Raw genomic sequence first — 144,179 nt, forward strand, 5'->3', positions numbered from 1 at the left:
TTTCAAAGGCTTTAGACTTGTATTTCATCAAATACACATATCCGAATCTAGATCTATCATCTATGAAAGTAATGAAGTATGAAAATCCACCCATGGCTTGCGTAGACATTGGTCCACATACATCTGTGTGTACCAATCCTAGCAAATCTGCAGCCCTCTCTCCATGTCCACTAAATGGAGATTTGGTCATTTTACCCAATAAACAAGACTCGCATGTAGGATATGATTCAAAATCAAAGGGGTCAAGTAACCCTTCCTTATGCAATGTCCGCAGTCTATTTTTACTAATATGACCTAGCCTACAGTGCCATAAATAGGTCAGATTTTCATCATCTCGTTTTCTTTTATTAGTTTGTTCAATCTGAAGTAAACCATGCTCTACGTCACATACATACAGACCATTATTTAAAATGCCACGTCCAAAAAGAACATTATCTTTAAGGATAGAACATTCATTATTCTTAATAATAAATGAAAAACCATCCACATCCAACATAGGAATAGAAACAATATTCCTCACAATAGAGGGAACGTAATAACAATTATTCAAAATAATAGTCTTGCCCGTAGTCATATGTAAGCTAAATGATCCTACAGATATGGCCGCAACCCTTGCTCCATTGCCCGTACGTAGAATCACCTCATCTTTTTCAAGAGTCCTACTTCCCTTTAGTCCTTGCAACGAATTGTAAATATGAGAACCACATGCGGTATCTAATACCCAAGTAGAAATTTGACCTAGTGACATATTAACTTCGATCATGAACATGCCTGAATCTGAAGCGGTAGTCTTACTACCCTTCTTCTTCTTCAATTCTGCAAGGTAAACCTTGCAGTTCCTCTTCCAGTGCCCCAACTTGTTACAGTGAAAACAAACAGCTAAATTAGGACCAGTCAACTTGTGAGCATCTAGTATGCTCCGGAGTGATAGTGCAGAAGACATGACGAATATAGTAAATCTGTAAATGATAAACACATAACAACACTTAGCAAATATTCAATTTCATTTCAAAATACTATATGAATCGGGTCTTTATTCATAAGTGTCTCCCACTAGTTTATCTAATTTTTTCAACCCCCTAAGTGAAAATTAAGCATTCATAATGCTAGTGGGAATAGGGATCCTACATTCCATCACACAACCTCGGCTGTGGCACGAAACGTCATGTGATGTTCAATAGCAGACAACTCTTGTCAATTACATCTTATGTTATTACCTAATATAAGTTTAGCCTCTTGAATAATTGAGTCACGGCTGTGGCACGACAAACTCAATATTCTTAGTCAAGTCTAACCCAACATTTCGTACAATTGAATAAGTCTCCAACGGCCCCTGGCTATAGCACGTACCGACCTTTAGATTCTAATTCAATGTACACATCTCTATGTAATAGACAAGTATTTCTTATTTCGAAATCAAAGCCCTCGGCTGTAGCACGAAACGACAATGATTTAAAAATAAGAACCACTTTCTACCATGTTGGAAGGCTATGACCGACACAAGCCCGTTGTGTCATTGGCCAATTACTACTTGATATTATTTAATTTTAGAGGGATTATATTACGTTACAATCATAATCATATTATAAAGAGATTCTTCCTTTTAAATTAAATATTTCAAATCAATAATCGATAATCAGATGATTCCCAGATCGGGTGGAGCATTGTCAAGAGGCGTCACTTAATAACCCTTTCTTACAGATAGAAATCTGTTGTTGACATAATCATCCTTTCTCTCAATATTGAAAATTCATATTTAATTACGTGTTTCATAAACACAAGAATCTCATGATTGTATTCATAATATTATTGTTAAGGCAAGAAACGATTCTTATTCTAGATTTTCTAGAGCACGCATTATATTGATTTAAGTTCACCTAAATCTATCATCGCATGGTAAACATAGGCATATATCTCATATATAAAAATAAATAAACAAGTAAGCATGCAAGCAATTATCATGTCACACATTGATATAATGATGTACTAATTTATTATAGCAAGAATCAGAATCAAATCAGAAAAATAAGAATCACTGTTTACGGGCAGTAAACGACGTCAAACGTAAGACGAGTCGTTGATAGCTTTAGCTATCAGTTTTGTTCAGACGCTCGTTTACCTATGAAATAGGGTATTCGTTTGCGTAAATCGGACACCAGACCCAGATTTCAGCAAATCTGTAGCAGTCAATTCAGAATCCGTATCTAATATGATTTTCATAATTAGAACAAACATAAATCATGTATATATCAGTATATATACAAATTACATAATCATATTATGATTATACAACTCACATGAATATCATATATTCAAAACCATACATATATAAGCATATTATATCAACATCAAATCATGGCGAATCACGTACATGCTCATATATCGAAAACAGTTAAACACATAAATGAATTAAAAACTTTTCACAAGTAGCTCAGACACCATTGAAGGGTTTTTAGCACATAAACGCAGCGAAAACGTAAATTTAAATCTTAAAAAAAACCGAAACCCTCCGCAGGATCCATGCGAAAAATAATATTTAATTCGTAGTTCAGTATATTTACCTTAAGAAGCTTTACGTTAATGGAAAGAGGGAGGTCTTTAATGGCGATCCAAAACTGATGAACGGAGATCCTTAGCAGCTGCTCCTCAAGTGTGAAGCACTCCACCGGTATCCACCAAGAAAACGATGTAATGAAGGAGGAGGAGATGGAGAGAATTAGGGTTTTGTAAATCTTTTTGGTTGAGGCAAAAATAGGGTCTATAATAGTATATTTATAGGAAAAATTTTCAGCTGAAAATTTTCCCATAAAATATTATTATTATTAATTCTTTATTATTCTCACTAATAATTAAAACACCTTTTAATTATTAATCCTTTTTCTAAACTCTTTAGAAATAATTCTCTCACTTGATTTAATTTCCAAAAATTAAATTCTTAATTAATAATATTAAGAACCTTTTCTTAATTAATTTATAATCAATTAAATCTCATTTAATCAATTATTAAATTTGCCAATTAATTATTTATTTCATAAATAAATAATTATCGGCCATTATTAATTAATTCCTCCACCATTAAATCATTCTTTTTTATGGTGTGACCCTCTAGGTTCAATATTAAGCCAGTAGTAGAAATAAATAATAATAAAACTATTTTATCATTATTTATATAAATTCTCTAATTCATTAAATATGATTAATTAATTAATCATATTTATTCTACATCGTGAGGGATACTTCTCAGCATATCGCGACTATCCGGATAATACGAATTCACTGCTTAGAATACCAAGAACCTATTCAGTGAGTAGTTGCCGTACAATTAATTCCTTTTACCCTGCAATGTCACGATTAAATACAAGGCATGGAACTTGTGTCAAGCCTGTCTTATTTAATCACTTGCTTTCCCATTCACTATGCTTAGTTGTATTTAATGTAAATTAGAAACTCCTTTCTAATTTCATTCACTCTGGCCAGAGATTCCTGAACTAGCATAAGTGGATCAGCATTGAACATTCTCTTCCTTCACTGGAAGGGGTAGATCCTTTTTTGATCATACACTATCTTCGTGTACAAATTCCTATACCCAGTAGAGCCCTTATAATTGTCCCTTGAGACTAAGAACTAAACCAAAGCATAGTTCAGTGTACACAAGATGACTATGATGACCTCAAGTCTAAGGATACTTGTACAACTATCACTATGTGAACAACTGCTGACACGTGAGTGAACTCCATCAGTTATTCAGCTGTGTGAGTCATGTTCAGTGAACTTATTCTATAATAAGCACCTACATACTAGCTATAGTGTCACCACACAAATGTCTATGAGAACAGACATCCTTCATAATGAAGCAAGCATAGTATGTACCGATCTTTGCGGATTATTAATTACCAGTTAGTAATCCTACGACCAGGAACTATTTAAGTTTAGAGTTATCATCTTTTAGGTCTCATTATTATGATCTCATCACAATCCATAAAAAGCTTTACTCTAAACTGTGGTATATCTTATTTAAACATTTAAATAGATAGAGCCCGCAATAAAAACAAAACAAGCATTTTATTAATATCAATGAAATCAAAACAGATTACAAAAAGTTATTCCTAAATCCTCATACATGATTGGACTTAGGATATATCTCTTTCAAGCGGATCCCAGACTATAAAAGCCTTAGGTCACTAGGCACAAAGTCCCCAAGAACTTAATAACTCTAGTATTAAAGAGCTCACTCTTGATCAATTATGCATAAACACGTACTTTTTTTCTTTCTTTTTTTCTTTTTTTTTTCTTTTCTTTTTTTCAATAATTTTTGAATGAGTGTGTTTCGCTCCATCTCATTCAACCCTAGACTACTCATAAAAATATGAGTCGGCTACTAGCCATTTGACGCCTAGCCTTACAACAACTAGCAATGAAACCCAAGTTTTTCTCCAGATAAAAAAATCAGTGTTTTTACGTCATTACGAGAATATCACAAATTCTAAATATAACCAAGTGATTAAATATCAACAACAAACAAGTATGATCATGATCTAGATCAAAAGAAACCCTATAAGACTTTGTGAAAATATTTGTTTTTGGCATGCAAATCAATTCATTAAGACTTAAACATCCCTATATTCGTCATCACCACACTGAAATCAACATCAACTTATCAAATATCATAGTTCATCTTAAGGGATCATGCTAAATATGCATGCAAATGCAACTATATTAAATCACATAAAAATAAACAAATATGTCCTAAATGAACCCTAAATGAATAATCATGCAAAAATATGAATGAACTACAACTAAACATGCAATATGAATCTATATGAATCTATATGGACACACACACTACTAATCCTTACATTATCACCCCCAAACTTAAAATTTTCAATGTCCACATTGAAGGTAATAATAAGGATTTTAGGCATACCTAGTTAGCAGGAGAGTTACCCTCGTCGGGTGGAGGATCAGGTGGCCAATCAACCTTGCCACCAGTGTCTCGAACAACAGTACCGAAAGCGTGTGTCAAATCTTCAGCAAAAAGATGGTGAATGGCGTGCATGGCCTCCATACGCCTAGTCACTCACCTGTACTGCTCATCACCAACACCAATCCTATCAACTACCTGTGGCACATGAGAAGAACCCTCTGTAGGCACGGCAGAAACCGGCCGGTCACCCTCTACATCGTCAAAAATATATCCCAATCCATTATCATGGGGTGCACCTAAGAATGAATAACTCAAGTGATCTGGATTTTGGTTGAGCTCAAGTATGGGAGCTTCTTGAATAAATGGTTCAAAACGCTCCTGAGAAATTTTCAGCTCTGCTAACCCAAGAGAATCGAATGCCACATCCAACTTCCTTTTCCACGGAGGTGCATTCAAAACCTGCAGTTGCTCTACTTTAAAGCACTCCTCTTTAGCTGTGGGTAACTTTATTTCCTTGAACACATTAAAAGTGACCTTTTGATCGTAAACCTTCATCGAAAGCTCTCCTTTTTGCACATCGATCATAGTTCAGCCTGTAGCCAAGAATGGTCTTCCCAAGATAATGGGAATCTTCTTATCTTCCTTAAAATCAAGAATTACAAAGTCAGCAGGAAAGATGAGTTTATCCACCTTGACCAAGACATCCTCCACTATACCTCGTAGATAAGCGATGGAATGGTCAGCTAGTTGCAATGACATGTATATTGGTTTTGGATCAGGCAGACCAAGCTTCTTGAAGATAGATAAGGGCATCAGATTGATGCTAGCTCCTAAATCACATAAACACTTGTCGAACGATAAGTTTCCGATGGTGCAAGGAATAGTGAAGCTTCCAGGATCTTTAAGCTTCGGAGGCAACTTCTGTTGTAGCACAGCACTGCATTCCTCCATTAGAGCAATAGTCTCTAAGTCATCGAGCTTCACTTTCCGAGAGAGAATACCTTTCATAAACCTCACATAGCTAGGCATCTGTTCAAGAGCTTCAGCGAAAGGTATGTTGATATGAAGTTTCTTGAACACCTCCAAAAACTTAGCAAATTGCTTATCCAGCTTTTTCTTCTGCAGCCTTTTAGGAAAAGGAGGTGGAGGATAGATCTATTTCTCCCCTGTATTACCCTCAGGAGGAATGTGTTCCACAGTAGTCTTCCTTGGTTTCACCTCTGATTCCTTCTACACTTCTTCTTCAGCCTCAACCGTATTTTCTGAAACTTGAGATTTTTCAGGCTCTTCGTCTTACTGAACTTGGGGGCTTGCGACCTTTCCAGACATTAAGGTGATGGCGTTCACCTGTTCTTCAACTTCCCTCTTGCTTGAATTTATTTCTGTATCACTAAGAAGCATTCCTGGTGGTCGATTCAATAAGGCATTAACAATTTTCCCTATCTGGTTCTCCAGAGTCTTGATAGAAATAGCCTGGCTTTGGCATATAAGAGCCTGGTTTTTGCACATAAGCCACAACTCCTCCAATTCAGATTTTTCATTCGAAGATAGACCTGCATCATGATTTTGTTGTTGAATTTGGAGTTGTTGTTTTGGTGCAATTTGTTGCTGAAAACCAGGAGGGTTGAATAGCTTATTTCCAAACTGCTGGAACGACTGTTGCATCGCATTCTGATTGTTGCTCCAGCTGAAGTTAGGATGATTCCAGTTGTCAGGATAATAAGTGGCAGGAACTGGCTGCTGCGATCTCTGAAAGTTGCTCACAAACTGAGCTGAGTCACTAGATATAATGCATTGCTCTGTCGCATGCGGACCTGCACACAGCTCATAAACACTAGTTATCTGTTTAACACCATAGTTAGCCAGAGAATCGATCTGCATAGACAACACCTTTAGTTGAGCAGTGATAGCCGTAGCTGTATCCACTTCAAGAACTCCTACTACCTTGCCCTGTGGCAATCTCTGGGCTGGATACTGATATTCATTAGCAGCCATCAGTATAATTAGATCATAAGCTTTCTTATAGCTCTTTGCTCATAATGCTCCACATGTTGCTGCATCGAGCATGGGTCTGGACTGTGCTCCTAACCCATTATAAAAACAAGTGATGATCATCCAATCAGGCATTCCATGATGAGGACACTTCCTAAGCATCTCATTGTAGCACTCCCAAGCTTCACACAAAGATTCTCACATTTGTTGCCCAAATTGAGTAATAGCATTCCTGAGTGCAGTTGTCTTTACCATTGGGAAGAATTTAGTGAGAAACTTTTGAGCAAGATCTTCCCAAGTAGTAATCGAACCAGCTGGTAGAGAATGTAACCAGCTCTTAGCCTTGTCCCTCAGAGAGAATGGGAACAGTCTCAGCTTCACAGCATCTTCAGAAACACCGTTGAACTTGAAGGTGTCGCAGATCTCAATGAAATCCCTAATGTGCATATTGGGATCTTCCGTTGGTGAACCCCCAAACTAGACTGAAATATGTACCCATTGAATTATGCTAGGCTTGATCTCAAAGGTATTAGTTGTGATAGCTGGCCGGATAATGCTAGATTGAATATCATTGATCTTGGGTTGAGAAAAATCCATCAAGGCTTTCGTTCGTGCTACTGGATCTCCCATTGTAATGAGTACCTGAAACACAAACAAATAAACCGTGAAAGTACAAGAATCCGAGTCAGTGAACTTTAACGACCACTGATGATAAGCACATAAACTAAAAATTAACACTGAGTCCCCGGCAGCGGCGCCAAAAACTTGTTAGGGCGAAAACACGCGCTAAAATACACGCAAGTATACGCGTTCGCAAGTAGTATAAGATATAAATCAGATTCATCCCATAGAGACTGGTTTAGGTTAAGTTCAATTTATGCACTTATGCAACAATGTATGGTTATCGCTCAATATTAAGACAAATAACAAATTAGGTTTTTATTAAACTAAGAGATTATACTAACAATTATAACTAAGGGAACAAGAATGGTTAAATTAATATATATGACAAACATGGGATTCTAACTTCATTAAATACTTCATTCAATAGTCTTATTATTCTTAACCTTAGCATGTGATGGTGATGAAACTAATCAGATAACACGAAACTGATAAACGCCAATATTCGTTGCACGAGTACCATTCTACCAGACATCCACAAAACAGATAGAAGCTGAATAGGCACCAATTATATTGAGACCCTATATGTCTATAGAATTTGACAACATAATGATTTAAGCATAAGTTATCCATAATGATTACATAGGGCAAGTAAAACGGTTAGAGTTACCCACTAATCATGCATACAATACATGAACCTATGCTAGCATGACAAGTTCTAAACCTCTATATTCACTGTCGCTTTAATAAAGATTAACACGCTATCTTATATGTTAGCTACGCACATAAGACGAATAAGCACAACCAATACTAGGATATCAATCAATCACCACACACCAAGATATCGGAATAATTTAATTATTGAAATCCATAAGTAAATCCGCTATAATCCCATGACAATGATTAACCCATAATTGAACTCATCATTGTTGGATTTTAATCGCAGCGGGGGCATGGCAAAACACTTTTACACATATAAAATCCAAATAAAAGCATACAGATCAAGAATAAAAATTTGAGGGATCGAATCTAACCTTTAAAATAATTCGGAGACAACGATCAGAGATCCTTAGCAGTTACTCCTCAAGTGTGAAGCACTTCACCGGTATCCACCAATAAAACGATGTTAAGGAGGAGGAAGGAGGTAGAGAGAATTGGGTTTTCCAAACTTTTTAGGTTTTTTTTGGGGTTCGAATGAAAATAGGGTTTATAATAGTATATTTATAGGCAAAATTTTCAGCTGAAATTTTCCCATAAATATTATTATTATTATTATCCCATTTATTATTCTCATTAATAATTAAAACATCTATTAATTATTAATCCTTTTTCTAAACACTTTAGAAATAATTCTCTCTCTTGATTTAATTTCCAAAAATTAAATCCTTTAATTAATAATATTAAGAACTTTTCTTAATTAATTTATAATCAATTAAATCTCATTTAATCAATTATTAAATTTGCCAAATAATTATTTATTTCATAAATAAATAATTATTAGCCATTATTAATTAATTCCTCCACCATTAAATCATTCTCTTTTTATGGTGTGACCCTATAGGTTCAATATTAAGCTGGTAGTAGAAATAAATAATAATAAAACTATTTTATCATTATTTATATAAATTCTCTAATTTATTAAATATGATTAATTAATTAATCACATTTATTCTACATCATGAGGGATACTTCTCAGCATATCGCGACTATCCGGATAATATGAATTCACTGCTTAGAATACCAAGAACATATTCAGTGAATAGTTACCGTACAATAAACTCCTTCTACCCTACAATGTCCCGATTAAATACAAGGCATGGATCTCGTGTCAAGCCTATCTAATTTAATCACTTGCTTACCATTTACTATACGTAGTTCTATGCAAATTAGAAACTCCTTTCTAATTTCATTCACTCTGGCCAGAGATTCCTGAACTAGCATAAGTGGATCAGCCTTGAACATTTGCTTCCTTCACTGGAAGGGGTAGATCCTATATTGATCATACACTATCTTCGTGTACAAATTCCTATACCCAGTAGAGCCCTAATAACTGTCCCTGGAGACTAAGAACTAAACCAAAGCATAGTTCAGTGTACACAAGATGACTATGATGACCTCAAGTCTAAGGATACTTGTACAACTATCACTATGTGAACAACTGTTGACATGTGAGTGAACTTCATCAGTTGTTCAGCTGTGCGAGTCATGTTCAGTGAACTTATTCTATAATATGCACCTACATACTAGCTATAGTGTCACCACACAAATGTCTATGAGAACAGACATCCTTCATAATGAAGCAAGCATAGTATGTACCGATCTTTGCGGATTATTAATTACCAGTTAGTAATCCTATGACCAGGAACTATTTAAGTTTAGAGTTATCATCTTTTTAGGTCTCACTATTATGATCTCATCATAATCCATAAAAAGCTTTACTCTAAACTATGGTATATCTTATTTAAACACTTAAATAGATAAAGCCCGTAATAAAAACAAAACAAGTTTTTTATTAATATCAATGAAATCAAAACAGATTACATAAAAGTTATTCCTAAATCCTCATACATTATTGGACTTAGGACATATTCCTTTCAATCTCCCACTTGTACCAAAGCCAATCACTCTGGTATCTAATACCCATCTTGTCTTTATGACGATCAAAGTGACTTTCATAAAGTAGCTTTGTTAGTGGGTCTGCTATGTTGTTATGTGTGTCAACTCTAATTCAATACAATACAAGAAATGTTACCACGCTCCCACTAACCCTTTTGTAGACGCATGGTTCATCTACGTTTTTGATAAAATCAAACTCTTTGATTGTCTCATCAAAATGAATGTTCCATCTTTCGAGAAGCTTGCTTTAAACCACATATGGTTCGCAGTAGCTTACACACTAGGTTTTCATTTCTCTTGGAAAGAAAACCATCTGGCTAATTGCCAGATCTCATAGTCGTAGTAAGCAGCAATCGCAAGCAAAATCCGAACTGATTTTAACAGGGCTACAAGTAAAAGGTTTCATCAAAGTCAATCCATTGCCTTTGTTTGAATTCTTTTGCCACAATCCTGGCCTTAAAGGTCTCCACCTGGCCATCTACTATAATCTATCTTTTGTATACCGTATACATAGATTCCATTCCGGATTTCATGGCACTATGCCATTTCTCTGAGTCAACACTACTCATAGCCTCATTATAGGTTACAGGGTCGTCATCATCAATGATCGACAACTCATTGTCATTCTTAATGACAAGGTCATATTACCTCTCAGGTTGGCGAGACACTCTCCCTGATCTATGAATGGTGTAATAACCCCAATTTTGGAAATTTTTGAAACCCTTATGAATAGTGTTTTTGCTGAACGAGAAAACTTTTCATGCCACGCTATGTAGGGGTTCTGTTATTGATCTTATGGGATATTATTAGTACTCTATGAAGTATATAAGTGTATGTAAAGATCGTCAGAATCCAATTCCGAACACTTTGGTTTTTCCCGGAAATCCACAATATACGGAGAGAATTGAGTATAAGGTAACAGGATAAAAAGGATTTAAATTAAAGGATTATAAAAGAGGATCATAGAAGGAATATAATATATTGAGAAAGGTTAAGGGAACCTAAGTAATAAGATCCCGGGTATGATCCTTCAAACGATAAAACGAGAACGAAAGTTAAGCGAACCGTATAGCAGATCAGCGGTCATTAGGCAAACGATTAGGAAGTTAATCAAAGGGATTAATGGGAATGATGTCATCCAACCAATAGAAAGAAGACAAGGAAGGAATGATGACATCATGTGGATGAGATAAGCATGACATGGGAAGGAGGAGGTGTGGTGGCTTTGTAACCACACAAATCCAAGGGCAAGAAGGTAATTCACTAAATCAAAAACAAAACCAAATCAACCAACCAAAAATCAAGACAAGGCAAAACACAAAATTCTTCTTCTTCTTCATGAAGCTCTCGGGTTCTCTTCTTAAAAAATGGAAGTTCAAGCTCCTCCACTTATTATTTAGCAAGGTAATTATCCTAGCTTCTCCTAGTTAAGTTACATACTTCCTATAAGTTTAAGCTTCTAAATCCAAGCCAATCTTTTTCTATAAATCATCAAAGAAGATGGTGAATAGTGTTTTCAAGAACTAAAATTTGTGTTCTTGAAGTTTTGTTTAGATTAAGCTTGGATAAGGGCTTTAAAGATGATTCCAAGCCATCCCCTTGATTCTCCACTCTCCAAGGAAGGTATAATCTCTTAACCAAGCTTTGTTATTGAAAGTTAAGAGCATAAAATGAGTATTAGAGTTCATGAGAGGCTTGATGATTGTGTATGTAGAGATTAATGGGTTTTGGGTTGTTTTTGAAGTTGTAAATCTTGGTTGTTGATTAATGAACTTAAGTGTAGTTTAAATTCATGATAAAGAATAGTATAAATGGTTAATGTGGATTTGTTGGGATTGTTATGATGTGATAAGGATGGATGTTTGTTGTATGATGGATTGAGGTTGGATTTGGGGTTGATTTGGAATGGGTTTGAATGGTTTAAAATATTGGAAATCGCGTAAACATAGCCGTCGTAACGTCCGATTTTCTTTGGACTGTTTTTGTGCATAGCATTAGGACCCGAGAACCCCCTGCTAGATTGTGACCACTGCCATGTTTAGATAGCTCATGTTACGAGCTTCGTTTTGATATGTAGTTCGTTCGATTCCGATTTACGGTTTAGGAGAAACGACCGTTTCAAGTAACGGCGTTTCACGAACGAAACTTTTTCCCTCGCCTTACTTTGAAACATAGATTAAAGACCAAAAAGGGTTAATTAATGTATGAAACATTTATGGTAAGTGTGTTAGGCAGTTGGTAAGACACTCGCGAAGGAATCGCTTTAAAACTCGTAAAGGTTAAATTATTAAAAATGGTGGAGCCGAGGGTACCCGAGTGGCTTAAGCGAATCAGTGAGCGCAAAACAAGCGTTAGAGTCTAAGTTAGTTAAAGTATAGATTTACAAGTGATTTTGGTTTAATTCCAACTTACTTGTTATTTATAGGTTACCAGACTCGTCCCGAGCCATTCGAACCCCAGTCGCTCAGGCAAGTTTTCTACCCGTTATACTGTTGTTGTGATGTAAATATATGTATATGCATTATCTTGTGATATTGCATGATTGTTATTAGCAAATTTTGCGATATATTGGAGCATGCTAATATGGTATATATGCATGTCTGTTTCGTAATCTGGTATCTATCTGTTGATTTCAATGCTTATAGTTGCATAATACCTATGCTAGAAATAAGCAAGTAGTTGCGTATACCCTTAGTATAGGGGATAAAAGGTGAACATATTTCTAAACCGGGAGTCGATGTTCCCGAGTATATATATATATATATATTTATTTATATATATATATATATGGATATAGTTTTTAAAACTATTAATCGAATAAGGTTTATTCGATAACTTTAACTTTATTTTATTATTGAATATTATTTCAAATATTATTCGAAGGCGTATGACTCCTTTACATTATTTATTGAATATTATTTGAATATTCATTTGAGGATGTATGACTCCTTTATTTTATTTAATGAATATTATTTATAATATTCATTCGAGGTATTATGACTCAGCTTATTTTATTTATTGAATATTATTTGAATATTCATTTGAGGATCTATGACTCCGATTATTTGCTGAGATATATTCTTTATTTTATTAAAGAATAAGGTGTCGATAATCAAACTTATTTTTGATTATTCAAATAAAGATATTACTTTCGTATAAGTATATCTTTGATTATTTGCTATTCATTTCAAGTATAAGTTTTAATACTTCTACTTCAATTATTTTATAAAGATTATCTTTTATGGGAATATTATTTAAATAATAATATTCAGACATTTTCTAAATATTCTGGGGACTGATTTACTTCATTAAATCAGTTTTACTCCAAACACTCTTAAAAGTGTTTTCGAGTCTTTAAAATGATTTTCAAAAGTTAGAGCGGATCCCAAAACTATTTTTATATTTAAGATCTTCCTTTTAAAAAGGGGATTTAAATACTCGCTCAAAACCTGGGGGATCCGGCTCGGTGGTGTGTTTTATATTCGCAACAAGGTTGCTGTCTTGGTAAAAGAGTTTTTGATTACTTACCCAATATTCGGGAAGTAAAATTCTTGGAACAAGTTAATCCATTAACAGGCATCGCCTGGGAAATATCGGTAAGTTTTCCTTTCCAACTAGGTACGACTTCTTGGTGGAGCCGTATCAACAAGTTTCTACTTGGGGAAAGGGGGAAACGAGCTTTACGTTTCAGAGTCATGGATTTCATCTGAACTAGGAGTGGCGTAAGTGGTCGAGTAGCGCCGGCCCAGCCTTATTATATTGGCCCAAATGGCCTGGAAGTTCCGCTAAGGCGGTCCATTCCTTAGGAGTTCAGTGTTCGGTTGACAAGTAAATCCGACAGGTTCTCCTCTACATGTAGAAAATGGTGGGGTTGTACTACTACGACTGATCATCGTAAGTGGTCTTCCTGGCGCGGTAAACTCCCGTAATGAGTTCATCATCCAATTGGATATTTCTGCAACACTACCCAAAGCACTTCGATAGAAAGGCTACGGTTGGGCGATTGTTGAGTGTTGGCAGGGTCAAGTTTTCAAAATAATGTTTGCATCAAATGAAGTATCTCATAACTTCATTTCATTTTGATGATATTTTAAAGGTTGAATCTATTCAAGTATTATCTTGTAGTCTCGTCTATGTGATGAACTTTTGAAACTGATTATAACTTGAACGGTGGTAGTTCAAGTAGTATTGGGAAAGATATAAGTATATTGGGGTATTTGGTAACCTCATCTTTTAAACTTATATCTAATTAATAATTGTCTTATGTATGACAAAGATTTTCAGAAAAACGTTGAGACAAGGTTAGATATATGAGATCACCTTGCAACGATATTTTTTTCATACAGTTACACACAAGGACTTTGTGTATATTATGCATTGAAGAGGACTTCCAATATTTTGAAAAGTATATATGTATATATACTGAATATTTTGCGACTTCATCGCATTAAGTTATCAACTTGGTTCATTTCTTTTGACCAAGACTTTCATGAGTATTATGAGTAGGCTCATATATTGTAAATCATTATACATATTATTTTGGTGGGCTTGCTGCTCACCCTTGCTTTCTTCTTTCATCACACAACAACAGTTAGGAAAGATGGCCAGACTCCAGCAGACCCAGCGCAAGCGCGTGGGAAGCGTTCCGCGTCTTCCCGTTGATGTCGTAGCTGCTATAGCTGCAGAGGTAGATCTATTGTAGATTAGACCATCTGCTTTTGAGAATCAATTATGTATAATTATAACTTGTGGCAGATAATGGCAATTAACTGTAAATTTATCAAGTAATCGTTTTGGGTTGTAATAACTTTTAAATTGTGGATCCAAAGACTTATACTTATTTAAATTTCATCTCTGAGACTATAACGGGTTGTGGTGTGTGTTAGTGTGGGGTCACAGCATAAGGTTATTTATTAATTAAGTGAAGTGATATTGTGGAAAGAAAGACCGTGACGACCCGGATCCCCGACCCCGGATCTGGGGGTGTTACAGAAATGGTATCAGAGCTAAGCGTTATAAACCTCAGAGATGATGGGACGTTAAGATAATAAGTTCACTAAGATAATAAGAACTCTTGCCAAGTTCATAGTCGGACTACCTAACGTAGTACTGACAGTTAAAACCCTTATGGGAACCCTTATAAATGTAGCGATAGAAGCGTAGTTCGTTATCGTATATGGTAGCGGGACTCCGAACCCTGAAGTTGAGGAACATCAACGCGATGATGTTTTATTACTAATTGGAGATCAGATTATGGATCCAATAGAGCGTCCTAACGCAGGACCGGATGATGTTGATATTGAGGATGTAGCGGTTGAGGATGTTGTCCTAGAAGGGATAGTTGCTGAGGAGGATCCCATGGAGGATCCTGACGAGATTGGATAAAGGACCACTGATGAATTGATGACCCTGGTTGGGTCGACTACCAGAGGTAGGATTGGCCGGTAACTACCAGAGGTTCGTTCAAGTTTGTAAAGATAGTAGCCCCTTTAACGCGGCTTACTCGTAAGACTGAGAAGTTCGAATGGACAGAGAAATGCGAGAACAACTTTTAAGAACCGAAGCAAAGGTTGGTGACGTTCCCTATGTTGGCGTTGCCGGATGGAAAATGAGATTTTGTGAAATGTAGTGACACTTCGCATAAGGAATTAGGGTGCTTCTTATACAGCACAGCAAGGTAATCGCGTACGCGTCAAGATAATTAAGGGAATATAAAATTTGATATCACCGCCCATGAGCTTAGGCTCGTGGCAATAGTTTTACCCTAAAGATTGGAGGCACTACTTGTATGGAGAGAAGTGCGAGAATTACCTAAGCCATAAGTGCTCTAGTACATTCTTACGTAGAAAGAGCTCAACATACGCCAGAGGAGGCGGTTAGAGCTAATCAAGAATTATGATTGGCAGATTCTTTATCATTCGGGGTAAGCCAATATGGTGGCTGATGCCCTTAGTAAAAAGGAGAGACTCAAGATGATAATGTCTTTTGGAGAGTTTATAAGAGATTTTGAGAAAATGGAAATAGTAGTGAAGGTAACCGGAGCCGATACCGAAAAGCTGTTTGAGATAGCAATACAGCCCGAAGTATTGGAAAAGAACATATTGTGCCAGTAAAAGTGATGAATGAAGGCAGAGAGCCAACAAATAGGTATGAGATTAATACCGAGAGTGATGATAAGGGAATAATGAGGCATTCCTATAGAATTTGGGTTCCGAAAGTTCAAGAGCGTAAGGATGAGATCTTAGACGAAAGCTAGTTTGAGGAATAAGATTTAGAGCAAACCCTGAACGTGATAGTCAGGGAGGTCGCCATCAAGATAGAAGGAACCCATGACATAATGGATTGGAAAATGAGGATTTTAAATTAAAAGATGACCCCAATTATGGGGAGTAGGATGAAACATTTCATACTAAGGAAATAGAAAGTCGAGTAAGGAAAGGAGACCCGAGACGGTACTCCTATACGGCAATTCATGGACCTGTCTAAAAAGAACTTAGACTATTATCCCCAACCACCACCCTGAGGAGACAGTGCGGTGGGAAATTCTTTCAGGACCTTTAAGTCGCTAAGCTCTTAGAGTTCCAAGGAACAAGCTGACCCAGTCGAGGCAAGGGCCTGGCTAAAGGAAATATAGGAATCATTTTAGATTCTAAATGATGGACGGATCACAAAAGACTATTTTTGTCACTTACCCTCCTAAGAGAAGGGCCACTACTGGTGAAAGACCAAGAAGGGCACGGAGCCAGAGGTTAGAATAAACTGATTAAAGTTCAGCCAATTGTTTTCGGGATCGTAATTCCCAAGGTTATGGAATAGTGTAAAAGCTTTAGAGCCAGAACAAAGGCAGACGAGTATGATGAATTATGAATCTAAGCTGTAAAAGTTGTTAAGATTCGTTCTGAAGACGCGAATCCAGAATGACGGGATATTTGAAATCAATGCTTATGTTGTGTTGGTTCATGAAATAATGATAAGAGAAAGGAAAATAAAAAGGAAATGAAGTGGAAAGGAATATAAAGGCAAGAGAGTTTGAGGAATGATAAAGGAGTTGGGTATGAGGAAACCCTAAAGACTCATAGCAATAGAAATAGAAAAGTATGTAATCGTCCGGATGAGAGTGATTCACCATGAGTTAAATTGATGGTTGAAGGTATAAGAGATACATATATTTTATCCCCTGTTTTAAGTTGGGAAGATTCGAGGAAACCTTGAGATAATTCGAAGGATAGACAATGAGACGCGAATAGACTGAGGAGACAAGAAAGTAAGAAACTAGGAAAATTGGATGAAGGAAGTGACCTTCAAGAATGAAGTGTAAGAGCGGTGGCTTGATACCCAGAAAGGGAGATGCCAGGTATGAAAGATATCCCAACATTGAGGTGACTGTTGAGATAAACAACAAAAGTAAATAAGGAATTATTAAGAAGAAGTTCACGTTGAACACGACCAATATCTTCCAAAACATCCTTGTTATCGTTACCAAATTAGGCAAGACAAGCGGATAACCGTTGTTATCTTTTGGAGGCCATATGAATTGACCTCAATTTGAATAAGGATGCTATTATGAAGTTAGGTATAGACTATCGAGGTGGGAATGATGAATATGATAATCTATCAAGGAAATATGACTTGATTTATTCGTGGAAGGATGCAGGTACCTTTTAAAGGTGGAATTAAGAATAGAACATTGGTAACTTAAAATGAATCCTAGGGGACTGCATAAAGGTTGGCATGTCACCCTTAATAGGGACAGTATGAGTTTTGACAATATGATTGGGAAAGGGTTAAGGTAACAACAACCTTTAAGAATCAGTGGAGAAATTTTGCAGAAGCATATAGATAATGGTTCTAGTATTAGTAAATGGTATTTTGATATGCCCTGTATATAGGGAATACAGGAGGAACGATTGAAGGATAACCTTAGAGGTTTTATAAGGAAAAAGGTAATATTCAAAATTCTCAAGAATAGAAATGTGGATAAAGGAAATATGACGTAATTATAATGATGCCAAGTGGGGCACGTGTAAACCACGAGAAAGTATGGATCGAACCAGTAATGGTCGAAATTGTTCAGGGCAATTAGGACTTAAGAAAAAAAAAAAAAATGTTCTAAGTATGATTGAGAGTCAGCCTTGTCAGTGATTAGCCTCTAAAGATTGAGGCAATAACTTACGGAAAATGGTGATTTTTTTACTCATCAGATTTTAAGGAAAGCATTTTCACATAAGCTGTGATTGAAATAAGGTAGAAAATTTATTTGGAGATGGTTAAAGTGACATTGACTGTAAGAAAATTTTACTATCAGGAAAGGCCAAAGAGGTGGCCGACACTTTAAAGGTAAGAGGATAATTATAGGCGCTTGTGCCAAAAGAATACAGTGATGATGGTTAAAACTGTGAAGGTTGTATTATGGTTTGGAAGATTGACATTCCTCCTGATGACTGTGCAATACCCAACCGTAATAGTAGTTGGTAAAGGTTTAATTCGTGTAATTGCCATGAACGGGCTATCTATCTTATAAGGTCCTATCTTGAGATAAGCCAGAACCATGTTTCAAAAAGGACTAGATGAACCCTTGAGTTAATTCTTCTATTTAGGGCGTATGATTAAGAATGGTATTAACCTGCTATCGTTGCTTCGATTGAAACTCTTCTGCACTTTTATTTGCTTCATGTCATGTATGTATGTCAGGATCACGAGTGTTCTTCATGAATTGTGATTGGTGGTTATGTTAATTTCTTAGGAGAATTAGATACGAGATGGATGGACTCCGTATGGGTAGTTATTAAGACTTCATGGAAAATGAATGACTACAGTAGGTCAGTGGTGGACCTTAGTAAGGCAGCAATGATTCTGCGAGTAATGAGCTGATTACAACCGTGAGAGTTGTATTGGAATGGGTGTTGAGATTGAGTACCACTAATCGGGTAGTGGTAGTGTATAAGTTATCATTGATAGACTAATTAAGTAGAGTATCTACCTAGTGAATAATTATTCTTTCTTATCAATAGAGAGTCGTATTATTATACAAGGAAGGTTGCGGTGCAAGCATAGAATTCAAGTAACGATGATGTCTAGAATGAGATCCCAGATTCGATTTTCGATGTCGAGGGAGTTTCAAAGGTAATTGTGTATAAGCTCGAGGAAGAGCATGGGTCCATAGAATGATGGACGGGATAGCGAAAATATTTAGGCACGTGAAATGCGATGCTATAATACTTGATGTTGATTAAATACATATATGTTTTGTTCTTCTATGACAAACCTCTATAGTTCAGAGGTAGATTCCAAGCCAGATATTTTGTGGCAGTATATTTTTTTTTCATATATACAATTCTCTTCAGTTCGTTCTTTTCTCTTCTTTTCATTTCATGTAAGCTGAGAAGAACAACCCTTCCAGAAGGGGAGGTATTGCCGAATGACTATCTATCTTTGTGATAGAAGCCTAGTAGGATACCACATGTTGTTTAATTGCTTGTCAAGTACTAAAGGCTGGCCACCTTCTGTACTAACTATGCAATATAACAAGTGTTCATGATCATAGTGATCTCTCAACAAATTCCTTTACTTCTATTTGATTGATCAAATTTTGGAAAATAGAAACAACTGAAAAAGGAGTAATAAAGTGGTGGTAGTATGCGGAATGGGAACACATTCGTGATACTAAGGTTGACGTGGTTATTAAAAGGTTATAGAACGCTAACGAGCAAAAGTATAACCAGTATAATATTAGGAACAGAAGGTAGTAGCGATTACGAACTGGAAAAGAATGGGTTTTGAGAAGCAGAAGCTCTAATGTTAAAAGCAATAATGAGAGTCTGTGCAATAGACTTGAAAGAATTTGGAATGATCACTTAATTCGGATTGAGTTATCTTACGACAATAGATCATATGTCATTATCGAGATGTCGCCTTATGAGATCATTGAGGGAAGACAATGTCGATCTCCCTTATGTTAGGATGAAGTTGTAGAGCACAAGATGCTCGGACCCGCAGTAGTCCAAAGGACCAAGGATATGATAGATCTAATCAGAGGACGGCTGGTAGTAGCCCAAGATGGTCATGATAAGTATGTTGATTTGACACGAAAGGATAAAGAGTATGAAATAGGGGACCTAGTAATGTTATAGGTATCCCTTGGAGAGGATTGATGAGGTTCGGAAAGAAATGAAAGCTAAGTCCACGAATTGCTGGACCCTTGGATATAGTAAGACGTATTGGGAGGATAGCATAGAAGCTAGCCCTAACCCCGAACATGTAGCAGGTCGTAACGTGTTTCACGTATCAATGTTAAGGAAGTGTAATTTAGATGCCAGATAAATAGAGGCATATGAGCGCATAAGATATGCAACCCGACGTAACCTGTATGGAGCAACCAGGAAGGGTTATAGAGTGAAAAAGAACAAGTGCTTAGGAGAAGGATTATTAAACTAGGCAGAGTTTGGTGGTAGGACCACAATGTGGGAAAATTTACTTAAGAGTTAGAAGGTGCAATGCTAGGAAGGTATCCCTATTCATTTTTTATCTGATTCCGGGACGGAATCCTTTTAAGGAGGGGAGACTGTAATAACCCCAATTTTGGAAATTTTTGAAACCCTTATGAATAGTGTTTTTGCTGAACGAGAAAACTTTTCATGCCACGCTATGTAGGGGTTCTGTTATTGATCTTATGGGATATTATTAGTACTCTATGAAGTATATAAGTGTATGTAAAGATCGTCAGAATCCAATTCCGAACACTTTGGTTTTTCCCGGAAATCCACAATATACGGAGAGAATTGAGTATAAGGTAACAGGATAAAAAGGATTTAAATTAAAGGATTATAAAAGAGGATCATAGAAGGAATATAATATATTGAGAAAGGTTAAGGGAACCTAAGTAATAAGATCCCGGGTATGATCCTTCAAACGATAAAACGAGAACGAAAGTTAAGCGAACCGTATAGCAGATCAGCGGTCATTAGGCAAACGATTAGGAAGTTAATCAAAGGGATTAATGGGAATGATGTCATCCAACCAATAGAAAGAAGACAAGGAAGGAAGGATGACATCATGTGGATGAGATAAGCATGACATGGGAAGGAGGAGGTGTGGTGGCTTTGTAACCACACAAATCCAAGGGCAAGAAGGTAATTCACTAAATCAAAAACAAAACCAAATCAACCAACCAAAAATCAAGACAAGGCAAAACACAAAATTCTTCTTCTTCTTCATGAAGCTCTCGGGTTCTCTTCTTAAAAAATGGAAGTTCAAGCTCCTCCACTTATTATTTAGCAAGGTAATTATCCTAGCTTCTCCTAGTTAAGTTACATACTTCCTATAAGTTTAAGCTTCTAAATCCAAGCCAATCTTTTTCTATAAATCATCAAAGAAGATGGTGAATAGTGTTTTCAAGAACTAAAATTTGTGTTCTTGAAGTTTTGTTTAGATTAAGCTTGGATAAGGGCTTTAAAGATGATTCCAAGCCATCCCCTTGATTCTCCACTCTCCAAGGAAGGTATAATCTCTTAACCAAGCTTTGTTATTGAAAGTTAAGAGCATAAAATGAGTATTAGAGTTCATGAGAGGCTTGATGATTGTGTATGTAGAGATTAATGGGTTTTGGGTTGTTTTTGAAGTTGTAAATCTTGGTTGTTGATTAATGAACTTAAGTGTAGTTTAAATTCATGATAAAGAATAGTATAAATGGTTAATGTGGATTTGTTGGGATTGTTATGATGTGATAAGGATGGATGTTTGTTGTATGATGGATTGAGGTTGGATTTGGGGTTGATTTGGAATGGGTTTGAATGGTTTAAAATATTGGAAATCGCGTAAACATAGCCGTCGTAACGTCCGATTTTCTTTGGACTGTTTTTGTGCATAGCATTAGGACCCGAGAACCCCCTGCTAGATTGTGACCACTGCCATGTTTAGATAGCTCATGTTACGAGCTTCGTTTTGATATGTAGTTCGTTCGATTCCGATTTACGGTTTAGGAGAAACGACCGTTTCAAGTAACGGCGTTTCACGAACGAAACTTTTTCCCTCGCCTTACTTTGAAACATATATTAAAGACCAAAAAGGGTTAATTAATGTATGAAACATTTATGGTAAGTGTGTTAGGCAGTTGGTAAGACACTCGCGAAGGAATCGCTTTAAAACTCGTAAAGGTTAAATTATTAAAAATGGTGGAGCCGAGGGTACCCGAGTGGCTTAAGCGAATCAGTGAGCGCAAAACAAGCGTTAGAGTCTAAGTTAGTTAAAGTATAGATTTACAAGTGATTTTGGTTTAATTCCAACTTACTTGTTATTTATAGGTTACCAGACTCGTCCCGAGCCATTCGTAACCCCAGTCGCTCAGGCAAGTTTTCTACCCGTTATACTGTTGTTGTGATGTAAATATATGTATATGCATTATCTTGTGATATTGCATGATTGTTATTAGCAAATTTTGCGATATATTGGAGCATGCTAATATGGTATATATGCATGTCTGTTTCGTAATCTGGTATCTATCTGTTGATTTCAATGCTTATAGTTGCATAATACCTATGCTAGAAATAAGCAAGTAGTTGCGTATACCCTTAGTATAGGGGATAAAAGGTGAACATATTTCTAAACCGGGAGTCGATGTTCCCGAGTATATATATATATATATTTATTTATATATATATATATATATGGATATAGTTTTTAAAACTATTAATCGAATAAGGTTTATTCGATAACTTTAACTTTATTTTATTATTGAATATTATTTCAAATATTATTCGAAGGCGTATGACTCCTTTACATTATTTATTGAATATTATTTGAATATTCATTTGAGGATGTATGACTCCTTTATTTTATTTAATGAATATTATTTATAATATTCATTCGAGGTATTATGACTCAGCTTATTTTATTTATTGAATATTATTTGAATATTCATTTGAGGATCTATGACTCCGATTATTTGCTGAGATATATTCTTTATTTTATTAAAGAATAAGGTGTCAATAATCAAACTTATTTTTGATTATTCAAATAAAGATATTACTTTCGTATAAGTATATCTTTGATTATTTGCTATTCATTTCAAGTATAAGTTTTAATACTTCTACTTCAATTATTTTATAAAGATTATCTTTTATGGGAATATTATTTAAATAATAATATTCAGACATTTTCTAAATATTCTGGGGACTGATTTACTTCATTAAATCAGTTTTACTCCAAACACTCTTAAAAGTGTTTTCAAGTCTTTAAAATGATTTTCAAAAGTTAGAGCGGATCCCAAAACTATTTTTATATTTAAGATCTTCCTTTTAAAAAGGGGATTTAAATACTCGCTCAAAACCTGGGGGATCCGGCTCGGTGGTGTGTTTTATATTCGCAACAAGGTTGCTGTCTTGGTAAAAGAGTTTTTGATTACTTACCCAATATTCGGGAAGTAAAATTCTTGGAACAAGTTAATCCATTAACAGGCATCGCCTGGGAAATATCGGTAAGTTTTCCTTTCCAACTAGGTACGACTTCTTGGTGGAGCCGTATCAACAAGTTTCTACTTGGGGAAAGGGGGAAACGAGCTTTACGTTTCAGAGTCATGGATTTCATCTGAACTAGGAGTGGCGTAAGTGGTCGAGTAGCGCCGGCCCAGCCTTATTATATTGGCCCAAATGGCCTGGAAGTTCCGCTAAGGCGGTCCATTCCTTAGGAGTTCAGTGTTCGGTTGACAAGTAAATCCGACAGGTTCTCCTCTACATGTAGAAAATGGTGGGGTTGTACTACTACGACTGATCATCGTAAGTGGTCTTCCTGGCGCGGTAAACTCCCGTAATGAGTTCATCATCCAATTGGATATTTCTGCAACACTACCCAAAGCACTTCGATAGAAAGGCTACGGTTGGGCGATTGTTGAGTGTTGGCAGGGTCAAGTTTTCAAAATAATGTTTGCATCAAATGAAGTATCTCATAACTTCATTTCATTTTGATGATATTTTAAAGGTTGAATCTATTCAAGTATTATCTTGTAGTCTCGTCTATGTGATGAACTTTTGAAACTGATTATAACTTGAACGGTGGTAGTTCAAGTAGTATTGGGAAAGATATAAGTATATTGGGGTATTTGGTAACCTCATCTTTTAAACTTATATCTAATTAATAATTGTCTTATGTATGACAAAGATTTTCAGAAAAACGTTGAGACAAGGTTAGATATATGAGATCACCTTGCAACGATATTTTTTTCATACAGTTACACACAAGGACTTTGTGTATATTATGCATTGAAGAGGACTTCCAATATTTTGAAAAGTATATATGTATATATACTGAATATTTTGCGACTTCATCGCATTAAGTTATCAACTTGGTTCATTTCTTTTGACCAAGACTTTCATGAGTATTATGAGTAGGCTCATATATTGTAAATCATTATACATATTATTTTGGTGGGCTTGCTGCTCACCCTTGCTTTCTTCTTTCATCACACAACAACAGTTAGGAAAGATGGCCAGACTCCAGCAGACCCAGCGCAAGCGCGTGGGAAGCGTTCCGCGTCTTCCCGTTGATGTCGTAGCTGCTATAGCTGCAGAGGTAGATCTATTGTAGATTAGACCATCTGCTTTTGAGAATCAATTATGTATAATTATAACTTGTGGCAGATAATGGCAATTAACTGTAAATTTATCAAGTAATCGTTTTGGGTTGTAATAACTTTTAAATTGTGGATCCAAAGACTTATACTTATTTAAATTTCATCTCTGAGACTATAACGGGTTGTGGTGTGTGTTAGTGTGGGGTCACAGCATAAGGTTATTTATTAATTAAGTGAAGTGATATTGTGGAAAGAAAGACCGTGACGACCCGGATCCCCGACCCCGGATCTGGGGGTGTTACAAATGGGCTGTTCCACAAAAGGTTGTTCAGTCAGAATAGGTGTTTCCACTTGAACCGTAGTAGTTTGTGCTTCTTGAACTTCATCAAGTTCAATTTTGCTCCCACTGTTTCCTTCAAGGATAAACTCCTTTTCCAAGAAGGTAGCATGTCTGGAGACAAACACCCGATGATCGGTGTAAAAGTAATACCCTAAAGTCTCTTTAGGATATCCCACAAAACTACATTTTACGGATCGATATTCCAGCTTATCTGGGTCAACTTACTTGACATAAGCTGGACATCCCCAAATCTTAACGTGTTTAAGACTCGGTTTCCTTACTTTCCATATCTCATACGGAGTTTGAGGAACAGATTTGGAAAGCACCTTATTCAGTAAATATGCTGAGGTTTCCAATGCATAACCCCATATGAATACTGGAAGATTTGCATAGCTCATCATGGACCGAACTATGTCTAACAAAGTTCGATTTCTCCTTTCAGATACCAATCTGGAGGAGTCCGCTGGGAGACTATACCATTTACTTTGAGATAATCTAGAAACACTCCATTAAAGTATTCACCACCTCGATATAATTGAAGAATTATAATACTATATTTGGTTTGTTTCTCCACTTCATACTTATATTCTTTGAACTTTTCAAAGGCCTCAGACTTGTGTTTCATCAAATACATATCCGAATCCAGATCTATCATCTATGAAAGTAATGAAGTATGAAAATCCACCCATGGCTTGCGTAGACATTGGTCCACATACATCTGTGTGTACCATTCCTAGCAAATTTGCAGTCCTCTCTCCATGTCTACTAAATGGAGACTGCAGTGCCACTATGAAGTGAGATTTTCATCATCCCTTTTCTTTTATTAGTTTGTTCAATCTGAAGTAAATTATGTCACATTTATACAGACCATTATTTAAAGTACCACGTCCATAAAGAATATTATCTCTAAGAATAGAACATTCATTATTCTCAATAATAAATGAAAATCCAGCCAAGTCTAACATGGGAATAATATTCCTCACAATCGAGTGAACAAAATAACAATTATTTAAAACAATAGTCTTGCCCCATAGGCATATGTAAATGAAATGATTCTACATCTTCAGCAGCAACTCTTGTTCCATTTCCCATCAGTAGAATCACCTCCTCTTCCTCAAGAGTCCTACTTCTCCTTGGTCCCTGCAACAAATTGCAGATTTGAGAACCACAGGCGGTATCTAATACCCAAGTAGAAATTTGATTTAATGACATATTCACTTCTATCATGAACATACCTGAATCAGAAGCGGTAGTCTAACTACCCTTCTTCTTCTTCTTCAATTCTGCAAGGTAAACCTTGCAGTTCCTCTTCCAGTGCCCCACCTTGTTACAGTGAAAGCAAACAACTTTGCTCTTAGGGTCTTCAGCTTTTGGTGGAACCGGCGTTTTCTCACCTACTTTCTTCTTCTTGGAAGGGTTCCTCTTCCTTTTCTTAGGATTGGAACCTTCACCAATTAGAAGAACAGAACTCTTCTTGGGGGGAAATTCGATTTCACAGTCTTCAACATGTTGTGGAGTTCAGGCAGGCTGACATCCAACTTATTCATGTGAAAGTTCACAACAAACTGCGAGAACGAACTCGGAAGCGATTGCAAGACCAAGTCTTGGCTCAGCTCCCCATCCATGGCAAAACCAAGTTGTCCAAGACGTTCAATCAAATTGATCATCTTAAGTATATGGTCATTCACAGATGATCCCTGAGACATCCTACAACCAAACAACTCCTTCGATATCTCATATCGAGCTGTCCTCCCCGCCACATCATACAACTCTTGTAGATGTATTAGGATAGTGTGAGCATCCATATGCTCATGTTGCTTCTGTAGCTCAATGTTCATGGAAGCTAGCATGATGCATTGAGCAACATTTGCATCATCTATCCACTTACGATACACAACATGTTCATCATTATGTGCATCACTAGTAGGTTCAGTAGGCATAGGTGAGTCAATCACGTATTCCAGCTTCTCAATCCTGAGAACAATTCTCAAGTTTCGAAGCCAGTCAGCATAATTAGGACCAGTCAATTTGTGAGCATCCAGTATGCTCTTGAGTGATAGTGCAGAAGACATAACGTATAAAGTAAATCTGTAAATGATAAACACATAACAACACTTAATAAATATTCGATTTCATTTTAAAACACTATATGAATCGGGTCTTTATTCATAAGTGGCTCCCACTAGTTTACCTAATTTGTTCAACCCCCTACGTGAAAAATTAAGCATTCATAATGCTAGTGGGAATAGGGATCCTACATTCCATTACACAACCCCGGCTGTAGCACGAACCGCCATGTAATGTTCAATAGGCAGACAACTCTTGTCAATTACATCTTATGTTATTCCCTAATCAAACTTTAGCCTCTTGAATAATTGAGTCTCGGCTGTGGCACGACAAACTCAATATTCTAAGTCAAGTCTAACCCAACATTCCGTACAGTTGAATCAGTCCCCAAAGGCCCACGGCTGTAGCACGTACTGACCTTTAGATTCTTATTCAATATACACATCTCTATGTAATAGACAAGTATTTCTTATTTCGAAATCAAAGCCCTCGGCTGTAGCACGAACCGACAATGATTCAAAAATAAGAACTACTTTTCTATCATGTTGGAAGGCTATGACCGACACAAGCCCGTTGTGTCATTGGCCAATTACTACTTGATATTATTTAATTTTAGAGGGATTATATTACGTTACAATCATAATCATATTATAAAGACATTCTTCCTTTTAAATTAAATATTTCAAACCAATAATCAATAATCAGATGATTCCCAGATCGGGTGGAGCATTGTCAAAAGGCGTCACTTAATAACCCTTTCTTACAGATAGAAATCTGTTGTTGACAGAATCATCCTTTCTCTCATATCTAAAATTCATATTCAATTACGTGTTTCATAAACACAAGAATCTCATGATTGTATTCATAATATTATTCTTAAGGTTATGAAACAATTTCACTATACTAGGTTGTCTAACAAACGCCTTATGTTCATTTAAGTTCACCTAAATCTATCATCGCATGATAAACTAAGCATATATCACATATATAAACATGAATAAACATCAAGGTAGGCATGTTATATCATCTAGCACATTAGTCTAAGCATTATACATCTCTATGTATCACATGAAGCATTTAAAAGCAATTAAAAACAATTAAAAACAACTTTAAAACACTCTCGGAAATATAAACAGTTCAAAACTTTTATATAAACTAAAATTGATCACTCCATTAGATCCGTCTCGGAAAAACGAATCCAACGGTATATTGCTCGCCTAAAACGGAGTTACGAAACTCCCAGAAAATCAATTTTAATCTGGACAGTCGGGCTGTAACGCATTACAGGATCGCATTACAAGCCCTGTAACGCATTCCGGTGATGCGTTACAACCCTTTTAAGCCATTTAAAAGGTGTAACGCATTCCGTGAATGCGCCACAGGGTGTAACACATTCCTGGAATGCGCGACACCCTTTTTTTTTCTTTTGTAGCAGCCGCCGCTTTCCTCTAGATCAGTGTGCCGCCGTACTGTACCCTGTACCCTTGCTTTTCTTTGTCCGTGCAGCAGCAATCAATAGACAACAGCAGTAGATATACAAATATATACATACATACAATTCATATATATATAATTATTTAATTATGAATTTAATTACAAGAACTTCAAAAATTCATAATAAAAAATCTATACATCATAAAATTATGAAAAAAATACCCAGACGATCTAAAACACTTGTAGAACCCAGATCAACATTCAAAATTATTCTGAGAAACAATTTCTCATCAGAAAAAATTAATCTATGATATAACTTTTAAAAATCATAATTAATTCATACAAGCACATAAAATTCTGAAATTTTTACCACAGATCTATATGCATACAACCTATGCTCTGATACCATTGTTAGATTTTAATTGCAGCGGGGGGCATGGCAAAACACTTTTACACATATAAAATCCAAATAAAAGCATACAGATCAAGAATAAAAATTCGAGGGATCGAATCTAACCTTTAAAATAATTTGGAGACAACGATCAGAGATCCTTAGTAGTTACTCCTCAAGTGTGAAGCACTCCACCGGTATCCACCAAGAAAACGATGTTAAGGAGGAGGAAGGAGGTGGAGAGAATTGGGTTTTCCAAACTTTTTGGGTTTTTTTTTGGGGTTCGAATGAAAATAGGGTCTATAATAGTATATTTATAGGCAAAATTTTCAGCTAAAATTTTCCCATAAATATTATTATTATTATCCCATTTATTATTCTCATTAATAATTAAAACACCTTTTAATTATTAATCCTTTTTCTAAACACTTTAGAAATTATTCTCTCTCTTGATTTAATTTCCAAAAATTAAATCCTTTAATTAATAATATTAAGAACTTTTCTTAATTAATTTATAATCAATTAAATCTCATTTAATCAATTATTAAATTTGTCAATTAATTATTTATTTCACAAATAAATAATTATTAGCCATTATTAATTAATTCCTCCACCATTAAATCATTCTCTTTTTATGGTGTGACCATGTACGTTCAATATTAAGCCGGTAGTAGAAATAAATAATAATAAAACTATTTTATCATTATTTATATAAATTCTCTAATTTATTAAATATGATTAATTAATTAATCACATTTATTCTACATCGTGAGGGATACTTCTCAGCATATCGCGACTATCCGGATAATATGAATTCACTGCTTAGAATACCAAGAACCTATTCAGTGAATAGTTACCGTACAATAAACTCCTTCTACCCTACAATGTCCCGATTAAATACAAGGGATGAATCTCGTGTCAAGCCTATCTAATTTAATCACTTGCTTACCATTTACTATGCGTAGTTCTATGCAAATTAGAAACTCCTTTCTAATTTCATTCACTCTGGCCAGAGATTCCTGAACTAGCATAAGTGGATCAGCCTTGAACATTCGCTTCCTTCACTGGAAGGGGTAGATCCTATATTGATCATACACTATCTTCGTGTATAAATTCCTATACCCAGTAGAGCCCTAATAATTATCCCTGGAGACTAAGAACTAAACCAAAGCATAGTTCAGTGTACACAAGATGACTATGATGACCTCAAGTCTAAGGATACTTGTACAACTATCACTATGTGAACAACTGCTGACACGTGAGTGAACTCCATCAGTTGTTCAGCTGTGCGAGTCATGTTCAGTGAACTTATTCTATAATAAGCACCTACATACTAGCTATAGTGTCACCTCACAAATGTCTATGAGAACAGACATCCTTCATAATGAAGCAAGCATAGTATGTACCGATCTTTGCGGATTATTAATTACCAGTTAGTAATCCTATGACCAGGAACTATTTAAGTTTAGAGTTATCATCTTTTTAGGTCTCACTATTATGATCTCATCATAATCCATAAAAAGCTTTACTCTAAACTATGGTATATCTTATTTAAACACTTAAATAGATAAAGCCCGTAATAAAAACAAAACAAGTCTTTTATTAATATCAATGAAATCAAAACAGATTACATAAAAGTTATTCCTAAATCCTCATACATGATTGGACTTAGGACATATTCCTTTCAATCATCACCATGGGTTCCAATGAAAGCATGGTATAAAACAAGGTCTTAATAAACTGAATAATAATTAAAGTACGAATAAACGAGATCTAGGTTCAACAAGAACGAAAACGAGCATCCAAAGTTACAACTAATTCAAAGAATCACAAGTTGAAAACAAGATCTTCTTTTTTGGAGTTGTTCTGTGCTTCTAGGTCTTCTCCTTGGTATCCCAATCTTCCCGGATGATAAAAACCCTTTTTTTAAGTATATATACGCCCCTAGTGGACCTGGACCCTTAAAATCGTCAAATTCCACTCAAAAAAGACTTTTTCAGCGAAATCAGCGACCAGCCGCACCTTGGGCGCTCAGCTCCTGTCTAGAAAAATTTCTGATGAATCTTGTTTTGGCCATAACTTGAGTTCTACTCGTCAGAATTAGGCGATTCAACCGCCCACGCGAAGCTATTGAGATTCTCTACAACTTGACAATGGCATTGGCTTCCAATTCTAATCAATTTTTATCATATTTCCTTTAACAGCTCATTTCTTCATATAACTGATACCTGAAATGTAATAACCCAAAACACATCAAAATACCAATAACTTGAGTCCAAAACACCAATTTAAGCTTGTAATAAAGCATTACAAGTGGATATAAAATCCACTTATCACATGTACATAGTAATCATTACTTATTTCCCGTGCCCATTAACTACTGTCTTAACTGCTGCATGGCTGACAGGTGTATAGTCTGTTCCACTTCTCAATAACTGCTGTCACGTGGGGTGTCTAAGTTAAAGAGATAAAAGATTTTCAAATCTTTTATTTACATTTCTATACTATTCACTCTCTCTCTTTTTCTTATTCTCTCATATTCTCTGACGGTTTACTATATAGACATTTTATCAAACACATTTCAGGCATTCTAAATTCTCACTCGTTTTCAATGGCACCCAAGGATATAATCTTTTATGGAGCAAAGTTCGTCCCCAACAACTATGTTGCCATTCTCACTAAGAGTGAAGATCCTTCTGAATTTCATTTTATTCAGGATTTCTTATCTCATAGTGAAATTGGGTTTGCATTGACACAGCCATCCACTATATCTGGAACTCAAGTTCTGACATTCTGGCGTACTGGACATTATGATGATGGTGGTAAGCATGGGACTCCAAGCATTGTATTTACAATAAATGAGGTTGAGTATGTTGTTACTCCGGGAGCAGTTCGAAAAGCTCTACACCTACCTGAATCTTGTTAGTGTAATTCTGCTGCTGAAGAGCCCCTGCTACAGCAAATGATGGCTAATCTTGGGTATGAACGGAGTTTGGCTGAGTTGGGTCAACTCAAACTCCCATATATTCGAAAGGAATGGAGCTTCTTCTTCGATTGCATCACGAAGATGTTTGCCAACAAATGCTCAAATTTTGATGCCATTCCTATTCTAACACTACAAATTGGGTATGCACTCCTAAACTAGTCTCATTTTGATTATGCAAAGATTGTGTTATGTTTTATAGGAGATAGAATGAAAGAGGATAGGAATGTAGTTTACTTTGCTAGATTCTGTCAGTTAATTTACAATTACTGTACAGAAGATGAACCTAAACTAGAAGGTGAACTCATAGAACCTTTTAGGTTAGCAAAAAGTGCATTTACTGATATTTTCACTGCTGATAATAAGAAGGGAGTTTTGAGACCCCTTAGCATTCCTTTATCAGTAAAGCAAGCTCTTGTAAATGCTGATGCTGCTACATATTCATTACTATATCCTGATGTCCAACCCACCAACACACAACAACCATCAGTACCTACTCATGTCACTCAACAACCACAAACATCAGATCATGCCAATCAACCATCAGCACCTACAGTGAAGCCTTCTTCTTCTAAATCAAAGAGGACAAAGACTGTACCTCAGACACAACAAAAGAGAAAGAGGATGATTCTGAGAGATGAATCAGAAGATGAGGCATAGGTTCAAACATCAAAACATGTTGCAAAAGTAGCTGAGAAGGTCTCTTCTCAGAAAGTTCAAGAAACTGGGAGTTCTAGGCCACTCAGAAGTCTTAGAAAGATAAATTCTGATGACAAAGCTCCCACCGTCTCTCCACCCTTAAAGAGATGGAAGAAATAAAGAGCTAACAGGGACACAGTTGAGTCAGATTCAGAGGATGTGGAAGCAGCAGCTAAGGAAGGGGATCAGGAATCTCTGATCCCAAAGGATCCAATTGTGATTGAATCCATTCCATCTACACAACCAGAATTTGTTGAAGCCACTGCATCTACACCTCCACTGTCACCAATTCAAGCTGAAGACACTGCTCAAGACAGAGTGCCTACACCTCCTGTGTCTCCTATCATTGAACAAGTACATGCTGAAGACCCAGGTACAAGTGCTAAAATAGATATTCACAACTTGGTTGTGCCTGAGATTCTGTACTTGGAAGCTCCAACCATTCTTCAACAAATTCCACCAACAACACCAATTTTAGATGCTGATTTCAATGCAGATATTCCAACAACACCTCTTCTGAATCTAGATGTTGAAGATCAGATATTAGGTGAGCATCAGAATTTGGATGTTGATCAGAACTTAGAGGATGATTTTGAAACCTCTATAGCCTCACACACAATCATTTTATCAGAGGAAGTTGATTCTGCAGGCTTTGTAAGTTCTGATACTGCAAATGTTGACACTACTGGTGAAGCTGCTATAAATGAAAATGCTGATGTAGCTGGTCCTTCAAGACCTCTACCAGAAGTTAATAAAGCTGATTTGATTAAAAAGTTTGTGAGAGGGGATGCACCAGTACCTTGGAGTGAAACTCCAAGAGGACAAGAATGGATCAAGGAGTGGAACAAAGTTGATTTTGTTCCTCCTGCAAATATTCTTGCTGAGCACCTGGCTAAAGATGATGAGATGCTGATGAATGATGATTTCAAAGCACAGCTCATAGTTACTGCATTGAGTACAAGGCACCTTCAAGGTCAACACTCAATAACTCAAGACAAGGTGAACAAAATTCAAGAAACCCTGATTCAGCAAGACACGAATGTTAAACTGGATAAGAACAAGTTTTTCAAGCCTACCTTTAACAGAGTTGAGGCTATTGAGAAAGCTCAGGAGAAACAGCAAGCTTAGATTGATGAAGTACTAAAGAATCAAGCTTCTCAACAAGTTCAACTAAATGAAATCCAATCTTCAGTGGAATTACTTCTCTCTCTCCTATTACCTGATGATGCCAAAAAGGGGAAGAAAGTGATTAAGTCCAAATGTAAAACTGATTAACCATTGAAGGGTAAGGATGATGATAATGATGGCCAGGGAAACTATGAAAGGGGTAGAGGTCATGGTCAAGGCAAAGCCTCTTCATTCAGGAAAGTAGGAACTTCTACACAGAGATCAAGCTCTGATGTTGATAGAAGAAAAAGTTCTGATAAGCAAGTTCTAACTAAGCCTGATGTTTTGATACAGGGTGAAAGTCAAAAATCACAGAAGTTTATGCAGACACTGAAGCTTAAGGGGAAGGAAACATCAGTCTACTATCAAGACCCCAAGTTACAGAAGCTGGATGAAGAAATTTCTAAAAGACTATTTCTCAAAGACAATCCAGGAATGGACTTTGAAAGTCTGAAGAAAGAAGAAGCCAGACTTAAAGCAGAAAATGACAAATTCAAGTCTAAAGCTTCTATTACTGCAATGAAACCTCCAATGCCTAAGGGCATTGTGATTAAAGAGAAGACAAACTCTGAGGTAACCAAATTTGAATCCAAAGCCAAATCACAAGTAGAGGTAGATCCAAGGTTCAAGGGCAAAGCTAAAGTGCCAACCATGGATGAACAAGTAAGTTCTGATGAAGATACTAGTCTGATTTTGAAGAAGAAGAATATTCAAACAACCTCTGACAGAGCTCATGTTGTTCAAGATCAGGACTTTATAAATTCTAATATTACAATGAAGCAAGCAACCTCTGACAGAGCTCAAGTTGGCTTGATATCAGAATATAAAGAAAAGGAAACCTCTGACATTGTTCATGTTAAACCTTCAAAAATTCTACTACCTGGGTTTATTAAAGCTCAACAATCTACTCAACTTTTGAAGACTACATCAAGTGGTTTTGAAGCAAGAGTTATTCGAGGAAAGGAAGCTAGAGACAATTCAGGATTGGGTAGTTCTAAAGAAAAAAGAGTAAATAATACTACCTCTGATCCAACTTCTTTGAGTAAACCAGGAGTAGGAACAACTCCTGAAAGATTGAATCGACTGGAGTCTGTACAAATGGTTTACCACTCTGTATTGAAAGAAGATATCATGCTATATTTCATGACAGATGGTAGGGTATTCCAGATTAGAAAGAATGCTATTTGTTTGAAGTATTTTAAAGAATTGCAACATGTGATATTTCTACTTCAAGTGAAAAACAGATCAACAGATGGTGCTGCCAGTTACTTAAAATCTGATATTCAAAGGTAGAAGAAACTTTACTCTGTAAAGTCTGACAGACCATACTATCCTAAGTACAGAGCTCACAATGGTGATATAGTTGAGATGAAGCCTAATACCGCCAAAATTATCACTACATTTCTTGGTATTAAAGGTCTTGAATTCAATCTAGAGTCTGATAAAGCCTATGTCATCAGACTGGATCAGGATATAAGGAAAGCAAAAATAAATGATCTCAGGGCTGCTATCTTCCAGACTGGTGAAGATACAGTTGAACTTAAAAATGCAAAAAAGAGGATGCAGAATGAACTGGAATATGCTGAGAGAACTCTTTTGAAGAACTATCTCAGAACAACTCCTGACATTAAAGAGATTACACACTGAAGCCAAGTCAAGAACTACAACTGTTAAATTCTGAAGGTTATACAGGCTAAAGCTGATATCAGACTTTAAGGATGGTAAGAGCTACAAGGACTGTGAGTTGTAGTTACTTAGTAAAATTCTCATATGTATTTTTACTTAATGTTTTTGACATCATCAAATATCTATTGAACTTGTATACTATGCTAATTTACAAGTTGGGGGAGATTGTTAGATATATTTGTGATGTCATGTCTAATAATGATTTGTGTTTAGTTTTCAGATCTTAACTAACAGGACAAATCAGGACTTAACTGGAAATCAGTACTTATACTGAAGTCAGAACTTAAGATATCAGAACTTAAGATATCAGAACTTAATATATCAGAAGATATTTATCAGAAGATAATATCAGGACTTAAGAAGACATTCAGATAAGGAAGGCGGCTGATTGAAGGAAAGAAGAGTAAGGCAAACACAAGAAGAGATATGCATGGAGAAGAATTCTATGAAGAATAGAATACTTGGAGGAAAAGATAACCAGTTGATATATTTTAGGATGCAGACTTATGTTCGATATCAATTAGAAGTTTATCTTGTAACTGTGTGTCTATATAAACACAAAATAGGGTTTACACTATAAGTGTTATCATAATTGAGAATATTATTTATTATAACCCTAGCAGCTCTCGTGATATTTGATCATCACTGAGAGAGAACGGTTCCATTATAATATTGTTTTATTAATAAGATTATTCTGTGTTTCATACTTGTGTTCTTAATTCGATTTGATTGTAGTATACACTGTATTCAACCCCCTTCTACAGTGTGTGTGACCTAACATAAATTCTAACGGGTTAAATTCTGATGTCATTGAAACTGTGGTAACTACTTCAAGTGAAAATGTACTTGTTCAGGGGGAGCAAGATAATGATCCTACCATAACTCAAGACTCTCAAGAAGCATCAGAACCTATCACTGGCTCTTCAAGTTCTGATTCATCAAGTTCTGATGAGCCAAATTCTGATAATTCTGGAAACTCTGATTCTTCAATTCCTGAAAGATCCAACTCAAATTCTGAAATTTCAAGAGCATAACTCCAGGGGAGCATCAAAAAATGCTGATGGAGACATCATGGATCATGGGGAAGGATTCAGTTCTAGAGATCAACTTCCATCTGCAAGGAAGTGGACTAAATCACACACACCTGACTTAATAATTGGAGATCCTGAAGTAGGTGTCAGAACTAGAACAACAACATCAAATGAATGTCTCTATCATTCCTTTCTATCTCAGGTTGAACCAAAGTGTTAGGTCACACACACTGTAGAGGGGGTGAATACAGTGTAAAATATAATCAAATCAAACTTTAATATCTTAAGTAACAGAAAACAAACTTTATTGAAACAATAAATTATGTTACAGTATGTAACTGTTACCTCTCAGTGATGAACAAATATCACGAGAGCTGCTAGGGTTACAATGAATAATCTTCTCGAATATGATAACACTTATAGTGTAAACCCTATATCTGTGTTTATATACTACAAAGTTACAAGATAATCGCTAATTGATATGGAATATAATTCTGCTTCTTAAAATATATCAATCAGATATCTTTTCTTCCAAGTATTCCATTCTTCACGGAACTCCTTCTTCATGCATATCTCTTCTTATGTTTATCTCGATCTTCTTTCCTTTAATCAGCTACTGTCCTTATATGATCGTCCTTCAGCACTTAAGTTCTGATATCCAACTTCTGATGATTATCTCCTGATAATATAAGTACTGATATCCTTAAGTCCTGACTTCCAGTATAAGTACTGATTCCCAGTTAAGTACTGATTTGTCCTGTTAAATAAGATCTGAGAACTAAACATAAATCATATTAGCCATGACATTATCAAATATATCTAACAATCTCCCCCAACTTGTAAATTAGCATAATATACAAGTTTAACAGATATTTGATGATGTCAAAAACATTAAGTACAAATGCATGAGAATTAGACTAGATACCTAGAACTTACAGTCCTTAAAGCTTTACCAACATTTAACTTCTGATAACAGCTTCAGTCTATACAAATATCAAAATTTAATCAGTTGTAGATCTTGACTTGGCTTCATCTTCTGATCTCTCTGATGTCAGGAGTTGTTCTGAGATAGTTCTTCAACAAACATCTCTCAGCATATCTAAGTTCATCAATCATCCTCCTTTTAGCATCTTTAAGCTCTGCAGTATCTTCACCAATTTGAAAGATTGCAGCCCTGAGATCATTAATCTTTGCTTTTCTTATATCCTGATCCAGTCTGATCAAATAAGCTTTATCAGACTCAAGATTGAATTCCACAGCCCTGTAACCTAGAAAGGTAGTTATAATCTTAGCAGTGTTGGGCTTCATTTTAACTATATCACCCTTGTGATCTCTGTACTTTGGAACATATGTGCTGTCAGACTTAACAGAATAAAGCCTTTTCTGTCTCTTCAAATAGTTTGCAGCAGTTCCTGTCAATCTGTCATCCACTTGAAGTAAGAATAGTACATGCTCCAATTCTTCAAAATACTTCAATGGAATGGCATTTTGCCTTATATGATAAACCCTACCATCTGTCATGAAGTACAACAAGATGTGTTCTTTCAAGTAGGTATGGTAAACCATTTGTACAGATTCCAGTTGATTCAATCTCTCAAGAGTTGCTCCAATACCTGGTTCACTCAAGGAAGTTGGATCATTGGTAGTGTTCTGTATTCTTATTTCATCAGCACTTCCCAATCCAGTTTTATCTCTTGCTTCCTTTCCAGTAACTACTCTAGCTTCAAAATCACTTGCAGCAGTCTTCAAAGGTTGAGTCTGTTTTGCTTTAGTGAATCCTGGTAGGAGTGTCTTTGGTCTATCTTCTGATTTCAAGTTAACTTGAGCTGTGTCAGAGGTTACTTGCTTCTTTTGAATATCAGAACTTACAGTTTCTTGACTCTGAACAACTTGAGCCATGTCAGAGGTTGTTTTAAGAACTTTTCTTGAAGTCAGAGCAAGATCATCCTTTTCATCAGTGATTTCTTCATTCTCAAGAGGCACATAAACCTTGATAAGTTCACCAACCTTTTCTTTACCCTTGGATCTTGGATCAATCTGCGATTGTGATTTAGCCAATGTTGCTTCATTACTTATCCTTTCTTTGATCACAATGCCTTTGAGTTTTGGAAGTGAATTTTTACTAGAAGCTTCAGATTTAGATGTGACTTTCTCTGATTTAAGTCTGGCTTCTTCTTCCATTAAACTCTCCAAGTCCATTCCTGGATTTTCCTGAAGAAATAACTGTCTTGACATTTCTTCATCAAGATCTAAAAGTTCATCAGAACTTATCCTTTTACCAGTAGCAGAACTTATTCTTTTCCCAGTATCAGAACATGTCCTGTGACTTGTGATTTCAGCTTTTCTTGATGTGAAACCTCTACCTTGACTATGACCTCTACCCATTCCAGAGCTTCCTTGATCATCCTTTTCATTATCCTTCCCTTTCAGTGTCTTGTCAGTCTTGCATTTGAACTTAATTACTTTCTCCCCCTTTTTGGCATCAGCAGGTAGTAGAAGACAAACAAGCAATTCCACTGAGGCTTGGATTTCAGTAAGTTGTGATTGCTGAGAAGCTTGATTTGTCAAAATATCATTAATCTGAGCTTTTTGTTTCTCTTGAGTCTTCTCAATATAAGCAATCCTGTCAAAGGTAGGTTAGAAGAACTTTTTCTTATCAATCTTTTGAACTTGTTCCTGTTTGATAAATTCAACCTGAATCTTGTGTAGCTCTGCATGAGTAGTTGAATGAAGACCTTGTAGATGTTTAGTACTCAATGCAGTGACTCTAAGCTGGGTTTTGAAATCATCAGAATTTAACATTTCATCAGCTTTAGTCAAGTGCTCAGCAAGATGCTTTTCAGTTGGAACACAGGAAACTGAGTTCCATTCCTTAGTCCACTCCTGTCCTGCAGGAGTTTCACTCCAAGGCACTGGTGCTTCTCTGGTAACAAACTTCTTAACAAGTTCAGACTTAAGAGTAGTTTGTTGAGGAGTATGTCCTGAAGGACCTGCTGCATCAGCATCTGCATTTGGAGCAGCATCACCAGTATTTCCAGCATTTGCAGTATCAAAACTTACAGAATCAGTATCTTCTGATAAAACAACAGTGTGAGTAGCAATGGAGGCTTCAGCATCCTCTAATTGCTGATCTGGTTCTAAGTTCTGATCAACAGCCATATCCTGATGCTCACCTAAATTCTGATCATAGTGTTTTTGATAGAGAAAGTATGTAGGTAAGTGTGTGAGAAAAGATTTGATGGGAAGGCTGATGTGAAGTGGTTGCTTATATAGGCAGGAGAATGCCAGGAGACGCAAAGAAATTTAATGTTGACAGGTAGAATTAATTCTACCTCGTCTCCCCAGACTTGGAAAAAGAAAAATATTCATTGGAAAGAGAAAACATGGTTTAATGCGCACAAGAAGCAAGTACGAGTACCACTAACCCTAACCATAGTGACTATTAATCTTCCACTTCAACATATTCTAGTGTGAACCGAGACTGTTATCAAATTTTATCCACAGATAAGTCAAGTAAAGAATTAGACTGTAATATCAGAACTTAGACTTATATCAGAACTTAACAGTCATCAGAACATAATTTCTTAACTCGAAAAAGGAATGCCTATCTTAGTAAGTCCGTAAACAAGTTCTGATTTATATTCTTCAGAACTTAATCATCAGAACATGCACCCAGAAATTGCCCTCAGAATTTGTGCAATGTGACACAATGACTGTTCCTCTAAAACAACATAGATCACCACAGTAATTTTCTTCATTCATATGGAGTGATTAGTGTGTGCATTAAGCTAAATGTCAGACAAAGAGTAAAGTCTGATTCACTTCAGTACATCTTAGAAATAAGGCATAACTAAAACTTTGCTAAAGAGTTGTCATTATTCTGAAACCTACTGTTGAATGAGTTCATGCTTGAGTCCACCTCAACTATTTTGTGCTAATTTTATGCATCTTTTTAAATTCCATGTCACAGTGGCTTCTCAGTGTAAGTGAGTCACGACTGCTTATCAGAATTTATGCTATTATCAGAGTATTTCTCCAGTAATCATAGAGTGTGAAAAGTCACCAAGAAAATATTTTGCTCTTTTAATGCATATTTACTTAATACCAGCAATGCACTTGGGTCGTCCCTTCCACATTTTTACTCTAGATCTCAAAGGAGTACCTGATTTTATTCTTTGATCCTTTTGCTTTTTCTTTTGATAAGTGAGGTTTATCAACACTTAGTGCATTCAGCAGATTTACTAGTATCAGAACTTAACAGATGAGTAGCATTATTCTAATTTGTGACTTAGTAATAAGATAGACAAAGTAAACTCAACTAAGCTCAATTATCAGAATTTGCTTGTGTCAATAGATTTCCACAGAAATAATTACTTCTTACAAGGGATCCTTTGTTTATTGAAGACTACTAGGTCAGCATCTAGCACAGTTATCCTCATAGGATTGAATAGTTACTTAAACAGACATATCACTTATCAGAGTTTAGAAACATATATCAGACAACAGTCAGTACTTAAACACATTTGTCAATTAAGCACAGAATACACAAAGAGATTAAATTCTGTAAATACTGATCATAAAGTCTGATATAACAGAACAAAACTAAGCAGATTTAGAGAAAGAACCTGAAACCATTCCAAGTTCATTTACCAATCTTGTAAAAGTGGCTTCACACAATGGTTTTATGAAGATATCTGCTAGTTGTTGATCTGTTGGAACAAAGTGCAATTCCACAGTACCTTCATCCACATGTTCCCTTATGAAGTGGTACCTGATACTGATGTGCTTTGTCATAGAGTGTTGAACTGGATTACCTGTCATAGCAATAGCACTTTAATTATCACAGTAAATAGGGATTTTGAAATATGTTAACCCATAATCCAGTAACTGATTCTTCATCCAAAGAATCTATGCACAACAGCTTCCTGCAGCAATATACTCTGCTTCTGCAGTTGATGTGGAAATTGACTTTTGTTTCTTGTTGAACCAAGAAACCAATCTGCCTCCAAGAAATTGGCAGCTTCCACTTGTGCTTTTCCTGTCAATTTTGCAACCTGTAAAATCTGCATCTGAGTAACCTATTAGTTTAAAATCTGATTCTCTAGGATGCCACAATCCCAGATCAGCTGTTCCTTTAAGATACTTGAAAATTCTTTTTACAGCTGTTAAGTGAGGTTCTCTTGGATCTGCTTGAAATCTTGCTCAAAGACAGGTAGCATACATGATATCAGGTCTACTAGCAGTTAGATAGAGTAGAGAGCCAATCATACCTCTGTAATCAGTAATATCTACTGATTTACTAGTATCCTTATCCAGTTTTGTTGCAGTGGCCATGGGAGTGGATGCACTTGAACAATCTTGCATTCCAAATTTCTTCAGCAAGTTTCTGGTGTACTTAGTTTGACAAATAAAAGTGCATTCTTCATTCTGCTTGACTTGAAGGCCCAGAAAATAGCTAAGTTCCCCCATCATACTCATCTGATACCTTGACTGCATCAGTTTGGCAAACTTCTTGCAAAGTCTGTCATTTGTAGACCCAAAAATGATATCATCAACATAAATCTGGACCAGAAGTAAGTCCTTTCCATGGTTGAGGTAGAACAGTGTTTTGTCTATTGTTCCTCTGTTGAATCCACTTTCCAGAAGAAACTGAGCTAAAGTCTCATACCATGCTCTAGGAGCTTGCTTAAGTCCATAAAGTGCTTTATCAAGCCTGTAGACATAATCTGGATGTTTGGAGTCTACAAAGCCTGGAGGTTGTTCAACATATACTTCCTCCTCCAATTCTCCATTGAGAAAAGCACTTTTCACATCCATTTGAAAGACAGTAAACTTTTTGTGAGCAACATAAGCCAAAAATATCCTTATGGCTTCTAACCTAGCAACTAGTGCAAATGTTTCATCATAATCAATTCCCTCATATTGAGAATATCCTTTTGCAACCAGCCTTGCCTTATTCCTTGTAATTATGCCATCACTGTCAGTTTTGTTTCTGAATACCCACTTTGTACCAACAACAGATCTATTCTTTGGTCTTGGCACTAGGGTCCAGACTTTGTTTCTTTTAAATTCATTTAACTCTTCCTGCATTGCTTGCACCCAATCAGCATCTTAAAGAGCTTCTTCCACTTTCTTTGGCTCAGTCTGAGAGAGAAAAGAATTGTAAAGACATTCGTTTGAAGTACCTGTTCTAGTTCTGACACCTGCATCAGGATTTCCAATTATCAAATCAGGTGTATGTGATTTTGTCCACTTCCTTGCAGATGGAAAGTTTTCTCTAGAACTGGATGCTCCCCCATGATCCATGTTGTCTTCATTTTCATTTTCTGATGCTCCTCCTGAAACAATGCTCTCTGAGTTGGATTCTTCAGAATTTAGATTTTCAGCACTATCAGAACTTGGCTTATCAGAACTTGACGAATCAGAACTTGAAGAGCCAGATGTATGTTCTGATGTTTCTTGAGATGTGGTAAGATCTTGAGTATGCTCCCCCTGCATAGGTGCATCTTCCTTTGGTGTAGTCACCACAGTTTCAATAACATTAGAGTTTAATCCATCAGAGTTTACAGTATCAGGTCTTAGACTGTCAGTATTTTCAGTATCAGAATTTGAGTCTTCATTTTCAAATCTCAGCTGATCATGGTCAATAAAATCTTCAAGACCAGTAATCTTCTTGTCATCAAAAGAGACATTGATAGATTCCATGACCACTTTTGTTCTCAAATTATAGACTCTGAAGGCTTTTGTGAAAAGTGGATATCCAACAAAGATTCCTTCATCAGCTTTTAGATCAAACTTGGATAGCTGTTTAGGATGAGTCTTGAGAACAAAACACTTGCATCCAAATACATGAAAGTACTTCAGATTTGGCTTCTTTTTCTTCACCATCTCATATGGTGTTTTTCCTTGCTTGTTAATGAGTGTTGCATTTTGAGTAAAACAAGCAGTCTGCACAGCTTCAGCCCAGAAATAGGTTGGAAGCTTTGCTTCTTCAAGCATTGTACGTGCAGCTTCAATGAGAGTTCTATTCTTCCTTTCAACAACTCCATTTTGCTGTGGAGTTCCAGGAGCAAAAAATTCCTGCTTTATTCCATGGTTTTTGCAGAACTCTTCCATTATCAAATTCTTGAACTCAGTGCCATTATCACTCCTTAAGATTTTCACAGAATCTTTGACCAATTTATCCAGATGTTTGACATGATCAATCAAGATAGATGCAGTTTCACTTTTTGTGTGCAAGAAATACACCCATGTGTATCTAGTGAACTCATCCACTATGACCAATGCATATTTCTTCTTTGCAATAGACATGACATTTACTGGACCAAATAGATCAACATGTAGTAGATGATAAGGCTCAAGAATTGATGATTCAGTCTTGCTCTTGAATGAAGATTTTCTTTGTTTGGCCTTCTGCCAAGAATCATAAAGGCCATCAGGAGCAAATACTGACTTTGGCAGTCCTCTCACAAGATCTTTCTTGACCAGCTCATTTATATTGTTGAAATTTAAATGAGAGAGTTTCTTGTGCCAATTCCAGCTTTCTTCAATTGATGCTCTACTCATCAGACAGATTGTAGAACCATCAGTACTTGTTGAAAGCTTAGCTTCATAAATGTTACCACGCCTGTATCCTTTCAGAACAACTTTGCCTTTAGATTTACTCACAACTTCACAGTGTTCTTCAAAGAAATCAACATGATAACCTCTATCACAGATTTGACTTATACTCAGCAGATTGTGTTTAAGTCCTGAGACCAGAGCTACTTCTTTAATGATGACATTCCCAAGATTGATATTGCCATATCCCAATGTTTTTCCAATGTTGCCATCTCCATAAGAAACACTTGGGCCAGCTTTCTCCACAAAGTCTGATAGTAGGGCTTTATTTCCAGTCATATGTCCTGAACATCCACTGTCCAGAACTAGGATATTTTTCCTGTTGCCCTGCAATCACAAAGACCATTAATTATTAGTTTTAAGGACCCAAACTTGCTTGGATCCTTTGGCCTTATCAAGTTTGTTAACATTTGCAGCGGATTTAGCATCAGAGTTTATGTTAACATTTTTCTTATCAGAATTTACACTATCAGACTTTGAATCAGAATTTACACTAGAAGGAATAATGGAAACTTTCTTCAAAGAAGGTTTTAATTGATAATAATCATAGTACAAACTATGATATTTTTTACAAGTATAAATGGAATGCCATAAACTACCACAATGAAAACAAGGATTTTGTGGTTTATATCTAACAGACTGACTCTTAACTCCTGATTTTGAAGGTAAGGAGTTAATGTTCTTATTCTTCCTGCAAAAAGAAGCCAGATGGTTAGAACTTCCACAGTTATGACATATTTTCCTAGGAGCATCAGGAACAGGTTTATAATCATTGCCTTTATTCACACCTTCCTTTCCATTCCTATTCTTCCTAGGTGATTTAACCTTGTTTGCATTCTTAACATTTTTCAGCTTATGCTTAAGCTGCTTCTTAGTCATTAAGCCTACGTTTACTTCAGCAGTTGTAATAACCCCAATTTTTGGAAATTTTTGAAACCCTTATGAATAGTGATTTTACAGATTATGCTGAATAAGAAAACTTTTCATGCCACACTATGTAGGGGTTCTGTTATTGATATTCTGAGATTTTATTAGTACTCTATATGGTATATAAGTGTATGTAAAGATCGTCAGAATCCAATTCCGAACACTTTGATTTTTCCCGGAAATCCACCAGATACAGAAAGAAGTGAGTATAAGGTAACAGGATAAATAGGATTTAAATTCAAGGATTTTAAGAGGGGATCATAAAAAAGAATATAATGTTTTGAGAAAGGTTAAGGAAACCTAAGTAATAAGATCCCGGGTATGATCCCTCAAACGATAAATGAAAACGAAAGTTAAGCGAACCGTATAACAGATCAGCGGTCATTAGCCAAATAATTAAAAGCTAATCAAAGAGATTAGTGGGGATGATGTCATCAAACCAATGAGAAGAGGACAAAGGAGGGAGGGTGACATCACATGGTGACATAAACATGACCAAGCAAGTGTGTTGTTGGATGATTGTGAGCCACACAATATTTACCATGTTAACAACCTAATTAACAAGCAAAACAAACACAAAAATCAAAAGCAACCAAAACAAAAACATTTTCTTCTTCCCCCACTCTTTGCTCTCGGCTTTTCCATGAAAAGCAAAGGAGAAAATTTCAAAAATCAAGCTACACACCTTCATAATTCAAGAGGTTTGTTTCTTTAGCTTCCATAATTCATAACTAAGATGATCCATAAGTTTAAGCTCAAGATTCCATGTTTAACATAGCTAATCAATTCATCAAAGTTCTTGGTGAATAGTGTTTTCAAGAAACTAACTTTGTGTTTTCTTATGTTTTCTTCAAGATCCAAGCTTAGTAACGATAGTTAGTGGTTATTTAAGGCTTCCTAAGTGATTCTCCACTCTCCAAGGAAGGTATAACCCCTCCAAACCCTAACTTTACTTTGAGTATTAGATTTGGTTTTGTTTGTTATAGTTCATGAGAGCATGATTCTTGTATGTTTAGAGTTTGGATGGAATTATAATGATTTTGGGTTATAAATCTTGGTTGTTGGTTGATGAACCTTAAGTATAATTAGTAGCTCTTGTTTGAGATTGAATAAGTTGGAAAAATCATGAGGTTATGGACTGAGTTAGTAAGGTTTGGATGAAGTTTGGTGGTATTGGTGGTTATGGGTTGATTTGTGGTTGATTTGTGGTTGATTTGTGGTTGATTGGAGTAGTTTAAAATTTGGTAATCGCGTAAACATAGTCGTCGTAATGTCCGATTTACTTTAAGACTATTTTGTTCTTAACAATCAGGACCCATGAACTCACTGTTAGGTTTTGACCATTGCCATGATTAGATAGTTCATGTTACGAGCTTCATTTTGATATGTGGTTCGTTTGAATCCGATGTACGATTTAGGAGAAACGACCGTTTTAAGTAACGGTGTTTCGCGACCGAACCATTACCCCTCGCCTTACTTTGAAATTTTGGTTAAGGACTTTAAATGACTAATTGGGGTATGAAACAATTATGTTAAGTGGATTAGGCAGTTGGTAAGGTACTCGCGAAAGAATCACTTTAAAATTCTTAATGGTTAATTTATTAAAAATAGTGGAGCCGAGGGTACTCGAGCGACGTAAGTGAATCGTTAAGCGCAAAAGCAAGCGTTAGAGTCTAATTGGTTAAAGTCTAGTTTCTTAAGCGACCGGGGTTTAATTCCGACTTATGTTGTTGTTCATAGGTTGTCGGACCCACTCTAAGCTTAAGTCTATCCAGGAGCACTCAGGCAAGTTTTCTACCCGTATAACTGTTGTTGTGATGTATATGTGTATATGCATGGTCTTGTGATAAATGCATATTTGTTATTAGCAAATTCTTGCGATATATTGGAGCATGTGATATGATATATATACATGCCTATTTCGTATTCTTGATGTATATATCTGTTGGTTCAAATGCTTATTAGTTGCATAATACCTATGCTAGAGATAAGCAGTAGTTGCGTATACCCTGAGTATAGGGGACCCAAAGGTGAACCCTTTTCTAAAACCGGGAGTAGATGTTCCCGAGTATATGATATATATATTTATATATATATATATATATATATATATTGATATAGTTTTCAAAACTATTAATCGAATAAGGTTTATTCGATAAGTTTATATTATTTAATGAATATTACTTGAATATTCATTCGAGGACTTATGACTCATTTTATATTATTTCGAATACTCATTCGGGGGCTTATAACTCCGTTTATTTTATTAATGAATATTATTTTGAATATTCATTCGGAGGCTTATGACTCCGTTTATTTTATTAATGAATATTATTTTAAATATTCATTCGGAGGCTTATGACTCCGTTTATTTTATTAATGAATATTATTTTGAATATTCATTCGAGGACTTATGACTCCGATTATTTACTAAGTAATATTCTTTATTTTATTAAAGAATAATGTTTCGATAATCAAACTTATTTTTGATTATTCAAATAAAGATAGTACTTTCGAATAAGTATATATTTGGTTATTTAATACCCATTTCAAGTATGAGTTTAACACTTCTACTTCGATTATTTTATAGAGATTATCCTTTTTGGGAATATTATTATTTAAATAATAATATTCAGATATTTTCTAATATGTTGGGACTGATTTATTTTAATAAATCAGCAGTACTCCAAACATTCTTAAAAATGTTTTCGAGTCTTCAAAATGACTTTTAAAGTTTAGAGCGGATCCCAAAACTCGTTTTCAAATTTAAGATCTTCCTTTTGAAGGGGACTTGAATACTCGTTCAAAAATCTAAAGGATCCGGCTCTGTGGTGTATTTTATATTCACAACGAGGTTGCTGTTTTGATAAATGAATTGATTATTTACCCAACGTTAGGGAAGTAAGTCCATCTATTTGAGTCGGCATAAGAAACATGGGCTCAGTGGGCGTCCATGAAAGTGTAAGTGGCTCAGTGGGAGTCCATCAAATGCGTAAGTGGCTGAGTGGCAGTCCAGCATAAGGTCCTATTACGGCCAGGGTGATGACCAGTGGGGAATTCGTCCATCTACTAGTAGAAAAGGTTACTTATTGGTATCTTTGCCTGATCAGCAAGATATCAGGTTTATGCCAAGGTTTTCTCCTTTCCAAATTCATTGGATATTGCAACTCTATTTATAATTTTCATAACAGAGGTTTTCAAGGAGTGTATGAAATGTATATATATAGGTGTGTATATATATATCAGGACTTAATGAAGTATCTCGTAACTTCATTATTTATAATGATATTTCAAAGATTGAATCTATTCAAGTCTTATCTTGTAGTCTCATCAGTGTGATGAACTTTTAAAACTAATTATAACTTGAACGGTGGTAGTTCAAGTAGTTTTCGGAAAAGATATAAGTATATTGGAGTATCTTGTAACTTTATCTTTTAAACTTATATCTAGATAATGATTATCTTATGCATGACAAAGATTTTCAGAAAAATGTTGAGACAAGGTTGGATATATGAGATCACCTTGCAACGATATTTTTATACAGTTATAAACTGGAACTCTGTGTATATTATACATGTCATGGGATTTCAAAGATTGTTAAAAGTATATATGTATATATACTGAATATTTTGCGACTTGGTCGCGTTAAGATATCCGCTTGGTTCATTTCTTCTTGACCAAGACTTTCATGAGTACTATGAGAAAGCTCATATATTGTTAGTTATTATACATATTATTTTGGTGGGCTTGTTGCTCACCCTTGCTTTCTTCTTTCATCACACAACATCAGATAGACAAGATGAACAGGACCAAGCTCCCAATTCGCGAGCGGATAGGAAACGTTCCGCAGTTTCCTATAGGCGTTGATGTCGCTGTAGCTGAGGTAGGAACTACCAATAGGCTAGGCTTTCAACTTTTGATGTACCAGACTTATGTATCTTTATCAATTGTAATAATGGCAAAGAAATGTAAATTTATTCAGAAACCCTTTTTAGGTGTATTAGCATATAATTTTGGAATAAAATGACTCGTGTTATTTTTGGATATTCATCTCTGAGACTATAACTTGTGGTGTGTGTGTTTATTATGGGGTCACAGTACAGAGTAGTTGATTGTTTATTAAGATTGGGTGTTATTAAGGGAAATGGAACTCGTGACAACCCGGATCCCCGACCCCGGATTTGGGGGTGTTACAGCAGTCTTTTCCTGTTTTAGTTTGTCAGAAGTTAATTCCACTTTAACTTCTGATCTCTCATTATCAGACTTTACAGTTACAAACTTAACATGTTTTAACTTTGCCTTTTGCTTAACAACAGGCTTAATTTCTACAGTTCCTTTATCATTCTTATCCTCTCCATAACCTAAGCCCTCTTTCCAATTTTCACTACTTAGCAAATTTTGAGTTGTTCTGCCAGAGTTATTCCAAGTCCTGATTATCTCTCTTTCCTTTTCTAACTCACTTTTAAGAGATTCATTCATTTTTAGCACTTCATCCCTAACATAAAAAGCATCATCTCTATCCTTCTGAGTTTGATGGAACAGAACTAACTCTTTTTCTAAGAAATCATTTCTTTTCTTAAAAGCTAGATTTTCAGAAGTTAATCTTTAACATGTTAAGGTTTGATCTCTATAACTAACAAACATGGTTTTAAGATATCTTCTCAACTCATTAATATCATCAGTATGAAAAGCATAAGTAGTCTGAGGTACCTTTGTTTCAGCAGCTTCAGAACTGCTCTCAGCACTTTCTTTATCAGCATTTGCCATCAACGCATAGTTCTCCTCACTTTCAGAGTCTGAGGTATCTGTCCAGCTTTTCTGCTTTGTGACAAGAGCCTTGCCTTTGTCACCCTTTACCTTCTTGCAATCAGGAGATATGTGGCCTTTCTCACCACAGTTATAGCATTTGACATTGGTATAATCTCCTCTATCAGACTTTCCTCCTCTGCCTTCAGATCTTCTGAAATTCTTCTTATCAGAACTTATGCCTTTCCTGGAAAACTTCTTTCCCTTCCTGAACTTCATGTATGCAATCTTTGTGATCCCTTTCACCATAAGAGCACACAGCTTCATCATCTCCTCATCAGCATCAGTCTCAGGCAAGCTTTCAGATCTGAGTCATCATCACTTTCAGAACTTGATGACTCAGTATCAGACTTTGTGAAAAGAGCTTTACCCTTGTCTTTCCTTAAGGTAGCTGCCTTGGGGGATTCTTCTTCAGCCTTAAGAGCAACTGTCCTTGACTTTCCTCCTTTCCTCTTGCTTCTTTGTTCCATCTCAAGTTCATGAGTCTTGAGCATTCCATAAATTTCATCAAGAGTTGTTTCATCAAGATTATAGTTGTCTCTTATTATTGTTGCCTTCAAATCCCAGCATTCAGGAAGAGCTAACTGGAATTTAAGGTTTGAATCTTCAAGATCATACTCTTTATCAACCAATGACAAATCATTCAAAAGGTTGACAAATCTATCATATAAATCAGTCAATGACTCATTAGCCTTTGAGTCAAAGTGTTCATACTCTTGAGTGAGTATTGTCTTCCTGTTCTTCTTAATTGTGTCGGTTCCCTGACACCTTGTTTCCAGAGCATCCCATATCTCCTTAGCAGTCTTGCAGTTGATTACCCTGTTTGACATTACATTATCAATGGCACTATGCAGTAAGTGTCGTACCTTAGCATCCTTAGCAATTGATGCTATATCTTCAGCAGTATAATCACTCTTCTCCTTTGGTACGGTCTTTGCTGCTTCACCTGCAACTGCAACTGCGAGCTTGGTTGGTTTGTGAGGCCCTTCCTTGATTCTATCAAGATATTCTGGATATGTTGCTTCCAGGAACATGGTCATCCTCACCTTCCATATGGGATATTCAGATGGTCTTAGTATGGGAACTCTGATGGTCTCATACCGACTCTGAATTTGTGTCTTTGGTGGTTCTTCAGTCTTGGTAGGCCTAGTTGGAGTTTCTGTGTCAGACATGATTATGTTTGGATCTTTAACTGTATGTGTGTTAACAGATAGGCTCTGATACCACTTGTTAGGTCACACACACTGTAGAGGGGGTGAATACAGTGTAAAATACAATCAAATCGAACTTTAATATCTTAAGTAACAGAAAACAAACTTTATTGAAACAATAAATTTTGTTACAGTATGGAACTGTTACCTCTCAGTGATGAACAAATATCACGAGAGCTGCTAGGGTTACAATGAATAATCTTCTCGAATATGATAACACTTATAGTGTAAACCCTATGTCTGTGTTTATATACTACACAGTTACAAGATAATCGCTAATTGATATGGAATATAATTCTGCTTCCTAAAATATATCAATCAGATATCTTTTCTTCCAAGTATTCCATTCTTCACGGAACTCCTTCTTCATGCATATCTCTTCTTATGTTTATCTCGATCTTCTTTCCTTTAATCAGCTACTGTCCTTATCTGATCGTCCTTCAGCACTTAAGTTCTGATATCCAACTTCTGATGATTATCTCCTGATAATATAAGTACTGATATCCTTAAGTCCTGACTTCCAGTATAAGTACTGATTCCCAGTTATGTACTGATTTGTCCTGTTAAATAAGATCTGAAAACTAAACATAAATCATATTAGCCATGACATTATCAAATATATCTAACACAAAGAAGTGGAAGAAGCTCTTCAAGATGCTGATTGGGTGCAAGCAATGCAGGAAGAGTTAAATGAATTTGAAAGAAATAAAGTCTGGACCCTAGTGCCAAGACCAAAGAACAGATCCATTGTCGGCACAAAATGGGTGTTCAGAAACAAAACTGACAGTGATGGCATAATTACAATGAACAAAGCAAGGATGGTTGCTAAAGGTTACTCTCAACAGGAGGGTATTGACTATGATGAAATATTTGCTCCAGTTGCTAGATTGGAAGCCATAAGAATCTTTTTGGCTTATGCTGCTCACAAGAAGTTTAAAGTCTTTCAAATGGATGTGAAAAGTGCTTTTCTTAATGGAGAATTGGAAGAAGAGGTATATGTTGAACAACCTCCAGGATATGTAGATCCAAAATTTTCTAATCATGTCTACAGACTTGACAAAGCACTTTATGGCCTTAAGCAAGCTCCAAGAGCATGATATGAGACTTTAGCTCAATTCCTTCTGGAAAGTGGATTTAACAGAGGCACAATTGATAAAACACTGTTCTACCTCAACCATTGAAAGGACTTACTTTTGGTACAGATATGTATTGATGATATCATATTTGGTTCTACAAATTCCAAACTTTATGAAAGGTTTGCAAAGCTAATGCAATCAAGATATCAAATAAGTATGATGGGAGAACTTAGCTATTTTTTGGGACTTCAAGTCAAGCAAAATGAAGAAGGTACTTTCATAAATCAATCCAAGTACACCAGAAATTTACTCAAGAAATTTGGAATGCAAGACAGTTCAACTGCATCCACTCTAATGGCCACTGCAACCAAGTTAGATAAAGATACTGGAGTATCAGTAGATATTACTAACTACAGAGGTATGATTGACTCTCTACTCTATTTGACTACAAGTAGACCTGATATCATGTATGCTACCTTTCTTTGTGCAAGATTTCAGGCTGATCCAAGAGAACCTCATCTAATAGCTGTAAAAAGAATTTTCAAGTACCTCAAGGGTACAGCTAATCTAGGATTGTGGTATCTTTAAGAATCAGATTTTAAGCTAATAGGTTACTCAGATGCAGATTTTGTAGGATGCAAAATAGACAGGAAAAGCACTAGTGGAAGCAGCCAATTTCTTGGAGGCGGATTGGTTTCTTGGTTTAGCAAGAAACACAAATCAATTTCCACATCAACTGCAGAAGCAGAATATATTGCTGCAGGAAGCTGTTGTGTATAGATTCTTTGGATGAAGAATCAGCTACTGGACTATGGGTTAGAATGTTCTAAAATACCCATTTACTGTGATAATCAAAGTGATATTGCTATGACAGGTAATCCAGTTCAATACTCAATGACAAAGCACATCAGCATTAGGTACCATTTCATAAGGGAACATGTGATGGAAGGTATTGCATTTTGTTCCAACAGATCAACAACTAGCAGATATCTTCACAAAACCATTATGTGAATCTACTTTTACAAGACTGGTAAATAAACTTGGAATGGTTTCAGGTTCTTTCTCAAAATTTGCTTAGTTCTTGTTCTCATGCATCAGATTTTATGATTAGTGTTTACAGATTGTCTTATCTCCATGTAATCTGTGCTTGAACTGTAATATATTAAATATTGACTGTTATCTGATGTGATTCTATATACTCTGATAGTGTTTTGAATGTTCTGTGACTATTCACTCCAATGAGGATTAATTGTTAGATGTTGACTTAGTAGTCTTTAACAAACTGTTATCCCATGTTTGAATTAGTTGTTTATGTGGAAATTCATTAACACAAGCAAATTCTGATTTTGAGCTTAGTCAAATTTACTTTGTGTATCTTATTACTAAGTCACAAACTAGATTTTTGCTTCTTATCTTTCAAATTCTGATGTCAGTAAATCTTAAGGATGAACTACATGCTTGATAAGCCTCACTTATCTGAAGAAAACAAAAGAAAAGAAAATTGAAGTCAGGTACTCCTTTGAGATCTAGAGTAAATATATGAAAGGGAATACGCAAGTGCATTGCGGGGATTAAGTTATATGCATTAGAAAAGCAAATAAATTTTTCTTAATAACTTTTCACATTCTTTGATTACTGGAGAAATACTCTGATAATAGTATAAATTTTGATAGCAGTTGTGACTCACTTACACTGAGAAGCCACTGTAAAAAGAATGTCAAAAGATGCATAAAATGAGCACAAACCGTTGAGGTGGACTCTTGCATGAATCTATTCTATAGTAGACTTCAAACTTGAAGACATATTTTAAGCACTTTTCTTAATTATGCCTTATTTCTAAGATATATTGAAGTTTATCAGACTTTAATCTTTATCTGATCATTTGCAAATGCACACACTCTCACTCCATATGAATGATGAAAATTATTATGGTGATTAAGTTGTTTTTGACAAACAGTTAAGTATTATTTGCATAAATTCTGAGGACAAGTTCTGATGATTAAACTCTGAAGAAACCGGTCAATATTTGTATGAAGAATCACAGATACAGACATTCACTTTTATGTACAGAAGCCATGTTCTGGTGACCGTTAAATTCTGATAATAGTCATGTTCTGATACAAATCCTGATGGAAACTCTGATGCTTACGTGGCATTTTTTATTTACTTGACTTATTTGTAGTATTTACTGTAACGGTCATATTTATCAGAAAATAATTAAGTAAGAGAAAATTAGTGATAATCATTTGGTTAGTGGGAAACGTGTTTGCCTTGACAACTGCATGTGCACAAATATTACTGCTTATTTCCCATGCCCACTATATAATGTTTTGACTATTTACTGTGTGACATGTGTCAAAAGTCTGTTCTGCTTCAGTTATAACCGTTGTCAAATAGAGAGTATATATATGGGAGTTAAAAGATTTTACAATCTTTTACCTACTTTTCTTATTCTCTAAACTCTCTTATTCTCTCTCTCTCTCTAATATTCTCTGAAGCTATTTTCTTATAGGCATTTTATCAAACACCTTGTGTATACTCTATTTCTCACTTGATTTTTCACAGAAATGGCACCAAAGGACATCATTTTTACTGGAGCCAAGTTCGTCCCCAACAACTATTTGGCCATACTTAGCAAGGACGAAGCTCCATCAGATCTTCACTTTATACAAGATTTTCTCTCTCGAAGTGAGATTGGGCATGATTTGACCCAACCAGAAGCACTCTAAGAAATTCAAGTACTGGAGTTTTGGAGGAGTGGTGTTTATGATGATGGTGGAAAAGATGGGTTCTAAAACATCATATTTACAACATGGGAAGATGCAAACTTGGTTACATTGTCAACTGTTCGACAAGCTTTACATCTTCCAGAAAACTATGTTTACAGTTCACAAGTTGGGGAACCAGCTCTTCAACAGATGATGGAAAACCTTGGTTATGAAAAATATTTGTCCAAGCTGGGACAATTGAAGAGGCCCCACATCAGGAGGGAGTGGAGTTTCTTTTTTGACTGCATCATCAAGGCCTTTGCCAATAAGTGCTCCAACTTTGATGTTATACCAATCTTAAGTCAGCAAATTGGGTATGCTCTAATTCATCAAACTCATTTTGATTTTGCCAGTGTTGTGCTAGGTTTCATAGGTAATAGGATGATAGAAGAAAGAAATACAGTTTATTTTACTAGATTCTGTCAGCTGATATACAGTTTCTGTTGTTCTGATACACCTCAGAATTTTAGTGAGACAATTGAACCCTTTAAACTTGCTAAAAGGGCTTTCACTAACTTATTATCTACTGATAATAAGAAGACTGTACTAAAACCCCTCCAAATTCCTCAATCAGTCAAACAAGTCTTAGTAAACTCTGATCCAAACACCTATACTGCCATATATCCTGATGTACAACCATCCCAACCTCCATCAGCACCTACACAACCTACAACTTCTCAACCTCAACCACAACCTACCATCAGAACATATTTTCAACCTGCACTATCATCTCACCCACAACCATCTGCTACAACATCAAGACCCAAACCTACAAGGGCAAAATTTGTTCCTAAATCTCCACCAAGGAGAAGAAGGATGATTCTAAGGGATGAGTCTGATGATGAAGAGGAGCAAGTCCAGGTTCATGCATCAGAACCTGTGACAGTTGAAGCTGAAAATGTGATTTTTCAGAAGGAAATAGAAGTTGAAGGGTCTGAAATTCATAAAAGAAAAGATCTGCAAATTCTGATGCAGATCATGTTTCTCCACCATCCAGGAGATCTAAGAAACAGAGAGCAGGAAGGCATTTGGCACAACCTCACTTCGAGGATACTCAAGAAGCTGAGGAAGGGGATCAGGAATCTCTGATCTCATCTGAACCAATTGTCATTGAAGCCCTTCCTCAAGCTAAAAACATTATTCCAGACACAGTGATCACACCTCCTGTCTCTCCTATTAAAGAAACAACAGTTGAAGATTCGGGATTAAGGCCTGAAATTGACATCCACAGGCTGATCATTCCAACTGTGTTCTATCTGGAAGCTCCAACTGCAGCTCAGCCATCTACTGTTACTTCTCCAATCTTACAGGCTGAGTTACCATCTACACCAATTCTGAATTTGGAACCTGAAGATCAGAATTTAGATGAAGCTGTTACAGACTCTTCTCAGTTACACACACTCTTGTGTTATCAGAAGATGAGAAGAGGCTATCAAGTTCTGGAGACAGTGCTCCAGTTAATGCTCCCATTCTTGGAAAGGAGGAACTGCTTACAAAGTTTGTTGAACAAGAAGCTCTTGTTCCTTGGGAAGAAACTCACAGAGGAGTTGAGTGGACCAAGAAGTGGAATGAATCTGATTTCATTCCAAGCTCTAAAGTTCTGACAGTGCATATTGCAAAAGCTGATGAGTTGTTGACAAACTCTGATTTCAAGTACCAACTTAAAGTCACAGCTCTAGGTACTAAAAACCTTCAAGGTTAACACTCCATTACTCATGAAAAAGTTGACAAACTTCTGGAAAGAGCTGATAAGATGGATATGGAGATCAAGCTAGAAAAAAAGAGGTTTATCAGACCTATTCATGAGAAAGTTGAAGCTATAGAGAAGGTTCAAGAAAAGCAATAGGCCCAACTTACTGAGGTCCTGCAAAATCAAGCCTCTCAACAAGTTCAACTAAATGAAATTCAATCTTCAGTAGAACTTCTTCTCTCTCTCCTACTACCAGATGATGCCAAAAAGGGGGAGAAGGTAGTTAAGTCCAAATGCTCAACTAGTCAAATACTGAAGAAGAAGGATGATAAAGGTGATGACCAGGTAAACTCTGATAAGAGTAGAGGTCAGAGTCAAGGTCAAGGAAAATCTTCACAGAAAGTAATTTCTGATGTTAGCAAATCTTCTACACAGAAGAAGTTAAGTTTTGATGATGTGCATGCTAAAAGTCTGATGTCAAGTTCTGATATCCTGATTCAGACAGGATCTAAGGACTCTCAGAAGTTTTTACAAACTCTGAAGCTAAAGGGAAAGCAGACTACAGTCTATTACAAAGATCCCAAGATTCAGACACTTGATGAAGAAATTTCTAGAAGACTATTTCTCAAGCATAATCCTGGAATAGATTTAGAGACTTTAAAGGAGGAAGAAGCTAGATTTGCAGTTGAGAAGACAAATCTTAAGTCTAAAGCTTCTGATGCAAAGAAACCTCCAAGACCTAAGGTAAAAGGCATTGTGATCAAGGAAAGATCAAATTCTGAGGCTTCAAAGCTCAAGACAAGATCACAAGTTGAAACTGATCCCAAAGATAAAGGGAAAGGAAAGATTGATGAACCAACAAAGCCACAGGAGATGAAGATTCCTCAAATCCTGATGAAACTTGTATACAAACTGGTTCAAGTATTTGATGATACTGCTGCAATAGATGAAACTGTTCAAACTCTGAAAAGAAGGAAGATAATTGAAGAATCTAAGACAACCTATGACACAACTCAAGTTGTTCAGAATGGAGAACAACAAGCTACAGAAGAAACAACAAATTCTGATCAAGTCATCAAAACATCAACCTCTGACATTGCTCAAGTTTATTTGAATAAATTGACAGTTACTGATAAGAGAAAACTCCTATGAAAGAATGTTAATCCATCAGATCCTAAGAAAAGCCAGCTGTTATCTGATTTCATGACTGTTGGATTGAAAGCCAGAGAAGCAAGAGACAGAGCTGGATTAGGTTTTGAAGAAGCCAAGATCAAGACAGGATTTGAAGTACTTACAAGAGATCCATTTTTATTGACTGACAAACCTCTTGAAGAAGTTACACAGAAACACCTTGATAAGGTTATATCTGTTCAAGTGGTACTGGATGCTCATGATAAGCATAATGTCAAAGAAAATCTGATTCTATTTCTTGAAGATGGAAGAACATATCAAATGTCAGAATCAGATGTGTTAAACAAATCTCTGAAAGAACTTCAATTCTTTCATTATCTTTTGAAGATAAAGTCTGAGATTACTAGGAGATGGTCAAATTTCATCATAAAGACCATAAGGGATAAAGCAAGAATTTCTGGATCAAGGGTTACAGAATTCATTCCAAGTATAGTTGAAGATGATGGAAGTGAAATTCCAATGAAGAAGAATTCTGCTAAACTTGAAGTCATTCTGAAAGAGAAATGTTTGTGCTCCAATAAAGACTCATCCCATCCAAGAGTAATCAGACTTGGTGATGGTTTGGAAAGAAATCATATCTCAGCACTTAGGACTACAATCGACTAGATTAGAAGTCAGGGTGAAGAATTGAAGCAAGTCAAAGCTACACTATCTCAAGTCCTGAGGAATGCAGAAGAAAAGCTGATATCAAACTTTGTCAAGAATCACTTTGGATTCAGATTGATTCAGTAAAATTGGTAAAAGCTACAAGGACTGTAAGTTATAGTTAGTTTTCTATTTAAACTCTCATTGCATTTGTACTTAAATGTTTTTGACATCATCAAATCTATTAACTTGTATATTTTGCATAATTTACAAGTTGGGGGAGATTGTTAGATATATTTGAGATGTCATGTCTAATCTATTGTGTTTAGTTTTCAAAACTTAATATCAGGACTTATTGTAAATTAGAACTTACTGAAGTCAGAAACTTATATCAGAACTTAAGGCCGTCAGGATTTATATCAGGACTTAAGTGTGGATACTTCAGATAAGGAAAGCAGCTGATTTACAGGAAAGGATCGTGACTAAAATAATAGAAGATATGCATGAAGAGTTAGAAGACTAGAAGACTTATAAAAGATAATATCTGATTGATATATTTTAGGAGACAGAATTATATTCCATATCAATTAGAAGATATCTTATAACTGTGTACTATATAAACACAGCTTAGGGTTTACACTATATGTGTTATCATTATCGAGAACATTATTTATTGAAACCTAGCTTCTCTTAGTGATATTGTTCATCACTGAGAGAGAACAATTGTTCTATTGTAACAGAGTTTATTATATTGAATATACTTGATTACTATTATATACTTGTGTTGATAAATCGATTTGATTGTATAAACACTATATTCAACCCCCTTCTATAGTGTTGTGTGACCTAACATTATCCATTAAAGAGAATGAGAAAAGCCTCAATTTCACAGCATCTTCAGAGACATTGTTGAACTTAAAAGTGTCACAAATCTCAATAAAGTCCCTAATATGCATGTTAGGATCTTCTGTTGGATAACCCCTAAATTGGACTGAGTTATGTACCATCTGAATAGTTCCAGGCTTGATTTCAAAGGTATTAGCTGCGATAGCTGGCCTGACAATGCTAGATTGAATTTCATTGATCTTGGGTTGAGAAAAATCCATCAACGCTTTCATTGGTGCTGTTGGTTCTCCCATTGTAATGATCGCTTCTTCTTCTTCACTTTCTTCTTCAACTTTATCAACTTCTTCAAGAACTTCTTCTTCCACTTCTTCAATAGATTCCTCAAGAGATTGAGAACGTGTTCGCATACACATTCTCTTGAGTACCTGAAACACAAACAAGTAAATCGTGAAAGCAAAAGAATCTGAGTCAGTGGACTTTAACGACCACTGATGTCAAGCACATAAACTAAAAATTAACACCAAGTCCCCGGCAGCGACGCCAAAAACTTGTTCGCACTAAAACACACGTGAAAATACACGCAAGCATATATGATCACAAGTAGTATAAGACTCAAGTCGAGTTCGTTCCCACAGAGACTGGTTTAGGTTAAGTTCAGATTATGTACTTATGCAACAATGTATGATTATCGTTCACAGCTAAGACAAGTAACAAATTTGAGTTGATTAACTACCTAAGAGATTATACTAGCATGCATTAACTAAGAGATTAAAAGTGAATTACTTATATGAGAATAAAATATGGGATTCTAACTTCATTACATATTTCATTCAAAGTCTATGTCTTTAACCTTAGCATGTGATGGTGATGACAACTAATCAGATAACATGAAATTATTAAACGCTAACTTTCGTTATACGTATACCCTACTATCAAACATCCACAATTAAGATATAAGTTGAATAGACACCAGTTATGCTTAGTCCCTATATGTCTATAAAGATTAAAAATATAATGGTTTAAGAACAAGTTATCTATCTTGATTACATAGGGTGAATACGATGGTTAAAATTACCCATGAATTATGAATATCAATTCATACATAAACTTATGCTAGCATGGCAAGTTCTAAACCTCTATATTTACTGTCGCTTCAATACAGATAAACAAACAATCTTAGATGTTAGCTACGTATCAAAGACGAATAAGCACAACCAAACTAGGAAATCATAAATCACCACACACTAAAGATCTAGAAAAATTAACTATCAAAATCCATAAATAAATCTTTTAGAACCCCATGACAACGATTAGTTCATAATCCAATCATCGTCACCATGGGTTCCCATGAAAATAAGATAATAAACAATATAAGAGTACTAGGGTTCAAAGATAATTCGAAAACAAGCATCAAAGTATCAACTATATTAAAGAATACAAAAGTCTTCTTCTCCATAGCCATCTTGTGCTCTCTAGGTCTTCGTATTGCTCTCTAGGTCTTCATATTGCTCTCATTTTGCCCCTTATTATTAAAAACGTCTTTTTATTGGTTTATATAGGCCCCTGGTGTACCAAAACTCGTAAAATCATCAAATTTCACTCAAAACAGGATTATGGGGGCAGAAGGGTCGCCCGAGCGCGCGGGTTTGGGTGCGGGCGCGCAGGTTTTCGGCAGAAATAGGGCGCGGGCGAGCAGGTTTGGGTGCGGGCGCGCGAGTTTTCTGGATTTTTTCTGCTAATCTTCTTTTGGCCATAAATTGAGTTCTGTTCATCGGAATTTGACGATTCAACTGCCCACACGAAGGTAACAAGATTTGATACAACTTGAGAATGGTCTTATCTTCAAAATCTGATCTCTTATCAGCATAAATCATTGTAAAGCTTCTTTCCTCATCCAACTAGTACCCTGAGATGCAATTACACAAAAATGCATCAAAAATACTAGATACTTGAGTCCAAAACACCAACTTACGCCTGAAATGAAGTGTTCCAGGTAGATATAAAATCCACTTATCAAGCAACTCAATTTCTAGGTGATAATTCATTTCCTTAACATAGAGATTTAACTCTTGATTCTTTTATTCTCTAAGGTTTGATCCATAAAACTAACATGCACAGACTTAAGAAATAATCTTAATTCATAGATATCATCAGTCTCAAAAGCAAGAGTAGTCTGAGGTACCTTTAATTCAGCATTGTTATCCTCAGCATCAGCTTTTGCCATGAGAGCATAGTCGACTCCATCATTTGAATCTGATGAATAATCCTAGTTTCTCTTTCTTGAGATCAAGGCTTGTTTCTTCTCAGCTCTGGGTGTTCTGCAGTCAGCTGCAAAATGTCCAATTCCATCACAGTTGTAACATCTCTCTTTTGGCTTGTGAAGTTTTCCAGATCTTAATTTCTTTCCATCAGTATTTCTCATGTTGTTCCTCTTATCAGAGTTTAAGGAACTGGAACCTTTTCTGGAAAATCTTCTCCCTTTCTTGAAGTTCTTGTAGACCATCTTCTTGAAGCTTTTAACCAGTAGGGAAACCATTTGATCCATATCTTTATTGTTGTTATGATCACTGTCAGTATCCGATTCAATATCAGTATTTGAGTCATCATCAGAATTTGATGATTCAGTATCTGACTTTGCAATCATGGCTTTCCCTTTGGAGTAGCTTTTCCTCCTAGCTTTCTCATTTGGCTTCTCTTCAATCTTGAGTGCAACTGGTCTAGCTTTTGATCCTTTCCTCTTGCTTCTTTGCTCCATCTCTAGTTCATGAGTTTTCAGAACTCCATAGATCTCATCTAGAGGTGTGTTGTCAAGTTGATAGTTATTCCTTATTGATGTGACTTTAAAGTCCCACTTTTCATGGAGAGCAATTAGGAACTTCAGGTTTGAGTCCTCCAAATCATATTCTTTGTTGACAAGGGATAAGTCATTCAACAATTTCTGAAATCTATCATAGATCTCAGTTAAGGACTCATTGTCCTTTGAGTCAAAGTGCTCATATTCTTGAGTAAATACTGTCCATTTGTTCTTCTTGATAGCGGTTGTACCTTGACACTTTACTTCTAAAGCATTCCCTATCTCTTTTGTTGTCTTACATCCAATGACTCTATTGGACATAACACTATCAAGACTGTTATGAAAGATGTGTCTGACCTTAGCATTCTTCATGATAGATGAGATATCTTCAGGAGAGTAGTCCTTCCTGTCTTTGTCTATCATCTTCTCTGGTTCTCCTGCAAGCGAAACAACTACCTTCATTGGTCTATGAGGACCATCACGGATCCTGTTCAGATATTCAGGATATGTGGCTTCCAAGCACATGACCATCCTGACTTTCCAGATTGGATATTCATGTATCTTCAGGATAGGTACCTTGATTGTGTCATACTACTCATGTTGTTGTTTATCAGTGATGTGGTTGGGGGTTGTGGCTTTGGATTCTGTGTTTCTTCTTCTTTGTCTGAAATGGTTGATTGATTTTCAGATCTTAAAGTGTTTGTACATTAACAGCAACTCTAATGTAATATCCTATATTTTCAGATATTATTATTATTATTATTATTATTTGAAGTTGATTATGTGATTATTATGTGAATTTTTGGTGAATTATCTGGTAATTGGGGTTGATGTTTTGGATGTTTATATGTGATATTCTTTGAGTATTCTAATTTTTATATGTCCAGAATAAAATATAGATAATTATGATATATTTCTGGTAATTTTTGGTCTGTTATATGATTTTATAATGATTTATGGATTTATTAATTATTTTCTGAGTAATTATAAATATAAAACTATTTTATAAAGCCGAGAATCGTCTAACTTCAACTGTTTTTGTGTTTTGTAAACCGAAACTCTTCCTAAAACTCCTTCCTAACCTAATCTGGTAATTCCGGACATTTTTCGTGTTTTAATTTTTTTAATCCGGATTACGGTTTGACCCGAACGCGTCCCAGGGCAAAATTTTCGATACGATAATCATTTCGATAAATCAATAAAACCCGTATTCTCGAAAGACGGGATAATATTACATTATTTTTCTATAAAGTCTTTTATAAGAAGCCTGATTTGATAATTATCCAAATCTGATATTAAATTGTATCATTTTTATAGTTACTTAGCGACTAAGTAATCTATTTTCGGATCCGATATGATCCAATGAGATACTTGTTACGTGTTTAAGATGCATTTATATGAATCAATCCGCAATCTGGACGCGTATTTATTTGCGTATTTATCGAGTTACTCATTTTATCTCGTTTTATGTGTTTTAAATGTATTCTATGTGTTTTCGGGGTTTTCTGTTTATTTAGGAAGCGTTTCTGTTTTTAAGAAACAAACGGACCGGGACCCCACCGGGATGTCAAAGCCCACAAAATTTATGTTTTTATTTTTAGAGAATTATTCGTATTACAAACACCCAGTATTTCTGCATTTTTGAATTATTTGCAATTTTTGGTGAATTTTGATATAAATTTTGTATTTTATTGCTTTTAAAATTATTGCCCGTAATTATTATTTTGGGGCTTAATTATTTTAATTACGGGAATAAAAACACCCTTAATTGATTTTGGGGGATGCATTTTATGTAAATATAAATAGTCTACTAATTCTTTTTATTTTCATTAAAAACAAATTTCAAGAACAAACTTTTGGGGGTATAATTGTGTTCATCACAAAGAATCAGTGATTTTGAGAGTTGTACTGATCCAATCTTGATGTTTGAATAACCGATTTGAAGCTCTAATCGAGCCCAATCTTTTGATACAAGCATCTTCATATGAAGTTGATTCGTTGTTAAATTCATTATTTTGTTCTTGGAGTTCAAATTTATTATGTGTGTGTAATAATTTCTTGGTTATTTTGATGATTTAGTAAGCTTTATCATGGATTTTAGGATCGATTTCATATTTTGTTCGAATTGTTTGATCATTTAAAGTATAGGTCGAGTTCTTGTTTTTTTAACATTTTGAATTTGATTTTTTCTGAGTTATGGTTAATCGTTTGTTGTTTCGATTAGTGGGTTAGATTGTACGGACTCTGAGCTTTATTTTGATACTGGTATCGATGTTTTTGGTGTTGAATTGACTGAATATGTGATTTCGCCCGAATTTATGTTCGAGGTCGCCGATTTTTTATGATGGTGGCATGATTCTGAGAGTGTTGATAGATAGGGGATGTTATGGATAAAAAACTAAGGTTATTATTTGCTGTATTTATTACTAAGATTCGGGAGCTCAAGGCCTTTAATGGCTGCTCTCGTGTTTCGTAGCTTAATTCTGCCTTTACGAGATGCCTACGTATCTCTATGAATTAGAGAATCAAGCCAAAAAATGTAGTTCTGATTTGTGGGGCGAGACCCCTTATATAGATGTTGAGAGTCCTTGAATTGGACTTGGTATAGGAGACTTAGTGGGCAAGTGTCATAATTAGAATGGACTTTGGAGTCCTAGATAGTAGGAAACTGATTTCTTATCCTTTTAGGTCCCCTTGAGGCCAATCTTCAAGGGTTTATATCCCCACTAGGACTTATCTTAATAGCTGTTTTTCTCCTTTATTTATTAATTACGAAATTAATAAATAATCAGGGCTTTTAGGCCTGATCTGGTCCATCAGGCCTGATCAATGTGTTGACCTTCTTGGTCTGAATGTCATACATCTTCTTATTGGGCCTAGCATCCCTACACCTTGCAATATTTAATCATACAATCAGAATTTATTTATCCCTATCATTTGCCCCCCAACTTTTGGGAAACATTGATTAGGTTTCGCAGAAGTTAAGTCTATTCATTCCCTTATAGGGTTTCGTTTTTGCGTAAAGTGTGGAGTGACCTACACATTTACAACGACTTTTCCTTTAATTCAGGAATTATCTTAATTTCCAGGAATTTTTCCCAATTTTCTGGATTTTTTTCCTTAATTTCTAGGTTTTTCTCTGATTTTCTGGGATTTATCCTTAATTTCTGGATTTTTCCCTAATTTTCTGGGATTTATCCTTAATTTCTGGATTTTTCCCTTAATTTCTGGGTTTTTCCCTGATTTTCTGGGATTTATCCTTAATTTCTGGATTTTTCCCTAATTTTCTGGGATTTATCCTTAATTTCTGGATTTTTCCCTAATTTTCTGGATTTTTCCCTTAATTTCTGGGTTTTTCCCTGATTTTCTGGGATTTATCCTTAATTTCTGGGATTTATCCTTAATTTCTGCCTTAAAATCGATCAGGATGTATAGAAAATCGATCAGGATTCCTGACCGATTTCGATCAGGATCCTGATCGAACTAGATCATGAACTAACATTCTGGTCGACGTGATCTTCGATCAGGATCTATGCGGAATCGATCAGGATTCCTGATCGATTTCGATCAGGACTCTGATCGAACTGGCCTTCAAAGTGACACTCTAGTCGACTGAAACATGGGCTTAATCGACCAGAATTCCTGATCGATTTCGATCAGGATTCTGATCGAACTAGGTGGCTTTCTACCGTTCTGATCGAATGAAATATCGATTTGGATTCTCTTCTGTGTCGATCAGGAATCGACCAGAATTCCTGATCGATTTCGATCAGGATTCTGATCGAACTAGGTGGCTTTCTACCGTTCTGATCGAATGAAATATCGATCTGGATTCTCTTCTGTGTCGATCAGGACTCTGATCGATCTTAGTGTTTTTCTTCCTTCTTGCTCGAATGAGATATCGATCAGGATCCTTTTTAGGGTCGATCAGGACTCTGATCGAACTTAGGGGATTTCTTTCCTCCTGTTCGAATAAAGTATTGATCAGGATCATGTTTGGCGTCGATCAGGACTCTGATCGAACTTAGGGGGTTTCTTCCCTCTTGATCGATTGAAGTATCGATTAGGATTTTTTTTCTTTGTCGATTAGGACTCTGATCGAACCATTTTAAAATTCTGGTCGATTTTCGACCCTTCATTTTCCACAGTAGCTTCTAGATTATTCCTGATATTTCTGGTAGATGGGCTTTTAGGTTGGGCCTGGCTAAATGGGCCTAAAAACGCCTCGTATTCCGAGCTTTTCTCCTATATAAGTGTAGTGTGAAGTGAGAATCCTCACTTCACTTCACATTTCTCATTTTCTCTCATAAATCTCTCTAGAGTTCTCCCTTTGAAAAGGCGATTTCCGGCGTCCTCAGCCACCGTAGCTCCACCTTTCTCAGGTTTTTCTGGGTTTCAAGCCTTCAATCGAAGCATATCAATGGCGGATCGTGACTTGGCTCGTTTGCAGAAGATGAATGTCTCTAAGAGAGGTACAAACATTCAAATTCAATCTCCATATACTTCCCTACTTGATATGATTAACTCGAGAGGTGATGAATATCCCTCTCTATCTGAGTTAGATTCGTATAACCATGGTAACACCTTTCATGAGTTAGATGGTAGGATAGAGTCCATGAGCACCCTGTACAGACTTCCACCCCACCTTAGGATCACTCCATCCGCCCCTGGGGATAGGACTTGTAATTGGGAGGGGGATACTTTGTTTATCTATCGAGGAGCCCTGACCGCGGGTCTTAGGTTCCCATTCCATGAATTTATTCCTCGCTTGCTTGCCGATGTAGAAATTAACCCTTGTCAACTCCCTCCTAACGCTTGGAGGAACATTATCTGTTTTATGGTCCTTTGTCTTAGAAACAATTTTCCTCTTTCCGTAGCTGTCTTTAGGAAAGTTTTCCAATTCTATAATAGCGCCATGAGTCAACCAGGTTGGGTTTTAATTCGTCAACGGCCCAAAATCCCTCATATCTTTGATAGTAATTCCATAGTTGAGAACAACCCCAAATGGAGGGACGAGTTTGTGAGGCTGACCTGGGCTGGGGGTGATTGGGCCACACTCTTTCGTAGGCCCTTTTGCAAAGTGTCAGATGGGAGTCCAGGTAGCATCAGATTATCTGATGAGGAGGAGGTGGCCTACCAAGCCTTAATTTCAGATGATGGGAAAACAGACACCTGGACCCTCTTAGAGGAGTTTTTCTTGAAGAAAGTCGGTCTCTCTCAGGCCAGTGATAAGGGTAAATTTATAACTGGATAACCATTTTTCCTTCCCTTTAATTGTAACGTTTTATCTCTCCTGTAATTTAATATTCTTTCTATCTTTCTTTTTCAGCTTGCGAGGCCATCAATAATGTCAACAGGCCCAAGGAAGGGGAGTCAGGCCGCTAGAAGAGGGCCAAGCTAATCAAGGATCCCAGGAGCAAACCTAACGGTCCTTCTTTTCTTAAGCCCCACGTCCCGGTGGTCGAGTTGGGGGACGATGTGGATCCTCCACTTAAGGCACATTCCTTCAGGCCTAACTGGGGTTTCAGGAGGAGCGATACGGTGGTTGGATCCACCAAACATGCTAAGGATTGGTCGTACCATTCCATCACTCCCCATGACTTTACTGACATTATTACGGGGAGTGATATCGAGACTATTGAGCTTCTGGGTTCTCAAGCCCAAGCTACGGTAACTTTCTTTTTTCTCTTTTTCTTTGAATTCCAACTTTCTCGTATTTCAACGAACTTGTGCTAACTCATACATATTTCTTTGCAGAGTAATACCTACTTCCAGGCGGCCCTCCACCAGGCTAGGTCCTGGAAGGGTAACTCAGATGGGTTTGAGAAGGAGATGAAGAAACGAGGAGAGAGCCAAGGTCCTGGAGAAGAAGCTGGACACAAAGAAAGAGGAGCTGGCTAAGGCTCATTCCGAGCTGGTGAAACTTAGGAGCGATAAGGATAAGCTCATTGATGACTACATGGATTCTGACAAGTTTAAGAATCTCATGAGATTTATGATGAGGGTCTTTATTCCCTACAGTTTACTCGGGGATGGGATGCGGCCGTAAAGGCGGTTTCTGAGAAGCACCCGGGCTTAGTCGACCCTAAGGACTTTATAAGTCCCGAGCAGGCTGAGTCGGAGGATAGCATAGATGCCCTCTTCAACTCCCCTCAGCCAGATGATCGCATCTTGGATCCTAACACTGCTTCTCCTCCCGCTTCTCCTGCGAAGGATGCTGAAGGCGCTGACAAGGAGCAAGAGAATGAAGGCTCCCGCATGGAGGAGTAGTTTTTCTATTCTGTAATTTTATCCTTAACTTATGTCTGGACTTTTGTTTGTATTAAAACTTATTACCCTCCGGGGTTATTTTATATGCTACTTTCCTTATTCGCATCTCTTCCTTTATTTTTCCGATACTTTAATATTCAAACTTGGCCTAATGGGCCACACAAGTATTATCACAACTCAAACATCCATAGGTTGAAATAATTTCAAACTCTTCAATTTCAAGTCTGGTTTTCCAAAACCTTACATAATATGGGTTCGACCCTGATCAATAATAGCTAGAAAATAAATATCCTACGCAAACAAAGCTTCAAGGTGCTTTTAAACCTACTTGTCACAATGACAAGTGAGAATCGTACTTCGACTATCTTACACGTAGTAAACCTTCAGGTTCTGTGCGTGCCAGGCTCTCGGGACTTCAAAACCATCCATAGTCTCCAGCTTGTAGGTTCCTCTACCCTGAACGCTCTTGACTTTGTACGGCCCTTCCCAATTTGGGGCAAGTTTCCCTTTCTGTCCTACCCTAGAAGCTTCTATCTTCCTCAAGACTAGGTCACCTTGTTTAAAGAACCTTTCTTTAACCCTTAAGTTGTAGTAGAAGGAAGCCTTCTTCTGATACTCTACTATCTTTGCATGTGCTTCATCACGCACTTCATCGATTAAGTCTAGAGCCAACCTTTGTCCTTCCTCATTTTCCTCAGCATTGAAAGCCTGAATCCTTGGAGAGGAATGTGATATCTCCACTAGAACTACTGCTTCTGCCCCATACGCCAACATGAAGGGAGTTGCTCCTGTCGTGACTCTACAAGTAGTCCTATAGGCCCACAATATGGGAAGTATCTCATCCACCCAATTATTTCTTGACTTCTCGATCCTCTTCTTTAGTCCATCTAGGATTATTCGATTTGCTACTTCTTCTTGCCCATTGGCTTGTGGGTGAGCCACGGAGGTGAACTGTAACTCAATTTCATTTTCTTCACAATACTTCTTAAATTCCTCGTTGTTAAACTGCGTTCCATTGTCGGTGACTAGGACACGGGGAATTCCATATCGGCACATAATGTTTTCCCACAGGAATTGTGCAACTTGTTTAGTTAAGATTTTGGCCAAGGGTTTGGCTTCAATCCACTTAGTGAAATAATCAATGGCTACAATCAGGAACTTCCTTTGTGCCGTGGCCATAGGGAAAGGCCCTAGAATATCCATCCCCCACATAGCAAAGGGAATAGGCGAGTTGATAGATGTCAGCATCTCGGGAGGTTGTCTAACAACAGGTGCATGCTTCTGACAGCGGTCGCACTTCTTCACATATTCTTTGGCATCAGCCATCATTTCCGGCCAATAAAAGCCTAGACGAGTTATCTTATGAGCCAAGGCCCTACCCCCCAAGTGTTGTCCACAAATACCTTCATGCACTTCTTCAAGAGCCAAGCGTGCCTCATCGGGCCTGAGACACCTCAAGTAGGGAACCACGAAAGATCTTTTGTAAAGAATCCCATCTATCAAAGAGTACCTTAGTGCTCGAACAGTTAACTTTTGTGCTTCAGTTGCATCACTTGGCAACCAACCGGTTTGAATGTGAGCCTGGATAGGATCAATCCATGACGTCCCCAGGCCTATGGGAGCCACAAGCTTAACATCTATGCTTCGTGTCTTCAAAACACGAAAGTACACACTTCCCGAACTTTCTTCTATCTCAGATGAAGCAAACTTTGATAGCGCATATGCCTTAGCATTTTCTTCCCTTGGAATGTGTTCAACATGGCATTCATTAAATTGGGTCATCACAGCCCTTACTAGGCGGACCTACTTAACCATCGTATCATCCCTTGCCTCAAATTCTCCCTTTACCTGGGATATGATCAGCTTCGAGTCTCCACGGACCTTTAAGTTTTTGACTCTAAGTGTCCCAGCTAGACCAAGGCCAGCAATCAGGGCTTCATACTCTGCCTCATTATTTGTGGTTGGGAAGTCTAGCTTCATAGCATACTCAATTAAGAATCCATCAGGGCTTTGCAAAACCAACCCTGCTCCACTGGAATTTGTTTTTGATGCTCCATCAAAATAGAGAACCCAATATTCTTTCTCCTTATCATCCTTCTCTCTGTCCCCATTATCGACTCCCTTGTCTTGAGGTATGGTATCTTCCTGCCCCCGACTTCTTGGTTGAGTATGGTACATTCCACCACGAAGTCAGCTAGTGCCTGGGCTTTTATGGCCGTACGTGGCTTATACTTGAGATCGAACTCTCCCAACTCTATTGCCCACTTAATCAATCTCCCACTTACCTTGGGACTGTGAATGATATTTCTCAGTGGCTGATTCGTTAGAACCTCAATCTGATGAGCCTGAAAGTAAGGACGCAGTTTTCTCGAAGCCATTACCAAGGCTAGAGCAAATTTCTCAATAGTTGAATAATTCAATTCAGCACCATGCAGAATTTTGCTGACATAATATACGGGTTTCTGGACTTTTAGCTCCTCCTTAACCAACACCGCGCTCAAGGCGCTCTCTGAGACGGCCAAGTATAAGAATAAAACTTCATTCAAAGATGGTTTGGCCAACAACGGGGCATGAGCCATATACTTCTTTAACTCTTCGAATGCCTTCTGACTTTCCTCATTCCATACAAAGTCTTTGATATTCTTTAGTGATTTGAACAATGACAAGCACTTATCTCCTGACTTGGAGATGAATCGTCCTAGCGCAGCGACCCTTCCTGTGAGCTTCTGAACATCCTTGACAGTTTTTGGTGGTTCCATGTCCAGGATTGCCTTTATTTTATCGGGGTTAGCCTCAATTCCTCTCTTTGAGACCATTAATCCCAAGAATTTTCCAGATCCTACTCCGAAAGCGCACTTCGTATGATTCAACATCATCTTGTGGTACCTCAGGATCTCAAAAGCTTCCCTCAAATGGGTTATTTGATCAGTCTTTACTAGACTCTTGACTAACATGTCATCAACATAGACTTCCATTAGTCTTACTAATAAGATCCTTAAAAATTTTGTTTACCAACCTTTGATAGGTGGCTCCCGCATTCTTAAGACCAAACGCCATAACAAGATAACAATAAACACCAAAGTCAGTGATAAATGATACCTTTGGAATGTCATCCTTGTGCATCTTAATCTGATTATATCCGCTAAATCCATCCATGAAACTCAGCATCTCATGCCCAGCAGTGGCATCAATCAAAGTATCAATCCTTGGCAATGGAAAACAGTCTTTAGGGCATTCATCATTCAGATCAGTGAAGTCTATACACATCCTCCACTTTCCATTAGCCTTCTTCACCATTACAGGGTTTGCTAACCACTCCGAAAATTGAATCTCCTCAATAAAACCAGCCTCTAGGAGCTTCTCTACTTCCTGTTTTATAGCCTCTTGTCTTTCCGGGGCAAAATTTCTTTTCTTTTGTTTCACTGTCTTCCGGCTTGGATTCACATTTAGCTTGTGAGTAATCAACTCCGGGTCTATGCCTAGCATATCAGCTGCTGACCATGCAAATACATCACTATTTTCTTGCAAAAATTTCACCAACTTCCCTCTAAGGGGCTCCTCTAGTGTGACTCCAATGAAAGTCATCCTCTCAGGATTTTCGGGGTCTAAAGGAACCGAAACCAAGTCTTTTGCTGGCTTTCCTCTCTTCTCGTCATTTTCTCGGACATCCATATCTTCAATAGGAAGAACCTGCCCCCCGACTCCATCTGCCCTCAAAGAGGCCACATAACAGCTTCTAGCCATTTTTTGATCTCCTTTCTCTTCTCCAATCCCGTTTCGGGTGGGAAACTTCATAACTGAATGGTAGGAAGAGGGGACTGCCTTAAAGGCATGTATCCCTGTTCTCCCCATGATAGCATTATAAGTTGAACTAGCCTTTACTACCACGAAATCCAACATCTGCGTTGCTTGTCTTGGTTCCGTACCTATGGTGGTTGGCAGTTTGATTATTCCTTCCACAGGACATTCTACTCCAGCAAATCCATATATCGGCATGTCGGTTAATGTCAACTGGGAATCGTTATACCCCATCCTTAGAAAGGCGTCGTGGAGCAATATATCTACAGAAGCACCATTATCCACAAGAACCCTCTTAACCGGGCTATTTCCTATTATTGGTGTTATGACCAACGGGTCGTCATGAGGAAACTTTACGCCCTCTAGGTCAGAATCATCAAAATCCAATGTTACTTCTGTCGTGGCCCTCTTAGGGGCTTCTCCAATAATATGCATAACCTCTCTAGTATATGCCTTTCTTGAATTTTTGGACAATCCAGCAGCAGTCGGACCTCCAAAGATCGTGTTTATCACAGGTCCTCGAGGGTGACGTGGTCCTCCAAAAATTGCATTTATAACCGGCCCTCTAGGTTGGGGATTCCGCCCCTGATCGTCTTGGTCCCTCCTACGATCTTCAAAATTCTTCCTTCCACTATTATTTATGTCCCCTCCATCTCCAGTATACTTGTTCAATCTTCCTTTTCGAATCAAAAACTCAATTTCATCTTTCAATTGCCTACACTCATCGGTGGATTGGCCAACATCCTTGTGAAACCTGCAATACTTGCTCTTATCTAGCTTGGCGGGATCAGCCTTCAAGGGCTTAGGCCAGCGAATATCTCTATCTTTCTCAATCTCCATCAAAATTTGACTTCTAGGAGCATTCAGCTTAGCATATTCAGTGAACTTTTGCCCAGGTCCTCCCTTCTTGGGGGTTGAATCAGGGTTTTGTTCGGTTCTAGGATATTTTTCCTTTGCAATATATTCTAGATCAGTTTTCCGCTTCTTGCCTCCAGTGGGCTCATTACTTATTACGGTCTTCCTCATACTTTCTTCAACCTTGATATACTTCCCTGCCCTCTCTTGGAGCTGCAACATGCTTTCAGGGGGACGTTTGGCCAAGGACATCTTGAAAAACTCATCCCTAGTTCCTTGTTGTAGTGCTATCATGGCTACCTTATCATCAAGGTCCGGGACTTTTAAAGCCTCTTTTGTGAAACGATTCAGGTAATCTCTCAAGGATTCCTTAGCTCCCTGCACAATACTCATAAGAGATGCTAAACTTTTCTCATGGACTCTCCCGCTGATGAATTGCTTAATAAATGCCTAACTTAACTCTGTGAACGATCCAATAGAGTTTGGGGGTAAGCGACTGTACCATCTTTGAGCCATACCCGACAGGATTTGAGGGAAGGCCCGGCACTTAATAGCGTCATTCACGGGTTGCAACAGCAGTGCATTAGAGAATGTCCTGACATGGTTAGCGGGGTCTCCAGTGCCATCATAGGCTTTGATAGTGGGCATCTTGAATTTCCTTGAGATATGGGCATTCATTATTTCTTCTGTGAAGGGTGGAGTTGGATCATCAGGATCTCCAAGGGGAAGGAGATTGCTTGGATCAGTTCTTGGGAAGACAGCCCTTCTTCGTACCGGACCATCCAGGTCTATGACAGGAGGAGGATTTCTCCCCCTAGGAGATATCTGGGGTCTGGTGGCCTGGTGAGCTTCCAAGTCACGCCTCAGTCTTTGGATCTCAGCCTCATGAGCCCTTATCCTTTCCTGCACTTCCTGGGGATTCGCCCCTTGGGTGCTTCGAGGGCGTTGCCTTCCATCGGCCATCGGCTCCTTGCCTGGACGTCTCCTTCTTGGGGCCACTTCATCATCCGAAGATTCGGAATCTCTCTCAGTGTAAGGACCAGAAAATTCCCGATCCTCGGGGATAGGAGCCAAACCTTGTATATAAGGGGGCGATTTCCCTCGTGCTTCACTTCGCCCAGCATATCCACCTCCTCCAACCTCGGGGTAAAGGGGCATCCCATAAGGGGGGTTAGTAGTAACAACAGTTGAATATTCATACCCGATGGGTCGAGAATTTACAGGTATATGTACTTGTTGAACTTGAGGATTCGTACCTTGAATAGTCGGGGGAGTCGTCCCTTGTGGCTGAGGTTGAGTTGCTCCTATCTGGGTTTCCGCTTGAGTAGATGCATAAGTTGAGTGGGGAGGAATCTCTACGGTTGACGAAATCACTTGAGTTGTCCCTGATGGTGTTCCCTCCTCCAAAGCGCTAGTTGTTCTCCGTGTTCTCGCCATGGTTGTTGTTCACTTCCCACAGACGGCGCCAAATGTTATGGATAAAAAACTAAGGTTATTATTTGCTGTATTTATTACTAAGATTCGGGAGCTCAAGGCCTTTAATGGCTGCTCTCGTGTTTCGTAGCTTAATTCTGCCTTTACGAGATGCCTACGTATCTCTATGAATTAGAGAATCAAGCCAAAAAACGTAGTTCTGATTTATGGGGCGAGACCCCTTATATAGATGTTGAGAGTCCTTGAATTGGACTTGGTATAGGAGACTTGGTGGGCAAGTCTCATAATTAGAATGGACTTTGGAGTCCTAGATAGTAGGAAACTGATTCCTTATCCTTTTAGTTCCCCTTGAGGCCAATCTACAAGGGTTTATATCCCCACTAGGACTTATCTTAATAGCTGTTTTCCTCCTTTATTTATTAATTATGAAATTAATAAATAATCAGGGCTTTTGGGCCTTCTTTGTTCCATCAAGCCTGATGTGGTCCATCAGGCCTGATCAATGTGTTGACCTTCTTGGTCTGAATATCATACATCTTCTTATTGGGCCTAGCAGCCCTACACCTTGCAATATTTAATCATACAATCAGGATTTATTTATCTCTATCAGGGGAAGATCTGGGGAGTATTTTGGCATAAAAAATGATCAGTTTGGGTGGTGTTTAAGCCTGGGAGAAGTTGCCGGAAAGGTGCCGGAACTCGGCACCGATTTCTGGGTTTTCCAGATTCTGGTGGCCGTGTTCTTCCTTTTCCGGTCACCGTCCCCAAACCCCCACCCTTTGATCTTTCCAGCCTGATGTCCCAGTTCTGAAAAGTGTTTCTGACAATTTTTTTAAAATTTAATTCAAAATCCAATTTCTATTTTCAAAAATCATTTCATTTAATTTTAAAATTCGTTTAATTAATTATTTTGATTAACTAATTCCAAAAAATTATTTTCTTTTCTTATTTTGAAAAATCAGAATTTGATTTAATTATTTATAATTTATTTTAAGTAATTATTTTTAGATTTAATTAATTGATTAATCATTTAATTCATTAATTTTATTTATATATAGTTAAATAAAATATAATTATTTATAATTAAGCCAAATAAGTCCTAAAAATTATTTTGAGCTTTTAAAAAATTATATTTGAGTATTTAAAAATCAATTAATAATATTATTAATTGATTTATTCTTATTTTATTCATAGAAAATAAACGGTTCGTCTGTTTAATACGAAACGAACGCCTCTAGACTCAGAAAAATATTCCGCTTTCAATAAAAATACTTTCGAGACCCAAATTCTTTTGTTTCGAAAGGTCGCTTATTTTACAAGTCATTCTGAGTCGATTATTGATTGATAAATCATATTTTTTCCCCGATTTCAGTTTTAATCGTACCGAGTCGAACTTTTTGACGAACCGGGTCATGTGTTATATAAATTATATGTTACATGGATTATGTAATTATGTGCTATGTGAATTACGTGTGTACGTGGGTCAAGATTCTTGTGTTGACTGTGGTAATTATGTGTGGGCTATCGTATGGGTAGAAGATAGGGTTTTGACGCACAGTTCGTCGAGTAATTATCGTTTAGACGATTAAAGTTATATCTTTTAATTATAGATGTGGATCACTCGAGTTGATCAGGACAAGACGTTGGATAAAGAATGAGATGGAATGGTATTGGATATCTGGCTTCTAGCAATCGCAGGAGCAACATATCAGTAAAGTGTTGAAAAGAAAAACGGTGATGTTTTGAGACAGAATGTCAGAATAGATGCGTTATTGCGAGTGTGACTAACTGCTAAATCTCAAAGACAAGTATCCCTGTCATCACTTATTGTTCAAGTGATATATATTTTGAATCCTATTATACAAGTATTGCTTTCCTAATTCTCAGTTCTGAATAGATAAATATTTTACATTTTGCTAAAATAAATGATTTCGTTTATGCAAGTACTTATCTGTTATTCTATGTTCAGAATAGTCAAGTGTTTTACTTATCCAACTATCGGATTTATAAATGCTTTGGATTTTGAGAAAGATGACGTTATTTTGGGTTTTCTGCCCAAGTAAATGGGCGAATAAAATTTATAAGGGTGTCGAGTATTATGACCCTCTCAATAAAATGTTTTAAGATTGGATGATCACAAATTGCGTAAGAGGCCATGGCGGCGGTCCAACGGAGATTTAGGTATTATACATGATATAATACCTTTAGGCTGATATGTGCCTTGGGTGCCCCATTTATTTAGTTGGATATGTTTCGGCATACCGGTGTTGCTCTGCGGCTGATCACCAAAGGCCAACACATCGTCGTTCGAGAATTCCAATCTAAATTATTATATTGCTCTTGATAATCTTATAATAAATGATTTATCAACTGTTTCTGTTTTGGACTAATGGTGAAATGCAGTTTTATTTCAGTTTCTGATCTATGCTGATACTTACTTTGTTGTTAAATATCAAAGGTGGTATTAGTGTAGATGATTGATGTTGACTTCAGTATGGTATGTTGTGAGCATCAAAGTTCATATTGATATCTAATTTGATATGACAACAAAATGGGTATTAATGTCAAGAGTTCGGTTTTGAATAAGGTTTATGATTCAATCCATATTCATTGTTTTATATTATTGTTGTTAACGATATTCCCGTAAACACAGTTTTACGAGTTTTATTCTCGTCAAGATTCAAAGTATTGCTGAAGCACTTCGCTCAAAAATATCAAAATAGTTTTGAATACAGTGGGAAACAATTATTCGATTCTTTAATAAATTTTCCGATTCAGCAATTATAATTTATAAATGTTCTGCTCTGGTGCAGATGTCGATTTTATATCAAAAGACCCTATATATGCTATAATGAACTTGCTGAGCATTTCTTCCACTCATACTTGCCTATTTTTAAATTTAACCTCCAGTGAGGATTAGCTTGCGCTGTTTAGCCGCGTAATTCGAGGAAGCAAAGAAGAAGCTCATGGAAGGTGGTTGGTCCGGGATTTGCAAGCTAGTATAAGTTCTATTATGAAAAGTTGTTTATATTATAATTGTGTTATTTTATAGTTGGGCCTAGTATACTTCTTTTCAAAGTTATACTAGCAAGTTAGTATTGAATTGGAATTTGTTGAAAAGAGTTTTAAAAAGGAAGTGAAAATTATTTATGGAATTTGGAATTCTTGTTTCTAGAACTGTAACCTTAAAAGATCTTAGATTAGTCTGGGGTCATAGATGTTAAATATCTTCCGCTGTTTGCATTTTGATTTAACAGGTTAATTTGGATTGAGGTTTTATAGTGACGACCAAATCCCCTGACCCCGGATTTGGGGGCGTTACATCTGATACCAATTGTTAGGCCCTTAATCAACTATAGAGGGGGGGGGGTGAATACAGTTAATATAATCAATTCGACAAAGCTTCAACGGAATCAATTGCTTTTATATTAACTGATAAAAACTTATTACAAACGTACTCTCTCGAAAGGATGAACAAATATCCTGGAGAGCTGCTAGGTTATGCGAAAGATATAACAATATGGCAATGCTTATAGCATGAACCTAATCAGTGCTTTATATAGAGCACATCTACACAATGTTTAAGGAATTCTATTATATCAACAACAAGGAAATCTATACAATGCTTCTGAGATAAAGTCCTTCACCGCCTTGAGTTCCTGTTTCCTTTTCAATATCGAAGATCAACTGATGTGACAAATACTGATTTCATCATCTGTTGACATCATCATCCGTCGATATCCTTATCCATCGATTATCAACATCCATCGATGTCATCATCATCCATTTTATGTAAGTTCTGATATGAACTTCTGATAGTTTCTGCTTGATATCATCAATTGCTCCTAACACCTTCTAAAAACTTATAACCTCTTATTGTAACCTAAAACGTAACCCATTGATAACACTTACGTTTTAGTTGAAAACCTTACTGTTGATACTTACTTTTCACTGATAATCTTGCATTGATAATGTTTTGTTTGATTGATACCCTTAAGTAGATAACCATTGCTTGAATGTACCTTGTGTCATTAATGCCTAAATTAAACTTTTGATCAAACCCTCGTTCTAGATTCTCCTTATTATTCTTGTTTTATTATTGCACCCCGAAATGAAACTAAGAATGATTTTTGACTTGAAAGAGCCTGAATGATTTCAAAGGTCGGTAAATATTTTAAAATGAAGTTAAGTTTTAAAAAGTACAAGGATTGTAACACCCCCAAATCCGGGGTCGGGGATCCGGGTTGTCACGAGTTCCATTTCCCTTAATAACACCCAATCTTAATAAATAATCAACTACTTTGTACTGTGACCCCACAATAAATACACACACCACACGTTAAAGTCTCAGAGATGAACACTCAAAAATAACACAAGTCCTTATATTCCACAATTATAAACCGTTACACCTTAAAAAGGTTCTGAATAAATTTACATATTCCTTGGCATTATTACAATTCATATTATACATAAGTCTGGTTCATCAATAGTTGAAAACCTAGCCTATTGGTAGCTCCTACCTCAGCTACGGCGGTATCAACGCTTTCAGAAGACTGCATAACGTTTTCTAACCGCTTGCGAATCGGGAGCTTGGTCCTGTTCATCTTTTCTATCTGTTGTTGTGTGATGAAAGAAAAAAGCAAGGGTGAGCAGCAAGCCCACCAAAATAATATGTATAATGATTAACAATATATGAGCCTTCTCATAGTACTCATGAAAGTCTTGGTCAAAAGAAATGAACCAAGTTTGATATCTTAATGCGATGAAGTCGTAAAATATTCAGTATATATACATATATACTTTTCAAAATCTTGGAAGTCCTCTCTCATGCATAATATACACAGAGTTCCAGTTTATAACTGTATAAAAATATCGTTGTAAGGTGATCTCATATATCTACCCTTGTCTCAACGTTTTTCTGAAAATCTTTGATATGCATAAGATAATCATTAACTGGATATAAGTTGAAAATATGAAGTTATAAGATACCCCAATATACTTATATCTTTTCCAAATATTACTTGAACTACCACCGTTCAAGTTATAATCAGTTCAAAAGTTCATCACATAGATGAGACTACAAGACAAGATTTGAATAGATTCACTCTTTGAATATCATTATAAATAATGAAGTTACGAGATACTTCATTAAATCCCGATATATATATACACCTATATATATATATATTTCATACACTCCTTGAAAACCTCTGTTATGAAAATTATAAACAGAGTTGCAATATCCAATGAATTTGGAAAGGAGAAAACCTTGGCATAAATCTGATATCTTGCTGATCAGGCAAAGATACCAATAAGTAACTTTTTCTACTAGTAGATGGACGAATTCCCCACTGGTCATCACCCTGCCCGTAATAGGACCTTATGCTGGACTGCCACTCAGCCACTTACGCATTTGATGGACTCCCACTGAGCCACTTACACTTTCATGGACGCCCACTGAGCCCATGTTGCTTATGCCGACTCAAATAGATGAACTTACTTCCCGAACGATGGCCAAGTAATCAAGATGTTTTCTCAAAACAGCAACCTCGTTGCGAATGTAAAATACACCACTGAGCCAGATCCCTCAAGTTTTGAACGAGCATTTAAATCCCCTTTAAAAGGAAGATCTTAAATATAAAAATGAGTTTTGGGATCCGCTCTAACTTTTAAAAATCATTTTGAAGACTCGAAAATACTTTAAAGAGTGTTTGGAGTAATGCTGATTTAATGAAATAAATCAGTCCCAATATATTAGAAAATATCTGAATATTATTATTTAAATAATATTCCCATAAAGAATAATCTTTATAAAAATAATTGAAGTAGAAGTTTTAAAACTTATACTTGAAATGAGTATAAATAACCAAAGATATACGTATACGAAAGTACTATCTTTATTTGAATAATCAAATATAAGTTTGATTATCGACACCTTATTCTTTAATAAAATAAAGAATATATCTCAGCAAATAATCGGAGTCATAGATCCTCAAATGAATATTCAAATAATATTCATTAAATAATATAAACTGAGTCATAAGCCCTCGAATGAATATTCAAATAATATTCAATAAATAATATAAAGGAGTCATAAGCACTCGAATGAATATTCAAATAATAAAATAAAAGGAGTCATAAGTCCTCGAATGAATATTCAAAATAATATTCATTTAATAAAATAAAGAAGTCATAAGCCCTCGAATGAATATTCAAAATAATATTCATTTAATAAAATAAAGAAGTCATAAGCCCTCGAATGAATATTGAAAATAATATTCATTTAATAAAATAAAGAAGTCATAAGTCCTCGAATGAATATTCGTAATAATATTCATTAAATAAAATAAAGGAGTCATAAGCCCTCGAATGAATATTCGTAATAATATTCATTAAATAAAATAAAGGAGTCATAAGCCCTCGAATGAATATTCGTAATAATATTCATTAAATAAAATAAAGTTATCGAATAAACCTTAATCGATTAATAGTTTTAAAAACTATATCAATATATATATATAAATATATATTATACTCGGGAGTCTCGCCTCCCGGTTTTAGAAAAAGTTCACATTTTGATCCCCTATACTAAGGGTATACGCAAATACCGCTTATCTCTAGCATAGGTATTATGCAACGAATAAGCATTTGAACCAACAGATATATAAATCAAGAATACGAAATAGGCATGCATATATACCATATCACATGCTACAATATATCGCAAGAATTTGCTAATAACAAATATGCATTTATCACAAGATCATGCATATACACATAAACATCACAACAACAGTATAACGGGTAGAAAACTTGCCTGAGCGACTGGGGGTGATAAAAGGCTCGGGACGAGTCTGGTAACCTATAAACAACAAGTAAGTTGGAATTAAACCAAAGTCATTTGTAAATCTATACTCTAACTACCTTAGACTCTCACGCTCGCTTTGCGCTTACTGATTCTCTTAAGTCACTCGAGTACCCTCGGCTCCACCATTTTTTATAATTTAACCATTACAAGTTTTAAGGCAATTCCTTCGCGAGTGTCTTACCAACTTCCTAACACTCTTACCATAATTGTTTCATACACTAATTAACCCTTTTTGGTCTTTAACCTATGTTTCAAAGTAAGGCGAGGGGAAAAGTTTCGTTCACGAAACGCCGTTACTTAAAACGGTCGTTTCTCCTAAACCGTACATCGGAATCAAACGAACTACATATCAAAATGAAGCTCGTAACATGAAATATCTAAACATGGTAATGGTCATAATCTAGAAGGGAGTTCTCGGGTCCAAATGTTATGAACAAAAGCAGTCTAAAGTAAATCGGATATTACGACGGCTATGTTTACGCGATTACCAATGTTTAAACTACTTCAATTAACCACCAACCAACTCATAACCATCAATACAACAAAACTTCACCTAAACCATACCACATCAGTCCATAATCTCCAAGGTTTTCAACTCAAACAACCACAATCAAGACCTACGAACTATAATCAAGCTTCAATTACCAAAACACTTCCAAATCAAACCAAACTACTAATAATCACAATCCATGCTTCTCATTTCACAAAACCAACCATTAAACTTACTAACAAATAAAGTAAAGGCTAGGGTTTGAAGTTTATACCTTCCTTGGGAGGTGTTAAGTTGCTAGAAAGCCTTAGGGAGCCTCCTACAAGCTTGATCTTTCCAAAGAAATCAAGAACACAAAGTTAGGCTTTGAAGTTTCTAAAAGTCCGATTTAAAGAACTGTAAAAATGAGGGTCTTACCATGATTATTTGGACGAGACTTGTGAACAATAGTTGTAGGTCATCTCAATACCTTTCCAACGAGCTATAGAACACAATATTTGAGTGAGAAATGAAGGAGATACAGCAGTTTTAGTGTGCTGGTTCTGTTTTAGCAGAGAGCAATGAAAATGGGGGAGGAAATGCTTTTGCTTTCTTGTGTTGGTGGAATAATGTGGTGGATAATGATGGGTTGTCTTGATATTTTGCTAGATTAATAATAAACAAAGGAGTTAGTGGAAGATGATCTCACCATTTTCCATGTGTTGGTGATTTGTTGTGAGATGAGATCATCCCTAGTTAACTATATAATTAACTAGCCATTCCTTCCTAACTATCACTTGGTTTCTTGTTTGATCAACCATCCACTTGCCTTGCCACTTGCAAAGGTATTTACAAGAGTCGTTATTCATTTCTTTGTCCGGTTATCACTCAATCTCGTTGATCGTTTGGTTAAATACCTTAATAGTTTTATTGATAAAATCTTCTTGGTATTTTTAATACCTAAATTAATTCTCCTTTATAATCCTTGAATTTAAAATCCTTCATCTTAATATTAATTCCTTAAATCCCTTAATGTCTGGTGGAAATCTCGGGAAAAAATAAAAGTGCTCGTTTTCAAAATCCGACAGCTTTTACATACACTTATTTTCTTTATGGAATACTAATACGATCTTAGAATTTCCATAACAGTACTCCTATATATCGTGGTCTGATAATTTTTCTTAATCAGCATTGTCAGCAAAAGTTACTATTCATCCGGGTTTCAAAATTCTCCAAAAATTGGGGTTATTACAGTCTCCCCTCCTTAAAAGGATTCCGTCCCGGAATCAGATAGAAAACAGTTGGGGATGCTTTTCTAGCATTGTGCCTTCTAACTCTCTAGTCAATTTTCCACATTATGGTTCTACCACCAAACTCTGACTAGTTTGATAACCCTTCTCCTAAGCACTTGTCCCTTTTCGGTCTATAACCCTTCCTGGTTGCTCCATATAGGTTACGTCTGGTTACATGTCTATGCGCTCATATGCCCCTATTTATCTGGCATCCGAATTACATTTTCTTAACATTGATACGTGGAACACGTTATGAACTTGCTACATATTCGGGGGTAGGGCTAGCTCATATGCTATCTTCCCAATATGTCTTAATATATCCAAGGGTCCAACAATTCGTGGACTTAGCTTCCTTTTCTTTCTGAACCTCATCCTTCCTTTCCAAGGGAATACCTATAACAACACTAGGTCCCCCACTTCCTATTCCTTGTCCTTTCGTGTCAAATCAACATACTTCGTGTTCCCATCTTGGGCTACTACCAGCCGTCCTCTGATTAAAATCTATTATATCCTTGATCCTTTGGACTACTGCGGGTCCGAGCATCTTGCGCTCTACAACTTCATCCTAACATAAGGGAGATCGACATTGTCTTCCCTCAAGGATCTCATAAGGCGATATCTCAATACTGACATATGATCTATTATCGTAAGAAAACTCAATCCGTGTTAAGTGATCATTCCAAATTCTTTCAAGTCTATTGCACAGACTCTCATTATAGCTTTTAACATTAGAGTTTTTGCTTCTCAATACCCATTCTTTTCCAGTTCGTAATCGCTACTACCTTCCGTTCCTAATATTATACTGGTTATACTTTTGCTCGTTAGCGTTCTATAACCTTTTAATAACCATGCCAACCTTAGTATGATGAATGTGTTTCCATTCCGAATACTACCACAACTTTATTCCTCCTTTTTCAGCTGCTTCTATTTTCGAAAGCTTAATCCTTCATATAGAAGTAAAAGAATTTATTGAGAGATCACTATGATCATGAACACTTGTTATATCGCATAGTTAGTACAGAAAGTGGCCAGCCTTTAGTACTTGACAAGCAATTAAACAATAGATGGTATCCTACTAGGCTTCTATCACACAGATAGATAGTCATTCGGCAATACCTCCCCTTTCTGGAAGGGTTGTTCTTCTCAGCTTACATGAAATGAAAAGAAGAGAAAAGAACGAATTGAAGAGAATTGTATATATGAAAAAAATATACTGCCACAAAATATCTGGCTTGGAACCTACCTTTGAACTATAGAGGTTTGTCATAGGAGAACAAAACATATATGTATTTATATCAACATCAAGTATTATAGCATCGCATTTCACATGCCTAAATATTTTCGCCATTCCGTCCATCATTCTATGGACCCATGCTCTTCCTCGAGCTTATACACAATCACCTTTGAAACTCCCTCGACATCGAAAATCGAATCTGGGATCTCATTCTAGACATCATCGTTACTAGAATTCTATGCTTGCACCGCAACCTTCCTCATATAGTAATACGACTCTCTTTTCATAAGAAGGAATAAATATTCAATAGGTAGATACTCTACTTAATTAGTCTATCAATGATAACTTATACATTACCACGACCCGATTAGTGGTACTCAATCTCAACATCCATTCCAATACAACTCTCATGGTTGTAATCAGCTCATTACTCGCAGAATCATTGCTGCATTACTATGGTCCACCACTAACCTACTTTCGTCATTCACTTTCCATGAAATCTTAATATCTAACCATACGGAGTCCATACATGTCGTATCAAATCCTTCTAAGGAGGTAACATAATCACCATTCATGATTCATGAAGAACACTCCTTATCCTGCCATACATACATGACATGAAGCAGATAAAATTGCAAAAGAGTTTCAATCAAAGCAACGATAGCAGGTTAATACCATTCTTAATCATATGCCTTCGATAGAAGACTTAACTCAAAGGTTCGTCTAGTCCTTTTTGAAATATTGTCCTGGATTATTCTCAAGATAGTACCTTCTAAGATAGATAGCCCGCTCATGGCGATTACACGAATTAAACCTTTACCAACTACTATTACGGTTGGGTATTGCACAGTCATCAGAAGGAATGTCAATCTTCCAAACCATAATACAACCTGCATAGCTTTAACCATCATCACTGTATTCCTTTGGCACAAGCGCCTATAATTATCCTCTTACCTTTAAAGTGTCGGCCACCTCTTTGGCCTTTCCTGATAGTAAAATTTCCTTACATTCAATGTCATTTTAACCACCTTCAAATAAATTTTCTACCTTATTTCAATCACAGCTTATGTGAAGATGTTTTCCTTAAAATCTGATGAGTAAAAAAAAATATTACCATTTTTCCATAAGTTATTGCCTCAGTCTTTAGAGGTTAATCACTGTCACGACTGACTCTCAATCATAATTAGAACATCTTTTTATCTTAAGTCCTAATTGCCCTGAACAACTTCGACCATTACTGGTTCGATCCATACCTTCTCGTGGTTTAACACGTGCCCCACTTGGCATTATTATAATTACGTCATATTTCCTTTATCAATATTTCTATTTTTGAGAATTTTGAATATTACCTTTCTCCTTGTAAAACCTCTAAGGTTATCCTTCAATCGTTCCTCCTGTATTCCCTAGATACAGGGCATATCAAGATACCATTTATTAATACCATAATCATTGTCTATATACTTCTGAAAAATTTCTCCACTGATTCTTAAAGGTTGTTATTACCTTAATCCTTTCCAATTCATACTGTCAAAACTCACACTATCCCTATTAAGGGTGAAATTCCAACCTTTATGCATTCCCCGAGGATTCATTTTAAGTTACCGATGTTCTATCCTTAATTCCACCTTTAAAAGGTACATGCATCCTTCCATGGATAAATCAATTCATATATCCTTGATAAGGGTATCTTATTCAATCATTCCCACCTCGATAGTATATGCCTAATTTCACAATAACATCTGTATTCAAAATGAGGTCAATCAATATGGCCTCCAAAAGATAAGAACGGTTATCCGCTTTTCTTGCCTGATTCAGTAATGATAACAGGGATGTTCTAGAAGATGTTTGTTATGTTCAACGTGAACCTTTTAGTTCTAACTACTCATTTACCTCTTTTATTTATCTCAACAGTCATCTCAATGTTGGGATATCTTTCATACCTGGCGTCTCCCTTTCTGGGTATCATGCCCCCGGTCTTACACTTCACATTCTTGAAGGTCACTTCCTTCATCCAATTTTCCTAATTTCTTACTTTCTTGTCTCCTCAGTCCATCCGTGTTTCCTTATTAATCAATCGATCTATCTCAAATTTTCATCGAATACTGTCAACTTCAAGGGAATTAACTTTACATATCGCTTACGCCTTCAAACCTTGAATTTATCTCATGATCAGTCACCATCGCGCTGATGATGACACACTTCTCTATATTTATTGCAAGGGTTTCTTAGGGTTTCCCATACCTAACTCCCTTATCACTTCTCAACTCTATTTCCTTTATATCCCTTTATACTCCTTCCCTTTTCAGTCTTTTATTTTCGTTTCCATTACAACCATTACATGAACCAACACAACATAATCATTGATTTCAAACGTCCCGTCATTATGGATTAGTGTCTTCAGAACGAATCTTGACAACTTTTACAACTTAGATTCATAATTCATCATACTCGTCCGCTTTTGTTCTGGCTCTAAAGCTTTTACACTACCTCCATAACCTTGGGAAGTACTTCCCGAAAACAATTGTCTGAACTTTAATCAGTTTATTATAACCTCTGGCTCCATGCCTTTCTTGGCCTTTCACCAACGGGTGGCCTCTCTCTTACGGGGGTAAGTGACAAAAACAGTCTTTTGTGCTTCGTCAATCATTTAGAATCTCAAATAATTCCTATATTTCCTTTAGCCAGGCTCTTGCCTCGACTGGGTCAAACTGTTCCTTGGAACTCTGAGAGCTTAGCGACTTAAAGGTCATGAAAGGATTTCCTACCGCATTGTTTCCTTAAGGTGGTGGTTGGGAATAAAAGTATAAGTTCTGTTTAGACAGGTCCATGAATTTCCATATAGGAGTACCGTCTCGGGTCTCCTTATCTTGCTCGACTTCTATTTTCTCAGTATGAAATGTTTCATCCTTCTCCCATACTTGGGGTTATCTTATACGTTAAAATCCTCATTTTCCACTTCATTATGTTATGGGTTCCTTCTATCTTGATGGCGTCCTCCCTGACTATCACATTCAGGGTTTGCCCTAAATCTTATTCCTTGAACTATGACTTTCATCTAGGATCTCATCTTTAAGCTCTTAAACATTTGGAACCCAAATTTTATAGGAATACCTCATTATTCCCTTATCATCTTTCTCGGTATTAATCTCATATCTATTTGTTGGCTCTCTGCCTTCATCTATCACTTTTTCTGGCACAATATGTTCTTTTCCAATAATTCGGTCTGTCTTGCAATCTCAAACAGCATTTCGGTACCGGCTCCGGTTACCTTCACTTCTATTTCCATTTTCTCAAAATCTCTTATAAACTCTCTCAAAGACATTATCATCTTGAGTCTTTCCTTTTTACTAAGGGCATCAGCCACCACATTGGCTTTCCCCAAATGATAAAGAATCTCATAATCGTAATCCTTGATTATCTCTAACCACCTCATTTGGTGCATGTTGAGCTCTTTCTGCGTGAAAATGCACTAGAGCACTTATGGCTTGTGTAAATCTCGTACTTCTCTCCATACAAGTAGTGCCTCTAATATTTAGGCAAAACTATTGCCACGAGCCCAAGCTCATGGGTGGGGATATCAAATTTTATATTCCCTTAATTGTCTTGATGCTTACGCGATTACCTTGTTGTGCTGTATAAGAAGCACCCTAATTCCTTATGCGAAGCATCACTACACATCACAAAATCTCCTTTTCCATCCGGCAACGCCATCATAGGGGTCGTCACCAATCTTTGCTTCAGTTCTTGAAAGTTGTTCTCGTATTTCTCTGTCCATTCAAACTTCTCAGTCTTACGAGTAAGCCGCGTTAAAGGGGGCTACTATCTTTACAAACTTGAACAAACCTCCGATAGTGACCGACCAATTCTACCTCTGGTAGTCGACCTAACCATGGTCATCAATTCATCAGTGGTCCTTTATTCATTCTTGTCAGGATCCTCCATGGGATCGTCCTCAGCAACTATCCCTTCTAGGACAACATCCTCAACATGAACATCATCCGATCCCGCGTTAGGACGCTCTATCGGATCCATAATCTGATCTTCAATAAGTAATAAAACATCATCGCGTTGTTGCTCCTCAACCTCAGGGTTCGGAGTCCCGCTACCATATACGATAATGAACTACGCTTCTATCACGATATTTATAAGGGTTCCCATAAGGGTTTTAACTGTCAGTACTACGTTAGGTAGCCCGACTAGGAACTTGGCAAGAGTTCTTATTATCTTAGTGAACTTATTATCTTAACGTCACATCATCTCTGAGGTTTATAACGCTTAGCTCTGATACCACTTCTGTAACACCCCCAAATCCGGGGTCGGAGATCCGGGTTGTCACGAGTTCCATTTCCCTTAATAACACCCAATCTTAATAAATAATCAACTACTCTGTACTGTGACCCCACAATAAACACACACACCACACGTTATAGTCTCAGAGATGAACACTCAAAAATAACACAAGTCCTTATATTCCACAATTATAAACCGTTACACCTTAAAAAGGTTCTGAATAAATTTACATATTCCTTGCCATTATTACAATTCATATTATACATAAGTCTGGTTCATCAATAGTTGAAAACCTAGCCTATTGGTAGCTCCTACCTCAGCTACGGCGGCATCAACGCTTTCAGAAGACAGCATAACGTTTTCTAACCGCTTGCGAATCGGGAGCTTGGTCCTGTTCATCTTTTCTATCTGTTGTTGTGTGATGAAAGAAGAAAGCAAGGGTGAGCAGCAAGCCCACCAAAATAATATGTATAATGATTAACAATATATGAGCCTTCTCATAGTACTCATGAAAGTCTTGGTCAAAAGAAATGAACCAAGTTTGATATCTTAATGCGATGAAGTCGCAAAATATTCAATATATATACATATATACTTTTCAAAATCTTGGAAGTCCTCTTCCATGCATAATATATACAGAGTTCCAGTTTATAACTGTATAAAAATATCGTTGCAAGGTGATCTCATATATCTACCCTTGTCTCAACGTTTTTCTGAAAATCTTTGATATGCATAAGATAATCATTAACTAGATATAAGTTGAAAATATGAAGTTACAAGATACCCCAATATACTTATATCTTTTCCAAATATTACTTGAACTACCATCGTTCAAGTTATAATCAGTTCAAAAGTTCATCACATAGATGAGACTACAAGACAAGATTTGAATAGATTCACTCTTTGAATATCATTATAAATAATGAAGTTACGAGATACTTCATTAAATCCAGATATATATATACACCTATATATATACATTTCATACACTCCTTGAAAACCTCTGTTATGAAAATTATAAACAGAGTTGCAATATCCAATGAATTTGGAAAGGAGAAAACCTTGGCATAAAAATGATATCTTGCTGATCAGGCAAAGATACCAATAAGTAACCTTTTCTACTAGTAGATGGACGAATTCCCCACTGGTCATCACCCTGGCCGCAATAGGACCTTATGCTGGACTGCCACTCAGCCACTTACGTATTTGATGGACTCCCACTGAGCCACTTACACTTTCATGGACGCCCACTGAGCCCATGTTGCTTATGCCGACTCAAATAGATGAACTTACTTCCCGAACGATGGGCAAGTAATCAAGATGTTTTCTCAAAACAGCAACCTCGTTGCGAATGTAAAATACACCACTGAGCCGGATTCCTCAAGTTTTGAACGAGCATTTAAATCCCCTTTAAAAGGAAGATCTTAAATATAAAAATGAGTTTTGGGATCCGCTCTAACTTTTAAAAATCATTTTGAAGACTCGAAAACACTTTAAAGAGTGTTTGGAGTAATGCTGATTTAATGAAATAAATCAGTCCCAATATATTAGAAAATATCTGAATATTATTATTTAAATAATATTCCCATAAAGAATAATCTTTATAAAAATAATTGAAGTAGAAGTTTTAAAACTTATACTTGAAATGAGTATTAAATAACCAAAGATATACTTATACGAAAGTACTATCTTTATTTGAATAATCAAAGATAAGTTTGATTATCGACACCTTATTCTTTAATAAAATAAAGAATATATCTCAGCAAATAATCGGACTCATAGATCCTCAAATGAATATTCAAATAATATTCATTAAATAATATAAACTGAGTCATAAGCCCTCGAATGAATATTCAAATAATATTCAATAAATAATATAAAGGAGTCATAAGCACTCGAATGAATATTCAAATAATAAAATAAAAGGAGTCATAAGTCCTCGAATGAATATTCAAAATAATATTCATTTAATAAAATAAAGAAGTCATAAGCCCTCGAATGAATATTCAAAATAATATTCATTTAATAAAATAAAGAAGTCATAAGCCCTCGAATGAATATTGAAAATAATATTCATTTAATAAAATAAAGAAGTCATAAGTCCTCGAATGAATATTCGTAATAATATTCATTAAATAAAATAAAGGAGTCATAAGCCCTCGAATGAATATTCGTAATAATATTCATTAAATAAAATAAAGGAGTCATAAGCCCTCGAATGAATATTCGTAATAATATTCATTAAATAAAATAAAATTATCGAATAAACCTTAATCGATTAATAGTTTTAAAAACTATATCAATATATATATAAATATATATTATACTCGGGAGTCTCGCCTCCCGGTTTTAGAAAAAGTTCACATTTTGATCCCCTATACTAAGGGTATAAGCAAATACCGCTTATCTCTAGCATAGGTATTATGCAACGAATAAGCATTTGAACCAACAGATATATAAATCAAGAATACGAAACAGGCATGCATATATACCATATCACATGCTACAATATATCGCAAGAATTTGCTAATAACAAATATGCATTTATCACAAGATCATGCATATACACATATACATCACAACAACAGTATAACGGGTAGAAAACTTGCCTGAGCGACTGGGGGTGATAAAAGGCTCGGGACGAGTCTGGTAACCTATAAACAACAAGTAAGTTGGAATTAAACCAAAGTCACTTGTAAATCTATACTCTAACTACCTTAGACTTTAACGCTCGCTTTGCGCTTACTGATTCTCTTAAGTCACTCGAGTACCCTCGGCTCCACCATTTTTTATAATTTAACCATTACAAGTTTTAAGGCGATTCCTTCGCGAGTGTCTTACCAACTTCCTAACACTCTTACCATAATTGTTTCATACACTAATTAACCCTTTTTGGTCTTTAACCTATGTTTCAAAGTAAGGCGAGGGAAAAAGTTTCGTTCGCGAAACGCCGTTACTTAAAACGGTCGTTTCTCCTAAACCGTACATCAGAATCAAACGAACTACATATCAAAACGAAGCTCGTAAAATGAACTATCTAAACATGGCAATGGTCATAATCTAGCAGGGAGTTCTCAGGTCCAAATGTTATGAACAAAAGCAGTCTAAAGTAAATCGGACATTACGACGGCTATGTTTACGCGATTACCAATGTTTAAACTACTCCAATTAACCACCAACCAACTCATAACCATCAATACAACAAAACTTCACCTAAACCATACCACATCAGTCCATAATCTCCAAGGTTTTCAACTCAAACAACCACAATCAAGACCTATGAACTATAATCAAGCTTCAATTACCAAAACACTTCCAAATCAAACCAAACTACTAATAATCACAATCCATGCTTCTCATTTCACAAAACCAACCATTAAACTTACTAAAAAATAAATTAAAGGCTAGGGTTTGAAGTTTATACCTTCCTTGGGAGGTGTTAAGTTGCTAGGAAGCCTTAGGGAGCCTCCTACAAGCTTGATCTTTTCAAAGAAATCAAGAACACAAAGTTAGGCTTTGAAGTTTCTAAAAGTCCGATTTAAAGAACTGTACAAATGAGGGTCTTACCCTGATTATTTGGACGAGACTTGTGAACAAGAGTTGTAGGCCATCTCAATACCTTTCCAACGAGCTATAGAACACAATATTTGAGTGAGAAATGAAGGAGATACAGCAGTTTTAGTGTGCTGGTTCTGTTTTGGCCGAGAGCAATGGAAATGGGGGAGGAAATGCTTTTGCTTTCTTGTGTTGGTGGAATAATGTGGTGGATAATGATGGGTTGTCTTGATATTTTGCTAGGTTAATAATAAACAAAGGAGTTAGTGGAAGATGATCTCACCATTTGCCATGTGTTGGTGATTTGTGGTGAGATGAGATCATCCCTAGTTAACTATATAATTAACTAGCCATTCCTTCCTAACTATCACTTGGTTTCTTGTTTGATCAACCATCCACTTGCCTTGCCACTTGCAAAGGTATTTACAAGAGTCGTTATTCATTTCTTTGTCCGGTTATCACTCAATCTCGTTGATCATTTGGTTAAATACCTTAATGGTTTTATTGATAAAATCTTCTTGGTATTTTTAATACCTAAATTAATTCTCCTTTATAATCCTTGAATTTAAAATCCTTCATCTTAATATTAATTCCTTAAATCCCTTAATGTCTGGTGGAAATCTCGGGGAAAAATAAAAGTGCTCGTTTTCAAAATCTAACAGCTTTTACATACACTTATTTTCTTTATGGAATACTAATACGATCTTAGAATTTCCATAACAGTACTCCTATATATCGTGATCTGATAATTTTTCTTAATCAGCATTATCAGCAAAAGTTACTATTCATCCAGGTTTCAAAAAACTCCAAAAATTGGGGTTATTACAATGATTTTCCAATATAAAGGTTTTCATTGAAATCTTAAAGATTGTAGGCATAAGCGGCCATGTAACAATGGTCCAGCCAAGTGTATAGAGCCGGAGATTGACCGGTGAGTTATTGAATTCGGAGATAGACCAATATATATATATATAAAGTCCAAAATAGCGCCTTAGATACCTTTAATGACCAGATAGAGGTCAGTATGGGCTGATCACTCATATTATTTAATTGTGTATAGTTATACACTCCAATAGAAAGTTATTGAATTTCTTTTAAGGAGTGATATTTGTGAAACAGCACTATTTTATCAAGAAACCGAGTGGATTTTTAATTTTTAAATGATAAGAAATGGAAATGTTTTTAAAAGAAAAATACTTTGACATGAGTTTCCGTACATGTTTATTACCCTCTTTATAAGTGTCAGATCTGTTAGATATATTTGTGATGTCATGTTTAATCTGATTTGTTTAGTTTCAGAACTTAACTGGAAATCAGAACTTAACTGGAAATCAGAACTTACTGAAGACAGAAAGTTATCAGAACTTAAGCCATCAGGACTTACATCAGAACTTAAGTGCGGATACACTTTAGGGATGAAAAGTGGCTGATTTACAGGAGAGGATCTGGATTAAACAAAAGAAGATATGCTTGGAGAGTTGTACAGCTAAAGGACTATAGTAGATAATCTCTGATTGATGTATTTTAGGAAACAGAACATATCATATCAATTAGGAGATATCTTGTAAATGTGTAGTATATAAACACAGATTAGGGTTTACACTATATGTGTTATCATTCACGAGAATATTATTCATTGTAACCCTAGCAGCTCTTAGTGATATCATACATCACTGAGAGAGTAGATTAAACCTACTGTAATAGAGTTTGATATATTGAATAAACTTTTTTCTGTTACATATCTGTGTTTATAATCAAATCGATTGTAAATACTATATTCAACCCCCTTCTATAGTATCATTGAGGCCTAACAAGTGGTATCAGAGCCAATCTGTTAAGCTTACTGTTAGTCCCTAACAATACAACAAGAATTACAGAAGGGGAGTTGAATGGAATTCTTGAAACTTTTTCTGAACTATGAAATGTTCTAACTTAAGATATATATCACAGTGTTTTAATTTGCAAAGTGTGGAATGACAAGTTAAATATACATCAAAACACAAAGTAATAAAAACACAAGTCTTTAAAACTTTTTGGTGGATTTGAATGTATCCACCAGGGATATATATATATATGAAGAGACCTCTGTGAAGCTTGAATAGCTCACAGCTACTTATAAATAAGAACAACTAAACTTACAGAGAAATGCTAAGGATACAACTTACAAATATTTCTCTGAGAAAAATACTTTCTTAGTCTTCTTGTTGTTCTATTTGCTACTCTTGGTTTATATATCACCAAGATTACACAGTAATAAGACAAGATAATAAAATAAAACCTATCAAGTCTAATACTATGTTGCTTCACTACTCTATTCCAGCATCTTTGAATATCTTCATAATAGCATGGAAATGGCAATGCTTCTTTGTTCTCAAAAACCCAGTTGAATAGGCTTCCACATTCCTTTTGCATACACTCGACGCATGTGACTGTGTTGTCACTGTCAACAAATGTTTGAATTGATTATCCATCGGGTACATGATCATCCGTCGGGTTACCTTGTTGATCATCCGTCGGGTAGCTTTGTTGATCATTCGTCGGGTAGCTATTTGGTAGTTGACTTTATTTCATTTATGCAGAATTACAAGACATCATCTATGTACAATTAATCAACCTATTCTGCATATCTAATTAAAGTCAACATGACTTATATGCTACTACAGAATCTATACAAAGGTGTATGCAGAAATATGCTACATTACTTATTGTTATATAAGCTACTCACTCGATGGATGTCAAATCATCATCCGTCGGGACTATATTTGCTTATCCGTCGAGTGCTACATATTTCACTACGTTAAATCTACTAAGGTGTTTTGTTAATGAAATTATCAAGTTCACAATATATACACAACAATCTCCCCCAATTTGTGTCTACTAGAATTGTAGCCATAAATTAAGAGAAACTTGATGATACCAAAACACCCTAAAATATATATTTAAATGAAAGTAGATAAAACTGTAAAGTGCTGCAATTAACAAAATGTACAAAGATTTGCTCACAGTCATTTTCAAGGTGCTCCTCTAGCCTGAGCATATTAATCTATTTCCTTGAAGATCTGGATCTCTTTCCAAGCTTCTTGTTGTTTTCTTCTATCTGATTTTGGAGCTGTCTGTGGAATTCCAGTTCATCAGATTCTGAGAGATTTAGCATTTTTTGCATTTCCAAAAGAGTCTCATTGCTAGAGATGCTCAATTGGTCTTCTAATATGAAGAATCTTCTAACTCCTTTATCATCCATGAATTCCATCAGCCAGTAGGGCCTTAGATGCACTCTACTTCTTGTGTAAGGAAGTTAGAGTCTTTGGGAGTGCATCTTTGGCTCTAATACTCCTCAGTTCTTCAATCTTCTTTAGAACAAGTCTTCTAGCTATCACATTGAATCCAAAGTTCTTCTTGAAGGATGAATAAACCTTTATCAGCACAGGTTGGCTTTCTTGGAGGATCCTGTGAAGTGGCCACTGTATCTCTTTTCCTCCTTTGTACTTGAATACTAACCTTCAGGTAGATTCCTGTAAGCATCAATCCCTCTAACTTCTTTCAGTTCATCTAGATAGAGGTTTAGATCTGAGAATTCCTTGGTATCACAGATGTACATGATATCTCCCTAGTTAAATTTGGTTTGAGCTTTGGTTAGTGTTGGGTCCCAATGTGTTTGTAGAAGGGGGGTTGAATACAAACAGTACCAAATAATCGAATAAAATGCGGAATAAAAAATGTGAAACAAAATTCAAGTTAAATAAAAATATTATTAAACTTGAAATGTGTTACAACAACTGTATCGATTACAAGGTATTAATCTCAAATCAATTATTACAAATCTAGAATAAATTCGACATGAACTTTTTCTATTTTTGCAATAATTAGAATCAAATGCTAAATGCGATTTGAGATTAAGTTCTAGGGATTTTGATCCGCTAGATTGTTACACAAGAACAAGATAAATAATTCTAGTGGTTTGGATTTAACATTAACAAACTAGAAATTGATCTTGAATTTCTGCAGAGAAGATGATTTTATATTTCAAGGCGGCTGCTCTTTTGTTCTTGACTTGTGTGTTGGATGATAATTGAAAGAAGGTCTTCTGCTTCTTTTTTAATCAACAAAACCAATAGAATTGAATTGGCATGACAATCATATAGCTGGCAAGACTTTCGGTAGGACAATTGAATGAACTAGCAAGACAATCTGAATGAACTAGCATGACAATCAGAATGAACTAGCATGACAATTATCCTCCTAGAGTAACTTTCGGTATGACAATGGAAAATGGCCTAGCATGACAATCGGTATGACAATCCTGATTGTCATGCTAGTTCATTTTCAATTGTCTTGCTGATTTAATGCTTGAATTTAATCCAATTAAACTTCTGAAAATTCCTAAAATTAATTCAGAATTAATTAATCAATTAATTCAATTAATAAATAAATTATTCTTTGCAGATATAATTTATTTTCTTAATTAAATTAGATGAATTAATTAATTAATAGAGAATTAATTCTAGTCTTGAGCAGCAACCATTCTTCTGCAAATCTTCTGAAAATCACTGAAAATTATGAATCAATTCCACCACTTCAACGTTGACACTCGATGTACTGTCTGGTTCATGAGTGACTAACTTCCGTGACGTTTCTTCATGTCTTGACTCTGACACTTTGATTTTCTTCAGATTAAATCCTTGTAATTAATTGATACCCTGACGAGATCTCTGTCACTTGATTAAATCCACGATCTTGATTTATATCACTGAGGCATGATCAACTTCTTGAACTTCTTCCAGTGAATTACCTCCTCAAGTCTGTAGATGAACCTTGTCTCTGAATCCTTTGACAGATATTACTTTGCGAGATCTCTCTGACGGTAGATCCACTATTTACTTATTACATTCTTATTTGAGTTGAGTTGAATCCTCGAATATACAAATAGGCTATGACATATGACTTACAATCTCCCCCTATTTGTTTGTTAGACAATAACACACAAATACCTAAAGGATAACTCAACTAACAAATAAGAAAAAGATATAAACATACATGCAAAGTAAATAGTAGAAAAGTTCTGGACTAGATTTAACATTTTCCAGATTCCAAGTAGATGTTCCTCTAGACTGAACATATCTTCAAGTAGTTCCATCTTCATTTGTACAACCACATTTCCTGTTGAGAAGCCCATATCTCTTGCTTCTCCCCCTATGAGAATCAACTGATTAAAGAAGATCACCTTCGTTTTACCACCTCTCCCGTACAATAGGATCCGCAGATAAAAACCAATGGTTCTCCTCTAACAGCTTCTTCCCTTATCAGAAAATCACCTTGTGTTTACCACCTCTCCCGTACAATAGGATCCGTAGTTAAAAACAACAATGGTGTGGTGTAGTGTACATTTTTAGGATCTTTTTCTTCCTCCCTGCTATTTCTCCCCCTTAGTTGAGGAATCCTCCAAGCTATTACTTAAGCTTTTATCTCCCCCTTAAAGAAGGAATGTATGCCGTCGTCTGAAGGAGTTCTCATATTTCACTTGGTTGGAAAAGAAATAACAAGTAGTTTCTGTTTCTTCCTCACTGTGAGTGTGTGATTGTGTTTTAGTGTACCTCACATGTGTTTCACTCTTCTCTCCACTCGTGTTTACACTCATTCTCACAAGTGTATCACTCTTCTCTCATAGCTCCATAATCCAGCTGTACCTGCAAGGAAAATCACCTTAGCCATCCTTTAAGGAGGTCACAGGTGGTGCAATGGGAGTTCACAAATCCCCATCCTTGTTAAACTCGTCAGATAAATCTGAGTCATAATCTACAAGTTGCTAGTTTCCCTTTTAGGGTTCCAGATTTGAATTCTGGGAAGGTAAACAATGATCCAAAGAATTTAGCATAAAGATCAAAGTTCCCTTCTAATGCCTGTGAAGACATTTCCTTGTGACTCATCAGGTTATATCTGAATCATTGTCAACAAGTTGCCGATCTGCACCTATGTCAGATCCACTATCCGCAGATACATCCAGGGGATTTAAGCCTGGGGAGGTAGACACTGACCACTGACATATGGCTTTTGGATCAGTATCCTCTCCTAACACCTGTAAAGGCAATTGGTCCACTAACGAACCTTGAACAATCGAATCTGACCTTAAAATGGTCGAAACTCTTGTTTCCGTCAACTCATCCTTTTGTGTGTAACCTCTCCTTGTGCATCAAGAATTGATTATGTTTGAAGTGGTGACACTACATCGGATACCTTGGCCGACAGGCAAAATTCAATAGACTCACCCTGTTGAGAGAATGAATCTAGTAACTATTTTTGAGCCTTTTCAGCCATTACATCTTTTTGAGAAGATGTATGGGGGCTAGCAGTTGTCTCGGTTTAAATACTACTCATCTATGTAGGAGACAGAGCTACTGGGTTGACTACAGAACCTTCCTTATGTGGTGCACTAGGCACTATCTCCCTCACGCTCATTCATACTACATTTAGTGGTAAGAGAGTGTTGGTTGGTTCTGTTTTGGTGTTTGTCTTTACAGTCTGGGATAGACGTTGTGGGTTTTCAACCTCATGACTGTCAATGAAAGAAAGTCATTGGAGACTGAACCTGTAACACAGAATATATGGTAATAGAGAGAAAATGATTTACAATAGTGATTTCAAAAGATTTTACATGAAATAAGAAATCACTAATGTAGAAAGAAGTTTGATTTTGTTTTTCAATATGAATGAGTTTTTGATAAAACATTGATCACTTAGGGTAAAGTCTAAGTAATTCTCATTCATGTCAAAAGCTTACAAATATCTGCAACATAATGTTAACAACATATCATTGACCGATACTTGTCAAGTACTTTAGATACTAATTGTTATATTGCATAATCAATATACCACTGCACATATAAAACAATATGATTGTGCTTAGTGATAAGATAGTTATTAATATGACGACTCTACTTATTCATATAAAATTATAACTTCTGTTAGAGTGCCATACCATGTCCTTGATGATTGCTTGAGCAGTATACTATTTCATACCAAGCTGAAGTGAGATTGTGAAGAAGAAATTGCATAGTCCAATAGATCTGCAGCTGCAAAGTCCATGTACTGTGGTGCATTGACTTCCTCTTTTGACTTACCAACCAGGAGTACACTTGTACACATCTTACTAGAGTACAATTCCAAGTGTAATGTGCAGCAGGTGTCTGATATGTCGTAATATTCTCAAGTCTCGTCACTGGTGCTATATGTTAGATACTGCTTCCTGATAATAACCTAGCACAATATACAAAATTACAATGATAACATTCCCAGCTTGCAAACAGCCATATCCCTCAGATAAACCTTTGCTGTTATCTCCAAAGGTAACCATGGGGCCAGCTTTCTCAACCACATTTGATAGCAGGGCTCTATCTCCGGTCATATGTCTTGATGATCCACTGTCAAGAATCCACACTACCGGTTATACTTGTTTAATGCCCTGCACTACAAATGGATTAGACCTTCTTCGGAACCCAAACTTGGTTGGGCCCGGCATACTTGTAGAATTGTCCTTTGTCAGGCAAAACAACATTTTTAATTTTAATTGTCTCAACTTTCTCAATGACTGAACATTTGACCTTGTAAACAGCCTTAACAAATTTCTGTTTAAGCTTAGGCACAAATGTCTCCTTTCTAGCCTTAGAAGGACTAGCAGTCTTAGACCTATCATGCTTCATGTTATTCACATGCTGACGAGGAGTAGTCTTATCATTAGACACATGCTTACCATTAAAATAAGCATACATCATATTAAAAGCACAAGACATACAATTAGCAACATCACATGCTTTATGAGAGTGATTAACAGCAGGCAATTTATGCATGGTAGACATGGCATTATTGTTATCCAACTCATGTGTGTCTGAGTTAGTCTCAGTTGCTTTCACAACTTTGACCGGAACTTTCGACTCACTTGACTTGGAAACAATCTTCTCATTAGCAAGATCTTCAGTACGTATTTCTTCTTGAATAACAGAAGAGGTCGCATCAAATGGTTCAGCAATTGATGCTTTATAGAGGGGTTCATCAACACCCTTAAGCACATGTGGTACTTCCCTCCCTTTAGCACAGACATGAGGAGGGGAGTTTATGCCTAATTCTCCAATAGCAGCATTGTAATCATAACCTATTCCAGATGTTTGATTAACAGCTTGCTTACTGTAGAACTCTTTAGCCTTCGAACAAGAATTGAAGTAGGCTCTAACCTTAGTCTCAAGACCGGTGATCTTGTCTTTGAGAATAGTTTCGAGTTTTCTATAACAGTCAACTCTATTCTCTAGAAAAGATACCTGTTCTTTTAATCTGTCTTGATTAATGTGCACAAGTCTTAATTCATTGACCTCTTTCTCAAGGTCTGTGATCTGTAAACTTAACAGTTCATTATCACGACGTGCACAATCTAAGTTACCTCTTAGATGATAAACCATTTCAGCATCAGAAAGTTTTACCTCTATTCTTGACGATGAAGCTTTTCCATCAATAGCCATAAGAGCAAGATTTCCTTCATCTTCATCTTCACTGTCAGTATCATCCCAGCTTCTTCCCTTTGCCAGATAAGCCCTTTCAGAGTTCTTTCTTACTTGCTTTGGCTTCCTACATTCTGTGGCAAAGTGTCCCAACTCATTGCAGTTATAGCATCTAATGGTGCTTCGATCAACCATCCCTGTTTTGTACCCACCACTGCTGGTGTTAGAGGATGAAGATCCACCTTTCTGGAATTTGTTGTAGTTGGACTTGTACTTAAGCTTGGGATTCCTCCTGAATCTGACATGGGAGAATCTCTTGACAATTTGGGCCATTGATTCATCTTCCAATTGCTCCAGCTCTTCCAAGGAATAAAAATCATCACTTGATTGATTTGTAGTAGGAGGATCATATTCTGCTACTAACTCATTTTCCTCACCCTTGGAAAACTGTACCATTCTTTCTAACTGTTGAGATTGTTGTTGTTGTTGACCTTCAGCTACAAGTGCAGTAGATGTGCTGACCATTCTATCCTTCCCGTAGACTTCCTTCTGTTGAATCTGCTCCAACTCATAGGTTTTTAACACTCCATAGAGCCTGTCCAAAGAAATCTCACTCAGATCTCTAGCTTCTCTAATGGCAGTGATTCTATGTTCAAGATGAGCTGGCAGTGTTAAAAGGAACTTTTTGTTGACCTCCCTGATTGAATAATACTTTCCATTGATGTTCAGGTTGTTGATCAACGCATTGTACCTCTCAAACACTTCAGTAATTCCTTCTCCTGGATTTGATTTGAAATGTTCATATTCAGAGGTTAGGATTTCCAACTTGTTCTCCCTAACTTCCTCTGTGCCTTCATTAATCACCTCAATAGTTTCCCACATGTGTTTGGAATTTTTACAGTTCATCACATGTCTGTTCATCAAGGGATCAAGGGAATCAATTAATATTAATTGAAGGCTGGCATCCAAGGAGGCTTCTTCCTTCTCAGCAGGAGTAAAATCTTCAGGCTCTTTTGGATAGGTTCTAGCTTCAGTAGTCACCACACCATCTATTATTACCTCCGGTTCAATAACCATCAGAGTTTTTATACCCTTCTTTAACAAGTTTGAATATTTGGGATTTGCAACTTGTAAGAATAATAGCATCTTCTTCTTCCACATGATATAATTCTCTTTATCAAATTGTGGAATTTTAACGGTTCCAACTTTATGTGAAGTCATTATGAATTTTTGAATAAATAAAAATTCAAGGAGTTGAAAAATCACAAAAGTCTAGGATCTTGATTTGTTCGTTAATCAGAAGGCTCTGATACCAATTGTTGGGTCCCAATGTGTTTGTAGAAGGGGGGTTGAATACAAACAGTACCAAATAATCGAATAAAATGCGGAATAAAAAATGTGAAACAAAATTCAAGTTAAATAAAAATATTATTAAACTTGAAATGTGTTACAACAACTGTATCGATTACAAGGTATTAATCTCAAATCAATTATTACAAATCTAGAATAAATTCGACATGAACTTTTTCTATTTTTGCAATAATTAGAATCAAATGCTAAATGCGATTTGAGATTAAGTTCTAGGGATTTTGATCCGCTAGATTGTTACACAAGAACAAGATAAATAATTCTAGTGGTTTGGATTTAACATTAACAAACTAGAAATTGATCTTGAATTTCTGCAGAGAAGATGATTTTATATTTCAAGGCGGCTGCTCTTTTGTTCTTGACTTGTGTGTTGGATGATAATTGAAAGAAGGTCTTCTGCTTCTTTTTTAATCAACAAAACCAATAGAATTGAATTGGCATGACAATCATATAGCTGGCAAGACTTTCGGTAGGACAATTGAATGAACTAGCAAGACAATCTGAATGAACTAGCATGACAATCAGAATGAACTAGCATGACAATTATCCTCCTAGAGTAACTTTCGGTATGACAATGGAAAATGGCCTAGCATGACAATCGGTATGACAATCCTGATTGTCATGCTAGTTCATTTTCAATTGTCTTGCTGATTTAATGCTTGAATTTAATCCAATTAAACTTCTGAAAATTCCTAAAATTAATTCAGAATTAATTAATCAATTAATTCAATTAATAAATAAATTATTCTTTGCAGATATAATTTATTTTCTTAATTAAATTAGATGAATTAATTAATTAATAGAGAATTAATTCTAGTCTTGAGCAGCAACCATTCTTCTGCAAATCTTCTGAAAATCACTGAAAATTATGAATCAATTCCACCACTTCAACGTTGACACTCGATGTACTGTCTGGTTCATGAGTGACTAACTTCCGTGACGTTTCTTCATGTCTTGACTCTGACACTTTGATTTTCTTCAGATTAAATCCTTGTAATTAATTGATACCCTGACGAGATCTCTGTCACTTGATTAAATCCACGATCTTGATTTATATCACTGAGGCATGATCAACTTCTTGAACTTCTTCCAGTGAATTACCTCCTCAAGTCTGTAGATGAACCTTGTCTCTGAATCCTTTGACAGATATTACTTTGCGAGATCTCTCTGACGGTAGATCCACTATTTACTTATTACATTCTTATTTGAGTTGAGTTGAATCCTCGAATATACAAATAGGCTATGACATATGACTTACAGTTAGGGACTTGGATCTGAGAGTTGAGGGCTTCACTTTCTTGACTACTCTGGTATTTGTCTTCTTTGGCTTCATGAAGTGAGGTAGATTTAGTTCAGGAATTGGTAGACTATCCCAGTCTATTGGCTCATCCTTTGAAATGATAGGTTCACCATGGAAATTCTTGGATGGATCTATCTTGAATTCTTCATGTGCCACGGAGGGCATGGATGTTTGAGTTGTTGTAGAAATAGACTCTTTGGGAAAGTATTCTTCCATCTCTTCATCACTGAAATCCAATTTTCTCTTGATTCTTTGCTTGTACCTTGGCTTTTTTGTCTGTGGAGGTTCATTTTGCATTACTTGATCTTGAGATTCAACAATTTTAGATGGTTGTGCAGAAATTTATTGTATGGGTTTCACAACTTGTAACTTAGCCAAGATAGCAGCTTGCTCCTTTTGTTTGAGCTTTTTAGCATCTAGAGCAGCTTGCTTCTTTTCTTTCTTCAGTCTTGCCTTTTCTTCCCTATTTGCTTCAGCAAAATGAGGGTGTCCAGCCACCACACAAATTTCCTTACCATTTTTGAAAATTTTGTTTATTCTCCTTTTTAGAACTGAATCTGCAGGATCCTTGTAAAATGCTATAGACCTTGCCAACAGCTTCTTCTCATCAGGCTTTGGTGTCTCATACACTGTGTCTAAGGGGTTCTTTAGTGAAGATTTAGGATAGTTCACCTTTGGCTTCAAAATTAGCTCAGCCTTTGGAGATTTGATGCAGGATGACTGTCCTCTTTCCTGATTATTCACGCTCGTATCATTCACAGAGATTTGCCTGACTTGAGAGTGATGAATGGCTGATTTTTCTGGCTTCTTTGCTAGCCCAAACCTCTTTTGAATGTCCTCATCAATTTTCTCCTAGTTGATTGGGCTCAACTGCTTCTTTTCAGCTGCTATCAATGTGGCTGTTGCTTCATTAATCAGGTCAATGTTGTCCTTAGTTGGTGGCTTGGTGAAAGCAATTATAGGCATAATTACTTTGCTAACTTGAATATTAAACTGCTGTTCCCCCTCACTTGAGCCTTTCTCCCCCTTTTGTTATCATCAAGTTAGTTGGGAGAGAGTTGAGCAGCCACCAACTATTAGAGTAGAGCAGTCTGAATTTTTTGATTGTTAAGTATCTTGGCCATTGACTTCTCTACAGCAGATAATCTTTGAGTCCATGACATCAACTTTCCTATTGAGATCAGCCTCCTTTCTTAGCTTTTGAACAATTTCAGTCATGGTGGTTGCAGGGAGTCTAGCATCCATCCTTTCTATAACATCTTGCTTGACTTCAGAAATTTCCTGCTTGATTGCATCCACACTATGACTGTGTTGGAGGGCTTGAATTTTATGCAGCTGGAGTGCTTCAAGATGTGCTGTGAGTAGCTTCTTTGTGCTAGTACTGGAAGATGTCTGAATGGCCGCTCGAGTGTCATGAATTAGCTTGAATAGAGTTAATTGGAGATGTGAGTAGGAACATTCTTTTATAAGCATCCAGGCAGGAATAGCTGCATCTCCCCCTATGTTCATGCTATCTTTCTCATCATCCCCATCAGCATCCCCGGAAGAAGCTTCATCCAGTTCAAAATCACTGCCAATGTTGGAAGGCATATCAATGATTGCATCCTTTGCTCTTTGTAAAGATTATGTAGTATGCACCAAGTTCAACAATCTTTCAGCCTCCTCATTTCCCTATTAGCTAGAGTTTGGTAAGCTGTCACAGGGTGAGTAAATGTCTCAGCATCCAAGGAAATGGAATCTATAACAGCTTGATATTCTTGCTGAAATAGCCTTTCCTTTTCTGCATCATTGACATTCATTGACTCACTTGCAATGGTTTCCATCCTTATCACTCCTGTACCTGCATTTCTCTCTTGATCTCTCTTTTGTTGCATAAAGGTCTCACCTTGGCTCCCCACCCTCACACCCTCACCTTCACCATCTAAGGTGGGACTCTTCACACTCACTTTTGCCAATCGTGAAGAAATAGATTGCATTTATTCACTCTTTTCCTCTCTTTTTTCCTGGGAGCAACCCAGATTCTCACACATTTCCCTCAATCCTAGGAGTGATTGCACTACCACTAAGTCTTTTGAACTTGTAATAATTGATGAAATTTGAAGCTGTGCAGAGACACTCGACAGATAAGGGATATCCGTCGGTTTAGCAGTTTGACTATCCGACGGATAACTGCTATTAAGCTTATCCATCGGGATACAATCACTACTCGACGGATGAACAATATCCATCGAGTAAGTAGAAATGAATGAGTTTGGAGTGGAAACTATTGTGGACTCTGTGCAGATTGATGAGAATTTTGGCATAGATGTCTCAACAGTTTCAGAAAGAAATGGCAAGTGAGCCAACAAATCATCTAGAAGATGATGCTCACTTGCTTGGATTTTTAGCTTCTCCAAGAGAGTTAAAGATGGAGAATTTGGAAGTGATGTGTTTATCATGTCAACATCCAAGGAGTGTGTGGGAGAGTTTGATGTTTCAGGGGCTTCAATTGTTAGAGATTTTGGCTGTGACTCCACATTTATTGGAGCCATATCAACCTGACTTTGAGAAGGTGCAGTGACTGTGTTTTTAGCACCAGTTTGCACAGTGTGTGAACCCTGTGCATCCCCAAGGGTATTTGATTTCTTCTTTTTAGTGTAAGTTTGGAGTGAGCTTGTGTCCCTTACCCTTTTGGCCTGTGCTCTTGGCTGAGAGCTTTGTTCAATAGTCACATCCTTTTAGGAGGATGCAACTAGTAATGAGCTTATATCCTTATTAAGCACTGCAGTTTGTTAGGAAACTGCAGTGTGACTAGGCTGGGAAACACTCACCTCTCCAACCTTATTCTTAGGGTTTCTTTGATGTTCACCCTGTCCCTCACCTTTCTTACCCACCTTCATACTCCCCTCTTTTAGTTTGGTGGATTTTACAACTGGCATCTTTTGAGAGACACCAGAGGGGGCTTTCTTTGTCTTTGTTTTTGAAATTTTGGGTTTGGCAGCTTGGGTAGGCAACTGTTGGGTCAATGATACAGTTGTCATAGCTACACTAGAATACAAAGAAATTTGTGAGGCTGGAAGAGTAGGGACAGATGAAATTACCTCACTTACTGAGGTGCCTCCATAACTGGAAAATAGAAGAGTGGCACCTCTTTGTGATGGTTTGCCCTGTTCAAATCTGCAATGATTCTCCTTTCTTGAACCCAACAATCTAATTTGTTGTTTGGGTTCTCAAGTACAATATTCTCAGAGAGGTGGTTAGCAAACATCATTAAAAATCTAGCATAGTAAACATTTTTACCCCTCTTATTTAGCTCCCCTAACTTCAACCCCAACTCAAATATGACAAGATCACTAAAGTTGAAAATTTTATCAGTTACTAGCATGTTGAGCATAGAGATATTAACTGAATCAAAATTACTAATTTTACCAGAAAATGCCTTAGTAACTACATCACACAGATAACAACACTCCTTCCTAAGACCCAATCTCCTAATCTCACTTAATTTGGAAGTATAGAGTGCATAGCCCATGGAATTAAGCATATTAATAATGTCAGTGTCTGTGTGTGGAGAAGTTACAGTATTATCAGGAATCTTGAAACATGCTTTTAAAATATCACTATTAACACAGAATTCCTTAACTTTAATAGTGAATGTGATAGTCTTATCAGTTGAGTTGTATGTTGCAGTCGTCCACATTTCTTCAACAACCTCACAGTAAATGGTGGGTGATTCCAGCATGGCATAGTTGAGTTTGCAGTTCTTCACAAAATCCATCATTTGGTGGTAGTCCCCAGACTGCTGAATCCCCTTGTTCACTAAAGCTGTGAAGTTGTTCTTCTCATAGATAAATCCAGTTTGAGACATGATCTTTACGACTGGTACCATTGTTAGAGAGTAAAAACTTGCAAAGAGAGAGAGTAAGTGCTTTTGAGAAAGAGAGAGGTTAGAGCAGATGATTTGAGAATGATAAAAGAAAAGTAATGAGAATGAATTATGCTTTTATACTATCTAAAAAATAACTGTCAAAAATAATAAAGTAAAATAAAGTAACCAATAAGAATTGCCCAAAATAGCCGTTTAAAAAAAATAAACTGTAAAAATTCCATCAATTATCCGTCGTGTTATGCTTACAAACTATAAGTATACTCGATGTATAATGTTCAGAGAATCAATGGCTAAGAATAAGACAATTCGACGGATGGGGATAAATCAGTTATCCGTCGAGACATAAAATATTCCAGAAAAATAATTGTTTTTATTAACAGATTGTATACCGACGGATGATCAAACTCGATAGATAATGATCAACCGTCGAGATGTAAATTTTGACTTAGCCAAAATTTCATCCAAGACTGAAAAATCAATTAAATTTCTGGTTGCATTACAACTTGCAAATTATCTGAAAAGATTCAAGAGTAATTAAGCATACCTAACTCACTTACCAAACTTGAAAAGGTGGATTCATCCAGTGATTTGGTAAATATATCTGCAAGCTACTTTTCACTTGGAACAAAATCTAGTTCCACAGTACCATTCATTACATGTTCTCTTATGAAGTAGTACTTGATGTCTATGTGCTTTGTTCTTTAATGTTGTACTGGATTTTCAGTGATGGAAATTTCACTTGTGTTATCACAGAAAATGGGAATCCTTTCCACTTGCAGACCATAGTCTAGCAATTGGTTTTTCATCCACAAAATCTGTGCACAACAACTGCCAGCTGCAATATATTCAGCTTCAGCTGTAGAAGTAGAAACTGAATTTTGCTTTTTACTGAACCAGGACACAAGCTTGTTTCCTAGAAATTGACAGGTTCCTGTTATACTTTTTCTATCAATTCTGTAACCTGCATAATCTGCATCTGAATAACCAGTTAGATCAAAACTAGAATCTCTAGGGTACCAAATGCCATTGGTGTTCCCTTGAGATATCTGAAAATTCTCTTAATAGCTATTAAGTGAGATTCTCTAGGATCAGCCTGAAATCTAGCCCAAAGACATGTAGCAAACATTATATATGGCCTACTAGTTGTTAAGTACAGAAGTGAGCCAACCCTGCCCCTATAAATTGAAATATCCACAGACTTTTCAATAGTGTTTAATTCAAGCTTAGTTGTAGTGGCCATGGGAGTTTTTGTAGATGTGCAATCCATTAGATCAAACTTCTTTAAAAGATCATAAATGTATTTAGTTTGACTAATGAATATTCTATCACTAACTTGTTTAACTTGCAAACTAAGAAAGTAAGTCAGTTCTCCCATCATGCTCATTTAATACTTACTTTGCATCAATTTGGCAAACTTTTTGCAAAGTTTCTCTTCTGTGGAGCCAAAAATAATGTCATCTACATAAATTTGAACAAATATACTAGAGCCATTAACATTTCTACAGAATAAAGTTTTGTCTATAGTACCTCTAGTAAAATGATTCTCTAAAAGAAACTTTGACAAAGTGTCATACTAGGCTTTAGGTGCTTGCTTCAGTCTATAAAGTGCTTTCAAAAGATAGTAGACATATTCTGGAAAATTTGGATCTTCAAAACCAGGAGGCTGACTGACATAGACTTCCTCCTCTAAATCTCCCTTCAGGAAGGCACTTTTGACATCCATTTGATAGACCTTGAAATTGGCATGGACTGCATAGGCTAAGAAGATTCTGATGGCTTCAAGTCTTGCAACAGGAGCAAATGTTTCATCAAAATATATTCCTTCTTATTGACCATAGCCCTTAGCAACCAATCTAGCTTTGTTCCTGACTACTATGCCATTTTCATCCATCTTGTTTCTAAATACCCATTTGGTGTCTATTGGATTCTTTCCTTTGGGCTTGGGTACCAGCTTCCATACTTTGTTCCTTTCAAATTGGTTTAGCTCCTCCTGCATAGCTAAAATCCAATCAGGATCCAATAAAGCTTCTTCTACCTTCTTTGGTTCTTCCTTAGAGAGGAAACTGCTATATAGACATTCTTCTTGAGTTGCTCTCCTTGTTTGAACTCTAGAAGATACATCACCAATGATAAGCTCAAAGGGGTGATCCTTTGTCTATTTCCTTTGTTGAGGTAGATTAGCTCTAGATGAAGAGGCCTCATTGTTGTCTTGATGTGTGATTAAGTTTTGATTATTAGAAACTCCCCCTAAGTTAATGGATCTTTGATTTGAGAAAGGGGAACTTTCTGTAAGTGATCTATACTGACTTTCAGCTTCTTTTGATGGCCCGACGGATGGTGAATTTTGAGTACCGACGGATGAAGCTGGTTGTCTCCCGACGGATAAAGCAGATTGTCTCCCGACGGATGAAGCATTTTATAACTCGACAGATGTTGAATTTTGTGCTTCATTGGTAGTGGATTTTTCTGCATTATCCTTTGATACTATTTCTTGATCATTTTCATCATCACTGTCATCACTAACCATTTCCACATTGTCAAATTTGAAGCTCTCATGGTAATCTCCACCTTGCAGTCCTTCAATCTTTTTATCATCAAACACAACATGTATTGATTCCACAACAATGTTGGTTCTTAGATTGTAGACTCTGTATGCTTTACCAACAGCCTATTCAACAAAAATTCCTTCATCTGCTTTGGCATCAAACTTCCCATTCTGATCAGTTTGATTTCTCAAGATATAACATTTGCAGCCAAAGACATGAAGAAAATTTAGAGTTGGCTTCTTTTTCTTGAACAATTGATAGGGAGTCATGCATTTTGCTTGATTAACCAGAGAAATATTCTGAGTGTAGCATGCAGTATTTACAGCTTCAGCCCAGAAATATGTTGGTAACTTAGATTCTTCAAGCATTGTCCTTGCAGCTTCAATAAGTGATCTATTCTTTCTTTCTACTACTCCATTTTGTTGTGGAGTTCTTGCTGCTGAAAACTCATGCAAAATCCCATTTTCTTCACAAAATGCTCTCATGACAGAATTCTTGAACTCAGTTCCATTGTCACTCCTGATTCTTCTAACTTTGAAATCAGGATGATTGTTAACTAGCCTTATGTGATTGATGATGATTTCACTAGCCTCATCTTTAGACTTAAGGAAATATGTCCAAGAGAACTTTGAGAAATCATCTACAATTACTAGGTAAAATCTTTTCCTTGAGATGGACAACACATTGACTAGTCCAAACAAGTCCATGTGTAGCAGTTACAAAGGTTCTTCAATTGTTGAATCAAGCTTCTTTCTGAATGATGCTTTAATTTGCTTTCCCTTTTGGCAAGCATCACATAGTCCATCCTTAGAAAACTCCATTTTAGGAATGCCTCTAACCAGTTCTTTCTTTACAAGTTCATTCATGGTCTTGAAGTTTAGATGGGATAGCTTCTTGTGCCATAGCCAACTTTCATCTTGACTTGCTTTACTGAGAAGACAAGTAACAGATTCTGTATTTGATGAGTTGAAGTCAGCTAGGTACAATGTTAGATATTTTTGATAATGTCATGACTAATATGATTTATGTTTAGTTTACAGATCTTACTTAAATATGACAAATCAGTACTTAACTGAAATCAGCACTTATACTGAAGTCAGAACTTAAGTCATCAGTACTTAAGGTTCAGAAGATATTTATCAGAAGATAATATCAGGACTTAAAGGAAACGTTCAGATAAGGAAGGCAGCTGAGACAAACATAAGAAGAGATATGCATGAAGATGGAATTCTATGAAGAATAGAATAGTTGGAAGAAAAGATATCTGATTGATATATTTTAGGAAGCAGAATTATATTCCATATCAATTAGCGATTATCTTGTAATTGTGTAGTATATAAACACAGACATAGGGTTTACACTATAAGTGTTATCACAATCGAGAAGATTATTAATTGTGACCCTAGCAGCTCTCGTGATATTTGTTCATCACTGAGAGAGAACAGTTCCATACTGTAACAGAGTTTATTGTTTTGAATAAAGTTTGTTTTCTGTTACTTGAGTTATTAAAGTTCGATTTGATTGTGCTATACACTGTATTCACCCCCTCTACAGTGTGTGTGTGTGACCTAACAAGTGGTATCAGAGCCTATCTGTTAACACACAAACAGTTTAAGATCCAAAAACAATCATGTCTGAAGTAGAAACTCCAACTAAGCACATCAAAACTGAAGAACCTCCAAAGACACAAATTCAAAGCCGATATGAGACTATTAGAGTTCCCATATTGAGACCATCTGAATATCCCATATGGAAGGTGAGGATGACCATGTTTCTGGAAGCTACAGATCCAGAATATCTTGATAGAATCAAGGAAGGGCCTCACAAACCAACCAAGCTCGCTGTTGCAGTTGCAGGTGAAGCAGCAAAGTCAGTACTAAAAGAAAAGAGTGACTACACTGCTGAAGATATTGCATCAATTGCTAAGGATGCTAAGGTACGACACTTACTGCATAGTGCTATTGATAATGTAATGTCAAATAGGGTAATAAACTGCAAGACTGCAAAGGAGATATGAGATGCCTTGGAAACAAGATGTCAGGGGACTGATACGATCAAGAAGAACAGGAAGACAATACTCACTCAAGAGTATGAACACTTTGACTCAAAGGCTAATGAGTCATTGACTGATTTATATGATAGATTTGTGAAACTCTTGAATGATTTGTCACTGGTTGATAAGGAGTATGATCTTGAAGATTCAAACCTTAAATTCCTGTTGGCTCTTCCTGAAAGCTGGGATTTGAAGGCAACAACAATAAGAGACAACTATAATCTTGATGAAACAACTCTTGATGAGATTTATGGAATGCTCAAGACTCATGACCTTGAGATGGAACAAAGAAGCAAGAGGAAAGGAGGAAAGTCAAGGACAGTTGCTCTTAAGGCTGAAGAAGAATCCCCCAAGGCAGCTACCTCAAGGAAAGACAAGGGTAAAGCTCTCTTCACAAAGTCTGATACTGAGTCATCAAGTTCTGAAAGTGATGATGACTCAGAAACTGAAAGCTTGCCTGAGATGGAGGCTGATGAAGAGATGATGAAGCTGTGTGCTCTTATGGTGAAAGGAATCACAAAGATTGCATACAGGAAGTTCAGGAAGGGAAAGAAGTTTTCCAGGAAAGGCGCAAGTTCTGATAAGAAGAATTTCAGAAAATCTGAGAGCAGAGGAGGAAAGTCTGACAGAGGAGATTATACAAATGTCAAATGCTAAAACTGTGGTGAGAAAGGCCACATATCTCCTGATTGCAAGAAAGTGAAGAGTGACAAAGGCAAGGCTCTTGTCATAAAGAAGAAAAGCTGGACAGATACCTCAGATTCTGAAAGTGAGGAGAATTATGCCCTGATGGCAAATGCTGATAAGGCAAGTGCTGAAAGCAGTTCTGAAGCTGCTGAATTAAAGGTACCTCAAACTACTTATGCCTTTCATACTGATGATATTAATGAGTTGAGAAGATATCTTAAAACCATATTCATTAGTTATAGAGATCAAACTTTAACATGTGAAAGATTAACTTCTGAAAATATTGCTTGCAAAAAGAGGAATGATTATTTAGAAAAAGAGTTAGTCATGTTCCATCAAACTCAGAAAGAGAGAGATGATGCTTTCTATGTTAGGGATGAAGTGCTTAAAATGAATGAATCTCTAAAAGCTGAGTTAGAAAAGGAAAGAGAGATTATCAGGACTTGGACTAACTCTGGCAGAACAACTCAGAATTTGTTAAGTAGTGAAAACTGGAAAGAGGGCTTAGGTTATGGAGAGGATAAGAATGATAAAGGAACTGTAGATATTAAGCCTGTAGTTGTTAAACAAAAGCCAAAGTTAAAACCTGTTAAGTTTGTAGCTGTAAAGTATGATACTGAGAAATCAGAAGTTAAGAAGGAATTAACTTCTGACAAACTAAAACAGGAAAAGACAACTGAAGTAAATGTAGGCTTAATGACAAAGAAGCAGCTTAAGTATAAGCTGAAAGAAATTAAGAATGCAAACAAGGTAAAATCACCTAGGAAAAATAGGAATGGAAAGGAAGGTGTGAATAAAAGTAATGATTATAAGCCTGTTCCTGATGCTCCTAGAAAAACATGTCATAACTGTGGAAGTTCTAACCATCTGGCTTCTTTTTGCAGGAAGAATAAGAACATAAACTCCTTACCTTCAAAGTTAGAAGTTAAGAGTCAGTATGTTAGATATAAGCCACAAAATCCTTGTTTTCATTGTGGTAGTTTATGGCATTCCATTTATACTTGTAGGGAATATCATAGTTTGTACTATGATTATTATCAAATAAAACTTTCTTTAAAGAAAGTTACCATTGTTCCTTCTAGTGTAAGTTCTGATTCAAAGTCTGATAGTGTAAATTCTGATAAGAAAAATGTTAACATAAACTCTGATGCTAAATCCGCTGTGCTGCAAATGTTAACAGACTTAATAAGGCCAAATGATCCAAGCATATCTGGGTCCTTAAAACTAATCATTAGTGGTCTTTGTGATTGCAGGGCAACAGGAAAAACATCCTAGTTCTGGACAGTGGATGTTCAGGACATATGACTGGAAATAAAGCCCTGCTATCAGACTTTGTGGAGAAGGCTGGCCCAAGTGTTTCTTATGGAGATGGCAACATTGGAAAAACATTGGGATATGGAAATATCAATCTTGGGAATGTCATCATTAAGAAAGTAGCTCTAGTCTCAGGACTTAAACACAATCTGCTGAGTGTTAGTCAAATCTGTGACAGAGGTTATCATGTGGATTTCTTTGAAGAACACTGTGAAGTTGTAAGTAGATCTACAGGAAAAGTTGTTCTCAAAGGATACAGGCATGGTAACATCTATGAAGCCAAGCTTTCAACAAGTACTGATGGTTCTGCAATCTGTCTGATAAGTAGAGCATCAATTGAAGAAAGCTGGAATTGGCACAAGAAACTCTCTTATTTAAATTTCAACAATATAAATGAGTTGGTCAGAAAAGATCTCGTGAGAGGACTGCCAAAGTCAGTATTTGCTCCTGATGGCCTTTATGATTCTTGTCAGAAGGCCAAACAAAGAAAATCTTCATTCAAGGGCAAGAATGAATCATCAATTCTTGAGCCTTATCACCTACTACATGTTGATCTATTTGGTCCAGTAATGTCATGTCTATTGCAAAGAAGAAATATGCTATGGTCATAGTGGATGAGTTCACCATATACACATGGGTGTATTTCTTGCACACAAAAAGTAAAACTGCATCTCTCTTGATTGATCATGTCAAGAAACTGGATAAATTGGTCAAAGACTCAGTGAAGATAATAAGAAGTGATAATGGTACCGAGTTCAAGAATTTGATAATGGAAGAGTTCTGCAAAAACCATGGAATCAAGCAGGAATTCTCTGCTCTCAGAACTCCACAGCAAAATGGAGTTGTTGAAAGAAAGAATAGAACTCTTATTGAAGCTGCACGAACAATGCTTGATGAAGCAAAGCTTCCAACCTATTTCTGGGCTGAAGCTGTGCAGACTGCTTGTTTTACTCAGAATGCAACACTAATTAAAAAGCATGGAAATACACCATATGAGATGGTGAAGAAAAAGAAGCCAAATCTGAAGTATTTTCACGTGTTTGGATACAAGTGTTTTGTTCTTAAGACTCACCCTGAACAGCTGTCCAAATTTGATCTAAAAGCTGATGAAGGAATTTTTGTTGGGTATCCACTTTCCACAAAAGCCTTCAGAGTCTATAACTTGAGAACAAGAGTGGTCATGGAATCTATCAATGTCTCCTTTGATGATAAGAAGGTTACTGGGCTTGAAGACTTCAATGATCATGAGCAGCTGAGATTTGAAAATGAAGACTTAAATTCTGATACTGAAAATCCTGACAGCCTAAATCCTAATACTGCAAACTCTGATGGATTAAACTCTGATGTTATTGAAACTGTGGTGACTACGCCAAAGGAAGATGCACCAATGCAGGGGGAGCATACTCAAGATATAACCATATCTCAAGAAGCATCAGAATATGCATCTGGCTCTTCAAGTTCTGATTCGTCAAGTTCTGATAAGCCAAGTACTGATAGTTCTGAAAATCTAAATTCTGAAGGATCTAACTCAGAGAGCATAGTTTCAGGGGGAGCATCATAAAATATTGATGAAGATAGCATGGATCATGGGGGAGCATCCAGTTCTAGAGAAAACCTTCCATCTGCAAGGAAGTGGACTATATCACATTCACCTGATTCGATAATTGGAAATCCTGATGCGGGTGTCAGAACTAGAACAGCTACTTCAAGTGAATGTCTTTACAATTCTTTTCCTTCTCAGACTGAGCCAAAGAAAGTGGAAGAAGCTCTTCAAGATGCTGATTGGGTGCAAGCAATGCAGGAAGAGTTAAATGAATTTGAAAGAAACAAAGTCTGGACCCTAGTGCCAAGACCAAAGAACATATCTGTTGTTGGTACAAAGTGGGCATACAGAAACAAAACTGATAGTGATGGCATAATTACAAGGAATAAGGCAAGGCTGGTAGCAAAAGGATATTCTCAACAGGAGGGAATTGATTATGATGAAACATTTGCACCAGTTTCTAGATTGGAAGCCATAAGGATATTTTTGGCTTATGCTGCTCACAAAAAGTTTACTGTCTTTCAAATGGATGTGAAAAGTACTTTTCTCAATGGAGAATTGGAGGAAGAAGTATATGTTGAACAACCTCCAGGCTTTGTAGATCCCAAATATCCATATTATGTCTACAGGCTTGATAAAGCACTCTATGGCCTTAAGCAAGCTCCAAGAGCATGGTATGAGACTTTAGTTCGGTTTCTTCTGGAAAGTGGATTTAACAGAGGAACTATAGACAAAACACTGTTCTACCTCAACCATGGAAAAGACTTACTTCTGGTTCAGATATATGTTGATGATATCATCTTTGGTTCTACAAATGACAGACTTTGTAAGAAGTTTGCCAAACTGATGTAGTCAAGGTATCAAATGAGTATGATGGGGGAACTTAGCTATTTTCTAGGCCTTCAAGTCAAGCAGAATGAAGAAGGCACTTTTATTTGTCAAACCAAGTACACCAGAACTTTGCTGAAGAAATTTGGGATGCAAGATTGTTCAAGTGCATCCACTCCCATGGCCACTGCAACAAAACTGGATAAGGATACTGGTAAATCAGTAGATATTACTGATTACAGAGGTATGATTGGCTCTCTACTCTATCTAACTACTAGTAGACCTGATATCATGAATGATACCTGTCTTTGTGCAAGATTTCAAGCAGATCTAAGAGAACCTCACTTAACAGCTGTGAAAAGAATTTTCAAATATCTTAAGGAAACAGCTAATCTGGGATTGTGGTATCCCAGAGAATCAGATTTTAAACTAATAGGTTACTCAGATGCAGATTTTGCAGGTTGCAAAATTGACAGGAAAAGCACAAGTGGAAGCTGCCAATTTCTTGGAGGCAGGTTGGTTTCTTGGTTTAGCAAGAAACAAATGTCAATTTCCACATCAACTGCAGAAGCAGAGTACATTGCTGCAGGAAGCTGTTGTGCACAGATTCTTTGGATGAAGAATCAATTACTGGATTATGGGTTAACATATTTTAAAAATGCCTATTTACTGTGATAATCAAAGTGCTATTGCTATGACAGGTAATCTAGTTCAACACTCACTGACAAAGCACATCAGCATTAGGTACCACTTCATAAGGGAACATGTGGATGAAGGTACAGTGGAATTGCACTTTGTTCCAAAAGATCAACAACTAGCAGATATCTTCATAAAACCACAGTGTGAAGCTACTTTTACAAGATTGGTAAATGAACTTGGAACGGTTTCAGGTTCTTTCTCTAAATCTGCTTAGTTTTGTTCTGATGCATTAGACTTTATGATCAGTATTTACAGAAATTACTCTCTTTGTGTATTCTGTGCTTAATTGAAAATTGCTTAAGTACTGACTGTTGTCTGATGTGACTTTCTAAACTCTGATAGTGATATGACTGTTTATGTAACTATTCAATCATATGAGGATACCAGTGCTAGACGCTGACCTAGTAGTCTTCAATACACTAGAGATCACATGTTAGAAGTAATTATTTCTGTGGAAATCTATTGACACAAGCAAATTCTGATATTGAGCTTAGTTGAGTTTACTTTGTCTATCTTATTACTAAGTCAAAAATTAGAATAATGCTTCTCATCTGTTAAGTTCTGATTCTAGTAAATCTGTTGAATGTACTAAGTGCTGATAAACCTCACTTATCAAAAGAAAAAGGAAAAGAAACAAGGAATAAAAATCAGGTACTCCTTTGAGATCTAGAGTAAAAATGTGGAAGGGACGACCCAAGTGCATTGCTGGTATTAAGTAATATGCATCAGAAAAGCAAATAAATATTTTTCTTGGTGACTTTTCACACTCTATGATTACTGGAGAAATACTCTGATAATAGCATAAATTCTGATAAGCAGTCGTGACTCACTTACACTGAGAAGCCACTGTAAAATGGAATTTAAAAAGATGCACAAAATTAGCACAAAACTGTTGAGGTGGACTCAAGCATGAACTCATTCAATAGGAGGCTTCAGAATAATGATAGATTTTCAGTAAAGTTTTAGTTATGCCTTATTTTTAAGATTTTCTGAAGTGAATCAGACTTTACTCTTTGTCTGATATTTAGCTTAATGCACACACTAACACTCCATATGAATGATGAAAATATTTGTGGTGATCCATGTTGTTGTACATGAACAGTTTATGTGTCAGATTGCATAAATTCTGAGGACAGGTTCTGTTGAATGTTCTGATGATTATGTTCTGAAGAATTGATATCAGAATCTGGGTGAAGAATTACGGAGATAGGCATTCATTTTTCGAGTTAAGAAATCATGTTCTGATGACTGTTAAGTTCTGATATAAGTCTAAGTTCTGATATTAAATTCTGATCCTTTACTTGACTTATTTATGGTTATAATTTGAAACAGTCTCCTTTTCAATCAGAATATGTTTGGGTAGAATATTAACAGTCAATCTAATTAGGGTTAGTAGAACATGTACATGCACAGTAATTTTTACTCATTTCTTGTGCGCATTAAACCCTGTCTTACACTTCCAATGACTGTTTTTCATCTTCCCAATCTAGGGAGACGAGGTAGAATTATTTCTACCTATCCGCATTAAATTATCCATGCGTCTCCTGGCATTTCTCTGCCTATATAAACCAACACTTCACATCAGCCTACACATTATTCCCTTCCTCAAACACTTACTCTCTTTTCCCTCATATACACAACATCATGGTTAACTACAATATGTTTTTAAACTATGAGACCTTCAACATGGAGTTAAGCCGTGAGGGATGGCAGCAGGAATGGCACGTGACTATCATTCCTGATGAGATTTGTGACTCAGTTCCCCAGGAGGTTCTCACACACCTCCTGTTCTTTTACATGGACTATCATCGCCATCTGGAGCGATTGGAGGAGGAAAGGATGGAAGCTCTCCGCCAACAAGAGCGAATCATCAGACTCGCTATTCTTTTTGTAGAGAGTAGGAAGAAGAAATAACTTATTTTCTTCTTCCTGTTTTTCTTCATCGTCAGCCTTGTCCTACTTCTTGAGCTAGGACTAAGGCTGTAGATGTTAGGATTAGAAGCTTAGGACAGTCTTGTAATTCTCTGATGTAATTTCAATTTCATGAATGTATTCTCTTAATATATTAATGAAATTTCTTATTTTTGCAAGATTCTGTCTCTGAGATGTTTGCACATTTAAATGCACGGTTAAATCCTGATATATCCATGTTCTGATGATCATTTTAATCATTGATCTAAATTGAGTTCTGACTTTAAAATATCAGTACTTATTTACTTGATTTATTTTGGTCATTCTCACACTTGAAATTTATTTTCAGAATATTGGTTTTGCAGTGAAAATAATTGAATACGTGGGGACAGTTTAAATTTTGAATTAAAACTGACTTACCTCAATTAATGGGATTACTGGGTAAGTGTAACGGTTTTTCCTTGAAAACCTGCATGTGATAAGTCATGATTACTGTTTTACCGTGCCCATTAACTATTCATTATTGCTGCATGTCTGACAGGTGTCCAACGGTTATATTTTTTTTACCAAGTATAAGTAAGAGAGAGAGAAGATTATACAATCTTTTATTTACTTTTAAACTTTATCTCTCTTTCTTTGCTTTTACTCTCTCATCTCCTGACGTTAGTTTTTTATACAGACATTTTATCAAACACCTAACAGGCACTCTTAATTTTCGATTCTTCTCATGGCACCTAAGGATTTGATCATTGATGGAGCTAAGTTCGTTCCAAATAACTATGCTGCAATTCTCGATCATGATGAAGCTCCGTCTGAGTTGCATTTTGTGCAAGATCTTCTTGCACACAGTGAAATTGGGTATGCATTGACCCAGCCTTCAGTCTTTTCAAGCCAACAAGTTCTGACGTTTTGGCGGACTGGGCATTTTGACAATGGTGGTGCTAATGTTACTACCAGCATTGTTTTTGAAGTGGGTGATACTGAACATGTGGTAACTCCTGGTACAATTCGCAAGGCCTTACATTTACCAGAAGGCTGTATTTTCTCAACACCGGAGGAATCAGCTCTACAAGAGTTAATGGCCAGCTTGGGGTACGAGCAGAGTTTGGCTAAGTTTGGACAGTTGAAACGGGCTCATATCAGAAAGGAATGGAGCTTCTTCTTCGACTGCATCACTAAAGCCTTCGGGAATAAGTGTTCAAACTTTGATGCCATTTCAATAATGAGTCAGCACATCGGGTATGCTATTATTAACCAAACTCATTTTGATTTTGCAAGTGTTGTGATAGGTTTCATAGGGGATAGGATGACAGAGGATAGAAATGTAGTTTACTTTGCTAGATTTTGTCAGCTTATATATACCTTTTGTTGTGCTGATGCCCCTCAACTAGCCAGTTCTTTATATCCACCCTTTAAAATTGCAAAACGAGCCTTTAATGACTTGGTAAATGCTGACCTTAAGAAGAAGGTGGTTAGACCTTTACAGATTCCTCAGTCTATAAAATAGATCTTGGTAAATGCTGATCCTGAAACCTATAGATCTGTTTATCCTAATGTACAACCCACCACCACATCCCAAACACCACAGCAACCATCAGAATATACCACTCATACATCTATACCTCAACCCTCCCTCAGAACATATCTCAAATCGTATCTCACAACTTCACAGACAGCTCAACCTTCATCCTCGACACCTACTGTGAAGCCTTCATCTTCCAAGCCCAAGAGAACAAAGACTGTTCCTCAAACACCACAGAAGAGAAGGAGGATTGTTCTGAGAGATGAGTTTGATAGTGAGGAACATGTTTCTGCATCAGAACCTGTTGTTACAGAAGCTGAGAAGGTTCCTTCTCCGAAGGATTCTGGAATTGGGGGATCTAAGCTTCTCAAAAGGCTTAGGAGAATGACTTCTTGTGAACCTCCCAAGGAATCCCCACCTTCTAAGAGATACAAGAAACAGAGAGCTAAAAGGCCAGCTTCAGATGATGAGGAAGTAGCAGCTAAGGAAGGAGATCAGGAATCTCTGATCTCCAAAGAACCAGAATTTGCTGAAGCCACTGCTTTTCCATTGACTCCAACTCATGAAGCTGTTACAGAAAAGGCAAACACACCATCTGTGTCTCTTGTATCTCCTGTAGACCCAGGCACAAGTGCTGAAATTGATATTCAAAACCCAGTTGTGCCTGCGGTTCTCTACTTAGAAGCTCCAACAGCAATTAATCCATCAACAACATCTGTTATTGATACTACTCAAACTCCAGAATTGTCTACTACACCTTCTCTGCATTTAGATGTTGATGATCAGAATATAGGTGAGCATCAGGATATGGATGTTGATCAGAACTTGGAAACAGATCAACATTTAGAGGATGATGTTGAAGCCTCGATTGCTTCTCATACTGTTGTTTTATCAGAAGATGCTGATTCTGTAAGTTCTGATGCTGCAAATGCTGATGATACTGGTGATGCTGCTCCAAATGCATATGCTGATGCAGCTGGTCCTTCAGGACATGCACCTCAGCCAACTGTTCCCAAAAGTGAGTTAGTCAAGAAGTTTACTCGAAGAGAAGCACCAGTACCTTGGAGTGAAACTCCTAGAGGACAGGAGTGGACTAAGGAATGGAACTCAGTTACCTTTGTTCCATCTGAAAAGATTCTTGCCGAGCACTTGACAAAAGCTGATGAAATGTTAATTAATGATGATTTCAAGACACAGCTTCGAGTGACTGCATTGAGTACTAGACATTTGCAAGGTCTCCATTCAACAACTCATGAAGAGTTACATAAAATTCAAGAAGAATTACTCAAGCAAGAAATAGTTCAGAAAATTGAAAAGAAAAAATTCTTTCATCCTACCTTTGACAGAGTTGCTTATATTGAGAAGAACCAAGAGAAGCAACAGTCTCAGATTGATGATATTTTGAAAAATCAAGCTTCTCAGCAATCTCAACTCGATGAAATCCAAGCCTTAGTGAAATTGCTTGTCTCTCTTATGTTACCTGCTGATGCCAAAAAGGGGGAGAAAGTAATTAAGTCCAAATGCAAAACTGATAAGACACTGAAGGGGAAGGATGATGAAAAAGATGACTAGGGAAACTCTGGAATGGGTGGAGGTCATGGTCAAGGTAGAAGTTTCTCATCAAGAAGAGCTGGAATTACAAGTCACATGACAAGTTTTGATGCTGGAAAAAGAATTACTTCTGCTACTGGTAAAAGGATAAGTTCTGATGAACTTTTGGATCTTGATGAAGAAATGTCAAGACAGTTATTTCTTAAGGAAAATCCAGGAATGGACTTGGAGAGTCTGATGGAAGAAGAAGCTAGACTTAAATCAGAAAAATTCAAATCTAAATCTGAAGCTTCTGGTAAAAAGAAACTTCCAAAGCTCAAAGGCATTGTGATAAAAGAAAGGACAAATCCTGAAGCAACCAAAGCTAAATCACAACTGCAGATAGATCCAAGGTCCAAGGACAAAGAGAAAGTTGGTGAACCTATCAAGGTTTATGTGCCTCCTGTGAATGAAGAAATTACTGATGAAGATGTTGATCTTGCTCTGACTTCAAGAAAAGTTTCTAAGACAACCTCTGACATGGCTCAAGTTGTTCAGAGTCAAGAGATAGTTAGTTATGATATCTCAAAGAAGCAAGTAACCTCTGACATAGCTCAAGTTAACTTGATATCAGAAGCTAAATCAAAGGAAACCTCTGACATTGCTCATGTTAAACCTTCGAAGATACTCCTACCAGGATTCACTAAAGCCAAACAGACTCAACCTTTGAAGACTGCTGCAAGTGGTTTTGAAGCAAGGTTGGTTACTGGAAAGGAAGCAAGAGATAAAACTGGATTGGGAAGTGCTAATGAAAGAAGAATACAGAACACAACCAATGATCCAACTTCCTTAAGTGAACCAGGTATTGGAGCAACTCCTGAGAGATTGAATCAACTAGAATCTGTACAAATGGTTTACCATACCTACTTGAAAGAACACATCTTGTTGTACTTCATGACAGATGGTAGGGTTTATCATATAAGGGAAAATGCCATTCCACTGAAGTATTTTGAAGAACTGGAACATGTATTATTCTTACTTCAAGTGAATGACAAAATAACAGAAAGTGCTGCAAACTTTTTGAAGAGTCAAATTCAGAAACAGAAAAGGCTTTATTCCGTTAAGTCTGATAGCACATATCTTCCAAAGTACAGAGATCACAAGGGTGATATTGTTGAGATGAAACCCAACTCTGCTAAGATTATAACTACCTTTCTGGGTTACAAGGCTGTGGAATTCAATCTTGAGTCTGACAAGGCATATTTGATCAGACTGGATCAGGACATAAAGAAAGCTAGAATTAATGATCTCAGGGCTGTAATTCTTCAAACTGGTGAAGATTCTGCAGAACTTAAAGATGCTAAAAGGAGGATGATTGATGAACTCAAATATGCTGAGAGATGTTTGTTGAAGAACTATCTCAGAACAACTCCTGACATCAGAGAGATCAAAAGATGAAGCCAAGTCAAGATCTACAACTTCTTAAATTCTGATATGAATACAGACTGAAGTTGTTATCAGAAGTTAAAGGTTGGTAAAGCTTTAAGGACTGTAAGTTGTAGTTTTCTAGTCAAATTCTCATGCATTTGTACTTAATGTTTTTGACATCATCAAATATCTGTTAAACTTGTATATTATGATAATTTACAAGTTGGGGGAGATTGTTAGATATATTTGATAATGTCATGACTAATGTGATTTATTTAAGTTTACAGATCTTACTTAAACAGGACAAATCAGTACTTAACTGAAATCAGCACTTATACTGAAGTCAGAACTTAAGTCATCAGTACTTAAGGTTCAGAAGATATTTATCAGAAGATAATATCAGGACTTAAAGGAAACGTTCAGATAAGGAAGGCAGCTGATTCACAGGAAGAGAAGATCGAGACAAACATAAGAAGAGATATGCATGAAGATGGAATTCTATGAAGAATAGAATACTTGGAAGAAAAGATATCTGATTGATATATTTTAGGAAGCAGAATTATATTCCATATCAATTAGCGATTATCTTATAACTGTGTAGTATATAAACACATACATAGGGTTTACACTATAAGTTTTATCACAATCGAGAAGGTTATTAATTGTGACCCTAGCAGCTCTCGTGATATTTGTTCATCACTGAGAGAGAACAGTTCCATACTGTAACAGAGTTTATTTTTTTGAATAAAGTTTGTTTTCTGTTACTTGAGTTATTAAAGTTAGATTTGATTGTGCTATACACTGTATTCACCCCCTTGACAGTGTGTGTGTGACCTAACATACACGTTTCCTTTTCTCACTCCAGTGAGAACCATTTTGTTGCTTCTCTTGTTTGTCACAACACAGGCTTCTGAGTTGAAGGTTACTGAATTGCCTTTATCACACAGTTGGCTGATACTCAACAAATTGTGCTTGAGACCATCCACTAAGGTAACCTCCTCAATGATGACATTGTCTTTTGAAATCAAGCCATATCCCACAGTATAACCCTTGCTGTCATCTCCAAAAGTAATACTTGGGCCATCTCTTTCCTTGAACTCTGTGAGCAGGGTAGAATCACCAGTCATGTGTCTTGAACAACCACTATCCAAGTACCACAAATTCTTTCTATTTCCCTGCACACATTAAAATCAAATCAATTTGATTTTGGTACCCAAGTTTCCTTGGGTCCTGCCTTGTTTGCTTTCTTCTTCTGTTTCTTAGGTTTGATCTTATTTGACTTGGGGATATTAGATTCATCCTTAGTCATTTGAGTTGGACCTTTGAAATTGTAATAACCCCAAATTTTGGAATTTTTGAAACCCTTATGAATAGTGTTATGCTGAATAAGAAACCTTTTCATGCCACACTATGTAGGGGTTCTTTTATTGATCTTCTGGGATTTTATTAGTACTCTATATGGTATATAAGTGTATGTAAAGATCGTCAGAATCCAATTCCGAACACTTTGATTTTTCCCGAATATCCACTAGATACGGAAAGAATTGAGTATAAGGTAACATGATAAAAAGGATTTAAATTAAAGGATTTTAAGAGAGGATCATAAAAGGATTATAATGTATTGAGAGAGGTTAAGGAAACCCCAGTAATAAGATCCCGGGTATGATCCCTCAAACGATAAACGAAAACGAAAGTTAAGCGAACCGTATAATAGATCAGCGGTCATTAGGCAAACAATTAGGAAGTTAATCAAGGAGGTTAGGGATGATGAGGTCATCCAACCAATAAGGAGAGGGCAAGTAAGAGATGATGACACAATAAGGTGATGCAAGCATGACATAGGGAAGGAGGAGGTGTGGTTGGTTTATAACCACACAAATATAAGGTTAATAAGGTAATTAACCAAAAATCAAAACAAAACCAACCAAGCTAAGCTAAACAAATCACAAACACAAAAATCTCTCTTTCTTCCAAGCTTGCTCTCGGCGTTTCCCCATTTTCAAGAAGAAGAATTTCAAAATTCAAGTTTCAAGCTTCCTTAATTGGTAAGTTAATTATCTAGTACTCCTTATACATAGATATAGCTATCCCATGAGTTTAAGCTTCAAATTCCTTCACAATCTCTTCCAATAATTCAAGGAAGAAGATGGTGAATAGTAACTTTCAAAAAAATAACTTTAGTTTTCTTGAATTTTATGAAAGTTTAAGGTTATACAAGCAAGGATCAAGGTTCTTTAGGCATTCAAAGCTCTTGTGTTATGTTACGAAGCTTCAAGAAGGTATAAACTCCAAACCCTAGCTTTAGTTTTGAGTATTTAGGAATGGTTATGATTGATATAGTATATGTAAAGCATGAAGCTTGTTTGTTTAGAGTTTGGGTTGGAGTGGTAGTGAAATGAATGTTGAATCTTATTGATTTGTTAAAGGAATTAAGTATAGTTAAATTCATGATGAGAATAACATAAATTGGAAGAACTTGAGGTGTTGGGACTGTTGTAGTGTGTTTTGGAGGGATGTTGGTTGTATGAATGAATTGGGATTGATTGGTGGTCGATTTGAGATGGTATAAAATTGGGAAATCACGTAAACATAGCCGTCGTAATGTCCGATTTACTTTAGACTGCTTTTGTTCATAACATTAGGACCCGAGAACTCCCTGCTAGGTATTGACCATTGCCATATTTAGATAGTTCATGTTATGAGCTTCGTTTTGATATGTGGTTCGTTTGATTCCGATGTACGGTTTAGGAGAAACGACCGTTTTAAGTAACGGCATTTCGCGAACGAACCATTACCCCTCACCTTACTTTGAAGCATTGGTTAAAGACCCTAAATGACTAATTGGAGTATGAAACATTTATGTAAAGTGTAATAGGCAGTTGGTAAGGCACTCGCGAAAGAATCGCCTTAAAACTCTTAATGGTTAATTTATTAAAAATGGTGGAGCCGAGGGTACTCGAGCGACTTAAGTGAAGAGTTAAGCGCAAAGCGAGCATTAGAGTCTAGAGTGGTTACAGTATAGATTCATAAGCGACTTTGGTTTAATTGCGACTTATATGTTGTTATAGGTTTCCAGACTCGTCCCAGGCCTTTTATTACCCCCAGTCACTCAGGCAAGTTTTCTACCCGTTATACTGTAGTTGTGATGTATATGTATACGCATTATCTTGTGATAAGTGCATGTTGGTTAATTAGCAAATTTTGTGATATATTGAAGCATGCTGAGATAGTATATATATGCATGTCAGTTTCGTAATCTGGTTATCTATCTGTTGATTTCAATGCTTATAAGTTGCATAATACCTATGTTAGAGATAAGCAGTAGTTGCGTATACCCTTAGGATAGGGGACCCAAAGGTGAACATTCTCTAAAATTGGGAGTCGATGTTCCCGAGTATATTATATATATATTTATATATATATATATTGATATAGTTTCAAAACTATTAATCGAATAAGGTTTATTCGTTAGCTTTATTTTATTTAATAAATATTATTCTGAATATTCATTCGAGGACTTATGACTCCGCTTATTTATTTAATGAATATTATTTTGAATATTCATTCGAGGACTTATGACACCGTTTATTTTATTTAATGAATATTATTTTGAATATTCATTGAGGACTTATGACTCCGCTTATTTATTAAATAATATTCTTTATTTTATTAAAGAATAATGTTTCGATAATCAAACTTATTTTCGATTATTCAAATAAAGATAGTACTTTCATATAAGTATATCTTTGGTTATTTAATATCCATTTCAAGTATAAGTCTTACAACTTCTACCTCAATTATTTGTATAAAGATTATTCTTTATGGGAATATTATTTAAATCAACATTACTCCAAACACTCTTTAAAGTGTTTTCGAGTCTTTAAAATGATTTTTAAAAGTTAGAGCGGATCCCAAAACTCATTTTTATATATTTAAGATCTTCCTTTTTAAAGGGGATTTAAATACTCGCTCAAAACCTGGGGGATTCGGCTCTGTGGTGTATTTTATATTCGCAACAAGGTTGCTGTTTTGATAAATGAATTGATTACTTACCCAACGTTCGGGAAGTAAGTCCAGCTATCGAGTCGGCATAAGCAACATGGGCTCAGTGGGCGTCCATGATAGTATAAGTGGCTCAGTGGGAGTCCATCAAATACGTAAGTGGCTGAGTGGCAGTCCAACATAAGGTCCTATTGCGACCAGGGTGATGACCAGTGGGGAATTCGTCCATCTACTAGTAGAAAAGGTTACTTATTGGTATCTTTGCCTGATCAGCAAGATATCGGGTTTATGCCAAAATTCTTTCCTTTCCAAATTTATGGAATATTGCAACTCTTTTCATACTTTACATGACAGAGGTTTTCAGGAAATGTATGAGAGATATATATATATGAATATATTTATATATCGGGACTTAATGAAGCATCTCGTAACTTCATTATTTATAATGATATTTCAAGGATTGAATCTATTCAAATCTTATCTTGTAGTCTCATCTGGGTGATGAACTTTTGAAACTGATTATAACTTGAATCGGTGGTAGTTCAAGTAGTATTCGGATATAAGTATATTGGAGTATCTTGTAACTTCATCTTTTAAACTTATATCTAGTAAATGATTATCTTGTGCATGTCAAAGATTTTTGGAAAAACGTTGAGACAAGGTTAGATATATGAGATCACCTTGCAACGATATTTTTATACAATTATAAACTAGAACTCTGTGTATATTATACACGTCAGAGGATTTCAAAGATTGTGAAAAGTAGATATGTACATATACTGAATATTATGCGACTTCATCGCATTAAGATATCAAACTTGGTTCATTTCTTTTGACCAAGACTTTCATGAGTACTATGAGAAGGCTCATATATTGTTAATCATTATACATATTATTTTGGCGGGCTTGCTGCTCACCCTTGCTTTCTTCTTTCATCACACAACAATAGATAGAAAAGATGAACGGGACCAAGCTCCCGATTCGCAAGCGATTAGGAAACGTTCCGCAGTTTGCTATAGGCGTTGATGTCGCTGTAGCTGAGGTAGGAACTACCAATAGGCTAGGCTTTCAACTTTTGATGTACCAGACTTATGTATCTTTATCAATTGTAATAATGGCAAAGAAATGTAAATTTATTCAGAAACCCTTTTAAGGTGTATTGGCATATAATTGTGGAATAAAATGACTTGTGATTATTTTTGGATATTCATCTCTGAGACTATAACTTGTGGTGTGTGTGTTTATTGTGGGGTCACAGTACAGAGTAGTTGATTATTTATTAAGATTGGGTGTTATTAAGGGAAATGGAACTCGTGACAACCCGGATCCCTGACCCCGGATTTGGGGGTGTTACAGAAACGGTATCAGAGCCAAGCGTTATAAACCTCAGAGATGATGTGACGTTAAGATAATAAGTTCACTAAGATAATAAGAACTCTTGCCAAGTTCATAGTCGGACTACCTAACGTAGTACTGACAGTTAAAACCCTTATGGGAACCCTTATAAATATCGTGATAGAAGTATAGTTCGTTATCGTATATGGTAGCGGGACTCCGAACCCTGAGGTTGAGGAGCAACAACGCGATGATGTTTTATTAGTTATTGGAGATCAGATTGTGGATCTGATAGAACGTCCTAACACGGGACCGGATGATGTTCATATTGAGGATGTAGCGGTTGAGGATGTTGTCCTAGAAGGGATTATCGCTGAGAAGGATCCTGTGAAGGATCCTTACAAGAATGAATAAAGGACCACTGAGGAATTGATGACCATGGTTAGGGCAACTACCAGAGGTAGGATTGGCCGGTCACTACCAGAGGTTTGTTCAAGTTTGTAAAGATAGTAGCCCCTTTAACGCGGCTTACTCGTAAGACTGAGAAGTTCTAATGGACAGAGAAATGCGAGAACAGTTTTTAAGAACTGAAGCAAAGATTGGTGGCGGCCCCTATGATGGCATTGCCGGATGGAAAAGGAGATTTTGTGATGTGTAGTAACGCTTCGCATAAGGAATTAGGGTGCTTCTTAACAGCACAACAAGGTAATCGCGTACGCGTCAAGACAATTAAGGGAATATAAAAATTCGATATCCTCACCCATGAGCTTGGGCTCGTGGCAATAGTTTTGCCCTAAAGATTGGAGGCACTACTTGTATAGAGAGAAGTGCGAGATTTACCTAAGCCATAAGTGCTCTAGTGCATTTTCACGTAGAAAGAGCTCAACATACGCCAGAGGAGGCGGTTAGAGCTAATCAAGAATATTGATTGGGAGATTCTTTATCATTCGGGGAAAGCCAATGTGGTGGCTGATGCCCTTAGTAAAAAAGGAGAAACTCAAGATGATAATGTCTTTGGGAGAGTTTATGAGAGATTTTGAGAAAATGGAAATAGAAGTGAAGGTAACCGGAGCCGGTACCGAAAAGATGTTTGAGATTGCAATACACTCCGAATTATCGGAAAAGAACATATTGTGCCAGAAAAAATGATGAATGAAGGCAGAGAGCCAATAATTAGATAAAAGATTAATACCGAGAAAGATGATAAGGGAATAATGAGGTATTCCTACAGAATTTGGGTTCCAAATGTTCAAGAGCTTAAAGATGAAATCTTAGATGAAAGCTAGTTTGAGAAATAAGATTTAGAGCAAACCCTAAACGTGATAGTCAGGGAGGTCGCCATCAAGATAGAAGGAACCCATAACATAATGGAGTGGAAAATGAGGATTTTAACATATAAGATAACCCCAAGTATGGGAGAAGGATGAAACATTTCATACTAAGGAAACAGAAAGTCGAGTAAGGAAAGGAGACCCGAGACGGTACTCCTATACGGAAATTCATGGACCTGTCTAAAAATAACTTAGACTATTATCCCCAACCACCACCTTGAGGAAACAATGCGGTAGGAAATTCTTTCATGACCTTTAAGTCGCTAAGCTCTCAGAGTTCCAAGGAACAGGTTGACCCAGTCGAGGCAAGAGCCTGGCTAAAGGAAATACAGGAATCATTTGAGATTCTAAATGACTGACGAATCACAAAAGACTATTTTTGTCACTTACCCTCCTAAGAGAGAGACCACCCACTGGTGAAAGACCAAGAAAGGCACGGAGCCAGAGGTCATAATAAATTGATTAAAGTTCAGACAATTGTTTTCGGGAAAGTACTTCCCAAGGTTATGGAGGTAGTGTAAAAGCTTTAGAGCCAGAACAAAAGCGGACGAGTATGATGAATTATGAACCTAAGTTGTAAAAGTTGTCAAGATTCGTTCTGAGGACACGAATCCAGAATGACGGGATGTTTGAAATCAATGGTTATGTTGTGTTGGTTCATGAAATAATGATAAGAGAAAGGAAAATAAAAAGGAATTGAAGTGGAAAGGAATATAAAGGCAATAGAGTTTGAGGAATGATAAGGGAGTTGAGTATGAAGAAACCCTAAAGACTCGTTGCAATAGAAATAGACAAGTATGTAATCGTCAGGATGAGGGTGATTCACCATGAGTTAAAAATTGATGGTTGAAGGCATAAGAGATACATATATTTTATTCCCTGTAAGTTGGGAGGATCCGAGGAAACCTTGAGATAGTTCGAAGGATGAATAATAAAATGCGGATAGACTAAGGAGACAAGAAAGTAAGAAATTAGGAAAATTGGATGAAGGAAGTGACCTTCAAGAATGTGAAGTGTAAGACCGGTGGCTTGATACCTAGAAAGGGAGACGCCGTGTATGAAAGATATCCCAACATTGAGATGACTGTTGAAATAAACAACAAAAGTAAATACGGAATTATTAAGAAGAAGTTCATGTTGAACACGACCAATATCTTTCAGGACATCCTTGTTATCGTTACCAAATTAGGAAAGAAAAGCGGAAAACTGTTGTTATCTTTTGGAGGCCATATTGATTGACCTCATTTTGAATACAGATGTTATTGTGAAATTACGTATAGACTATCGAGGTGGGAATGATGAATAAGAGAATCTATCAAGGATATATGACTTGATTTATCCATGAAAGGATGCAAGTATTTTTTTAAAGGTGGAATTAAGGATATAACTTCGATAACTTGAGATGAATCCTAGAGGAATGCATAAAGGTTGGCATCCACCCTTAATAGGGACAGCATGAGTTTTGACAAGTATGAATTGGAAAGGATCAAAGTAACAACAACCTTTAAAGATCAGTGAAGAAATTTTTCAGAAGTACATAGACAATGGTTCTAGTATTAGTAAATGGTATTTTGATATGCCCTGTATCTAGGGGATACAGGAGGAACGATTTAAAGATAACCTTAGAGGTTTTACAAGGAGAAAGGTAATATTCAAAATTCTCAAGAATAGAAATGCTAATAAAGGAAATATGACGTAATTATAATGATGCCAAGTGGGGCACGTGTTAAACCACGAGAAAGTATAGATTGAACCCAACGAAGGTCAAGAATGGTGAAAACAAGAAGGACCCAAGATAAGAGACGTCCTAAGTATGATCGAGAGTCAGTCGTGACAATGATTAACCTCTAAAAACTGAGGCAATAACTTATGGAAAAATGGTGATATTTTTTTTTTACTCATCAGATTTTAAGGAAAACATCTTCACACAAGCAGTGATGGGAAATGAGGTAGAAAATTTAGTGAAAGTGGTTAAGATGACATTGATTGTAAGGAAATTTTACTATCAGGAAAGGCCAAAGAGGTGGCCGACACTTTAAAGGTAAGAGGATAATTATAGGCGCTTGTGCCAAAGGAATACAGTGATGATGGTAAAAGCTGTGAAGGTTGTATTATGGTTTGGAAGATTGACATTCCTTCTGATGGCTGTGCAATACCCAACTGTAATAGTAGTTTGGTAAAGGTTTAATTCGTAAAAATCGCCATGAGCGGGCTATCTATCTTAGATGGAACTATCCTGAGAATAATCCAGGACCATGTTTCAAAAAGGACTAAACGAACCTTCGAGTTAAGTCTTCTATTGAAGGTATATGATTAAGAATGGTATTAACCTGCTATCGGTGCTTTGATTGAAACACTTCTGCAATTTTATATGCTTCATGTCATGTATGTATGTCAGGATCAGGAGTGTTCTTCATGAATTACGAATGGTGATTATGTTAACTCCTTAGAAGAATTATATACTACATGTATGGACTCCGTATGGTTAGATATTAAGATTTCATGGAAAGTGAATGACGGCAGTAGGTCAGTGGTGGACCATAGTAATGTAGCAATGATTCTGCGAGTAATGAGTTGATTACAACCGTGAGAGTTGTATTGGAATGGATGTTGAGATTGAGTACCACTAATCATGTCGTGTTGACGTATAAGTTATCAATTGATAGACTAATTAAGTAGATTATCTACCTATTGAATACTTATTCCTTCTTATCAATAGAGAGTCGTATTACTATACGAGGAAGGTTGCGGTGCAAGCATAGTATTCTAGTAATGATGAGGTATAAAATGAGATTCCAGATTCGATTTTCGATGTCGAGGGAGTTTCAAAGGTGATTGAGTATAAGCTCGAGGAAGAGCATGGGTCCATAGAATGATGGACGGAATAGCAAAAATATTTAAGCATGTTAAATGCGATGCGATAATACTTGATATATATACACATATGTTTTGTTCTCCTATGACAAACCTCTATAGTTCAGAGGTAAATTCCAAGCCAGATATTTTATGGCAGCATAATTTATATATATATAATTCTCTTCAATTCATTCTTTTCTCTCCTTTTCATTTTGTATAAGCTGAGAAGAACAACCCTTCCAAAAGGGGAGGTATTGCCGAATGACTATCTATCTGTGTGATAGAAGCCTAGTAGGATACCACACGTCGTTTAATTGCTTGTCAAGTGCTAAAGGTTGGCCACCTTCTGTACTAACTATGCAATAGAACAAGTGTTCATGATCATAGTGATCTCTCAACAAATTCCTTTACTTCTATATGATGGATCAAGCTTTCGAAGATGGAAGCAGCTAAAGGAAGTAGTATCAGTACGATGGTATTCTAATTCTAACGCGTTAGTGATACTAAGGTTGACGTGGTTATTAAAAGGTTATAGAACACTAACGAGCAAAAGTATAACCAGTATAATATTAGGAACGGAAGGTAGTAGCGATTATGAACTGGAAAAGAATGGGTATTGAGAAGCAAAAGCTCTAATGCTAAAAGCTATAATGAGAGTCTGTGCAATAGACTTGAGAGAATTTGGAATGATCATTTAACGCGGATTGAGTTTTCTCACGATAATAGATCGTATGTCAGTTATCGAGATGTCGTCTTATGAGATCTTTGAGGGAAGAAAATGTCGATCTCCCTTATGTTAGGATGAAGCTGTAGAGCGCAAGATGCTCGGACCCGCAGTAGTCCAAAGGACCAGGGATATAATAGATCTAATCAGAGGACGGCTGGGAGTAGCCCAAGATGGACAGAAGAAGTATGCTGATTTGATAATGAAAGGACAAAGAGTATGAAGAAGGGAACCTTGTATTGTTAAAAGTATTCCCTTGAAAAGAATTGATGAGGGTTGGAAAGAAAGGAAAGTTTAAGTCCACGAATTGATGGACCCTTGGATATATTAAGACATATTGGGAAGTTAGCCTATGAGCTAGCCCTACCCCCGAACCTGTAGCAAGTTCATAACATGTTCCACGTATCAATGTTAAGGAAGTGTAATTCGGATGCCAGATAAATAGGGGCATATATGAGCGCATAGACATGTAACCCGACGTAACCTATATGGAGCAACCAGGAAGGGTTATAGAGTGAAAAAGGAACAAGTGCTTGGGAGAAGGGTTATCAAACTAGGCAGAGTTTGGTGGTAGGATCACAATGTGGGAAAATTTACTCGAGAGTTAGAAAGTGCAATGCTAAGAGAGTATCCCTATTCATTTTTTATCTGATTCCGGGACGGAATCCTTTTAAGGAGGGGAGACTGTAATAACCCCAATTTTTGGAATTTTTAAAACCCTTATGAATAGTGTTATGCTGAATAAGAAACCTTTTCATGCCACACTATGTAGGGGTTCTTTTATTGATCTTCTGGGATTTTATTAGTACTCTATATGGTATATAAGTGTATGTAAAGATCGTCAGAATCCAATTCCGAACACTTTGATTTTTCCCGACAATCCACTGGATACGGAAAGAATTGAGTATAAGGTAACAGGGTAAAAAGGATTTAAATTAAAGGATTTTAAGAGAGGATCATAAAAGGATTATAATATATTGAGAGAGGTTAAGGAAACCCCAGTAATAAGATCCCGGGTATGATCCCTCAAACGATAAACGAAAATGAAAGTTAAGCGAACCGTATAACAGATCAGCGGTCATTAGGCAAACAATTAGGAAGTTAATCAAGGAGGTTAGAGATGATGAGGTCATCCAACCAATAAGGAGAGGGCAAGTAAGAGATGATGATACAATAAGGTGATGCAAGCATGACATAGGGAAGGAGGAGGTGTGGTTGGTTTATAACCACACAAATATAAGGTTAATAAGGTAATTAACCAAAAATCAAAACAAAACCAACCAAGCTAAGCTAAACAAATCACAAACACAAAAATCTCTCTTTCTTCCAAGCTTGCTCTCGGCTTTTCCCCATTTTCAAGAAGAAGAATTTCAAAATTCAAGTTCCAAGCTTCCTTAATTGGTAAGTTAATTATCTAGTACTCCTTATGCATAGATATAGCTATCCCATGAGTTTAAGCTTCAAATTCCTTCACAATCTCTTCCAATAATTCAAGGAAGAAGATGGTGAATAGTAACTTTCAAAAAAATAACTTTAGTTTTCTTGAATTTTATGAAAGTTTAAGGTTATACAAGCAAGGATCAAGGTTCTTTAGGCATTCAAAGCTCTTGTGTTGTGTTAAGAAGCTTCAAGAAGGTATAAACTCCAAACCCTAGCTTTAGTTTTGAGTATTTAGGAATGGTTATGATTGATATAGTATATGTAAAGCATGAAGCTTGTTTGTTTAGAGTTTGGGTTGGAGTGGTAGTGAAATGAATATTGAATCTTGTTGATTTTTTAAAGGAATTAAGTATAATTTAAATTCATGATGAGAATAACATAAATTGGAAGAACTTGAGGTGTTGGGACTGTTTTAGTGTGTTTTGGAGGGATGTTGGTTGTATGAATGAATTGGGATTGATTGGTGGTCGATTTGAGATGGTATAAAATTGGGAAATCGCGTAAACATAGCCGTCGTAATGTCCGATTTACTTTAGACTGCTTTTGTTCATAATATTAGGACCCGAGAACTCCCTGCTAGGTATTGACCATTGCCATATTTAGATAGTTCATGTTATGAGCTTCGTTTTGATATGTGGTTCGTTTGATTCCGATGTACGGTTTAGGAGAAACGACCGTTTTAAGTAACGGCATTTCGCGAACGAACCATTACCCCTCTCCTTACTTTGAAACATTGGTTAAAGACCCTAAATGACTAATTGGAGTATGAAACATTTATGTAAAGTGTAATAGGCAGTTGGTAAGGCACTCGCGAAAGAATCGCCTTAAAACTCTTAATGGTTAATTTATTAAAAATGGTGGAGCCGAGGGTACTCGAGCAACTTAAGTGAAGCGTTAAGCGCAAAGTGAGCATTAGAGTCTAGAGTGGTTACAGTATAGATTCATAAGCGACTTTGGTTTAATTGCGACTTATATGTTGTTTATAGGTTGCCAGACTCGTCCCAGGCCTTTTATTACCCCCAGTCACTCAGGCAAGTTTTCTACCCGTTATACTGTTGTTGTGATGTATATATGTATATGCATTATCTTGTGATAAGTGCATGTTGGTTAATTAGCAAATTTTGTGATATATTGAAGCATGCTGAGATAGTATATATATGCATGTCTGTTTTGTAATCTGGTTATCTATCTGTTGATTTCAATGCTTATAAGTTGCGTAATACCTATGCTAGAGATAAGCAGTAGTTGCGTATACCCTTAGGATAGGGGACCCAAAGGTGAACATTCTCTAAAACCGGGAGTCGATGTTCCCGAGTATATTATATATATATTTATATATATATATATTGATATAGTTTCAAAACTATTAATCGAATAAGGTTTATTCGTTACCTTTATTTTATTTAATGAATATTATTCTGAATATTCATTCGAGGACTTATGACTCCGCTTATTTATTTAATGAATATTATTTTGAATATTCATTCGAGGACTTATGACACCGTTTATTTTATTTAATGAATATTATTTTGAATATTCATTGAGGACTTATGACTCCGCTTATTTATTAAATAATATTCTTTATTTTATTAAAGAATAATGTTTCGATAATCAAACTTATTTTCGATTATTCAAATAAAGATAGTACTTTCGTAAAAGTATATCTTCGGTTATTTAATATCCATTTCAAGTATAAATTTTACAACTTCTACCTCAATTATTTGTATAAAGATTATTCTTTATGGGAATATTATTTAAATAATAATATTCAGATATTTTCTAATATATTGGGACTGATTTACTTTATTAAATTAGCATTACTCCAAACACTCTTTAAAGTGTTTTCGAGTCTTTAAAATGATTTTTAAAAGTTAGAGCGGATCCCAAAACTCATTTTTATATATTTAAGATCTTCCTTTTTAAAGGGGATTTAAATACTCGCTCAAAACCTGGGGGATCCGGCTCTGTGGTGTATTTTATATTCGCAACAAGGTTGCTGTTTTGATAAATGAATTGATTACTTACCCAACATTCGGGAAGTAAGTCCAGCTATCGAGTCGGCATAAGCAACATGGGCTCAGTGGGCGTCCATGATAGTATAAGTGGCTCAGTGGGAGTCCATCAAATGCGTAAGTGGCTGAGTGGCAGTCCAGCATAAGGTCCTATTGCGACCAGGGTGATGACCAGTGGGGAATTCGTCCATCTACTAGTAGAAAAGGTTACTTATTGGTATCTTTGCCTGATCAGCAAGATATCGGGTTTATGCCAAAATTCTTTCCTTTCCAAATTTATGGAATATTGCAACTCTGTTCATACTTTACATGACAGAGGTTTTCAGGAAATGTATGGGAGATATATATATGAATATATTTATATATCGGGACTTAATGAAGCATCTCGTAACTTCATTATTTATAATGATATTTCAAGGATTGAATCTATTCAAGTCTTATCTTGTAGTCTCATCTGGGTGATGAACTTTTGAAACTGATTATAACTTGAATCGGTGGTAGTTCAAGTAGTATTCGGATATAAATATATTGGAGTATCTTGAAACTTCATCTTTTAAACTTATATCTAGTAAATGATTATCTTGTGCATGTCAAAGATTTTCGGAAAAACGTTGAGACAAGGTTAGATATATGAGATCACCTTGCAACGATATTTTTAGACAGTTATAAACTGGAACTCTGTGTATATTATACACGTCAGAGGATTTCAAAGATTGTGAAAAGTATATATGTACATATACTGAATATTATGCGACTTCAACGCATTAAGATATCAAACTTGGTTCATTTCTTTTGACCAAGACTTTCATGAGTACTATGAGAAGGCTCATATATTGTTAGTCATTATACATATTATTTTGGTGGGCTTGCTGCTCACCCTTGCTTTCTTCTTTCATCACACAACAACAGATAGAAAAGATAAAGAGGACCGAGCTCCCGATTCGCAAGTGATTAGGAAACGTTCCGCAGTTTCTTATAGGCGTTGATGTCGATGTAGCTGAGGTAGGAACTACCAATAGGCTAGGCTTTCAACTTTTGATGTACCAGACTTATGTATCTTTATCAATTGTAATATTGGCAAAGAAATGTAAATTTATTCAGAAACCCTTTTAAGGTGTATTGGCATATAATTGTGGAATAAAACGACTTGTGATTATTTTTGGATATTCATCTCTGAGACTATAACTTGTGGTGTGTGTGTTTATTGTGGGGTCACAGTACAGAGTAGTTGATTATTTATTAAGATTGGGTGTTATTAAGGGAAATGGAACTCGTGACAACCCGGATCCCCCACCCCGGATTTGGGGGTGTTACAGAAATCATTCATTACAATAGAATTATCATGTACATTTTGATTCACAGGAAATGACATTGTGACGGCCTCAACCCCGGGGTCAGGGGCTGACGTCACCAAAAATATGATAAATTATAACAAAAACTGCTAAAATAAACTTTATTATAATACACGACCCCAACCAGGAGCCGAAACAGGTTCAAGTATTATTTAGGTTACAACACACACACTAACTTATTCAAAACCAGACACTCTCACTTATTACAGCAACTCATCAGACCTCAGGGCCTGATACAAACTACCTCGGAGGAGCCGGGACCGGAGGCTGACACTCTACGCTGACCTGGTCTTCTAGACATCTATAATAAATAAATACAAAACAAGCTGCAAGGGTGAGCAATCCATTGCTCAACAGTACCTCTATATGAATAACCAGTAACAGGTTGTATAAAACACTATAGGAACAGATATTAAACTGATATACGAGAAATCCGTAAAACAGGTATAAACTGGATATCAAAACTAGCATGCTTTGCAAAATAACATCATCTGTAGTGTGCTATGTGAAAATACCAGAGTTCAATTTTAGCATGCTATTTCCTTTCCAAAACCACTGTCCATTGCTGGACCAATAAATCACGGGTCTCGTTACAGGGACTATAAACTATTCCAACTTTATTAGATATATAAAAGATGATGAATTCTAGGGACAGCTGATCAGTCTATCCCACCACAAATTTCGTTCCGGAACTCAGAGACTAGATAGGTCTCTGTCATGCTGGACTAAGCGGCCTACCAGTGCGCGCATCCGACCTAGCCTCTTACGCAACCATGCTGGGCCGTTACCTAATAACGGACCTCTTACGCCAACTGACCATCCAATATCTGATTTATTTTTATCCAGTTTCCAAAACCATTTACACCTATCTCTTTTTAAACGATTACAACACACATTCTAAAAATCTCTTTTTAATTTTAATCACAATCTAGAGATAGGCATTTTTAGAAGTTACTTTTTCCCCAAAACCTCGTTCAGTAAAACATATTTAAATACGGGGAATACGTAACTTAAAACGTTCTGTTCCAGTAAATATTTTAAATAAACAACTATTCATATATACTGAACTGTAAAAGATTAGTTCAGGGGTATTTGCCTTGCGAAGCTTTGCACTAACTTTGGCTTAATTCCAATTGACTTAAACTACCGGGTCCTTTGACTCGAACCTACGAAATCGAAACAGCCTAGGTTAGACAACTGATTATGTTTGACTTTTCCTCACTAACTAATTACCCATCGCTATAATTTTCGACTCGTAAGTATATTAATATCAATAACATATACTTAATAATGGTGCACATAGCAATCAGAGTTTAATTTGTATTAAACGAGCTATATGAACTCGATTTATAATTTAAGGCTATTTTTAGAAAAACATTGGACAGCGACTCCTCTGTTTATAGGTCTACCCGTCGAAACATCAATCGACGTCAAATCCCAACAAAATCAATTTGAATCGTCACATAACTAAATTTTAGTCCTGAACATAATTTATACAAATTTTATTTATTAAAATATTTAGGACTCAGAGTTATATCATCCCCGTCCACCGTCCGCTCATAACAAGTCATCGCGGTACGGCAACAAAATTTCGCGGGTACCCGAGAAATTTTCCGGGTTTCCAACGCGAACTTCGCCGATTATTAAAATTACTTCCTGCAAGAATATAATTAATCACAAATTACACTCATCCATATTCTGCAGAAAATAAATTAAATAATTAAATTATAACCAACAGGACGCGCGTGCAACACACGCAGATCGGAAAACAACAACACAACCGAGAACAAGGCGATAGACAAGCAACAAAGCTACAGACCCAACTAATACACATATATAATTACACTCATGTGTGTATATATATATATATATGCATATGTCAAGTCAATGAATCGAAATAGAGAGGGCTTCCAGAAAACCAATCGGAAACAACCAAGGAACAGCGGCGCAACCTAGAGGAAACCGTACAGGGAGCACAGGGAAACAAAAGAGAGAAGGAGAGATAGAGAGATATATTGAGAGAAGAAGGATGAGAGATTACAGGAGAGAGAGAGAGAGAGAGAGAGAATGAATTGATTGAGGAAGGGAGAGACAAAGACTGTGGTGCAGGGGTGTGTGTTTTCACCCGGTGTTGCCACGTATTAGCTACAAGATACGTGGCGAACCCGTATTTTTTGCGCCTTAGGTTCGTTTCCTGCTAAAATAACGTACCAGCTGTGCTTTGAACATATGAAAAAAAATTATAAACTTTACACCGAAAATCCCAGAATATTTGGAAGTTAATAAAATAAAATCTTCAAAATTTTTAAAGCATTTTTAAAATGCAACTAATATTCGCATTTAGCGCTTAAGCGAAATACCGCGCCGGTAAAATAAATTTCAAAAATTACCAAAATAATTTTAAAATTCTCAGAATATTGTAAACGTAATAAAATATGAGTTTCATATTTTTTTTAAGAATCCAAGAATTAAATATGGATTTTACAATTTAAATGAATTCAGAATATCATTGAAGAATAAATAAATGACAGAATGTTGATTTGTAAATTTTGTAAAATCCCTAAAATAATTAGCAAGGTTATAAAATCATAAAAACAATTTTGGAGACAACCCAAATAATTTCAGAAATAAAATTGTCATAAAATCACTTTTTAAAAAAAATGAAACCAAAAATGACGCTGTGCACCAGCTAATTATAAAACACACTACGCAATCCAGCAATCGCATATAAACGATGATAAGTAAACACAGAGACCATGAGTGATATAAACTTCTTTATTAATTAACTATGCAATAATTACATATTTAAATATTATAGAAATATACGAGTCGTTATATCCTTCCCCCCTTAAAAAGATTCTTCCCTCAGAATCTTTACTAATTAAATAAGTGAGGATATTTGTCAAGCATATCTGATTCTAGTTCCCATGTAGACTCTTCTACCCTAGGGTTTCTCCAAAGTACTTTAACTATAGGAATAGATTTATTTCTAAGTACACACTCCTTACGATCTAATATTTGGATTGGCTGCTCCACATAGGATAAATCTGATTGAAGCTCGATCGGTTCATATTCAATTACTTAATTCGAGGCAGGATTGTACGGCTTCAACATTGACACATGAAATACATTATGGATATGCTGCCATTGCGGGGGTAACGCTATCTCGTATGCCACTTTTCCTATTTGCTTCAAAACTTCAAATGGTCCTATATATATCGGACTCAGTTTACCCTTCTGACCGAATCGAACCAATCCCTTCCATGGCGAAACTTTTAGTAATACCAATGATCCTATTTCAAATCTTATGTCTTTTCGATGCAAATCTGCATTCTTTTTCTGTCTATTCTGCGCGGCTTCCAATCTTTTCCGAATTAACACCACTGCTTCTTTTGTCTGCAGCACTAATTCAGGTCCTAACACTTTCTTTTCTCCTACCTCATCCCAGTATAGAGGTGATCTACACTTTCGTCCATATAAAGCTTCGCAGGGTGGCATTCCAATGCTGGCATGGTAACTGTTATTATAGGAAAATTCTATTAATGGTAAATGATTGTCCCAACTTCCCTTGAAATCTAAAGCACATACCCTTAACATATCTTCGATCGTCTGAATAGTTCTCTCACTTTGGCCATCAGTTTGAGGATGATAAGCGGTGCTCATATTTAATTTAGTTCCTAAACACTCTTGAAACTTTGTCCAAAACCTTGAATTAAATCTTGGATCTCGATCTGATACTATAGACACAGGTACCCTATGCTTGGAAACTATCTCATCTAAATATATTTTAACTAGCTTTTCCAGAGAATACTTTTCATTAATTGGGAGGAAATGCGCTGACTTGGTCAATCTATCAATGATCACCCAAATGGCATCGTGATTCGATCTTGTCCTCGGCAAGCCTACCACAAAATCCATTGCAATTTCTTCCCACTTCCACTGTGGAATTTCTAGAGGCTGCAACAATCCACTGGGCCTTTGGTGCTCTGCTTTTACTCTCTGACACACGTGACACTTGCTAACCCACTCCGCAATCTCTTTTTTCATTCCTGGCCACCAGAAGTGTTTCTTTAAATCTTGGTACATCTTCGTGCTACCAGGGTGAATAGAAAACCTAGAATTGTGCACTTCATGCAAAATTTCATTCTTCAGTTCTGCTACATTAGGAACCCAGATACGAGAGGAAAACTTGTATAGACCGCGGTTATCTTTTTGAGTACATAATTCTTCTCCTGTCAGATCTTCCAATTCTCGTTCCATAACTCCTTCTTGACATCTTTTAATCTTTTCCATTAACGCTGGCTGGAAAGTAATCTCGTATAACGATTCCCGGTTTTCACCTGATACTCGAATTTCGATTTCCATCTTTCCCAAGTCCTGTGCTAATTCATTCGCGATACGACCCATGTTTAATTTTTCTTTTCTACTAAGGGCATCAGCTACCACATTAGCCTTACCTGGGTGATAGTTAATTGAACAGTCATAGTCCTTAATCAACTCCAACCATCTCCTTTGTCTCATGTTTAAGTCTTTTTGGGTGAATATATACTTTAAGCTTTTATGATCCGTGTAGATATCACATTTCTCTCCGTACAAGTAATGACGCCATAACTTCAAAGCAAACACTATAGCTGCCAACTCAAGATCATGAACTGGATATTTCTGCTCGTGGGGTTTTAACTTCCTAGACGCATACGCAATAACCTTATCATGTTGCATTAGCACACAACCTAATCCTTTAAGAGAAGCATCACTGTAAATTATGAAATTCCTGGTTTTATCTGGTAATGCTAACACTGGTGTTGTCACTAGTCTTTTCTTTAGCTCTTGAAAGCTTTCTTCACATTTCTCCGTCCAAATAAATCTCTCATTTTTCCGGGTCAGCTTGGTCAACGAGGTTGCAATCTTGGCAAAGTCCTTCACAAATCTTCGGTAATAGCCTGCTAATCCAAGAAAACTTCTAATTTTTGTCGGGGTCTTTGGCTGCTCCCATCTGGATATCGCTTCAATCTTTGCAGGGTCTACCCTAATACTATCTTTACCAACTATATGACCTAAAAACTGAACTTCCTCCAACCAAAATTCACACTTTGAGAACTTAGCATATAATTGTTTTTCTCTCAACCTTTGTAATGTAATCCTTAGATGTCCGGCATGGTCGTCTTTGGTCTTTGAATAGATGAGGATGTCATCAATAAATACAATAAAAACTTATCCAAGTACTCTTTGTACACCCGGTTCATTAAATCCATGAAAGCTGCTGGTGCATTAGTCAACCCGAATGACATCACTAGAAACTCTTAATGGCCATATCTGGTTCGAAAAGCAGTCTTTGGTATATCTTCAGGCTTGATCTTCAACTGATGATAGCCCGATCTTAAGTCGGTCTTGGAAAAACAACATGCTCCCTTCAGTTGATCAAATAAATCATCAATCCTGGGAAGGGGGTACTTATTCTTGATGGTTAACTTATTCAATTCTCGGTAGTCAATACACAATCTCATGCTTCCATCTTTCTTTTTCACAAACAACACTGGCGCACCCCACGGAGATACACTTGGTCTGATTACCCCTTTATCCAAAAGTTCCTGAAGTTGTTTAGCTAGTTCTTTCATTTCTAGTGGGGCCATATGGTAAGGTGCTTTTGAAACTGGTTCTGCTCCCGGAATCAAATCAATAGAAAACTCAATTCCCGATCTGGTGGTAATCCTGGTAACTCGTCTGGAAACACATCTGGAAATTCATTAACTACTGAAATCTTCTCCAATTCGGGTATTCTCTTCTCAGTGTCCACAACATGAGCTAAGTATGCTTCACAACCTTGTCTCAATAACTTCTTCGCTTCCAAGATAGAAATAAATTGCTTGCCCTGTTTTTGTCCTTGATAAACCATCCTTTTATTGTCTTCTAAGTATAACAAAACTTTCTTTTTCTTACAATCAATATTTGCCTTA

General features: G+C 36.4%; 1 non-coding gene across 1 annotated transcript; it reads left to right on the forward strand.

The window, feature by feature from the left end:
• Positions 1 to 7,049: 7,049 nt before the first annotated feature.
• Positions 7,050 to 7,156, forward strand: LOC141663456 (small nucleolar RNA R71). The gene has a single exon (XR_012551525.1). It is a non-coding gene; the product is annotated as a small nucleolar RNA R71 (small nucleolar RNA).
• Positions 7,157 to 144,179: the final 137,023 nt, after the last annotated feature.

The sequence above is a fragment of the Apium graveolens genome, chromosome 5 (assembly GCF_009905375.1).
Source record: "Apium graveolens cultivar Ventura chromosome 5, ASM990537v1, whole genome shotgun sequence".
Classification (NCBI taxonomy): domain Eukaryota; kingdom Viridiplantae; phylum Streptophyta; class Magnoliopsida; order Apiales; family Apiaceae; genus Apium; species Apium graveolens.